This window comes from Pteronotus mesoamericanus, unplaced genomic scaffold, assembly GCF_021234165.1.
Source record: "Pteronotus mesoamericanus isolate MK-2021 breed Mesoamerican mustached bat unplaced genomic scaffold, CSHL_Meso_final scaffold_1135, whole genome shotgun sequence".
Classification (NCBI taxonomy): domain Eukaryota; kingdom Metazoa; phylum Chordata; class Mammalia; order Chiroptera; family Mormoopidae; genus Pteronotus; species Pteronotus mesoamericanus.
In genome coordinates, this window is record NW_026555300.1 from 1,161,317 (window position 1) to 1,305,495 (window position 144,179).

Here is a 144,179-nt window from a genome sequence, read left to right on the forward strand (position 1 = left end):
TCATCGTTGTCGTCATCATATACATACCTTAATTTTAAAATACCTTATTGAGCCCTGGCTGGTGTGGCTCAGAGGATTGAGTGCCGATCTGAGAACTGAAAGGCTCCCTGGTCGATTCCCTGTCAGGGCTCAGGCCTGGGCTGCGGGCTGGGTCCCCATTTGTGGGTGTGCAGAGGCAAGGGACTGGTGTTCCTCTCGCACATCAATGTCTGTCTTCCTCTCTTTCTCTCTCCCTTCCTCTCTCTCAGAAAATAAATAAATTCTTTAAAATACTTTATAGATAAAAAATGTGAAGTATCATCTTAGCCTTTGCTGAGTTGCAATCTTCTTGCAGGTGAAGGATCTTGCGTTCATCTTGATGAAAACGTGTTTTCTGTGAAGCTCAGTAGGGGACATACAAATAAAGCGAGGTATGCCTGCATTAAAAAATCTGGGCCCTGGCTCTGGCTGGTGTGGCCCAGTGGACTGAGCAACAGCCTGTGAACCAAAGGGTCACTGGTTTAATTCCCAGTCTAGAGCACATGCCTGGGTTGCAGGCCAGGTCCCAGATACGGGGTGTGTGAGAAGCAACCACACATTGATGTTTCTCTCTCCCTTCCTTTGCCTCTCTAAAAATAAATAAATAAAATCTTTAAAAAAAACATCTGGGCCCTGGCCAGTGAGACTCAGTTGGTTGGAGAGTCTTTCCATAAACCGGACCGGAGTCAGTTTGATTCCTGGTCAGGGCACATGCCTAGGTTAAGGGTTCAACGTTTCTTTCCCTCTCTTTCCCTCTCCCTTCCCCATCCTAGAATAAACATGTTCTAGGATAAGGATAGAAATAAAAGAATATGGGAAATTTTACCAAATGACCTGGTCACACCATCATATATATATATATGATAAATATGACCCAAAAAAAGTAGGAAAAACTTTTGAAATTAAAAAAAAGATGCATATGATAAATATAAATGGAAGTCTACTTATTTATAATTTAAATATCACTTAAGAAAATGAATTTTTGTAAATGCAAGAGAATTAAATTATAGTAAAGATAAATTTTGTCAATTTGAAAATGTGATTGTAATTATAAAAAAAGAGAAATTGTGAGTTACAGACTAATTAAAGATTTATAGGTGAGATGATGACATACATGGCATTGGCAATGTGGTAAGATTAAGAATATATTCATGAATTAAATTTAGAGTAAATGAAGTGCATGTTCATACTGAAAATTGACCTACATGTAGCTCAAAATTTTCACATCACCTGAAATAGTACCATTTAAAAAATTAAAAGCCCTGGCCAGGTAGCTCAGTTGGTTGGGGTATCATCCCAATATGCCAAGGTTGTGGGTTCAAACTCCAGTCAGGGCACATACAAGAAGTAACCAATGAATGCATAAATAAGTGGAACGACAAATTGATTTCTCTTTCTCTTCCCCCTTTCTCTTTAAAAAAAAAAAAGTCAACCAATTAAAAAAATAGAAAGTATGGGTATGTATATGTGCAATAAAAATTAAAAATCAGTAGTAATCCATTAAGAAGCTTCCTCTTGTTTAAAAATTTAAAGCGGCCCTGGCTTGGTTGCTCAGTTGGTTGGAGCGTTGTCCCATACACCAAAAGATTGTGGGTTTAATTCCTGGTCAGGGCGAATAACTAGGGAACTTGTTAGTGCATAACTTGTGCACTTACAGGAAGCAACCAGTTGATATTTCTCTCTCACATTGATGTTTCTCCCTCTCTCTCCCTCCCTTCCTCTCTCTCTAAAACCAATGAACATATATAGGTTACTATTAAAAAAGTAATGTTTCAAAAAAACTTCTAAAGGGCTTCCCCACCCCAACCCTCCCCCCATTTCTAAAATTGCAGCTGGTATCGAGGTGTCCGTCTTAGACCATCTTTTGCCATCCTAACAAACTGAAAGTGTTGCAGGCTTTAGAAGTTCAAAAGTTTATCACAGTTTTGATCCAGGACAACCTCTCAGGCTGGTGTCCCTGTGAGGTTCCTGAGCAGTTTGGAGATATACTCTAACAGCCATTCAGCGAAGGAGATCAACTGACAAAGGTTGAAGACTGGACTGGTTTCGCATACCAACATATAATTGACATGTGTAAGTCCTCCTTTCAGTTTGGTGGTGGAAGTCAGGACACTTATTTCCACAAGGAAGATGAGGACAAAACTGTTTGCAGCTGGCAGACACCGCATGCACACAAAAGACCACCTGCCAGCAGAATGGTGGTGGAAGTCAGGACACTTATTTCCACAAGGAAGATGAGGACAAAACTGTTTCCAGCTGGCAGGCACCGCATGCACACAAAAGACCACCTACCAGCAGAATGGGATGCAATTTGCACGGCAGAACCATCATAGACACAAAGATCGCAGGGATAGCAGTTGTTGAACCCACAGATCCTGCCTAACGGTGGCAAACACAGAGAGAACGAACGCATATGCCTGTGGAAAACATTTCAAAAACAATCTGGAGTGAGGCACAGATGGGACCAAACTTAGCAGAAACCTCAAGACTCTGAAGTTTGTAGTGACTGAGAGCAAAAAGAGAACGAAACTTTCTTCAGTTAATGAAGCTGCTCTACTTGGATGAGTCAGAGCCACAGGACAGTATCCCCACAAGGAACGACAAGCTCCTGCTGAGAATCAAGGGCATCTTATACATCGTCACCACTGCAGACAACCCTGTCATGAGAAAGCTGGCAAACAGCTAGGGGAGTGTGTTTGCCACTCACTGATGCCATTACGGTCACACTGATGAGCTGCGCCAACTCCCTGTGTTCCTGGGACTTTGTAAGACAGAGTTGGGTGCACACTCTTTTTGGTAATAGACCACCGCTAAGATTTGATCTCCTGACATTGAGCTAGATGGTCAAGGAGTTCTTTGGATGAAGGCAATTCTAGCAATGCATCCGCAACATGGCACGGAAGCAACCACAGCTCTCCAAGACCTGGGTGAACCTCTGAAGCAGATGAGATCTTTAGTAAATGATTGTTGAAGCAATAAATCACGATACCTTGACTGTCTTTCCACAATTCTAAATTGTTCTGCTCACTCCTTACCGTACCTTTCTCATTTCACTATTTCTTCCTCGAGTTCTCATGACTGAAAAAGACTCACACTTTGTAGAAACAAAAAGTTCAGGGTAGCCAACTTTTCATCAGAGCAATAGCTCAGTTCTCTCATCTCTTAGAACTCAGTGTTAATTACCACCCATTGAGATTTACCTGTTCTCAGGCTTCACAGAGCCTTTTGTCTTGTAGCTACTTAAGTAATACTTTATAACTCCATTAATCAACATTAATACATTTTGATAGTTTGCTCATTCCATATCGCTTTTGCAGAAATAGTCTGCAGTCCCATGCAGACACTGTCACTGCATTTACAGGTGAGGGGGAATATTATTTCTCAGCAAGGCAGTGAAACCTGGAATCCAAAACCCTTGTCTCATATTCAGATGCCCACTGTTCAAACCTTCACAGATGCCGACATTTCAGACATCCTGGTACCCACTATATATTTGGTATATAATCATTAATAACAGTACATGTCATACGCTTAGAAATTCTGAATAGATCACATCTCAGAAAATTTGGTAAGAAATGTCATGGGAACACCAGGTGAAATCTGTGAATTCAAAACCTTTTTCTCAGGGTCAGATGCCCACTTTCAACACCTTCATGGATGACAACATTGTATGGATCCTGGTAGCAAATGTAAATTTATTATGTAATCACATTCCCAGATATATGTTATTTTCACAGGGGAAAAAAAAAGAACCGTATCTTGATAATACATTACAAAATGTTATAGAGGAAAACAAAGAATATTCCCATAGTGTAGTGGTTATCACGTTTACCTAACATGCAAAGGGTCCCTGGTTCAAAACCAGGTGGAAACAACCTGTTAGTCTTTTCGAAATGTCATGTTATGGAGGAAAACAAACATTTTGGGGGTTGGAGGAAAAATACAGAGGGCCAGATGGGATATAGTCTAAGGCGTTGTGTGTGGCGCGTGGGGAGAGCGCAGCTGCAGAACACCGCTCCTCCCAGGTCTGAGCAACAACTGCAGCAGGGGGACTGAGTGCGTCTCGGGGAGCGCGACACTCCGGAATCTGAGGGTTACGATCTGGGGACAGCTGAGATGGGACTGGGGACTCTGAATCCCACAGAGCCCGACCCGAGGGCGTCATGGATGGGGGAAATAAATACGAGTCGTTGCCAACACCTCTGTTTGCCAGGAGAGGGGACATGGCACATCCCCCTAGTGGGGAAGGCCCAGAGTCCCTCTCTTCAAAGGCTTTTATTGAAAGGGTTATCAGTGGGACCAGGTAACAGGAATGCACAGGTGGTCTCATTACATCAGTATGTTAATGTTTACAGAGAACAGGTGATCCTTTGAAGAAAACAAATGACAGGAACACACCAATTTACATGAGTCCGAGAGGAGACTAGTAAACAAGAGAGCTGACTAAACTTGAGCGTAGTAAACACAAGAGTGTCTAACAGTATAGGGTTCGGGTCTGTGAATAATGTAAATTTCCTTCCCAGCATGAGCTGGCTGTGGCTTCTGAGGGAAGAACAAGGCACACTTTGAAGAATTCACTTTTAGGCCTGATTTCTCTAGGAACTTCCAAATCTGGTTTAGGACTGACTCCGGTTATTGTTTCGAGCCTGAGCCAGGCAGGAGGAGGGAGCCACCAAGAGACAAGGAGACTTCTTTTAGATAGAATGAGGACTCCGGCCATGTCCGAGCCGAGTTGAGGGTTGTGGGCCTTTCTGTCCTTTCTCCGTGTCCCCCAGTTTCTTGTCTGCTTCTCATACTGGTCAGCGTCTTGCTTAGGTCGCCCCTCCATCGAGGAGTCTTACCTGTAATCAACAAGCGACCATCACAGGGCCAAGCAGAGAGGCAGAAGCTACACCCCTGCGGGGTGGGGGGGATAGGTTTTGTCTCCTCAGGGGCCTGTTTCTCCAAGGCCTCCCTCCCTGATTGTTTCCAGCCTTGGGGCCCTCCCCTCTGTTGGTGGGGTTACAGTTCCTGAAACCAGACAGGGCGTTTTCCAACACTAAGGAATGAAAAGGAATGGGGCAACCATATCCACTTGCTTAGGGCTGCTTAATATTTCACCTGCATATTTTCTCTACACCTGTCTGAAATATTCTCCCATCCAAGTACCAACTAGGCCTGACCCTGGCTACCTTCCAAGATCAGATGAGACTGGGCACGTTCAGGGTGGAATGGCCGTAGACTGTCTAAAGTATTCTTCTCATTTCTGAGCAAACTCCCTGGGCCTCCTCATATTTATTCTAATAGATTTGCTCCGCATGAAGTGAAAAGGACAAAGATTGTGTGTTTTATTCAGTTCATGAGTAAAACTTAGTGTCTTGAAAGCAATTGTTGGATGTGCATTTTTGACCTTTTTGGAGCATGAGTTACAAATGGATCTGTAGGAGGATTTTATTAACCTATTTTTGATGAAGGTGAGTGTTAAAACTTCCTGTTGGATTTAGAGAAAGCAAGACACATAAAAAAAACATGCCAATAAAACCCTGTAAAATGCAAATAGCAAGATAATCAGTCACGTAAAGTCTCATAGCTAAAGAGTAAGGATGATGTTACAATTCAATGAGTGGAGTTTGAACTGCCTGCAACTGTTCTGACACCTGGTATGTGCTTAGGGCACCTTAGCTGTGACCATTGTGATTTCTCTCTTTAAAATGACCTAAAAACCACCCTGGCTGGTGTGGCTCAGTGGACTGAGTGTCAGCCTGTGAACCAAGGGGTTCCCAGTTTGAGTCCCAGTCAGGGCACATGCCGGGGTTGTGAGCCAGGTCCCCAGTAGAGGGCACACACAAAGCAACCACACACTGATGCTTCTCTTCCTCTTTCTCCCTCCCTTCCACTTCTCTAAAAAAAAATATTTTAAATAAATAAAATTATCTAATTTTTCTTATATAGATCGTATCCTAAAATGTGTACTTCTATCTCTCTGCCAGCTAAAATTTGGAGTAAAGATCTCAGATGTGGCCCAGTGTGCTGAGCACTGCAGTAAGGGTTTGTGCCTAAAACTTTTTCTTTTTCTTTTTTGGTTTTAACAACAGAAACTTATTTTCTCATAGTTCTGGAAGTTAGAAATCCAAGATGGAGGTCTTGGCAGGTTTAGTTTCTGCTGAAGACTTTCTCCTTGGCTTGGAGATGGGCTGTCTTGCTACTGTATTTTCACGTGGTCTTTCCTCTGTGCAGATGCATCCCTGGGGTCTCTTCCTCTTCTTACAAGGGCACCAGTCATATAGAGTTAGGGCCTCAAACCTATAAACTCATTTGAAGTTAATTACCTCTTAAAGCCTCTATGTCCCAATATGGTCACTTTCTAAGGTACTGGGATTTCAACATATGAATTTTGGAGTGGACAGTCTAGTCTATATGACACCCCACTACAAGGTCACTGTTTTAGAGAGGCTTATGGTGTAATAAAGGGATGCAGCGAAGGAAACAAAAGTATGAGTCACTTGATGAAGGAGAAATCACTTCATTTCTCAATTCTTCAATACTTCAAAAACACCCAGAGATTTCTGGGTGTAGACACAAGACTGGAAAGAAGGACGTGGGTCTAGAATACGGTCAGGGCTGCAGGGCAAACACGATGAACACCATCATCTCATCCAGCCTGTAGGGATATAGATGACAGATCACATTGGCAGTGGGTCCTTTGATGAAAAAGAAGTGAGCACTCGCCCAATGAGACCAAGATCCTATAGGTCTTCAGCATCATTTTTAAATATGAGGTCCCAGAATTCACATCCAGTTGCTCCCTCTCCAGTCAGGTGCCACATAAGAACAACACTCAGGAGTCAAACTGAGGCATCACATTCACCAAAATAAATGGAATCATAGCCTGACACCCAGAAGGTGGGTGAAGGTGCAGAGACCCAGGCCTAATTACTGAGGTCTTTTGAGGGTCAAACTCTGTGCTGGAGTCAAAGGAAAGGAAGACAAATTGTAGCTCACTTTCAAAGGAGGTTCCCCAGGGGAAGCCACTGAAGTGGACAGATGGCGGCATTCCAGTGAATGCTGGGGGCAGGGGGTATGTGCTTTGAGATGTTAGGGGGAAAGGAGAGAAATCATGAAAACTGCACCATTGCAAAGCAGCTTCAGCTGAGCCCCCGTGGCCATCACAGCGTACCTGCCCCAGTGAGGGCTTCAGAAACATGGTACAGATTGTCCCTGGCTCTGGAGTCAGAATCCCAGGTTGGAATCCAGCTTGAGAACCTGCCAATTGTCTGCCATGTAAACTTGGAGAACCTACTTAATTTCTCTAATCCTGGATGTTCCCAGCAATTTGATAGTAGTTTGCACTCTCCAGATTGTTGTATTAAAAGAGGAAATGCTCTAAAAGCAAACCATGCAATCCTGGCAACCACAAGAATTCAGTGTGTTACTTCTATTAATCCTCACAGGGCAAGGTAAGCGCTGTCATCAGCAGAATGCATGTCACAATCAGCCAACTGAGATGATAGGAGCTCTAGTGAATCAGCTAGACATTCCCTGGTGGGGACCCCACACTGAGACCTCAGTGCCTACAGCGTCTACCTTCCTGCTGGTAGGTCACTGAGTTCTTAAAAGCCCAATTACTTAATCAAATACACATCCCCAAATAAGGTCCTTGTGGACATTGGGGGAAGAGGTGCCTGGCCTGAGAAAGATTCTGCAGGCAGAAGCGGGAGTTGCCACAGCGCAGGAAGGCTGGAGACAGAGCTGCTGCACCTCAAATGGGCACCTTAGCTCTTGACCTCCTCCAACAGCTCAGGGACTGAGACATGTGTACCTTATGTGCATTTTACAGAGGAAAAAAACTAAAGGCCAGAATAGAGTGAAGGGTCTTTAGCCTGTGACTCCCAGTAAAATTCACAAATCTGCTATTTAAATCCAGGGTGCCTCGGCATCGGGAGTCTGTCAAATGCTCTTACTTTACTCTGCACTGAGCACGGGACTCCAAATACCTTTTCATCCCAGTGCCATCTGGTCCCTGAGGGGCCTGTTCCAACCGGAGAACCCCCATGATAGCAGACCCGGAAAGTGGGAGAACACTACAAAGCAAGGACTTACTGTATTATTAAATGTCTGGACTTCTGAAAGCGATGGATGTTAATAGCATGAGCTAAAATTAAGTGTCCATTACATTGTGTGAAGCTTTAGAAATTTAAAAAATATTGGAACATATTATTCCAAAATAATAAACATTAATTGCATAAAGCAAAAAAGCCACAAAATAAATGAAATTCCATGTACCTTTGTTGTTTCACTGACTTTTTCTTCAAGAAAATTGTCAAAATTGCTAGGTTTAGGCAGCAGAACATGTGATCATTTTACCAAAAATAGTGATAGCACACACACATCTCAATTAAGTGCTCATCATAAAGGTTAGAGATGAATAGCCAGATGAAGAGTATGAGGTCCGCAAGGGTCCCCAGCATAGGAGCTCCTGTCCCCATGAAGTTAGGGTGTCACTCTCCCCAGACATGGTTGTGTTCACCCACCGAAGCTCTCTTTCTATTGGTATGCTTACGGAGGCCTCCTTGAGTAGGCATGGTTGATCATCACCTCTATTTCCAGCCCCTCGCCCATCTCTAGACATGTGGGGTGGAGATAGGCATTCCAACCAGTTGCCTCGACAGAACAAAAGCTGCTCCTAATGCTGTTATCACTCAGGAATTTACAAGGGCTTCAGGAGCTCTGTGCCAGGAACTGGGGGCAGAGACCAGTGTATATGTATTTTCTATACTTCACAAGGTCAAATAGCTAATCTCAACAGGGAACATGCTAAATGACTCCATTTTTCTCTTATTCTATAAATGAGAAACTTACACATACCAAAAGAACTGTGATGACAAGGGTTAGGGTCAGGGAAAATATATGACTACGAAGGGATAGCATGAGGGTTTGTGATAACAAAAAATTCTGAATTTCTAATATGGTGTTGGTTACAAGAACCTACATATGTAGTAAGTTTCTTAAAACTACACATAAAAACCAAACAAAAATTAGTGTGTCCTGACTGGTGTGGCTCAGTTGGTTGGGCACTGTCCCATAAAATGAAGTACCACTGGTCAGGATACCTGTCTAGGATGTGGATTCGGTTCCTGGTCAAGGCGCATATGAGAGGCAACCAATCAATATTTCTCACTGACGTCAATATTTCTTTCCCTTTCTCCCTCCCTTACCTTCTATCTAAAACAAATTAAAAATAAAAAGAATACATATTAAAAATGGAGACACAAATAAATCCTGCAGTTAACAGCACTGCAACAATTTCACCTTCCTCTCTTTGATATGAACTGTGACTATGTAAAGTTTTTCCTTTGGGAGTACTTACCTGAAGGGTATCTAAAAAATCTCTAAAAACTTTGTTTTTGTAATTCTAAACTTATTTCCAAATTAAAAGTTATAAAAACATATTTAATAAACTACTTGTTACTTATAAATTTGATTAAACACATCCATATACGTTGTTATACTTAGGAAGTGAATATATTGTTTCATTTTCAAGTACTACTATTGTGAAACATATAAACTTGGAGGTAAAAAGATGTAGAATGACATAATGAAATAGGCATAGACCACTCCTGTGTTGCAGATATTAAAATTTAATTCATGACAAGAATTAACTACCACTGTTTAAAACTTATAAAATTAATGAATGGCAAAGCAGGTAGAAATATGGCTGAAGGTATCCTCTCCCAATCGCTCCTGAGGCGCCTTATCTGTTTGGACTTAAGACAGAATGCTTTCATTCAAGGCTTCCTTTTGTTCATTAATTTATCTGAGGTTTGGCTAAAGACCACCAAATTGAATGTGCTTGTTTCTGCATAGACTTCCTAGCAAATCATGAGGCAACATAAATTATTAAAAACCATGCCATATTCACTGCCAGAGAAAATAATTTCTCTAGTGTGAACTGACATCTACTGAGGTCTTACTTTTGATCAGATGCTTTCCCCACAATTAAAAATATTCATTCATTCATTCATTCATTCATCCATTCATCTCTGATCTACATGAGGGTCTACATGACTACAGTTTCCCAGTTAGTCACATTTATAGGATTTATCTCAGTATACACTGTTTAGACATATAATGTCCTAAAATATTTTCATCAGGCTGATTATATCTGAGTTGTTTAGCAAATTTTTTGGGTAAGAAATATAAGGCACCATATTTTGCCACCTATAATGCACACTTTTTTTGCCCAAATTTTTTAGGGAAAAACAAGGATATGCATTATACATGAGTATAATGATTACAACCATGGGTATTATAATGGGTATCATAATCCCATACATAATGCACACAAAACTGTGGGTGCACTTTACATGTGGCAAAATACAGTAATTGATCAATAAAGACAGTACCACATTCTTTACATAAACCTTCCTTCTCTCTTTTTGCATGGTTGTTCCTCATTGCATACTATTATCTTGAGGGCCTATTACAACTGGCAATAGGCTTTCCCCAAAGCAAGTACCTACGAATTTTCATGTTTAACAAGAACTGACAAGCAGGCCAAAGCTTTCCCACTATCACTGCACCCAGAAGGCCTCTCAAGTATATTTTTGTTTGATGAATTTTGCTTCTTATCTTTGTAGTGAAGGCTTTCCCATGTGTTACCTTCACATGGTTTCTCTGATGTGAAATAAAATCATTTTTGATTAAAGAGAATTTTCCACATTGAGAACATGCAAAGAAAGTGTTTCCTGACAGAAATCTCTGATCTTGTACGAGGCACGTTTTCTCCCTAAAGCCTTCACATTCATTACATTTGTACAACTTCTCTGCAGTACAAGTTTACTGATGTATATCTGAAGTTCTCTTCATGGTGAAGCCCTTTCCACATTCATTGCATAATATACAATTTCTCCCCATATAAATTCAGAGATGGTCAATAACCATGCTTTTCTCAATTCAGCCTTTGCCATATTCCTTGCATATAAAAGGTTTCTATTCCATATAAGTGTGCCAATGCATTTTAAGATAACTCTTCATGGGGAAACCTTTCCCACATTCACTGCACATACATGGTTTCTCTTATGTATGAGTTCGCTGATGTAAAGTGAGATCAGTCTTCACTGTGAAGCCTTTTCCACACACCCCACATACATAGGGCTTCTCTCCTGTATGTTTTAGCTGATGTCTGATGAGATTACACTTAGCTGTGAAACTTTTCCAGCATTCACTGCATATATAAGGTTTCTCTCCTGTATGAGTCCGTTCATGTACAATGAGCTGCATTTTCACTGGGAAGCCTTTTCCACATTCACTGCACACATATGGTTTCTCACCTGTGTGCATTCGCTGATGTACAACTAGACGACTCTTCACAGTGAAGCCTTTCCCACATTCATTGCACACATATGGTTTCTCTGAAGTATGACTTCGGTGATGTACAGTAAGATCACGTTTCATTGTGAAGCCTTTTCCACAAACACTACATACATAAGGCTTCTCTCCAGTGTGAGTTCGCTGATGTCCGATGAGGCAATGCTTCATTGAGAAGCCTTTCCCACATTCACTGCACAAAAACGGTTTCTCTCCTGTGTGAGTTCTTTGATGTGCAGTGAGATTAAACTTTTTAGAGAATGTCTTCCCACATAGACTGCACCCATGGGGTTTCTCTCCTGTATGAGTTCGCTGATGTGCAATAAGACGACTCTTCTCAATGAAGCCCTTTCCACATTCACTGCATACATACGGTTTCTCTCCTGTGTGAGTTTTCTGATGGGTAGTGAGACTAAACTTTGTAGAAAAGGTCTTCCCACATAGACTGCACCCATGGGGTTTCTCTCCTGTATGAGTTCGCTGATGATAAATGAGTCGAGACTTTTTTACGAATGCTTTTCCACATTCACTACAGGTATAAGGTTTCTCTTTCATGTGAGTTTTCCAATGTACATTGAACTGTGATGCCTTGAGGAAGGTTTTGCCACATTCTGTGCATTCATACTGTTTCAGTCCTGTATGAATTCTCTGATGTTCGGTGAGCCTTGACTTTCTGGAGAAAACTTTCCCACACAGATTGCATCCATGACCTTTCTCTCTCCTATGGACTCTCTGATGGTCAGTGAGCTCAGACATCTTGATGAAGCCTCTGCCACATTGAATGCACATATAGGCTTTCTCTACGTTGTGAGTTCTCTGTTGCTGAATGACCTGGGACTTACTATTGATGGGTTTGCAACTGATGTATAATGTCATTTCAGTGTAAAATTGCTCATGGTTAGCATGCAGAATGGATGACCCATCTCCCTTCAACTCAACGGAGTTCCTTAAGTTAGAGTTTTTGTTCAGGTTTTCAAAACTTAAATTCGATTTTAAAGGTTTTTCACATATCTCAAACATATCATGATTTTGCTTTAACAGGGGATGACCTTCGTTCTGATTAACAGTATTTGCAAACATATTATGTTCACAGCATCGTTCCACACTCTTCTGAATGCTTCGACTTTGCAAGCGACACTGTAGAGGATCATCAGCTTTCCTGAGTTCTAGGGAAGAACAGGACAGTGGATCATTCTGTAATATCCCATCATCCTAGTTTGAAATAAAACTGTTTTTCAAAAAGCCTTCACGTGATGTAACCATAAGAAATATATTTGGTCTTACTCCATAGTTCTTGACACTGAGTTTGTAAAACCCTTGTAACTTCCTAAGTGATACTTCTATCACTTAGGAAAACCCTAACAATAACAGCTCTGGCTAGTGTGGCCCAATGGATTGAGAACTGGCCTGCGAAACAAAAGGTCACCTGCTCAATTCCCTGTGAGGACACATGGCTGGGTTGCAGGCCAGGTCCCCAGTTCGGCGGGGGAGCAAGGGGCAATCAATCAATGTTTCGCTTGCACATTCATGTTTCTCTCCCTTTCTCCCTTCATTCTCCTCTATTTGAAAGTAAACTGCCCTGGCTGTTGTGGCTCAGTGTATTGAGTGCCAGCCTGTGAACCAAAGGGTCACAGGTTCCATTCCTAGTGTAGGGCACATGCCTGGGTTGCAGGCCAGGTCCCCAGTAGGCGGGGAACAAGATGCAACCACACATTGATGTTTCTCTCCCTGTTTTTCCCTCTCTTCCTTTCTCTAAAATAAATAAATATATCTCTAAAACAAAAATTTTAAAAAAGAAAGTAAATAAAATCTTTAAAAACCCCCCAAATCTTACAATAACTGTCAAGTTTATGGTAAGGAGGTGACTTAGCACAGGGTTCCTACATAGTTTCAGGAAGGAGCTAGTCACTGGAAAAACCAATTATTAGAAGGCTGGACTTTCAGTCACACTTACCAACCTCTGAAAAATGAGGAAGAGACTAGAGATTAAAGGCCTATAAAAACTCTTAACCAGATCTGATCAGCTTCTGGGCTAGTGAACACATGATGTGCCCATTGGTGGCTCACCACAGTTCCATAGGGACAGTAGCTCCTGTATTCAGGAACCTTGCAGATCTTGCCTTATATACCTATTCATCTATATCCTTTATAATGAACTAGTAGACATAATGAAGCATTTCTCCGAGTTATGTGGGATACCCTAGCAAACTAACTGAATCCAAGGAGGATGTCATGAGAACCTGTAATTTATAGCCAGTTGGTCAGAAGCACAGGTGACAATCTGTACTTGCAATTGACATCTGACGTGGGGGCAATCTCATAGGACTGAACTAACATGTAGGGTCTGACACTATTTCTAAGTAGACAGTGTCAGAAATGAGTAAATTTGTGGGACCCTCAGGTTTAATAATCTTAGGTATACACACCTGAAGCAAAGTAATAAAGGTAATTACAGTCTGTGACATGGCTAAAGGAGCAATGGAGTATAAGAGGTGGAGGAAATCAGGATGTACGGGACAGGGAAATGTAGATTTACAGTTGTTCATATGGAAAATGATACAATAATAAGTAATAATAAGTAATAAGTGATAAAATAATAACTAATAATAAAATAATAAACTATGTTTTGTGTACTCCCAACCATATACCTACTTTTGCCCCACTGTATATTTAAAGACAAGACAAAGTTCACTAATGGGCTTGGCTCAATAGCAGAAGCAGGAAGAGGTTAATGAAAGTGGGGACGCAGGATTACCCCAGGAACGTTGTGGCTTGAGCCACTGGGTACGCGGAATGCCCATTAAGGAAATGAGGACTATTACTGAAGTCCAGAATAAGCAGAAAATCCAGAGTGCATTGTGAAACAAAGTTTAAGGTGACAATTGATATATCCAAGTACAAACATAGAGAAACTGGTTGAATATAGATATCTTACAAAAGGTCTTATCTGAAAATAGCAATGTGAATCCCATAACTATACACAACCTCGTCAAAGAAAGAGTAAAAAGTACTAAATGACATTGTCGTTCAAAAAATGTTGAATAAAAGGTGCAGGCATGTGTAGAGTTTTGGAAGTCAGTAAGTCCTTGGAAGAAAAACAAACACTGAGTATTGGGATCAGGTGTACACCTGGAGACCCAGCTGCACAGTATAAATCTATGGTGAGTAAGGACATGGATCCTCAGCATCTGATTTCTAGATAGGAATTACAGACTATTGAGGGTTATCATATTCCAAAAACTTGCCATTCTTCATCATTCTGCAGCAACTTAACTCTCCTAAAGCACTAATTTCAAATGTAGGCAAAAGCGTCTATAATCAAGACCCCAACTAATGCTCAGGCTGGAACATACTGTCCTGTGTTCCTGCACAGAGGAGAATGGACGACACGCAGTAAAGTGCTAACTGAGTCAACTGTGCAGAGGGCACATTCAAAGACAAGACAGGCCCTGACTCATTACTGGAAAATAACCTCTGATTCCTGGGAATATCCTGCCTGACAGAAGAGTCTCTTTATGTCTGAGGTCTTAGGCCATACCAGACAGTTTATGTGAACAATGCAATTTGTGGCTGATGCCTGTTTTTGTGTTCCTGAGGCTCAGGACAGCACTGCAACCTTTTGACTTTAGGGAGCTACAGACACTAGCTGCGTCAGCTTCCCTGGTTGCAAATTCTTCACACATTTTGGCAAACATCATTGCTGGAAAGATTCAGCAATTTTCTTAAGAATTTATTTTTATTTATTTTTAGAGAGAGGAGAAGGGACAGAGAAAGAGAGGGAGAGAAACATCTGTTGGCTGCCTCTTGTGCGTCCCCAACTCAGGACCTAGCCTGCAACCCAAGCATGGGCGTTGATTGGGAACTGAACCACCGACCTCTCAGTTTGCAGGCTGGTGTTCATTCCACTGAGCCACACCAGCCAGTGCAACAGCAATTTTTTTAAGGACAATAAACATTTATTATCCATTTCCATGGGTTAGGAGGCCAAACAGAGCCCAAACTGAGTCCATTTCTCAGGGATTCAAGACTGCATGAAGTCAGCCAGGACTGTGGTCTCATCGGGAGCCGGGGACGTCCTCCAAGCTCACTGGTTGTGGGCAGAACTTAGTTCCTGTGCTTGTGGAACTGAGGCTCTCTGCTCCCAGAGTCATCACGCTGTTTCCTAATAGGTGACCCTCTCAAAACATGGCATTTTGCTTAAGGCTGACAGGAGAGCACCGCTGCTATTTCTGCTCCTTGTCTCTTAACTTTAGACTCTTTCAAAGACTCGCCAGATTAGGACAAGTTATTTAGCATTTTTCATGTCACTCCTGATTTTTTTCCAACCCATCTTTTATCTTTGATGATTTTAATCTGTATTGTTATACTGTCACAAATTGTAACCTTGAGTATAATAGCATATGCCCCTCCCTGATAATGTGTACTTTCTACACTGTAAGCAACATGGTCCACATTTTTTTTTTTTTTTTTAATTTTTAGAGAGGGGAAGGCAGGAAGAGAGGCCCCCTACTGGGGACCTGGCCCACAACCTGGGCATGTGCCTTGACTGGGAATCAAACTGGTGACCTTTTCATTTGAGGCCAGTGCTCAAACCACTGAGCAACACCAGCCAGGGCAACTGTATACTATAGATAGGCAAAATGAATAGTATGTGAATTAATCCAAATAAAACCAATAAAAATATGATGAACAAATTATTTAGGAAAATAAATGCAGTGATAATATCTAAGAAAAAAGAAAAATCTGAATTAAGAAAACTAGGAAGAAGGTCATTTGAGCCAGACATAAGTTATTACCTAGTTTAGGCTAGAACACACATAGCAGTTAAGATCTTCTCTTGTTCATCAAGTGAGAGAGTAGAGAACTTTAGGAAGAGAGCTCAGCATGTAGGGAACACCCCAGCTGAATGCCAGGATAGACAGAACTTTACATGTCTAGGGCAGAGAGAGAAGCTAAACTTAAGGAAGGATGGAACGAAGGTGGTTCCTGCTCCCTGCTCTCTGCTCTCACACACAAAATGGGAAAACAGAAGCCAGCTGCTATGACAATAAGTAAAATACATAGGAAGAAAGTGTGCATTAGACAATAATGAGGGAAAAGTCCATTTAGGAGTTTATTTCAAAGAAAACGGTTAACTCATTGGAATAGAGGAAAAGTTTAAGAGTGCTAAGAACTGAGTATGAAGAACCTTGTGAGGAAGGAGATAAAGAACAACATAAATGCGCCATAAAAACCAGCTTATCATGGGGACAGCATTGAAGAGGAGGCTGGATGCCATGGAGGGAAATCGCTATTTCCAAACAGGGCATGAAGGCCCTATAGTAAAAAAAAGTGATAAATGAAAAGTTCTGTCTTTCCAGAGAGGCCTGGAAAGTGGAGTTTCACAGCAAGAGAGGTGGTAACACAGGCAGAGACACTGTGACTGGACAAAGAAGAGGAAGATCTGAGAATCCTAGAAGAAAAAAACTATGCAAACACAAACAAGATGTAAATAAAATAAACAGGGGTCAGAGCTCAGAAGAGAAAAACGCGGTATGTTTTCCTTTAAACTTCTACAAAGAAAAAGAGTTCTCACACATGGAGGGTGGTTTGAATTTCCTCATTCATTGCCAGCTCTGTACGCGTGTCTGACTAGAATGTGACTTCCCAGCCGCCCACCTTGCTCATTCTCACCCCCTCACCTGGGCAGACTGGACGGTGCAGTTCATCCTGTACTGTCCTCGGTTCTTTCCCTCGTTCCAACCTGGAGATCACGTCTGGTTTGCTGGCTTCATACCCTGCTTGTGAAAAATGACAGACTTAGACATATTGAACTGGGCTGTGGTCTGTCAAGAAGGAAAAACATTACATTTCAGAGAATGAACATGTGTCACATCTGTAACCCAAAGACTTTCCTCTCCAAGGAGAGGACATTGTACCCTGTTGTCTAGGGCAAAGGAAAGATCTCAGAGTTTACCATATCAGAGAACTGTATTTATTCTGAAGAGTTAAGTAGCTGAGGGGAAAAAAGGCCACTAACAGGGCACCATCTGAGTGACACCAGGGAGCAGTCCTCACCCACTGACACCAGGTTGCTGTAGGTCTCCAACATCACGTCCCTGTACAGGTTCTTCTGACTGGGGTCCAGGAGCTGCCACTCCTCCCAGGTGAAGTCCACGGCCACATCGTGAAATGTCAGGGATTCCTGTAACAGCACCATGTTGTTTAATGTTCTGATGTGCTTTAGATGGCATGGGAGAAATATTAGTTTTTTGTCCTGGCTGGTGTGGCTCAGTGGATTGCGCACCAGCCTGTGAACCAAAAGGTCACTGGTTGGATTCCCAGTCAGGGCACCGGCCTGGGTTGCAGGCCAAGTTCCAGGCAGGGGGCGCTTGAGAGGCAACCACACATTGATGTTTTCTTCTCCCTCCCTTCCCCTCTCTAAAAATAAATTTAAAAATAATTTAAAAAAGAGAAAGATTACTTTTTCTGCTCATTTTCACATTACAGGCAGCAGCTATATAGCGAGTGGGGCTTTGTTTTGATACAGAGTTGAATAATCACATGTGTAGTGAAATACAGGGTGGGGGAAAACAAGGTTTACAACGGTTTGCATAAAAAAATATGGTTGGGGGAGGCAGAGACAAATGTATTTGAAAAAATAAATTAAAAATAAATTTAAAAAAATAAGACAATAATTAATAATAATACAAAAATAAAAACTCTGTTTAGCACACTCACAACAGTAAAACTAATTTTGTCCCACCCTGTATTTTGTAATTGTTCGTTCAGTCACCCATGCATTCACATTACAAGTTTCTATAATGGAAATTTAAATTTTCTCATTAACCTAGAAACGCCACATTTACATATTTGAGGAAAAAATATATATGTATACTTTTCAGATTAATGGAGGTGGTTTTTCATAGGCCTCTACAAATCCATTAGTAAGAAAGGAAAGGATAAAACAAACCAAGGCCACCTGAGCCAGGAGCATTTTCTTCCGTTCTCTGAAAAGAGCTGGCAACAGGGAGGCTCTGTCTTGGTGTGTCCTGGGTCTGCTCTAAATTTCTGTTCAGAAATTCTGTCTTCAGTCAGGTGTGTCCCCGGATATGCTGACACCCAACCCCACAACTTCTCCTGTTTCACATGATTCTATTGCTCCTGGGGAGTCAGGACCTGTGGACTGAGGAGAAAATTCAGTGGGTGGTACATTCCCTCCGGGACCTGATGCTACACTGCTCCTGAGCCCTGACTCTCACACAATGGGCACAGTATCGCTAGTGTCCCTTCATATGGTGTCCCCGAAGTATTTATTCTCAGGGCCAATAAACTCTTGGGTTCTGTTTAGAGGTCCTCCTATATCCTGCAGAGTTTACGTGGGGTGACCGTCAGAGGAGACCTGAAAAAGGACATCCATCTCTGCACCAAGAGCAGCTGAGTCTCAGTAAAATCACTTGTACAAAGCAGACCTTATGGAAGTAGAGGATCTGTAATCCTTTAAACCACGTGTTCTCAGGGGCTTCTTTAAAGGTTTCTCTATACCCTGTCACTGTGCACATTTGAGGGGGAAAACCAACGCACTGGGCAAGTCATCAGCACCTTCTCATAAGCAATAATGATAATATCTTAGGAGGTTCTAAGTACATACAAAAGTACACAATATTGTAAATAAATTGGAAGGTAGTAAATTAAGTGGAAGTGCTTTAAGATCCTTGTATTATAGGAAAAGAGTGTAAAGCTCTAACACAGAATTTAACAAAGTTCCAGGATGTACGTAGTCTCTCGTGTCGGGATGAAAGTGAACAGTTGTCTTAAAGTACATAATTTCCATGGTATGTACTTAACCTTGGGTGGGGAAAATATAATTTAAAAAAATCATCAGAAATAATGCAAAAAAAAAAAATACAAAAATGAGAATAATGGGGGCAAGTACAATGTACTTAGATGACTGTATTTACAGAAAACACACTGCCCTGGTCATGTACCTCAGCTGGTTAGAGTGTTGTCCTAACACACCAGCTTGCAGGTTTGATCCCAGGTCAGGGCACATACAAGAAGCAGCCAATGAATGTCTATATAAGTGGAACAAGAAATCGATGTTTCTCTGTCTCTCTACCTCTAAAATAAATAAATTTGAAAATCTTTTCAATATGTTTAAATAAATAAAACAAAACATAAGCATAAAAAGAACAATTACAGTTAATTACATTAAATACAAATGCCTCAAAACTGTCACACTCAATTACAACTTAAAACTGAATAACATGCTATTATAGGTAACAAGTCTGAAACATGATGATATGCAAATCTTCAAGTAAAAGGCCAGAAAAAGATATATAATGAAGAGTCACCACAAATGACCTGGTGTAATTATATTCTCAGACAAATGAACCAGGAAACCCAAATATTACTACAAAAAGAAACAATGCACACTGATAAAAGGTTCAATTTACCATCTTATAAAAGTTTCCAATTCCTATGCACCTAACAATACAGCCTTGAAATACATACAGTAGAACTGAACCCCCCCCCAAAAATACACAAATCCATTCTAATACTAGATTTCAACATACATCCCCCAGCAACTGACAGACAAACAGGCCCTCAAAGAACAAAATAAAATTCAGAAACTATCATTTTAAAGAATATCAAAAATATTTCATGAAATAGCAAGAAATATAGAGAAATTTGAACAGACTTAAATAAATGAAAAGATGGACTGTGAAGACAACTCAGAAAACCAAGCATTTTAACCATGTCATGTTTCCCAAATGTATATATAGATCCAAAATCTTTGATAGCTATATGGTGCTTAAAAAAAAGTTGAAAGACTTGCTGTATCAGTTATGAGGGCTTAAAGTTACCTCAGCTCTGACAATTCTATATGTATTAACATAATCTAATCAGCCAAAGGAACAAAATAAAATGCCTACGAACAGACTGAGGCATAGAAAAAATGTGATGACACAGGCAGTTCTGCAGAGAAGACGGTAAGGGTGCCTTTTCAAAAAATGGTTCTGGGACAATCAGATATCCATGCTGGAAGTGGGGGATGGGCAGAAGACTGAATTGTATTTCAGAACACACACAACAATCATTTTGGGTGGCAACTCTCAATCTCAATGGGAGAGGCACATCAATAACACTTTAAGCCCTGGCTGGTGTGGCTCAGTGGATTGAGCACCGGCCTGTGAAGAGTAGGGTCAACGGTTCAACTCCCAGTCAGGGCACATGCTTGGGTTGTGGGCCAGGTCCCGAGTTGCTGGTATGTGAGAGGCGGCCCATCTATGTTTCTCTCCCTGTCTGTGTTTCCCATGCACATCGATGTTTCTCTCCCTCCCTTCGTTCCCCTTTTTCTAAAAATAAGTAAATAAAAAAATAAAAACTTATAAAAAACCCCAACACTTTAAGATAGAAAAATAAATTCTCAAGGTGTTAAGAAAAGATTTTTTAAACAGGCCTTGTAAAACACACTAAAAAGCTTATTACAGTACATTTGGCTGGAGGAAATATAAAGGGTACAAACACTTTGGAAAACATTTTGTTATCTATATAAATTAAATTATACACATCTTAACACAGTATTTTCACTTGGAGGTATATATCAAAGATATTTATTCCCCCCCAAAATATAAATAAGGACACCTTTGACCTAGAGGAAATGTACAAGAGTTTTCACGTCAGCAGTATCCCCCAAAAATCCAGACCGCAAACAATACAAGGTCAACTAACAGTAGGGAAAACTGCCATACACTCGAACTACAGCATGCTATGGGGAAAATACAGCCTTGGCCCAGTTTGCAAGCTAAGAATGCTTTTAACTTTTTTATTGTTTATATTTTTTCAAGTTATAAGAGAAAGTTTATTTAGAAAGTTACAGAGATAGTAAAAGTGAGCCAGCTGGGCTGCGTGAGCTCAGGAAAGAAGTCACAAAACCAAAAGGAGGGCTCTTGGAGCTTAGGGGAGAGACAGGCAAGGGAAACACCTCTGGGAAGAAGAAGGTGAGGGAAGGGGAAGGAAAAGCCACAGGCATGCCCCATGCCCTTAGGAGGGAGGGCTCCTAACCTCTTTAAAGAATGGTTAAAAACAAACAAACAAACAAACAAACAAACAAACATATAAACCCACCTTTTTATGACTCATATGTGACATTCTGTGGTTTGCAACTCCTGAAATAATTACTGCGTAAACATTATAGAATTACCTGATCCTTGTTACAGAGCAAAAAATACATACACCTATGTATTGAGCTAAGGAAGACTCACATAACTGCATGATGCATGATTGTTTGATAGTTAAAATTAGGCACAACTAAAGAAACTACAGAGATTAGGAATGATTAATTATATGACAAAACTATAAATAAAAGCATTAGAGTGCTTGGGATGGAGAGTGGATGGTAATTACCTTGGGTGTGAGGTTATAATATAATCGGAATGGGGCTCACCGAGCTCCCCTGGGGAGCTTGCAGTGTTCTGTTTCTTCACCTGGGCAATGGCTGTGTGCATGTGCGCACACACACACAGTAGCGATTATATTTTACAACTAAAATATGTATTTATACATGTGATATACATATATATTTGTATATATTACATATGTGAACAGTACATATATTTGTAAATACTTTTATACTGATTTCAGTTGAAGACCTTTTAAATTAACAAATCAATGGAGGAGCTCAACAATGCCAAAAGCTTCTCACTTAAAAATACCAATAAAATATATGTAGTTGTAGTGAGACATACTAAAGAAAAATGGTGCAAAGTATATAAGGAATTAATGGGAGACATAAATCATATTAAATAGAATTTTTTCAGCCTTGGCTGGTGTGGCTAAGTCAATTGAGCACTGGCCTGCGAACCAAAGGATCATTGGTTGGATTCCCAGTCAGGGCACATGCTTGGGTTGCAGGCCAGGCCCCCCAGCGCGGGGTGCATGAGAGGCAACCACACATTGACGTTTCCCTCCTCCCTCTCCCTCCCTCTCTGTCTCTCTAAAAATAAATAAATAAAATTTTAAAAAAGTTTAAAAAATAGAGTTTTTCAACTTAACACCATAAACAATTTTATGTCTTTAAATTTGAAAACTTGAATGAATCTTAATTTTATGGCCCTTCCTTCCTAGAAACTGTTAACTCTGGACACTTGCAAATGAATTTTCTGGGTAGGGAACAGGGCACAGTTGTCTGCTACAACCACACTTAACCTATTTTGAACTGGAGAGTCAAGCAGATGCTTTGAGATAAGAATCAACTATAAACATTAGAAAGTAAGACAAAAAATTAAGATTATATTCCAACAATGTTACATCAGCATGGATAAAGAGATTCAAGGAATTACTTATTTAAAAAAAAAATTTAGTTGTTTATTTTTAGAGAGAAGGGAAGGGAGGGAGGAGAGGGAAAAAACATCAATGTGTGGTTGCCTCTAGAGCACCCCCTACTGTGGACCTGGCCCACAACCCAGGCATGTGCCCTGTCTGGGAATCCAACCAATGATCCTTTGGTTCGCAGGCTGGCACTTGGTCCACGGAGCCGCACGAGCCAGGGCTCAAGGAATTACTTATTTAAAAGAGAAAATGTTCCCTAGAAACCACTAAGGAGATTTCCACTTCTGTATCGGGATAAAACTGCACGCACCACGTACCTAAGCTCATTTCAAATTAATCCAATCACTAGCGATGGGAACTGGAGCCACCACTGTTGACTAAGACGGACCAGGACTTACGAACACACTGACATATGGCTCACCTTGCCAGAGGGATGGATATTAAATGAAATGGAGATCCTATCAACAAAGAAGAAAGTGTGAATGTATGTCAGGCAAATAAGCGACAGTGTCCGCTGCTACATTTAAAGAGGTGAGAGCAAGTGCTGGCAAACATTTTCTGCACAGGCACATACATGTTTTCGGTATGTGCCACTTCTGCCTTTGCTGAGACAAAGCTGCTAGGTGTTGAGTGACCGAAGGGCGTGGCTGGATTAGTCTCCCCACTGTAGTGAGCTAACCATGGGATAAAAAGGCTAAAAAACAATAGGGTCTCTACTTAACCTGGGCTCTACTACCTTCTCTGAGATTTATATTTAAGCTCTATCTCCCCGCCTCTTCCAAAATAAGGGCACATGTGAACCAGAACACATGAACAAGAATGTTCATAGCAGCATTGTTCATAACAAGCCAAAATGCAAACAGTCCAAGTGTAATTAACAGTGGGAAAAACGGCCGTATCCTCAAGCTATGGGATTCTACGGATTCCGTTCCGTCCCAACCGCTGAGATTGGAACCTCCACCCAACCACCAGTCCGGGTTCCTGGGCATCCCCAGGATCAGGAGCCTCTCCGGCCGCACAGACACCGATCTCACACACACCCCCTTATTATTCCGAAACATACACCAGACACCCTCACGCGATGACCATCCACACTGGCCACAACATCACTGAGCCCCCCGTGAAATTCCGAACCCGAACTCGACACCACGATCATCCTACATACCACCCCCATCCCTTACAAACAGAGTGACCCGAAAAGACCACGGCAAGTCGGGACATGGTCGTTGATCTCTACAGACTCTTAACTGCCTGATGACCCCAAAAGTACCCCAGTCACAGTCAGGCGTGTCACACCTGGCTGCTCCCAAATACCTGAGCGCTCCTCCCACCCGACCCCGCTGATAATTTCATGGGTCCAACTACACCACTGCACCCCTATGACCTCACGTACTCTGAGATAGATAAACCTCTCAGGAAACAAAATTTTTCTAAAAACTTCAAAAGACAAGGGTAGACTGACCTGATTTATCCAGCCACCAAGAGAGTTTAAGCTCAACACTTCCGCAAACTGCCTCGGTCTCTGGGACCATCACCCATTATCTCGTCTGCCTACGGCGGCCGACGAGGATCTGAGGCATTTCAAGAAGCGCGGGCAATTTCCGAATTCCCTTCCAAGGCAACATGTCGGCGCCCATTACACGTTGCCGTCACGGGGGCCGCCATGTTGGACGTACGACCACCGTACAGAAGGTAAGGCTCGACTTTGGCACCAATAGCCGGGGTTAGCGAGAAGGTGAGAAGCTCCTGAAATTGGCTTCTATCCTGACACTTGTACTCCTGTGGAAAATGAGTATTTTCAGAGATTCAGGCTTCTTGAGGTGGACTGTGCAAGAAAGTCATATGGGAGCAGCCTTTATTTTTCAGTTTGTATAAAAAAATTTTTTTTTAAAGTTTCGAAACAGTCAGGAGCTCAGGGGTCGATGTAGCAGCAGAGAATGAAATCCTGCAAAATGAAAAGGTCATACATCGGGTAAACGGGACCGACGGGAAGATTCTGACGGAAAATTTATTGCAGGAAGTGATTTTTAGGAACAGAAAAAGATTTAGAAAATGATACAATATGGGGCTGGCCATCATTAACCAGGATAAAACAGCGGCTGGGACAAGCTGAAATTGTCACTGGGATGGGGGCTTTGTAAAAGGCCACTGAAAATGAGGTCAGTAAATATCTGGAGCTAAAGAGAAAGGCACAACCAGAATTGAGGATCCAACAATGTTAAGGTCTATTGCTTTTTGAACAAGATGCCAAGATAAGCCGATGTGATCCTTCTTTTCAACAAAAGATGCTGGGGTAATTGCACATCTATTTGCAGTAAAATAAATTCAGATCCTTAACTCCAAATGTAGAGAAAAATTAACTTAAAATAGATCACAAACTGAAGTGTAGGAGGTTTAAGCATAAAACTAAAAGAAGCAAACACAAGATAATGTTCCTGAACCGGAGTTAGCCATAGAGTTCTGACAGAATACAGTAAAGGGTGAGCCATAAATAATAATAATAAAAAACTGGACTTAATTAAAATTTTAATCATTTGTATTTCTAAGCATAACATATAAGAAAGTGAAGAGTGGAGCCAGAGATTGGAAGAAAATATTTCCACATTATACATCTGATAAAGGACTTGTATTCAAAATATTGTATATAAAGAACTTGCAAAACTCAACAAAGAAATCATCCAATTAATTTATATATGAGGTCATAAAATTTTCTGAAAACTTAATTTCTGGTGATGATGGCACAACTCTAAACGTACTAAATGTCAACAAGTTGTAAAGTTACAATGTAAGGTTATATATAAATTATGCTCCAAAAGCTGTTAAAATGAATTGCCATTATGTAGTACAAAATTTAGAGGGTATGAGTTTTTAAAAAAAGACATCAGGTACAATTACAAGACTGTAAACAGTGTAGGGTTAAAATTAAATGGAGGTGCCTGGGACATACAAGAAAAAAAGGTACCAACATATCATGGAATATGAAAATAAGAATTTGGGTAATGAAAGGATCATACTATAAACTGAACATATTGAATTCTATGTTTTTCAAATATATCCCACTTTAGTGCATACCTTCTATGTGACTCTAGTTACCATCTACTAGTTCACCCATGACATTATGCCCACTTCATATTAATTACATATAGATATAAATATTTTATAGTATGAAGTACGTGTATGAGAAATTACAATAAAATTAGATTATACCTTTTTTGCCAGTTTTGTTGAGATATAATCGACATATAATAGATCTACTTTTAATAAAGTTTTATTGTGGGGAATTTTTATACTTACACAAATGTCACAAGGTACTACTACAAAGAGTTCACTTACACCTTCATTCAACTTCCCATTCTGTGAACGTTTTATATAACTATGATACAGATTTGTGAAATGGACAAGTTAACATTGGTATAATATTGAACCAAATTACAGATTCTCCTCAGATTTCACAAGTTTTTCCAACTGCCATATTTTTTTGTCCCTTGATTCAACCCAAAATACAATATTGCATTTAGACACCATGTTTCCTTGATCTTCTGTTCTGTGACCATTTCTCAGTCTCTTACTCATTTCGATTATTTTGAGGAGTATTAATCAGGTATTTAATATATTAATCCATCTTTTGGTTTGGTCTAAGATTTCCTCATTAAACAAGTGCATTTTGGAAAAGACACCTTGGGTCCTCACTGGTGTGGCTCAGTGGATTGAATGCCGGCCTGCGAACCAGAGGGTCACTGGTTTGATTCCCTGTCTAGGGCACATTCCTGGGTTGCAGGCCGGGTCCCCAGCACAGGGCATATGAGAGGCAACCACACACTGATGTTTCTCTCCCTCTCTTTCTCCTTCCCTCACCCTCTCTAAAAATAAAGAAGTAAAATCTTTTTTTTTTAAAGACTTCTTGTAACTGAAGTCTCTCATCACACCATAAGTAGGGGTAGGAAATAATAAAGCGACAACATTTATCTCCTGGTAAAGATATTATTTGTCAGGTTTATACACAGAAAATAGCAAACTATTCTGACCAAAAAGAACCATTAAACAGACTTACATCGACAGATTTCAAACTTATGTGTATTATTGGTATTGATAGTACTTCTGAAAAGATAAACATACAGTTAAGTGGGACAGAATAGATATCCCATAAAAAGACCAACGCAAATCAAATACACTCACTGTTTGACAAAGGTACAAAGGTATTCAATGGTGAAAGATTAAACTTTCCAACAAATGATGCTGCAATACTTAGAGGTCCACAGACATGCGTAAGTAAATAAAATCTCAATAAATAAATAATTAAAATCTCAACAGATTCATCAAACAACTTTTTATCTCATTAAGGACTAGTCCCAGAACACAGAAAGAATTCTCACAAGTCAGCAATTTCTAAAATGAGCAAAGACCTTGAACACTCTTTTACAGATAAGCAGATAGGAAATAGGCATATGAAAAGATGGTCAACATCATTTGTTATTAGGAATATACAATTTAACACTGCAATATGATATAACACCCAACTATTAGAGTGGCTGAAATCAAAACGCAGAAAAGATGAAATGCTAGTGATAAAGTGGAGTAACAGGAACTCTTAATTTGTCAGAAACAATGCAGAAAAAACTAGAGCCATGTTGGAAGATATTTTGAATGTATGTTTATACATATGATTTTAATCTTTAGAACAGTAGTCTAAAATTTTTTTAATGAAATTGTCTCGCTAATGAGAAGAATTCAGGAAAATAACTGCTTATCCTTGTATCTAACAAACCTGAAAGGAAATATCCAAGAATAAACTTTGCCCTAGATGAACAAAAAATCCCATCTTTACTTGTAGACACACCACTGATCACAGTAAACTACTCTGACTTGTGGGATGTTGGGAACCGTCAGGCGTGGTTTCAGGGACTGTAACCTCGCCCACAGGCGAGAGGGCCCCAAGGCTAGAAATAGTCAAGGAGGCCTTCACTAAGGAGATGAAACCTGTCTCCCTTGCAGGGGCTTTGCCCCTGCCTCCCTCACATCACCCTGCTTGGCCCTGTGATGGTCAGATGTTGATGACAGGTAAGTTCTCTTGTGAGGAGAGAAGACCTAAGACAGACATCAGCCAGTATAGTCAGCAGGACAAGGACTTGGCGGGGCACGGAGAAAGGGCAAAAAGGCCCCCCCAACCCCCCAATCCCCCACCGCCACACCCGCCCCACTCAGCTTAGACATGGCCAGGGTCCTTATTCTATCTGAAAGAAGTCTTATCTCTTGGTTCAGCTTGAAACAGTACTAAAGGCAGGTACAGCCCTAAAGTGGATCAAGTGGTTCCTGGGGACAATCAGGCCTAGAAATAAATTCCTCTAGGCATGCTTTGTTCTTCTCACAGGGCGGTTCCCAGCGATAATCAGGCCTAGAAGTAAGTTCCTCTAGGCATGCTTTGCTCTTCACTCAAAAGTGAAGATAGTGGGCTAGTACTGGAAAGGAGATTTACATTATTCATAGACCCTGAACTGAGGCAGACCTCCTGTGTTCCTCCAATTGTTATCTATGATCTCTATTTGTTTCCTGTAAACATAGCCTTTTCACATTGATTGATGAGCTTTGTTGTATACCCCTGTGCCTACGGTTATCAATAAAAGCCTTTGGACACTGGGGCTTGGCGCTTCTCAACTAGAGAGAAGAGCCCTTTCCCCTCTCCTGGCAAACAGAAATTTTCTGCGACAACTCATTTTGTTTGCCCCCATCTGTGACAACCCCGGGATGGGCTCTGAGGGATCAGAGCCCTCGCTCCCTCCTCAGCTGGCCCCGGACAGTGACCCTCAGATCCAGGAGCCCTGTGCTCCGTGCAACAGTGGGACATTGGGAAGGAGGGAGGTAGAAAAGAAATGTTTTAATGAGTTTACTGCAGCCACACTGAAGACTATGTCAAAGAGCATATCTCAAACTCTAGGACACAAATTTTTAATGGGAACCTTGAGCAGGGCCTTGGACTTGAAAGACTGAAAAGAAATGTTTTCAACATCCAAAAGCTGAGCTTCAAAACACCCAGTACCCTGGGGATATGGGTCTCAAAACTTACAGAGTCTTGTGTTCTCAAAACCAAACAAATCCTGCATTTTTCAAGCAGCAACCTCTAGTTCAATCTGCAATTTCCCACAGAATGTCTCGTCCATTGACATCTTTCTCTGATTTAAATAAAACTTGATTTAGATTAATCACTAATGTGGAAAACAAGCAGGGTTCACTGGTACAAACTCCCACAGTTTTCCATCACAAAGCCTAGGAGGGTTGACATAGAGACCTTAAGCCATGACCATCAGATCTTCAGTCGTTCATCTCTTCAGACTAAGCCTTAACCAAAGACCCCGAACTATTACCCAGATCCTTCAGGAACTGAACCTAAACAAAACTCCCAAACATGGACATCCACAAGGATTCCTGCTTCACCAACTCTATAGGCCCCTCGCTTGGGATCCACAAAGATTCAGGCTCACCAGACCCTGAGCCTCTGAACACTCCACTGGCAGCTGCCAAAGGCTGAACCTGGGTACCAAACTACTTCCAATATGGTGCTCTCTGCCCAAGTACTTCCTTTACGGTTCCTAGGGACACCAAAGGGCCAAGAGAAGTGTGTGGCCAGGGCTCTGGGTCATTTCTAGAAGTTCCAGTTCTGGCTTTGCCCAGGATCTATAACCTCCTAGAGCATTTCCTAAAGTTTCTGATGAGAGTGCTCATAATGGCTGCCCTGACTCTGCCCGGTGGAAAGAAGTAGAAATCTCTTAAAGACTCCCCAGTGCCTTCCTCCCTTTGTAAGAGATGGTCACAAACACAGAGTTACTACTTCAGTTTTTGGAAACCGAAACCCATCCATGGCCAACTTAGCATTGGATGCATGGCATCCATCAGTTTAGACAGAACAGAAAGCTGACGGTGCCCTTGAGTTGTTAGATCTAGGTTGCATGCAGTTTCCATGATGCCCAATGTCCATATGGCAGAGAAGACCCTAGAGAGTGTCAGGCTGGATCTTACTTTGAATTCACTTGAGGTCTGTTTTGGCAAAACCAGTCTTCCACCGGGGTTTTTCCTTTATACTCACAACACTCTTGGTCCCAAAAAATGTGTATAAGGTGGGGGGAGTTCCCCATACCATGAACTCTCCACATCATCTAAGTGTCCTACAATCTGGCTCCATTCTGACACAATACTGTCAGATCTCACAGTTTAAGGGTGCAGTGCTACAATCTGCTTCCACCCCACTTCAGATGCCAATCAAATGTAGTAAGCCTCCAGGTTACCCACAACTTATTTAACTCCAAGTGGAGTTTCCCAACAATGCCTCCTTCGGTTCAATTAGAGTGGGTCACGTCACAGAACTCTGGAAAAACACGTGTTTAGCACTTTACTAAAGCATTTCATAAAAGTTAGATATGAGCAGCCAGATGAAGGTTACAGATGGCAGCCAGATGAAGAGATGAAGAGCATGTCTAAGGGGGTTCAAGCACTGGAGCTTCTGTCCCCATGAAGTTAGGGTGCATCACTCGACCAATACTTGGATGTGTTCTCTAAACTCCCTCATACTGAGATTTCTACAAAGGCTTCCTTAAGTAGCCATGATTGATCATTAACCGTATTTCCAGCCCATTGCCTCTTTCTAGATGTGTGGGGTGGAGCTGAACATTCCAACCAGAGTAGCTTTGACAGAACAAAAGGAGCTCCTAGTACTGTTATCACTAAGGAATTTAGCCCTGGCTCGTGTGGCTCAGTGGATTGAGTGTCAGCCTGTGAACCAAAGGGTCACCGATTTGATTTCTAGTCAGGCCATGTGCCTGGGGTGCAGGCCAGGTTCCTAGTAGGGGGCGTGTGACAGGAAACCACACATTGATACTTCTCTCGCTCCCTTTTTCCTGTCCTTTCCCTCTTTCTCTAAAAATAAAGACTTAAAATCTTTAAAAAAAAATTTACAAAAGTTTCAGCAGCTCTTGTGCCAGGAACTGGGGGCAGAGACCAGTATGTATGCATTTTCTATATCTCACAAGGTCAAACAGGCAATCTCAAAAAGACACATGCTAAGTGATTCCATTTTTCTAATACTCTATTAATGAGAAAATCAGATACCAAGACAGCTGTGATGCCAAGGGTTCGAGTCAGGGAAAGAACATGACTATGAAGTGGTAACATGAGGGAGTTACTGATAACAAAAAATTTTGCATTTCTACTGTAGTGTTGGTAACAAGAACCTACATATGTGATAGTTTCTTAAAACTATATATAAAAAGCAAACAAAAATGAATGCATGTTAAAACTGGAGATACAAATAAATCCTGCAGTTAACAGCACTGTAACAATTTCACTTTTCTCTCTTTGATAATGAACTGTGACTATGGCAGGGGCGTCCAAACTGCGGCCTGCGGGCTGCATGTGGCTCAGGATGGCTATGAATGTGGCTCAACACAAACTCGTAAACTTAGTCAAAACATTATGAGATTTTTTTGTGATTACATGTTGCAATGTATTTAGTGTGTGGCCCAAGACAACTCTTCTTCTTCCAGTGTGGCTCATAGATAACAAAAGGTTGGTCACCCCTGAAAAAGATTACCTTTAGGAGTAAGCTATCTGAAGAGCATTTATGAAATCTCTAGAAAGTTTCAGTTTTTGTGATTCTAAACTTATTTCAAAATTAAGTGTTATAAATAACACCGTATTTATAGTAATTTTATAAACCACTTAATGCTACATATAAATGTAAAACACATCTAAATATGCTGTTATACTTATGAAATGATTATATGCAGTATCATTTTCAAGTACTTGAAGTATTCTGAAATAAGTGATTTGGAACTAAAAAACGCAAAACTTAACTACATAATGAAACAGGCACAGAACACTCTAGTGTTGCAGATATTAAAATTTAATCCATGATGAGAGTTAACTGCCACTATTTAAAACTTATATAAATCAAGGGCAAGGCAACTCAAAATACACCAGTCGGTATCTTGTCCCGAATTGCTTGTGAGGTGTATTATCTTAGACCTGTGACAGATGCTTTTCAATTTAAAGCCTCTTTCCTTCAGTAAGTTATCTGAGGTTTTGATAAACACAACCAAACTGAAAGTGTTTATGAGTTATTTCTCGATGGATTTCCTGGCAAATGATGAGGCAACATTCTTTAATTCATCAGATAATATTATGAATAATAATAGGAACTACAACTGGTAACAGGCTTTCCCCAAAGTAACTGCCTGTGAATTCTCTTATGTTTTACAAGAACTGACAAGTGGGCAAAAGCTTTTACACAATCGCTGCCCCCATAGGGCCTCGCTCTTGTGTGTTTTGTTTTATGAACTTTGACACCTGTCTTTGTAATGAAGGCTTTCCCACATTTATTACACTTATCAGGTTTCTCACCTGTGTGAATTCTCTGCTGGGTAATGAGATCATTTTTGCTCAATGAGAATTTTCCACATTCAGTACATGCAAAGGAAGTCTTTCCTGGGTAAAATATCTAATGTAGTATGAGGCATGTCTTCTTCATAAAGCCTTCACCAAATTCCTAGCATTTGTACGGCATTTCTGCAGTATAACATTGCTCATGAATATCTAGAGTACTCTTCATGGTGAGCTCTTTCCATACTAATTTATGAGTAAGTGTGGAAAGTTTCTCTTTGTATGAATTCACAGTTGTGCAATGAGCATACTTCTCCCAAATAAGCCTTATGCACATTCCTTGCATATATAAGGTTTCTCTCCTGTATGAGTGCACTGATGAACATTTAAACAACTCTTCATACAATCAAGAAAGAAATTGAAGACAAATGGAATAAATGGAAGCACATACCATGTTCATGGATAGGAAGAATTAACATCATTAAAATATCCACACTACTCAAAGCAATCTATAGATTGAGTGCAATTCCTATCAAGATTCCAATGACACAGTTCACAGAACTAGAACAAATATTTCAAAAATTTATATGAAACCACAAAAGGTCCCACATAGCAACAGCAATCATGAGAAAAAAAGAACAAAGTTGGAGGAATCACACTACCTAATATCAAACTATACTATAAGGCCATAGTAATCAAAACAGCATGATCTATGTATCTGGCATAAAAACAGACACATAAATCAATGGAACATAATAGGAAACCCAGAAATAAGCCCACAACTTTATAGTCAATTAATATTTGATAGAGTAAGCAAGCACATAAAATGAGCTAAAAAGAGTTTATTCAATAAGTGGTGTTGGGAAAATTGGACAGACAGGTGTGGAATAATGACACTAGACCACCTTCTCACATGACACACAAGAATATATTCAAAATGGACTAAAGACTTAAATGTTATATCCAAAACCATAAAAACAGAAGAAAACATATGCAGCAAAATCTTGTACTTATGAATATTTTATCAGATATATCTCCCTAGGCTATGGAAAAAAAAGAAAAAATAAACAAATGGGACTACATCAAAAAAAGATAACAGATAGGAAGAATACATTTGCTAATACATCTGATAAGGGATTAATATCTAAAATTTGAAAAGAACTTACAAAACTCAACACCAAAAACAAACAACAAACAAACCCCAAACAAACAACCCAATTAAAAAATAGGAAAAGGACCTGAACAGACACTTCTCCAAAGAGGATATATAGATGGCCAATACACAGACATATGAAAAGATGTTCAACATTGCTATTCATCAGAGAAATGCAAATTAAACCTCAATATCATCTCAAACCTGTCAGAATGGCTATCATCAATAAATTAACAAACATGCCCTGGCTGGTGTGGCTCAGTGGATTGAGCGCCAGACTGTGAACCAAAAGGTCACTGGTTTGATTCCCAGTCAGGGCACATGACTAGGCTGCAGGCCAGGTCTCCAGTGGGGGAGGGGGGAAGGTGGTTTGAGGGGCGGTTTAACCACACATTGATGATCTCTCCTTCTCCCTCCCTTCCCCTTTAAAAAAAAAATAAAATAAAATCTTTAAAAAAAAGGGGTGGGCAGAAAATAAGACATTGAGCATAATATACTAGAAAGCTGAATCAAATATTAAGCTTAAGCCCTGCTGGTATGGCTCAGTTGGTTGGAGTGTCATCCTGTACACTGAGAGGTCGCAGTTTTGATTCCCGTTCAGGGCACATGCCTAGGCTGTGGGTTCTCTTCTGGTTGGGGATCCTACAAGAAGCAACCAATCTATGTTTCTCTCTCGCATTATGTTTCTCTTTCCCCCTTCCTCTCTTCCTAAAAGCAATTTTAAAATGTCCTCAGGTAAGGACTAAAAAAACAAATGTTAAGCTTGTGAAACTGGGACACTAAATCAGATTTTAGGACCGCATACCATTAAGTTTGCTAGGAAGCTATCCATAAACAGACTCATTCACACGCTCCAGGGGATGACCTCAGAGACAACCCTCAGAGAACACAGGAAATCTCCAGCGCTTCCTGGATTATCCCGGGCGGAGGAAACAGAAAAATCCTCTGACGGGCACGAGTGCAGCAGAACCCAGAAAGCAAACTGGAACTTTTTGACTTGTGCAATATAAGTCAATATGGCACAGGGAGTGGTTACTTTTGGTCATGCACAGAAAGAGTCAAAATGTCGACATAAAGGAGCAGAGCCTAGCCTGGGAAAGACTAGAAAGGTAATCAACTGAATACTGGGCGTAAAACCCGGTAGGTCCAAGAACAGGAGGGGTTAGGAGGAGGGCCCAACTCAAGCCTCGGAAGAACCAAGAAGATGGATTGGATAGTTTGAATGGTACCTTATCGAGAACCCAGAAAATATATGGAGGATTAACAGGAGCCTCCTGACCGTTGATGTTGAACCCTTCCCAAAGGTGTGCTATTTTCCTTAACCCTAATAAAATTTTGCCACCAAAATTAAACTTTTCCACGAATGTGCCATTTGAAATTCCTTTCTCTGAACCTCGGGAAAACAACAGCAACAGCAACAACAACAAAAACCCCACGTTTTCACCGGCAACTATTGGGTGCCAAATCTAGTGGTGAAAAAAACGGCCTTGGACCTCAGGGGCAGTAGGTAACGGTGAACGTACATTAAATCTGTTGCAGCAGCCAAAGTTTGAGCTCCGCACACACAGCCCTAGGTATCAGGGCCTCCAAATTATAAGCCCACAATGCCTCAGAACCCCAGATGCTTACTCCCACCGCCCCGGTACACTGGCTCGGAAACAGTTCATCCATCATTTGGACCCCAAAGAAACCCAAGCCACATACAGCATTCACTGACTAACGTCATTATCCAATTCTTTATCACTGAGCCCCACAGAGTGAAAACCCCAAAATGTGCCATGGGGCCTAAGTCATTTACCTCTACGATTTTAACCACAAGAGCACAGACGGGCACCCCCAATAGCACGCACATCCCTCGTTAAGGATCCCTTAGGGCTCCCCTGTAATGCTACTTGCATCACCAAAGGTGAACACCGACAGATCATCCCTCCACTCTCCAAGCAGAGACCCGGACGCTGACCTGACTCTTCCAGAATCACCACGACCTGCCAGCAGCAAGCAGAATGTAGTTCGCTGAACTTTGCACATTTCTCTCATAACCGCCAAAGAGGGGCTCACGTGCTTCAGGTGATTCTGCAGTGAAAATAACCGGTTTCCGGTTTTTCCACAGAGGCAACGTGTCTGCGCCTTCTCGGTGGGCCCATGGGGGCGGTCACCTTGGAAGAACGGAGGCACTGAGTGCAAGAGGGCCGATTTTGAGCCAGTGAGCAGGGATAGCAGGGAAAGATGAAATGTCACCGAACGTGTCCCTTTTCCTGGCACCTCAACCCTTGATTCAAAAAAGAACATATGTGCCCTGCCTGGTGTGGCTCAGTGGGTGAGCATTATCTCACAATCTGAAAGGTCCCCAGCTGGATTGCCGGTCAGGGCACATGCCTAGGTTGTGGGGCAGGTTCCTGGTTCCGGCGGTGTGAGAGCAAACCCATCTATGTTTCTACCGCATGTGGGTACGTGTCTCCTGGTCTTTATCCCTCTCTTCCCCTCTCTCTAAAAATAAATTTAAAAAATCTTTAAAAAAAACAAACAACTTATGTGCACTGGCTGCCAGTAGCTAACAAATTGAAACAGCAAGCGACGTTTACTCCGCACAAAACAGGAAACAGTGCGGGGGCGGGGCAAACATCTTACAGGGAGTGTAGGGGCCCCTACAACACGGGTTCACTCTTGAGAATCTCAGTAGAGTTTCTAGTAGAATTTGGCTGGACAGAGAAGAGTGGAAATTGAACAGAGAAGGGGGGCTGGAGAAACTCTGACGGCAGACGGGTGGTGGCCATAAAGTGAATCATGGGGAAAAGGCCAATAGAAACTAGGCAAAGCCAGGAAAGATCAGGACCCAATAGAAGGACGGGGCCTTGACAGAGCTTTCCCTTTGGACGCTGGGGTAAACCAATGACCTAAAATTAGGGAAATATGACAGTTTACGGGAGAATAAGTCCTGTTATACTACATATGTCAATTACTAATAGTGTCACCTAACTCAAAATGTCGAGTTTGAAGTAAGGCTTATTAACTGAGGAGGCAAAAACGGAAAAGAAGGAAGATCTAATAGTGCCTCAAATGCGTAGCTGGCCTAGTTAAAGGGTTTTGAAGCTGGAGGAGGAGTTAGGGTAAATTCCTGTGGTATTCAGCCAATTGCTATCTCAAGGAGCAGCCTCTAGACACCATCTAGGGTCACCTGCGTCAGGGGTGGTCTTCAGTCTCTATTATTTAATGCAAAGCAAGCTTGTAAATTATTGCCCTGTGGCCATGTCTGTTCTATAATGAAGCAGAAACATTATGTTAATGTTTCTAGTCCTTCAGAAACTGTTGGATGATGAGTAGGTCACACATTAATGACTCAGAAACTGGTCACAATATTGCTGAGCTCCACAGTTTAAGCATTAGGGTAGGTTAATACAGCTGAAGTTTAACCAGTCCTAAGTAGGGGAAAAGCAGAGGATCTAACTTGCGGGAATGAACTGAGAGCCTAACTTGTCAGGGATCGTTACAATAGCATCAACTAAGTCATAGTATTGTAGGCCATAAATATGGACCAACTGAACTTGGCATATATATTGGGAGACTGGAGGGAAAGGAAATGAAATGCCTGTGTGTATAATAAAGAGGTATAGAGAAAGAGTAATTGCCAAATTACTTTCCATATTCAACATATCATGTTCAATTCCCACCATCAGTATCAGAGATTTCCCTTCTCTGCAATTACTCACTAGCAATTATTATTGCAATTTTAAAAGGAATAAGAAAAGATGAACCTAGATTTTTAATAGCTAAATGACAGTTCACTTATTTTTAAAAATCGTAAATAATCAAAACAATTTTTAAATGCCAGTCTTACTAACATTTAAGTAAATACAAAGTAAACATGAAACAAACTTTAACCCTTAAAATTCATAAAGATTGAATGATGAATATTATTCAGAATGGCAGGTCATGGGATAATGGCATTCTATTATGCTAAGCTTGTTAAGTCTCATTTTTCCCCCCCACTATAGCACTATAGTGTTGTTCACCACATACAGTTTTAAATGGAGATGTCATTACCATGCTTGTTTTTTGAATTCAAAAAGTGCATACTACATTTAATAAATATTAGCAATTACATTTGGTGTGTTTTTACAGGTGCAGGATTGAGCCTAGAGTATATAAAGTAGGAAAATGTTTGGGGGAGACAATCTGAAATTACTGAATTTAAACTTCATTTCCTTTGAGCCACCAATCCATTTAAATAATTGATTCAGTAGAAATTGTCTTTTTGAGAACAAACAGGTAGTAAGGTATTCACAGCATCAATTTTAATAATTGTAAAGAAATAAATAACCTTGTGATTGCTACGTGAACTATTCTAGCATCTCTGTATTCACAATTTTGGGTAACATCCCCCATAGTGACTGACCGATGTGTCCAATGGTATAATAGCAAATGGGACACAGAGAATGAACATTGACTTGCTGACTGAGACATGTTCTATTTGTCTCTTGGAACTCTTGTAACACGTTGCAATAGAAACCGGTCTAGCCTCTTGCAGAATGGGAGCCAATCATTACAGTGGAGGCTCAGATATGTGGAAAAATCCCATCTTGACCATGCAGCCCCAACTGAGACAGTCCACAACAGGAAATCCAACTCTCAGACCACTAAATAAGTAAGTAAATAAATAAATATTTGTTGTTTTTATGTATTAAGTTTTAGGGAGGTATAGTTTTATGATGCAAAGGTAACTAATATAGATATGAATGTGTATCAGCTAATTTGTTAAATAAATCATGGGGTGTATCTTCATGAACAATATACAGACAAAAAAAATGAGACTGTAAATTCATGTAGCAACTATGGAAGACAGTATAAAGATTCCTCAAAAAATTTAAAACAGGCCTACCATACAACCCAGCAATTCTGGGTAAAGGTGGTCAAAACGTACAAACTTCTACTTGTGAGCTAAATAAGTTCAAAAATAATAACTTAACAAAAAGAAATAAATTGTTGACCATCATTAGCCATTAGGAAAATGCAAGTTAAGCTCAAGATCAGATACTACTACATACCTATTAAAATGGTTAATGTAAAATATAATGACAATACTAAGTGCTACAGGGGATGAAGAGCAATTAAAACTCACATGTGTTGCTAGTAGAATGGCTAAAATAAAATACAATGAAAATATCAAGTGCTGGAGAGGATGTGGAACAAGTAGACTTCACACTGCTGGTAATAATGTAAAATAGTACAGCCATTCTGGAAGAGAGTTTGGTAATTTATTATAAAGCTTAACATAACTGACCATATATCCCACCAATCATCACCTGTATATATAGTAGAAGAATGAAAATTTATATTCATACAAAACGCTGTGTGCAAATTTCATAGTATCATTATTATTTATAACAGCTGAAACCAAGAAAACAATACAAATCTCTTTCAAGAGTGAATGGCCTTATATGAAATGTTAAAGGGACTTATTTAAGAAAAAGATCAAAACTATGAACAATAAAATAGCAATAAACACATATTTATCAATAATTGAATCTAAAAAACAAACTAAGCAAACAAGAACAGAGACAAAATCATGGATACGGAGAAGGTTTTGATGTTTGCCTAATGGGAGGGGGCTGTGGGGAAATGGGTGAAGAAGTGAGGGTATTAAGAAGTACATATAGGTAGTTACAGAACAGCCATTGGGTGTAAGTACAGTATAGAAAATGGAGTAGCCAAAGAACTTATATGCATGACCCATGGACATGAACAATGGTACAGGGATTGCCTGAGGGAGTGGGTGGTGCTGGGTGGAGTAGGGCAAAGGGGGAAAAATTGGGACGGCTGCAATAGCATAATCAATAAAATATAACTTAAGAAAAGAATGAATGGCTAAACTAGTTCATCTAGTATATATACTATACACAAATAAAATAAAACTATTTCAACTCAATTCTTAAGAGCAATTTGCCAAGTGACCAAAACATGCAAAACTTACATGGTTCCTATTAAAAAAAATATTATAAATTTGTATAAATAAATACAACTTATTAATATAAAATCCAATTATAAAAATGACTTTTACACCATTCACAAAATGACAAAATTAAACTGATAGAAAACAGGCCAAGTGGTTGCTGAGGTAGGTTTGGATAGATGGTTGAAATTTAAAAAGTAGCATGAGGGAATCTGTTGATTAAGCAATTTTCTGTTGTGGTTGTGGTTGCGGTTATATGAATGTATGTAAGGTAATAAATCTTAGAACTAAAAACTTAAAAAAAATACATGTAAAATCTAAAGAAATCTAAATAAGATTAGGAGTTTCATTAACAGTATACTACCAAAGTCATTTTCCTGGGTTCAATAAAATATGGTTTTATAAGATGTTTTTACAGGGAAAAGTTGGATAAAAGATACTAGGGGAAGTCCCTGGACTATTCTGCAATTTCTTGTAAGCTAAATCATCTCAAAGTAAACATTTCACAAAAATAACTTTAAAGGTGGTTTTGTGAAATATTTGGTTATACTTATAAACTTAGTTAGGCAAGTACAAATATGTTATAAATTTAAAATACTCAGTTTCCTTTTAAACTATTTCTGTATGATAAATTTACAATTAAGTTTAGAGGCAAAGAAAAGTAAGAGCTAATCATATAATACGGAGTGGTCATAGAATACTTCACAGAACACTCCTGTATTGCATATAACAATAAAAATTAATCAGGAAAAAGGAAAACAGACTACTTTTTAACTGTGGAATTACTGAAAAGGCAACTAACAAAGGAGGCTCCAATTATCACCTGAAAAGGCAAACTCAGGTGAATTATCTGATGGAAAAAGTTAGACTTATTTAAAAAGCACTCAAACTGTATCCTTTCTCATAGAACTTCTTTCCTTCATGAGTTCTCCAATATTTGAATAAAGGCGCTCCAAATTTAGCATTTTCATAAAGTTTTAACTTCTGTATGATTTCCTGACAAACAATAATACAGATTTTATCCATGAAATCCTGTAAAATATATATTGTCCTTAATGTTTTTCTCCAATGTGAACCCTGACTCTCATCAAGGTCTTCTGGCTGGGTAAAGGCTTTCCTATGGTTACCCTATTTCTTTGGTTTTTTCTTTGTTTCTTTGTTTGTGTTCTCATATTTCTATGAACAGTGAACTCACCGATGATCTATGACAATCCCTGTTAATAAAGTCTATCTTCTCACTGAAGGTTTTTTTGTCTCTGCATTCACAGAATTTGTCTCAGTATACACTTTTCAGAAATACATTGGAGCTACACAGTTTTGTTGAGAATTATAATGAAGCTGGAAAGGCATTTTCACATTGCATGTATCAGAGTGTTTCCAACATTATTTTCACCAACAGAAGATGTGAAGTAAGGATCACTAAAGGCACTACCATAGTCAGTCTATTCACAAGGTTTATCTCCTGGACAAATTCCTTAATCTCCTCAGGGCATACATCAGACAACAGGCAGTACCATGTTTGTATTCTGATCTGCTAGAAATACTGATGCTAATGAGATCTTGGTTGCCACAGAAGGCATTTCCACAAAAATTGCATAAATAGGGGTTTTATTCTGCATGAGTTCACTTGTAAGTAATAAGCTGTGACTCTCCATTAGAGGAATTTCCAACTTGACTGAATCTACTCATTTCTCTTGTGTGCATTTTCTTATGTTTTAGAAGGTTTGACACTTGGGAGAAGGCTTTCTCACAAATGCTGCATCCATAGGGTTTCTCTCCTGTATGAGTTCTTAGATGGACATTAAGCCCTGACCTTCTGGTAAAAGCCTTCCCACATTCCTTGCACTCATAGGGTTTTTCTCCTGTGTGACTTCGTTGATGAATAATAAGAGTGTGCTTTGTGGTGAAACCATTTCCACATTCATCACATATGTACGATTTCTCTTCTGTATGAATTCGCTGGTGTATAGTGAGCTTGCGCTTCACGGTGAAGCCTTTTCCACACTCACTACATATATAAGATTTTTCCCCTGTATGAGATCGCTGATGAACAATGAGATTACCCTTCACAGCAAAGCATTTTCCACATTCATCACATAAATAGGGTTTCTCTCCAGTGTGAGTTCGCTCATGAACAACAAGATAACGTTTCATGGTGAAACCCTTCCCACACTCACTGCATATATAGGGTTTCTCCCCTGTATGAGTTCGCTGATGCACAATGAGATTACTCTTCACAGTGAAGCCTTTCCCACATTCACTGCACACATAAGGTTTCTCTCCACTATGAGTTCGCTGATGTGCAATCAGATAGCGCTTCATAGTGAAGCTCTTCCCACAGTCACTACAAACACAGTATTTCTCTCCTGAATGGGTTTGCTGATGTCTGGTGAGACTACTCTTCACAGGAGGGTCCTTTTTGTATTCATTGGTTATACAGAGTTTGTCTTGTGATTGAGTTTTCTGATGTTTAGTGACCATGAAATTTCTGGATTTCCCGCATGGATCACACCCATGGGTTTTCTCTCCTGTATGAATGCCCTCATGGTAAATGAGCCAAGGTGTCCTGATGCAGGCTTTCTCACCTTCAATGCTTTCTTGGGACCTCTCTATTTTATGAGTATTTTGTTGCTTAAAGACTCGGAATTCAGTGGTGATGTGTTTTTCACTTTCAGGGATTTCAATTTCAGGGTACCATTGTTCATGATTACCATGGAAAAAGGATTTCTCATGTCCATTAAACTCAGCTGGGTTCTTTACCTCATATCTTCTCTTCTGGTTAATTAAACTTAACCTTGATTTAAAAGCTTTCTTACATAATTCCAACATATGATTTTGCATTATGGTCATATTTGTTTTGTTCAGATGAATAGTATTTCTAGGTGCATTCCTTTCACTGCATTGTTGCATGTTCTTCTGAACCTTTTGGTTGTGAGAATGATCTTGCAGGCAACTGTCAACTTTCCTGATTTCTAGAAAAAAGAGAATAACAAATTCTTTCATGAGAATGTCTTAGAATAAAAGTGCTTAAAAGATGATGTGGTGGGAGCTGGCTCTTTGTCAACCATACCATTCCATAAAGATGTAAGGTGAAAGACTATCAGATCCAAGAAGAGATTAAGAGTATATTTATAACAGAACACCCACAGGAAAGAGTTCTCATCTGGGGAGATACATATGTGGAAAAGCTGTTTAGCTAGCCTCAGCCATCTTCACAGCTGTAACTCATTCTCTTAATGACTGGAATATAATTTTCATGGCCACTCCCATGCTGGTTCTCACTCGCTCACCTGCACAGCTTATATTATAGATTTCATCCTCTGTTATCTGTGGTTCTTCTCCATGTTCCAACTTGGACAGTGCAGCTGGTTTGGTAGTATGGTATCCTGTTCATGAGAAATGATAGAAGACCTAGATATAGTAACTTGGGGTATAGTATGTCAAGATGGGAAAATATTACATTTCAGAGACAAAACAATTTCTCATATGCAAAGTAGAAGTTGTCTTTTAAGATAGAGGAGCTTATATCCCTTAGCATGAAACCAGAAATGGGACTGAAAATATGACTCTTCAGATGACCACAGTGACTGTAAAACTTTCATCAAGTGACAGAGTAAATAAAGTCCACTGACTGGGGACCTCAAAGTGACACAGAGAGGTGTCCTTACCCAGTGAAACCAGATTGTGATAGTTCTCCAACATCACGTCCCGATACAGGTCTTTCTGAGCAGGGTCCAGGAGCTGCCACTCCTCCCAATTGAACTCCACGGCCACATCCTCCATTGTCAGCAACTCCTGTAATAACACAGTGCTATTTAATATGATATCAACTCTTTTTATTAATATGAAATATGTGTGAGGAAAGTCATTCTAATTTTTACCACATAGCCTGCATCTATATACCTTTCTCAAATATATTTTGGTAGAAGCAAAATTCTTTGTATCTATATAGTTTAGTACCTATTTCCAAATATTAAAAATAGTCATATAGAAATAACATCAGAATAATTACCACGAAACTCTACATCCAGAATTTACAAGACAAATGTTATTAATAAGTGTAAAAAATAACAGATATTATACATGATATGTCTAAAGCAAAAAAAAGTTGATTAGGAAGATTTGAGGGGGAAAAAACCCTTTTCATGAGCAAACATACACACATACACATATATTAATGGACAGATGAACAGTATATTAAATATACTATAGTGAACTAAAATATATATTGTATCACTATGTTCACTATGGAAGAAATAAATACAGCAGAGAGAAAACATAAGGAAGAAGTTAATAAATATGAACATAGCACAAAAAGACTTAATGTATGCCTGCTTATAGTTTCTGAAATAGAAAATAGCAATGGAGAAGCAATATTCAAAGATCTAAAAGCTGAAAAATGTCAGGACTGATTAAATACTCCTAACTTCAGATTTAGAAATCCCAACAAATTTCAAGCAGGATGTCTATACCTAGACACATCAGACTGAAACTATAATATATCATAGGAAAAGGGAAACTCTAGAAGTACCCAGCCTTGGCTGGTGTGGCTCAGTGGGCTGAGTGCCAACCTGTGAACCAAAGGTTCACTGGTTCGATTCCCAGTCAGGGCACATGCCTGGGTTGTGAGCCAGGTCACTGGCTGGGGGTGTACAAGAGACAACCGGTCAATGTATCTCTCAAATATCAATGTTTCTCTGCCTCCCTTTCTCCCTCCCTTCCCATCCCTCTAAAAATGAATAAATAAAATCTTTAAAAAAAGTATCCAGATGTAAAAGACAGATTACCTAAACAGAAACAATAGAACACAGAAAACAATGGAATGTTATCTTCAAAGTTCTGAAACTTTGTGCCGGAAAGGCCAGACATGAAGGCCATTTGGTATTGATACCTGTGACTCTCTTCATAAACTGCCAGACAGCCTTTATTTCCTCCCAGATACCACGTGGGACAGTCCTTGAATATTGGAGATACTCAAGAAAACTCACCCACACTTTGGCATCCAGAGTTGTTACTAAGGCTTCATTATACATGCATGATTTATTGAATCATTGACCATGTGGCTGGACTCAATCTCCAGGTCCTTCCTTTTCCTGGAGGTCAGACTAATGTCAAATGGCTCAAAGTTTCCACCTTCTAATCACATGGCTGGCTACTGGGATGGACACCCTTCATTTTGAGTCACCTCTTCAGCACAGAGTATAAAGTATGGTGCCAGTGGCCCCTAAATGAATAACTCCTACTACACAGGTAATTCCAAGGATTTAGAGGTAACTTCCCAAAAATAAGGGACAAAAGTCAGGCAAATTCCCTGTTATGCTCTAAGGTATTCATACCCCTGTGTGGTACCTTAGCCTTGAGCATGGGCTGGCCTAGTAAATTGTTTCTAAAACAAAGAATATAACTACAGTGATAGGATGCCAGTTTTACAACTAGGCTATAAATACATCCATCTTGCCATGGGAATCCGTTCTTTACTGACTTGATGAAATGAGGTGGCATGTTGGTTTACATAAGCAGACAGGGAGAAACAGAGGATCTCATTTGACCAGTCCTTCTGAAAGTGAATTCTGCCAACAACTACATAATCTTCAAAGTGTATCCTTCCCCACTTGAGTCTTCAGATCAGACTCCACTTTGGCTTACTGCTACCTAAGAGACTACAACAAAGTACACAGCAGTAATAGGACTTAAAAAAATAAAGTTGATCTTTGTCCCTGGTTCCTGGAAGACACAGTTCTAAATGTTTAGAATCCCAAGAGTGATAAGTAGTTTTTGTATGCTAATGAGGTGACTCCTGGGGACAGGGGCTGGTTAGCTTCTGGGAGAGGGTTGGTTACCAGAGGAACAAAAGATTGATTAAAGGGTTGGAACATTTAGCCCCACCCACAAAACTCACTAAAAGGACAGAGGAGCTGAATATTAAATTCAAACCTAACGGCCAATGATTTTATCAACTATACCCAATGAATGAGACCTCCACAAAACTAAGTTCAGTAAGCTTCCAAGTTGGTAAACTCCTTGAGGTGCTGAAAGAGGGGTGCACCCTGATACCTGGCCCTCTGCATCTCTTTCATTTTACTGTTTCTGAGCTATAACCTTTAGAATAAGCCTACTGTAAATGTAAGTAAAGTGCTTCCCTGTATTCTGTGAGTTGTTCTAGCAGATTACCAAACCTGAGGGAAGGCTTATGGAAACCCCGAATTTATAAGAGGTCAGTCGGAAGTACAGGAAACCCAAGAATTGTAATTGGCATTCATTTGTAAATGAAATTGGGAACATTCTTGCAAGTCTGAACCCCTAAACTTGTGTAATCTGATGAGCTACTTAGTGTCAGCGAGCTGGAAAGTGGTATTAGAAAAGACACCACATATTTTGATTCAGGAAGAATCAAAACTTTCTCATTTGGTGTCAGAAGTATTTGGGCAAAAAGAATACAAACCAGGTAAGTCATGCTAGTATTAAGTAACCCGGAGAAAGAGTGAGGTAAAAAACATGTTTGAAGTGGCTAAGTTTTGGAGTAATTTGTTAGGCACCTCTCTGGCAAAAACACACTTCTGTTTTCCTTTGCACACTGACACAGAACACTTCTGTGTCCAGATGTGTGAGTTTTCCACACCAAGAAATTCTGGCATGAACTGTTTGGAGTTATTGCAGACGCCACAGGTTAAGGGCTCAGTCCCATGAGACAGCCCACACTTCAGACACCAATTGTTAAGTAGTGGGTCTCCAGGTAACCCACTGTCTGAGTTGACTACAAACTGAAGTTTCCCATAACCTTCTCCTAAGGTTCAATCATTGGCTAGCACAGCTCACAGAACGCAGATACTAGACGCAAAGTGACAGCTAATGTGACCCATAGAATCAACCACACCACACATTATGTTTCAATATGTATGACTCACAGGAACAATATTTTCTTGATCTCATTTTGCCCTTATTTTGAATTTAGAGTATAAGTTAATATCTTTGAGAACCCAAATATGCCAATTTATACCTTTCCAGTTGAACTCACTTTTTTTTCAGGACACCAAAAACCTGTACAAAAACAAGGAAAAGGTAAAACAAAGCAAAAATCACCTGGGCTTCCATCATGTTCTTCTGTGCTCAGGAAATACTCAGTAACATGGATTCTATGCCTTTTGTCTCTTCTGCATCTGCCATGAAGTTCTTAGCAGCAGAAATCTAGGTGTCCAGTTAAAGTTGTCCCCAGAAATGATGATATCCAAGTCAAAGAACCTCCTCTTTCTTCCCTCATTCCTTCACTTGATGTTTCTTGCTCCTGGGGAGGCAGGACCTGTGGGCTGAGGAGAAAATTGACTTTGAGTGGCCATTCCTTCTGGGCCCAGATGTTGTCACTATTACAATACACTTACCTTAAGTAAAGGACCCCAATATTTGCAACAGTTTTTTAAAAACAATTTGGTGCCCCAGAGGTTTTCATCCTCTAGGGCAATGTCCATAGTCAGACACGTCAGTTTGGCAGTTCCTTACAAAGTTAAGCATGCTCTTATATGATCCAACAACCACATCCCTTGGTATTTACCAAAATGAGTTGAAAACTCATGTTCACACATAAATCTGATCATAGACTTTTTTTGTTATTTTGATTATAGATTCTTATAGCAGCTTCAAACAAAGAAATATTATTCAGCACTCAAAAGAAATGAGCTATTAAGCAATGAAAATACAAGGAAAAACCTTAAATGCAAATTATTAAGTGAAAGAAGTCAATATCAAAAGGTTACAGATCATGATTCCAACTATATGACATTCTAGAAAAGGCAAAACTAAGGAGATAGTAAAAAATTATCAGTGGTTGCCAAGAGTTGTAGGGAGGGGAAAGATGAATGGGCAGAACCCAGAAGACTTTTGGAGCAGTATAACTATTCTGTGTGATATTAAAGAGTGGATACATGTCATTGCACACTTCTCAAAACCCATGGATTGTACAACACCAAGAGCTAATAACCCTAATGCAAATAATGCATTTTGGGTGATAATGTGCCAATATGTTAACTGATTGTAACAAATGCACCATTCTGGTGTAGGATGTTGACAGTGGGGATAGTTGCGCATGTAGAGAAAAAGGGAACTCTTATGCATTTTACACTCAATGTTGCGGTGAATTTAAATCGTTCTAAAATCTTGTCATAGCTATTAGCTACACACACACACACACACACACACACACACACACAATATTGCAGAAAACAAACATAGGAGACATTTCTCATGACTTTGGTTTAGGGGGAGGATTCTTAGACATGCCACCAGACCAGTAAAGAATAAAAGAAGAAAACTGATAAATTGGACTTATATAAATTTTATGTCAAAAGACAGTAGAAAGCAAAAAAAAAAAAAAGGTGAGCTACAGATGATAATATTTGCAAATCATAATCTGATAAAGGACTTCTATACAAAATACATAAATAACTCCAAAAATAATTAAAGAAAACAAACAACCCACTTGGAAACTGAGAAAAGACTTGAATAGATCCATGGATGCTTGGTGATGAATTAAAATACGGCAGGGATGCTAAGCTGGCAAAGGGAAAAGACACTTAATTCCAGGAAGGGCAGAGAGAGTCCCAATCAAGATGAATCGAAAGAGGCCCACACCAAGACACCTAATTAAAATGGCAAAGATTAAAGACAAAAGGGTAATCTTAAAAGCAGCAAGAAAGAAAGGATTAGTTACCTATAAGGGAGTTCCCATAAGACTGTCAGCTGATTTCTTAACAGAAACACTTCGGGCCAGAAGGAATGGGAATGGCATGAAATATTCAAAGTGATGGAAAGCAAGGACCTACAACCAAGACTACTCTATCCAGCAGGCCTATCATTGAAAATTGAAGGTGAAATAAAGAGCTTCTCAGACAAAAAAAAAAAAAAAAAAAAAAAAAAAAAAAAAAGCTGAAGGAGTTCATTGCCACCAAAAGCAGTATTCCAAGAAATGTTAAAGTGCCTTCTTTCAGAAGAAGAAAGTAAAAAAGAAATATATACATAGAGTGAGGAACATAAGCATAAAAAATAAAATGGCAATAAGTAAATACCAATCAATAATAACTGTAAATGTACATGGATTAAACGCTCCAATCAAAACACATATGGTAGCTGAATGGATAAGAATATATGACCCACATAAATGCTGTCTATAAGAGACCCACCTCAAAACAAAAGACAGACACAGACTACAAGTGAAGAGATGAAAGAAAAAAAAATTCCATGAAAATGGAAACAAAAAATAAAAAAATGGGATAGCAATATTTATATCAGACAAAACAGACTTCAAAATAAAGTCCATAACAAGAGACAAAGAAGAACACTACATAATAAAAAGGGATTGACACAACAAGAAGATAGAACACTTGTAAACATAAATGCACCAAACATAGGTGCACCTAAATACTTAACGAAAATCTAGGTGGGCATTAGGGGAGAGAATGACAGCACTACAGTCACAGCAGGGGATTTTAACTTCCCACTGACGTCAATGGACAGATCTTCGAGACAAAAAATCAACAAAGCAACATGACCTTAAATGACACAGAGGATCGGATGCATTTTTTTCTTTTGGGCTGGACGGATTTAATTGATACTTACAAAACATTTCATTCCAAAACAGCAGAATATACATTCTTTTCAAATGCACACAGAAGATTCTCTAAGATAGACCACATGTTAGAACACAAAATAAATCTTAATAAATTCAAGGGGACTGAAATCATATCAAGCATCTTCTCTGACCACCATGGTATTAAACTAGAAATCAATTACAATAAAAAAACAAACTGAAAAACACTCAAACACATGGAGGTCAAATAACATGTCATTAAACAATAAATGGGTTAACAATGAGATAAAGGGGAAAAAAATTACCTGAAGATAAATGAAAAGGAACATACAACAACCCAAAATCTATGGGATACAGAAAAAGCAGTCCTGAGAGGGAAATTCACAACTTTACAGGCCTACCTAAAGAAGAAAAATCTCAAATAACCACTCTAACCCTACACCTAAAAGAACTAGAAAAAGAACAACCAACAAACCCCAGAATAACTAGAAGGTAGGAAATAATCAAAGTAGGAGTGGAACTAAATGGCATAGAGACTAAAAAAAAAATAAAAAAATAAAAAACAAAGCAAAACAACAACAAAAAAACCAAAAGATCATGAAACCAAGAGCTGGTTCTTTGAAAATATGAGCAAGATCAACACACCTTTAACCAGACACATCAAAAAAAAAGAGAGGACCCAAATAAAACCAGAAATGAGAGAGGACAAATAACAAGGGACACCACAGAAGTACAAAGGATTGTAAGAAAATATTATGAACAGCTATATGCCAACAAATTGGACAACCTGGAAGAAATGGATAAATTCTTAGAAACATACAATCTTCTGAAACTGAATCAGGAACAATCAGAAAATCTGAATAGACAAATTACAACTAATGAAATCAAAGTAATAATAAAACACTCTCAGGAATCAAAAGTCCTGGACCAGGTGGCTTCACAGGTGAATTTTACCAAACATTCAAAGAATGTTATTATCCTCTCCTTCTGAAACTATTCCAAAAAATTCAAGAGGAGAGAAGACTTCCAAGCTCATTTTATGAGGCCAGCATTATCCTAATTCCAAAATCAGATAGAAACACTACAAAGAAAGAAAATTATAGGCCAATGTCCCTGATGAATATAGATGCTACGATCCTCAACAAAATATTGGCAAAACAGATCCAGCAATACATTAAAAAGACCACTAACCATAAGCAAGTGGGATTTATTCTGGGGATACAGGGTTGGTACAATATTCCCAAATCAGTAAGTGATGACATAAACAAAATGAATAAAAATCACATGAGCACATCAACAGATGCAGAAAAGGCATTTGATGAAAATCTAGTACCCATTTATGACTAAAACTCTCAGCAAAGTGGGAATAAAGGGATCATACCTCAACATAATAAAGCCCTTATATAACAAACCCACTGTCAACATTATACTCAATGAGCAAAAACTAAAAAGTTCCCCTTAAGATCGGGACCAAGACAGAAATGTCCACTTTCACCACTCTTATTCAACATGGTATTGCGAGTTCTAGCCACAGCAATAAGACAAGAAGTAGAAATAAAAGACATTCAAATTGGAAAGGAGGTAAAACTGGCATTATTTGCAGGTGATAAGATACTGTATATAAGAAACCCTAAAGACTCCACCAAAAAACTATTAGAACTGATATATAAATTTGGTAAAGTAACAGGATACAAAATTAATGTTCAGAAATCTGTGGCATTTTTATACACCAGTAATGAACTACCAGAAAGAGAAATGAAGAAAATAATTCCATTTACTATTGCAACAAAAAAATAAGGTACCTAGGAATAAATTTAATAAAGGAGGTAGAAGACTGATATTCAGAAAATTATAGTATATTGAAGAAATTGAGGAAGATACAAATAAGTGGAAGCATATACCATATTCATGGGTAGGAAGAATTAACGTCATTAAAATATCCATACTACCCAAAGCAATCTGTAGATTCAATGCAATTCCTATTAAAATACCAATGACATATCTCGCAGATCTAGAAAAATATTCCAAAAATTTATATGGAATCACAAAAGACCTGAATAGCCTTAGCAATCTTTAGAAATAAGAACAAAGTTAGAGGTATCACACTACCTGACAAAGCCATTGTAATAAAAAAAGCATGGTATAGGCATAAGCACAGGCATGTAGATCAATGAAACAAAACAAAGATTTCAGAAATAAACCCATGCTTATGCGGTCAACTAATATTTGACAAAAGAGGCAAGAACATTCAATGGGGTAAAGGCAGTCTATTCAATAAATGGTGCTGGGAAAATTGAACAGACGCATACAAAGAAAACCCCAAAAACTAGACTACAAACTTACACCTACACAACAGTAAACTCAAAATGGGTCAAAGACTTAAATGTAAGTCGCAAAACCATAAAAATCCTAGAAGAAAAGATAGGCAGTAAAATCTCAGACATTTTTTGTAGCAGTATTTTTGCCAATATAGCCTCTCAGGCAAGGGAAACAAAGGAAAAAAAAAATAAACAAATGGGACTACGTCAAACTAAAAACCTCTTTGCACAGCAAAAGAAACCATCAACAAAATGAAAAAGCAACCCATTGAATGGGAGAACATAAGACTATTTACCACTGATGCATCTGATGAGGAGTTAATTTCCAAAATGTATAAACACCTAAACATCAAGAAAACAAACAATCCAATTAAAAAATTGGCAAAGGTCTTGAATAAACACTTCTCCAAAGAGGACATACAGATGGCCATTAGACATATGAAAAAATGCTCACCATCTCTAATCATCAGAGAGATGCAAATTAAAACTAAAATGAGGTATCACCTCACACCTGCCGGAATGACTACTATCAATAAGTCAACAAACAAGTGCTAGTGAGGATATGGAGAAAAGGGGACACTAGTGCACTGTTAGTGGGAATACAGACTAGTATGGCTATTTTTCAAAACAGTGTGGAGTTTCCTCAAAAATTAAAAATGCAACTGCCTTTTGACCCAGTGATCTCACTGCTAGGTATATATCCTAAGAATCCCGAAACATCAATCAGAAAGAATATATGCTCCCCTATGCTCATAACAGCATTACTTACAATAGCTAAAATCTGGAAACAGCCCAAGTTCCCATCAGTAGATGAGTGGATAAAAAAGCTGTGATACGTTTACACAGTAGAATACTACGTGGCTGTAAAAAAGAAGGAACTCTTACACTTTGTGACAGCATGGATGGACCTGGAGATTATTATGCTGAGCAAAATAAGCCAATCAGAGAAAGATAAATACCATATAATCTCACTAATATATGGACTATAATGAACAAAATAAACTAATGAACAAAACAAAGCTGAAGCATTATGGATACATGGAACACACTGACAAATGTCAGAGGGGAGGAAATAGGGGGGACTGGATAAAAGAAGATGAAGAGGTTAGCTAAAGAACATACATGCGTAGCTCATGGACACAGACAATGTGGTAGAGGCCAGAGGAGGGGTGGGTCGGGGCTGGGTGGAGGTGGCAAAGTGAGGAAAAATGGTGGACACCTGTTAAAGTGTCAACAATAAAAAATAAAAAAATAAAGAAGACTAGTCCATTTGAATGTATTTCTTCTGCCTGTCACAGAACACCGAACAGACCTTTTGTACTGCCTGTCCTTTACTGAAAATCTCAGCAATAATACCATGGAGTTGGGGCATGGTTTTGAGAATTTGTTCAACCTTTTGGAAAGCAATTTAGTAATAATTAACAAGAGTCATAAAAAAATTCATATCCTTTGACCCAGATTTCCAGAAATAAAAACAAGATTTCCAGAAAATTATCTCTTTAAGTAAAATTGATTCAAAAGAAAAGCAAAATTTATACACATCAAGTTCTTTGCCATTCTCTCTAGAACAACTGAGAACAGACAAATGGCTTAAATGTTCAGTAGTATGGAAATGGTTAGCTAAATTATGAAACAAAAACTTGCTGGAGTATTATATGGTTCCTAAAATGGCAATTAATATCACTATATGACAGCATGGAAATTTTAAAAACTAAAATGCTAAGTGATTAAAAAAATGGGTAAAGGATGTGAATAGACACTTCTCCAAAGAGACATACCTATGGCCGATATGAAAAGATGCTCAATGTCATTAATCATCAGAGAGATGCAAATTAAAACCACAATGAGATATTGCCTCATGCCTGTCAGAATGGCTATCATCAATAAATCAACAATTGCTGGCAAGGATGTGAAGAAAAGGGGATCCCAATGCCCTGTGGGTGGGAATGCAGACTAGTGCAGCCACTGTGGGAAACAGTCTTGAATTTCCTCAAAAAATTAAAAATGGCCCTGGCTAGGTAGCTCAGTTGATTGGAACATCTTCCCATACATCAAAAGGTTGCAGCTTCAATCTCTTGTCAGGGCACATACATGGTTTGTGGTTTTAATCCCCAATGTTTCTCTCTCACACCAATGTCTCTCTCTCTCTCCTCTCTCTCTCTCTCGTTTCCTTCTTCCCTCTCTAAAATCAATAAACTTATCCTTGGGTGAGGATTTTTTTTTTAATTAAAAATGGAACTGCCTTTTGACTCAGCAATTCCACTTCTGAGACTATATCTAGAGAAACCTGAAACACTAATTTGAAAGAATATATGCACCTTTATGTTCACTGCAGCATTATTTACAATAGCCAAGATGTGGAAACAGCTCAAGTGCTCATCAGTAGATGAGTGGATAAAAAAGTTGCTGTGGTACACTTACACAATAGAATACTACTTGGCCACAAAAAAGAAGGAACTCTTCCTTTTTTGTGACAATGTGGATGGACCTGGAGTATATTATGTTAAGTAAAATAAGCCAGTCAGAGGAAGAAAAATACCATATGATTTCACTTACATGTGAAATCTAATGAACAAAATAATCTAACAAACAAAATAGAACAGAAACATAGATAAACAGAACAGACCAACAGCTGTCAGAGGGAAGGGGTGGTTGGGGGTTGGGTGGAAAAGATGAAGGGATTAAGTAAAACAAAAAATACATATATATTTATATAACATAGACACAGATAGTAGTTTGATGATAGGGGAGGAGGGTAGAGGAAGGTGGAAGAGGGCAAAAGGAGAACAAATGGGGACAAAAAGAGACTTTACTTTGGGCAGTAAGGGTACCATAGAGTATGCAGATGATATTTTATTGAGTTGTACACTCAAAACCTATATGGTTTTACTAACAAATGTTGCCCCAATGAATTCAATTAAAAATTAAAAAATAAAATAAAATATGAGAGAGGTGGATTAAAAGGGGGCATTAAGAAACTTTTAGATGTGATGGGCATGTGACTACCATCATTGTAGTGACGAATATATATGTAAAACTTAGCAATATGAACAATTTAAGTATGTGTAGTTTGTTGTCAATTTTGCTTATATAAATCACTTTAAAAAAGGGAAGCTTAGTGATAATCATAGTATAAATAAACCTAAAAAATACGCTAAATGAAAAAAAGCAACCACAGCCCTGGCCTATGTAGCTCAGTTGGTTGGAGTATTGTCCCGTAACCAAAAGGTTGTGGGTTCCATTCCTGGTTAGGGCACATACCTAGGTTGCAGGTTCAGTCCCTGATCCGGGTGCAAACCATCCCTGGTCCATGTGTGTACAGGAGGCGACCAATTGAGCCTTCTCTGTTGCATCGATGTTTCTCTCTCTCCCTTCCTCTCTTTCTAAAAAGCTATGGAAAAAAATAATAAAAATTAAAAAATTTAGTAAGCAACCACAAATGACTACATATTTTGTGATTCTGTTTATATGAAATGCCTAGAAACTGCAAATTAAAAGTGGCAGGAAGGTGATCAGAGGTTTTGCATGGCTGGGGGTCGGAGTGGAAACTGGGTGCATAGAAGACCAAGATAACTATTCAGTGATGAAATGTTTTAAAATTAGATTGTGCTGATGGTTGCACAACTCTAAAAATTCCTTTAAAATCATTAAAATCATTGACATATACTTGTATGTAGTAAATTTTATGGCATGTAAATCAAACCTCAGTAAAACTAACAACAACAAAAAGACATCCTTTTTCACAGTACAAGAAAAAGAAGAAGTGAGAAAGCACCAATTGCAACTGCAAAAAAGTGTCAAGAGAAAAACATTTTTTTTTTACCATGGAATAATTATAGTCAGAAACTGCAGGTAGGAAAAAAAAGGCACAGTAAATTTCTAAGTGGAGTGGGAGAATTTATGTGATCCGAAAGTCAAAATGGGTTACTGAAATTATAATTAAATACTTTTGAATATTTAATGTCACTACTACTTCCATGAATGAATGTATTCGATTCCAGATACCATGCCACTGGTTCACCAACCTGTGCTGATACTACTGTGATGATTTAAAAATGTATAAATATAATCTCGTATGCAAGTATGTTGGTGAGAAATTAAGTGATATAATCAACTGTCCCAATGTTTATACAGATTATGCCAAATGTAAATAAAAGGTAACATTAAAATTAAAAAAAAGGTTCTCACCATGGGAACAAAATACAGGGCACAGAGATACTCTTACTTGAGTCATAATGATCCTAAAAGAAAATATCCAAAAAAAAAATACAGTAAACTTGGAGGCAAGAACAAAAACTACATCTTTAACAGTAAATGTCACTAGATCATTCAGAACCACAAAGAATTTTGAGCTAATACTGAGAAGAGAGGTGATGTAGTAATTCAGGGAAGGAGCAATAAATAGATCAAAGCCAAGCCTGTTAGACTCAGAGCCTGCTACTGCAAACCTCAAGAAACTTACAACAAAGAAAAATTCTTGTAAAGATTACTATCAATAGCTTGCTCATACCACAAGCGTTTAACTCATACCGTAAACGGAAAACAGACCACAAAACATACTTTGTAAAAGTTAAAGTTAAATTTAAACTCAACTTCCCCCCGCCCCCTCTCTATTTTCCCATACCATTAATTTTCCATAGAACCTAGGAACAGATGTAAACTCAACCTCTACGGATCGTTGGGGGTCTTTTTCCTCCTGTGAGGAGAGACCTTGCTTGTCCTCTCTGCTCAAAACCCCTCTGCTTTTTCAAGGACACTCTCCTCCCTTGGTTTATTCTCTTGGCCCCTCTTCTTCCCCCACGGTGTGCATCTCCTAAACTCTGAGGGTCCCCAAAGACTCGCAACCAAGGGAGCAATGGGCACCAGCAGCTCCTCCCTGGCTAACTCCCTTAACCTGCCCCGAAGGCCCCCTTTTCTCTGACTTCTCAGTGAGCTAAAACCGCCCCGCCGATGTACGCTCTCTTGTGTTGCTTCTTCTGTTCTAAGCCCTTTCTAGTTTCACAGTCTCCAGCTTTAATAAGCGTACTCTCAAAACAAACAAACAAACAAACAAACAAACAAACAAAACCCCAAGCCAACCAAAAGCCCCTGCTCTTCCACTTCCCTCCTAGGTTCGTTCTTCAATTATTTCTTGCGAACAGCCAAGAACCCCCTTGGCTCCATTCCCCACTACGGACTCGTCCCTCGGGCATCAGTGGGACACACAAAAGTTTTAGTAAGGTCCTCAGGAGGACAGTCTTGAACTTGAAGGAGTGAACAAAAATGCAATCTTCATGCCTTTTTCCGGCACTCAAGGTTTGAGCCAGAACCTAGTGATTGTTCGGGGGTCCTGATCTCTCAACAGTGACAACCCCACCGGGTGTCTCAATGATTGAATCCTACACTAAATGCCATATTAAATTCCAAACATACTCTAGAAACTAAAAGGGACATTCCCTCAACCGGGCTTTTCATTCACTGAGCATCGTGTTCACTGACAGACTTTCCACCCCACCTCTCAACCGCTGAGTTCCACAAGCCAAGCGACGCACGTGGACCTCAAAATCTGACAGAGTCGGACTCTTGGTGGATGATTTCTCCAGACTCTTAGTCCCTCCCTGTCAGAGGCCTCATCACCAACGCCCAGATTCCTCAGTGACAGAACCCGAAAAAAAATCCCAAACACGGTCCTCCACACAGCCTCAGGTTTCACACTCCCCGCAAGCCGAAAATCCGAAACCAGAGCCCAGCTCACCCGATGCCGAGCGCCTCCGGACACCACCGGCAGTGACAAAATGCGAGTCCACGTCCGAAGCCACTTTCTATTCGGTTACGCTACTTCGCTGGCCCTAGGGACGCAGACCGGCCAGCACCTGGGAGCTCCGCGAGGACCTCCAAGCGTTGCATGACTTCCGAGCTCGGACTGTGTGGGACGGGCTCTATGACGTAACGTAGCCACGCCCACCCTGGCGGTTGGTACTGGGGCGGCCAAATGGGTGTAGGAAGAAATCGCTATTATTTTCGGCTTTATCGATGCTTTTACCACCTCGTCGCGAGGTACCATTAACAATGCCGTGTTATCTGCGTAAGATTTGAGAGGCTGGTGTCTATCCAAGGCCGACTCGGCACGCTCAGCTGCCCAGAAAACAAGGAAAGATGGCGGCGCCCGTTATGTACTGTAGAGCTGAGGCCTTGGGCGCGGCCATCTTAGACGAAAGCAGGTTTCTGTACGGCACGTAGAGCTGCAATCCAGGACGCTGGTAGAAGCCGAGCTGTCACCGAACAGGTTGCGGTCTCAGAGTTGACAAAGCAGTGATCATTTGAAAGCTTAGGTCTGCGAACAGGGTGGTAGTTTAAAAGGAAGTAAGACAGCCGTTGAAAGGTCGAAATCGAAAGGGCGGAGCTCCACAAAAATGATACTTCCTTCGTGGGAGTGGATACAGCTCCCTTGAGTGGGGAAGGAGATGAAGTGAAGGTGCAAATATATGTGTTTCCTGACAAAAATAAATGAAGACGACGGTGGGGCGTTTGAGAATATGAAATTATGAGATAACACAATTATTATACTTTGCATAGTTCCCAACTAAAAAAGGAGCACACTTTAAAATGTTATTTTTATGCAGAGCACAAGAGGTGTGATTGTAGAGGATTTAAGTAGATATTGGTAGTTCCTTTATAGAAGGCAACCTGGATCCATTTAAAACAATTTTTTTAAAGATTTTATTTATTTTTAGACAGAGGGGAAGGGAGGGAGAAAGAGAGGGAGAGAAACATCAATATGTGGTTGCCTGTCGCACACCCCCTACTGGGAACCTGGCCTGCAACCCAGGTGTGTGCCCTGACTGGGGATGGAACCCGCAACCCTTTGGTTTGCAGGCCAGTGCTCAATCCACTGAGCTACACCAGCCAGAACTAAGGTTTTTCATTTTCTTTGACCTAGCAATTTTCATTACAACAGTATGTTTTATAAAAAGTTTTCTTAATATTAATCAGAGTGGCTTTTGTAATTTTTAGAAAAGGAAAAATCTGAAAGTATAATGGTACATGAATATTTTGGTAAGTTACGGAACATCCACTGAGCATAACAGTATATAACAATTAAAATAATATATCATTGTCAGTAATAATTTAAAAAATAACTGCTATTCAGAGGACAAAAAATGAGACCTGCAGGTCAGTATGTATATATTATGACCCTGTTATGGGAACAAGTTATGTTTGCCTTTTTGAAAACTGTGATTGATTAAATAAAATATTTACTTTGGATTACTTTAGAATTTGTACTCATGGGTAGAAAATATCAGAAGTTTCACATTCCCAGTTTTTGTGATTTTCCATTGTAAATATATCTTTATAATTACATGCTACTTTAGAATTATAAAAAGATGATTTTATAAAAATTTTAGAATACTTAATAATGGTATTCATAATATAGTGAAATTAAAATAGTCTCATCTTTCGTTAAAAATATACTTTCATGCATTTGAAAATTTTGGAAGAATATATAATTAACAATGCTTGGTTCAGGTACAATTATGGGTGATTTAAAATTTCTTAATTTGCTTATATGTTTTCCAATTTATGTAAATTAATTTGTTTTCATATTTTCCTAATAGTAAGAGTAATATATTTCCTTCAGGGATTAAATTCAGCCCTATTCACCTGGGATATCAAGCTCTGAAATGTGAGCTCAGTATCTGGTCCAGAAAGCTCAGGGCAGCAGGAGAAGCCCATTCTGGGCCCCTGACTGATCGGTGTCAGAAATGAGCTGATGTGACGTTGCCATAGCACCATGTGTAGGGACAAGAAGTGGAAAGGATCTTAGGGCCTGGGTGGTGGAGTAGTCATGTCTGATTCTTTGCTGTACGCTATCTGCCCAGAATCCATCCTGATATATATATTGTGAGGGTGGTGATGGAAACACGAGGCCAGGAATTAAGGCAGAACTGTTCAAATTTAAATATAGATGGAAAAGCTCATTTTACCACGCCAGAGTCCTGGATTCCAGTCCCAGACGTTCCAGTTTGGGAGGTCTGGGGTGTGACTCAAGAATTTGCATCTTTTACATTCTTCTTGGAGAATCCTGAGGCAGAATTCCAGAGAAAACACGAGCAGTCCTGGAGTATTTCTGGCTTACAAATACGTGGGCTGGCTCCCCTCAGTACACTTAGGTGTAGTTCAAATAGTATCAGCCCAGAAAAGCCTTCCTTGGAACTCTTACTAAAACAGCTCCTCCATTACAAGCTATATGCCAGGCTTCATATTTCTTCATAGCACTTAGAACTGGCTTCTATTATGTATTTATCTTACTCAGTCTCCTTCACTATACTCTATGCTCCATAAGGTCATGAACTTGCCTGTTTTGTTCACTACTATGTCTCCAATGTCTACAATGGTTGGAAGAGTGTAGATGCTCAAAAAAAATTATTTTTAAAGGAGTGAATTATTCAATATGGAGTTGGAAATTGAATTCTGCCATAACACTGTGTAGCAAATGCCCATTTCTTTTGCGGTAAACAGGACTTGCCATTTGTGAACTGGACTGAATATCCTTATTATTTGAAGGGAAATACTCTGGATAGAGACGAGAGAACAAGAACCCTGCTGCTAGGAAAACTAAGACTGTCAGCAGACCTGCTCAAAATGAATTGATAACATAAGTTCTGACAAAATGAAGGAACAGAAGAAAACATGTAACATAAGGAATGAAGAAAAAGGAATGGAAAGAGTAAATATATCATCAAATATAACACGATGTTCTCTTTTTGAGTTTTTAAAATTACATGCAATGTTTGAAAACAAAAATTATAACTTTACCTGATATGGTTCTCAGTGTATGTAGGACACCATTTGCTGTTAGGGAAATGGAAGTTAAGACCATCATTATAAACTACCACATGCCTGATGGGATGGCCAGAATGAAACATGACAATGCCAAGTGCCTGGAAGGACACGGAACAACTCAGACATTCATACACTGCTGCTGGGAATGTAGTAAATTAGTACAACCACTACGGAAAAGTTTGGCAGTTTTTTATGAAGTTCAACATTAACTTAACATATGACTCCTCGGTACTTATCTCAGAAAAACAAAATTGGGTCCACAAACATTCATAATATCTTTATTCATGACAATGAAACAACGAAACCAATCTAAGCATCCATCAACAGTGAACAGATAAACCATGGTACATCCATACAGAAAAATACTATTCAGTAATAAAAAAGGAAAACTATTTATACATCCAACAAATGGGATGTATCTTAAGGGCAATTTGCTGAGTAAGGAAAAAAAAAACCAGTCTACCTCAAAGGGTACATACGTTCCGTTTTAAGAGCATTCTTGAAGTGACAAAATTAGTTATGCAGTACTGATCAGTGGTGGCCATGGGTCAGGGTTGGAGATACAGTGTGACTATAAATGGGTAGCAGGTAGATGTTTCATTGGGTTGGTACAATTCTGCATCCTGATTGTGGTGGGAAAAATCTATATATGTGATAAAATTTCTTAGAAATCTACACCAAAAAACAAAAACAAAAAACCTCACACAAATGAAAGTAAACTAGTAAAATCCAAATAAGGTCTATAATGTATTAACAGCATTGTATTAATGTAATTTTATTAGTTTTGATGATGTATGATGGTTCTGTAAGATACTACTGAAGAGTCTCAGTAAAAGTACTCAGAAACTTTGCATAATTTGTAAATTCTTGTGAATAATTTCTGTATAATTCTTTTTCTGTCTTTTTTTGTATTATTTGACAAATAATATCTGTATAATAGGGGTAGACTTGTGAGTCTAAAACTATTGCAAAACAAATTTTAGAAAAATCACATTTAAGGTGTTTTTAAACTTATAAACTTAGATAAATGCATCAAATATGTGGAATTACATTTATGAGTATATTCCTTTTACTTTTGAAGTACATAGTAGTTTGAAAGAGATGAATTCAGAGCCTAAGAAATACAAGAGCTACCCATGTAACAATAGGAGGTGGGCACTTGTGGAGGACGGCAAAGGCTGATGTCAAAATCAGGCTGAGTGCTTGGCAAAACCACACTTGACTGGCTTGCATCTGCAAAGTTTAGGAACAAACTTTGCAAAGCAGAGCAAGCCAGCAGCTGATGACAGCCAGAACCCAGAGGGGTTGAGAAGGAAATAGTTAACTGCAAGCTGACGACAGCAACCTTTGCAGAAGAAAGCTTTATCATGTAGATAGCCTGGGAATGGAACAATCCAAGCCTGCAGTATTCCCTTAAGTCTACAAAACTCCCTTGAGCTTTATCTAACCAACCCCTATAAAATAAATTTGGAGACTGTGTCCGGGTCATTATCTCTCCATCAGAGGACAATGCCCCACCTGGCCCCCACTTTTCCTTAAACTGTACTGTGTTGTGTCTTTGTGTTGTATGGTCTCTTTCTCAATCTCCCAATACCCTACTCAGGGACCTCCACTCCGCCCTGGTCACAGCAGGCACTCCTGCTTGTATATAACATTAAAATGTAATTAGTGTTGAAAATTGCCTACTTTAGAATCAAGATGGTGGAGCAGTGAGTGCAAGTCATACTGACTTCCTCCCAGGACCAATCTAGAATTACAACTAAATTGTGGAGAAATCACTTGGAACAAAAAATTGAGCAATAGTGAGGATCCTTATAACCTCAGACAGAAAGAAGAATTAGCTTTAGCATAACCTAATTAGTAAAGAGTGCAGTAGAGACTTGAGAAGGCAGGTGGGGCACCCATAGGTGGCAGCACCAGAAGACTATTGCAAAGGCCAGTTGCATTCCCCCTGAGATGAGTGGGGTCTAAAGCATAAGCAAGGATCTCCAGCCTACAGCACCAGAGCCCAAAAAGTACACAGATATGAGCCAGCTGCAAAAAGCAACAGGGTTGCTCTCTGCCAGAGACAGGCGGCTGGAGATGCAAAGAGCCTTTTAAAGGGCCAACGCATAAATTTTTATTTGCAGCCACTTACCCTGGGCTCCAGGAAAGGCGGGGGCGGAGTGGGCTAGAGATGTCTGAGGAGAGAAACGGGAAGGAGGCTTTGGGGAGAAAACTGAGAGAGTAGCCGGCAGGATCACGGTGCTGACTCATCCCCCATATGGTAGCAGCCATCTTGCTCAGGCAGACCACTCCCTTGAGCAGCAACAGTGTGAGAGGACCCAATAACCCCGCCCCTAGGAGGAACTCTGCCCCACCTGTGGTGTCTAAGCCAGCCTGCTGAGTGCAGAGTGACTAGATTAACAGCTGAAGGAGACAGCCACAGACAGTAGATTCCTGGAAGTCTCTAACAGAGTGCCTGAGGTCAGACAGGTCAACATCTGACATCATCAGAGGCAGATCCAGAAAGAAAAAAAACAGCAGTCTCCTACCATAGAAGTTCACATCACAAAGTCAGAAAATCAAGCCCGACCAATTTAAGAAGCAGAAGCAAAAAAGAAGAGTCTTACAAATAATGGGAAGACAAAGAAACACCCCTCAGTCAAAGGGAAAAGAGGAATCCCCAGAAATAGAACTAAATGAAATACAGGCAAGTAAACTATCAGATACTGAGTTCAAAACAATGGTTCTAAGGAAGCTCAATGAGCTCAGTGAGCTCCAAGAGAATTACAAAAAACTACAGGGAAACTATCATCATGAAAAAGGACATAGAAACTATCAATAAGAGACAAGAGGAAATGAAGAATACGATTTCTGAATTGAAGAACACAGTAGAAGAAATCAAAAGCAGGCTAGGTGAAGCAGAGGATTGAATCAGTGAGTTGGAGGATAAGGTAGAAAAAAGCTCCCAGAAAGAGCAAGAAAATGAAGAAAAAAAAAGACACAAAAAGAATGAAGAGGCGTTTAGGGAAAGGCAGGACAACCTGAAATATAATAATATCTGTATAATAGGGGTAGCATAAGAAGAAGAGGAGGAGCAAAGGATAGAGAACTTGTTTGAAAAAGGAATGATGGAAAACTTCCTTAATTTGAGGAAAGAAAATATCACTCAAGTCCAGGAAGCACAGAGGGTCCCATTCAAGAGGAACCCCATGAGGCCCACTCCAAGACACATCATAATTAGAATGGCAAATATCAAAGACAAACAGAGAATCCTAAAGGCAGCAAGGGAGAAAGAGGTAGTAAAATATAAGGGATCCCCGGTACAGCTAGCAGCTGATTTCTTAACAGAAATACTACAAGCCAGAAGGGAATGGCAAGAAATATTCCAAGTCATGAAAAGCAAAGGCCTGCAACCAAGACTGCTCTACCCAGCAAGGCTCTCAATTAAAATGGAAGATGAAATAAGGAAATAAGGAAATAAGGAATTAAAATGGAAGATGAAATAAGGAATTTACCCAGACAAAAGAAGGCTAAAAGAATATACCTCGACCAAACCAGCATTGCAAGATATGCTAAAGGGACTGCTTTACAAAGATGAAGAAAAAGTCTATGAATAACCCAGGTCCTTTCACAGTCACCAATACTTGATATTACCAATATTTTTAATTCTATATTAATCTGATTCAATCGTGTTATTTTGTTACTTTATTATTTGTTGAAACTAAACCTGTTTTTGTATATTTCTTGGTATTTCTATTATTTTTAAAAAGCTTTAAATGACTTTTTGGCATTCTTTACCCATTTTTTGATTAAATGTTTGTAGAATTTTTTCCCTAAAAAAACCCCCTATTAACCCTTTTGTAGATGTGTTGCAAAATACTTTCCTATTCTATTATTTGTCCTTTAACTTTTTTATATGTATATTACTATATAGTACTAAATGTTTAATATAGTCATATTCTCAATATTTGACTTTATAGCTTCTGAATATGTTTTGTATTTTCTCCTAAAACTCCTTAGATTTTACATGTTGATTTTTAACTTGCCTGAATATTTTTTGTATAATGTGCGAAATAGGGCTCTATATTTGTTTTATTTCAAGTAATAGTAGTCCATGCACCTTATTTTCCCCATTGATTTGAAATATCTATTTAATCATATGTTACATTGTTGGACAGATATATATGTTTGTTTCTAGAATGCTCATTTTATTTCATTGATCTACTTGATTATTTCTGTGCTGGTGTCATGTTTTAATTGCTGAGACTTTATGATGGATTTAATATTTTTAATATTTTATAATGGATTTTGACATTTAAAAATAAGTAAATAAAATCAACCTGCATTTAAAATTAAAGAAAGAACTCCTACCTTTTGTGGCAACATGGATGGAACTGGAGAATATTATGCTAAGTGAAATAAGCTGGTTGGTGAAAGACAAACACCATATGATCTCACCTATAAGTGGAATCTATTCAACAAAATAAACTAATGAACAAAATAAACCACAGGCATGGAAACATGGAGCAGACTGAAAGTGACCAGAGGAGACAGGGAAGGAGAACAATGGTGGAAAGAAGGAACTAAATAAAGAACATGTATGAATGACCCATGGACATGGGCAACAGAGTGGGAATTGACTGTGGGAAAGGGTGACAGGGTGGGATGGGTGGAGGAGGGATAAGGGGGAAATATTGAGACAACTGTAATAGAATAAGCATGATTTAAAAATTAAAAATAAAAATAAAAAAGAGTGAGGATGATCTTCCCAGAAGCCTCACAGATTAGCTGGGAGGAGACCCTGCTACCCCTGGAGCATTTGGTCATTAGGAAGAAGGGGAACGAAATTAAGACTCTATTAGAGAGAATGAAGGGCGGCAGTGTTGTTTACATTTTTGTTTAATTCCTTCTCCTTCCACTTGCTCTTAATAAATATAATACAGGAAAAATCATGGGATGTCAATTCCATAATTAAGTTATAAGAGATTTTAACTTTCGTCTGCCTGGCATTTTCTATCTGGCTCTTCTTTTGTGTTTACTTTGATGAAGCAAAGTGGAAAGGCCCATGTGTTCAGGAACTGAGGGCAGCCTTTCATCAACTTCTAGGATGGAACTAGTGCCTCAGTCCAAACAAGTGTTCATGAAACTAATATTCAACGTGCTGGATATTGTTCTTTTGCCCTTACAAATCCATTCTCCACCCTGTTCAGTGCTCCCAGGGGATTATCAGGATGGTCTTCATCATGGGCTTCCTTGCCCTTTGGGTTCCATCAAGAGGTGCACTGGCTGGATATGAGAAGTAGAACAGAGAGTGAGCTCTGGGTATTTATTCTTCCAGCAATCTCTCTGTGAATGTGCCCTTATTTGGAAATAGGGTATTTTAGGTGTAATCAAGTTAACATGCGGTCATACTAGATTAGGGGGAACCCCTATCCAATGACTAGCATCCTTATAAGAGGAGGTAAATTTGGACACAGACATTCCAGGAGAAAGCCTTGTGATAATGGAATAATGGAATAATAGGTCTACAAGCCAAGGATTTCCAGCAATTACCACATGGAAAGAAGCATGGAACAGATCCTCCTCAGAGCCTCAATAAGGAATCAACGCTGTCAATACCTTGATTTTGGACTTCTAGTCTCAAAAACTGTGAAAGAATAAATTTGTTTTAAACTAAAAAAAAAATGGCCTACTTTAAAATTATGGAATCATTGAGAATATGGTTCAAGGTATCCTGTCCCAGAATGGACATTGGGTATATTGTAAGTTTAGCATTGGCTTAGAAAACTCAATTATACATCATTTTCATGAAGCTTCTTTCTTTCATGAATTCTTTGATATTTTGATGAAGTCACTCTACATTAAGTGTATTCCTAACAGTTTTATTTGTGTGTGAATTCATAAGAAATGAATTCTGCCATATTCTTTGCCATCCAAAAATTACTCCCCAGCATGAATATCAGGCAACTATTGAGGTTTATTTCTAGTTTTTCCCATGATCATCTTATTGCCACTATGTATGAGCTCACTGATGATCCACTATGACCACTAATGAGATAGTCTTTATTACCTTATAAGGCTTTCCTAGTCTCTTCATTCTTAACATTTATATTAGCATATACTTTTCAGAAATATAATTACCTAGAAATGTTTCCTCAAGGCTTTTCTGCATTGAATGTATTAGAGTTATTTTCCTACATGTTAATTTTGACTTAGAGTCTGAGGTAATTGATTGCTGAAGGCACTAGCACATTCTCTGCATTCATTAAATTTCACTCCTATGCAAATCCCATAATTTCCTATGGGTGAAAATCTAGCAACAGGCTAATCTACACTGACTATATTCAAGTATACTAGGAGCATACTACACTGAACTATCACAGTTTGCCCCTTACATGAGTTCACTTGCATGTAGTAAATTCAGGCTCTGCAAAGGATTATGTACCTTGACCTACACATTTGCTACATGTGTTAACCAGGGTTGACCAGTAAGAGAAAGGTTACCCCAATCATTGAATCCATAGGGTCTCTTTCTTTTATTTTTATAAGTTCTTTGATGTACAGTGGGTACCAAATTCATGTTAAAGGCTTTCTCACACTAACTGCATACATACGATTTGTCTCCTGTGTAACTTCCCTGGTGGGTCATGAGATCAATATTGTATGAATAGGGTTTTCCACAGTCAGTACATATAAAGTAAGTCTATCCTGTGTGAAGTCTCTGATGTTGTACATAGCATATTTTCTTCTTGAAGGTGTGACCATATTCTTTGCATTGTTAGGGTTTGTTCCCAGTATGAGTTCTATGATGTACAAGGAGATTTCTCTTAGAAGAGAAGCCTTTCCCACATTCACTGCACACAAAAGGTTTCTCTCCTGTGTGAGTTCGTTGATGGACGATTAGACGACTTTTCACAGCAAATCCTTTCCCACATTCATTGCATGCGTAAGGTTTCTCTCCAGTATGGATTTGCTGATGTAAAATGAGCTCAGTTTCCATGATAAAGCCTTTCCCACATTCACTGCATATATAGGATTTCTCTCCTCTATGAATTTGCTGATGTACAATGAGATAGCGTTTCATGGTGAAGCCTTTTCCACATTCACTGCATGAAAAGGGTTTCTCTCCAGTATGAGTCCGCTGATGTACCACAAGATTGCTCTTAAAGGCAAAACCTTTTCCACATTTATTGCATATATAGGGTTTCTCTCCAGTATGAGTTCGCTGGTGTAACATCAGCCCACTGTTCACGATGAAGCCTTTCCCACATTCACTGCATCTGTACGGTTTCTCTCCAGTATGTGTTCGCTGATGTACAACTAGCCGACTCTTCAAGGGGAAGCCTTTCCCACACTCACTGCAGATGTAGGGTTTCTCTCCAGTATGCGTTCGCTGATGTATGATAAGCATGCTCTTCACAGTGAAGCCTTTCCCACATTCACCACATACATAGGATTTCTGTACTGTATGATTTCTCTGATGCACAATGAGGTTACTCTTCCTGGGAAAGCCTTTTCCACATTCACTGCACACATAGGGTTTCTCTCCAGTGTGCATTCGCTGATGTTCAATCAGACGGCTCTTCATGGTAAAGCCTTTTCCACACTCATTGCATACATATGGTTTCTCTCCTGTATGATTTCGTTGATGTATGAGGACATAGTGCTTCGTGGTGAAGGCTTTCCCACACTCACTGCAAGTGTAGGGTTTCTCCCCTGTATGAGTTCGCTGATGTATGATGAGCATGCTCCTCCCAGTGAAGCCTTTCCCACATTCACTACAGACAAAGCATTTCTCTCCAGTATGATTTCGTTGATGTACAATGAGATTACGCTTCCCTGGGAAGCCTTTTCCACATTCACTGCACACGTAGGGTTTTTCTCCAGTGTGAATTCGCTGGTGTTCAGTCAGACGGCTCTTCATAGTGAAGACTTTGCCACAGTCACTGCATATAAAGGATTTCTCTATTTCGTGAATTCTCTGATGTTCATTGAGCCTGGACTTTCTGGAGAATACTTTTGCACACAGACTGCATCCATAAGGTTTCTCTCCTGTGTGAACTCTCTCATGATCAGTGAGCTGAGACTTCTTAATGAAGGCTTTCCCACATTCACTGCACATGTGGGCTTTCTCCACTTCATGAGATCTCTGATGCTTAATGACCTGGGACTTACTGCTGGTGCGTTTTGCACTGACAGGGAATTTAACTCTAAGATGAAAATCTTCATGATTGCCATGCTGAAATAATTTTCCATCTCCATTCAATTTAGCAGAGTTCTTAGTTTCATAGATTTTACTCGGTTTGATCAAACTTAAATTTGATTTCAGAGTTTTCATGTACAACTCTAACATACCATGATTTTGCCTGAAAGGAAAATGACTTTTGCTTTGAAGAACAGTATTTCCAAATGTATTGTGTCTGTAGTTTTGTTCTATACCTTTCATCATTCTTTGATTTTCCCACTGACCTTGGAGATAATTTTCAACTTTGCTAGTGTCTAGGAAAGAAGAAAACAATAAATTCTTTCATAATCTTATTTGGAACAAAACCATTTCATTTTAAACTGTTTTGTTTTCTTTTCCTTGTCTTTTTTTTTAAATGGCACTTCACTGACAACCCTGTGATAACATGCTAAAAGAAACACCATGTATAAGTATTCCTAATTTCTTACACATTGGTAAAAACACAATGGTATACATGAACCAAAAGGAAAAAGCAGCTAGTATAATGTTAAGGTTACATAGTGGTCAATTTATGTAGATTTGGTTGCTTTTGGACCTTGCAAAACATGTAGAGACAGTAAAATACAAGCAAATCATTGTTTGTAGTAAACTACAGGGTTTGGAGGAACACCATTCCACAGAATTTGGAAAGACCTAGATCTCAGAGGTGGAAGAGAAAATCCAAATGATGAGGATTGAATTTTTTCAACCCCAAATTACTTATTGAATGGATCCTATGTATTGGCACTGTGCTGGTATTTGGAATATATAATATATGCCTTACTTTTACTGATCTTAAATCTAGTTAGGGGAAAAAAATTAAAAAGAAAAGGAAAAAAAAAAGAATGAAGTTGGAGATTGTTAAGCATGAATTAAAGGAGCAATGCGGATGGTGGAAATCAGGGTATACTGAATAAAGAAAAGACAAAGTTGAATGATAGTTTCCATGGGAAGAGTGGTTAATGAAAGTGAGGAATCCAGGGTTACTCTGCTAACTATATGACTTGAGCCACTGGGTAGGTAGAAGCATTTCAAATCAAATGAGGGCAATTACTAAAATCTGGAAAGTGTAGAAAAAAAGTATGCATTGTGGAACATAAACCATGAGATTATTATTAGATATGTCCTACAGATGTCAAGATCGGTTGGAGATAACAATGTGGAAATAATCAATATATACCTATATTCAAGAAAAGGATACTGAGTGATATGTTGAAAGGACCTGTAGTATGAAAAGTGATAAAGGTACAAACCAAGGTTTTAGATATTCCAGCACTTAGGGTTTGGGAATTCTTTAAGGTACACTTAGAGGCACAAAATTCTGACTGTAGGGTCAGAGAAAATGCATACTGGGGGGCACAGAATAAACATATTTGTTACCTAGCAACTAAGAATGGAAGGTCTTCAGAATTTGAATTAGGATGAGCTGAGGCAGACTCTTGTATCATAATCCTGCTCCTAAATTTGCCCTTCTGTAGACCACCAATCAAGCTAACTTTCCAGAAACATCAATCATATTGAGTAACAACTCATATAATTAATACTCCAGCCTTTAGTCTAGCTATGTCATGTTTTTTGTTTGTTTATTTTATTTTTTATCCTTAACTGAGGACATTTTTTTTTCATTGCTCTTTTAGAGAGGAGAAGAGAGAGAGAAACATCAATGTGAGGGAAAAGCACTGACAGGTTGCTTCCTGTATGTGCCCAGAGCAGGGATCATATGCACCCTGACTAGGGGTGAAACCCGTAACCTAGATATGTGCCCTGATCAGGAATCAAACATGCAACCTTTCAGTTATGGAATGATGTTCCAACTGAGCCACACTTGCCATGGCTAGCTATGTCATGTTATCATATATTCCACTCATAACAAAATAGGGCAACGGTTATTAACAGGAAACCTTGCAGCTGGCCAGTGTGCCACATAATCATCTTCAGAAGCTAATATACTGCATGGGATATGGAAACTGTCACCTTTTCCAATCATATTCTGCTTTCAATACAAAAATCATATCCCAAATTTTCCCATTTCAATGTCCCTGATGTACTTATTTCCTCACTGGCTACCTGCAGCATCTAAGGTAATTTTTACCTTTATATCTCCTTGGCAACAGCTAGGTTGTACTAAAGGACCAACTTCCTCCTTGAAGATCTAGGTTCTGTCAGCTTTATCTTCAGTTTTTATTAGAACATCTGCTTGTTCCTTATTATTATCATATTACTAACAGCCAGGAGAAAGTTAAGGCAACGCAGAGCTACAAAAACATAAAACCAACCAACTCTCCACCATGCTGCCTCAATTACATATGAAATACAATCAATCACCCTGGCAATAACAGCATATATCTCCATGAATACTCCTTTTTTGGCATGTTCCCACTCCACCCTTTCTCTTGCAGAAACCTTCTAAGAGTGGCTTTAATTTGCCCAACTTTAGGCCACTCTTTTGATAGTCAACCTTATGGCCTCATGTTTCCTCATGTGTGCCATGCCTTCATTCCTAATTCATAGCATCATCTTCCTAATTCAAAATGTAGACATACCTTGGACATATTATGCTGTCATTCCTATTTTGACTACCACCATAAGGTCTATTTCCTCTATTTTTCTAAATTAATCCCTTTATTATTCATTTTTACAGTTACCTTCAGTACAGATTTAACCTCAGGCAAAGAGAGGTCTAGCCCTTGCTTACTGGGAGGTAATCTCTAGACTTCTGAAATGTCCTGTCTGTGTGCGTGGTGGCTTTGGCCACCAGAGAGTCTGACAGTGTGATTTTTGATAGGGGCTTTGGGCTAAGCCAGATCAGTTATGACCTTTGGAGAAACTGGAGACTATAAGTATAAGCCCAACTTCTAGAGGGACTAAAGGTCAGCCATGTAGGCAATATGTATCTGAGCCCTAACACAAACCCTGGACAACAAAGGCTCAGGTGAGCTTCCTTCATTGGTAAAGCCTTGTGTTTATTGTCACACATTATGGCCAGGAAAAGGTAATCCTGCCCATGAGTCCAGAAGCCCCACATTTAGACACTTCCTGGATTCCATATGACCCAAGGACTCCATTCTTAGGGATATATCTAGAAAAAAATGAAAGCATAAAAGCCAAAAAGTTGAAACAACCCAAAAATCCATCAATAGGTGAATGGGTAAAAAAGTGTGGCAGATGCATACAGTGGACTTTTATTTGGCCATAAAAAAGAATAAAGTGCTGATACATACTAAAACATAAAAAACTTCAAAAACATGCCAAATGAAAGAAGCCAGACTCAAAAGACTACATCTTTTATGATTCCATTTATATAAAATACCAAGAACAAACAAATCTATAGAGGTAGAAATAGATTAATGGTTGCCTAGCCTTGGGCTTAGGAGAAAGCATTTTTAAAAATTTCCTTATTGATTTTAGAGAAAGGAAGGGGGAGAGAGAGAGAGAAAGAGAAACAGCAATGTGAGAGAGAAACATTGATCAGTTGCCTCCTGTATGCTCCCTGACTAGGGTTCAAGCCTGTTACCTAGGTATGTGCCCTGGCTAGGAATCAAAACCACAATCTCTTGGTGTTTGGGATGACATTTCAACCAGCTGAGCCATCTGGCCAGGGCAAAAGTGGTTTTTATAAAGTGATGAAAACCTTCCAAAATTGACTTTGATGTGGTTATATAACTGTTAATAAACTACAAAACACTGAATTGTATGTTTAATTTGGTAAACTGTAGGGTATATATCAATAAATTATCTCAATAAAGCTGTTTAAAAAAACAAAAAAAGAATATAATGGGAAAAGCAAATGGAAATGAATAAAATGCTGAAACTTGAAATGAACTAAAGAAAAATCAGAAATATCAAAGGTACAAAGTAAGCACACTGAAGCAGGCATAAGCTATGATCTGAGCTAGAACTGTTATAGGATTTAAAATGGTTTTTTCAAGTTAAGCAGTCAACAGAAACAGCAGGGACTTTAAGATGAGAGCACGATAGGTGGAGAACATTCTTGTAATGCCAGCATGGACAGGAAAGGAGATATCCCACGCTAAAAGAGGCATTAATACTGAAATAGGACAGTGGGAAGTTTTTTGTTTTTGTTTTTTGAAAGGAAAATTATTCCTGCTGTTCATGCGAAAACTTGGAAATCTCAGGCCAGTAAAATATTTAAAACTTGGAAGTATATGTTAGACAATTTTAAAGGAGATGTAAATTTGGAGTCTCCTTCAGAGGAAAAAAAAGAGCTTAATTTGTAAAACTGGAGGAAAATGTTAAGGATTAAGAATACAGTAGAAGGGGCTTCCAGTTAAGATGGCAATGTACATAAACATGATACTCAAAGCCACCTACAACCACATCAAAATTACAGCTAAACTACAGGACAACCATCATTCAAACTGCCTGAAATCTAGTTAAACATAAGACCTATAACTAAGGATACAAAGAACAACCACATCAAGACTGGCAGAAGGGGCGGAGACTCGGCATGGGCTGGTTCCATTCCCAGGTATTGTGGTTAAAAATTGGAAGGGATATCTCAGCTGCATAGGTCCCCGTTGAGGAGCCAGGGGTCCCAGACCTACCAGGCCTACTAGGCTCCCCAGCCCAGGGTTCCAGTCCTGGGAAAAGAAGGCCCCATCATTTCTAGGTGTGAAAACCAGGAGAGAATGTCAGTGAGTGAAACAAAGGGCTCCTGGAATCCCAGGCAGTTCCTCTTAGAGGACCCACATGGACCTACTCGGACTAACTCCCTCTGAGTCCCAGCACTTTGGCAGTAGCTCAAAAGGCACCAGGGACATACAGGGTTGAACTAAATTATCTGTCATCAGGGCAAGAGCTGAGGGCTCTTGAAGCACCTCCCTGGTCATGTAACTGGGGAAGCTTCACTCATGGACCCTACAGGACACTTACTACATAAGGCCACTCTACCAATACTGGGAGACATAGTAGATCTACCTAATACATAGAAGGAAACAGAGAGGCAGAGAAAATAAAGAGACAAAGAAATAGGTTTTAAATGGAAGAACAAAGCTCCAGAAAAAGAACTAAACAACATGGAGACAAGCAATCTACCAGATGCAGAGTTCAAAACACTAGTTATAAGGATGTCAGATAAAATAAGCAAGGTTTAGTTCCCAGAAGTGACAAAAAAGGTTTATGTCCCTTTAAAGACCTAAAGAAAAGTCCCCTAAAGGGGAGGGATATGGAGGCACTGTTTCTGTATCCTCAAACGCCCCCCCAGCCTACTCTGACTGGAATATAACTTCTGCAGTGACTCAGTAGGGGAAGCAGATTTTGCCATCCCAAAAGATACCTTATAGGATATTGATTATTTTAAGCTGGCTATTTTCAAGTAACGGAAGACTCAGGAAAAACCTTTGATGTTCCCCCTTACTGCCTTTAAGAATTTAGATAGAGGGCCTGCTCCAGGAAGGGATACATCATCACAGGTAAGTATGGTTTAATATGAGCTAGGAGTGATAAGGAGGAACCTAGCAAGGCCCTTTTGATCCAAGTCCTCTCTGTGGTCCAGCAAACATTTATTCACCAAATATTGGCTTTTCCATCTCCATGTGAATTGACTTCCTCTCCTTGGGAGTCCCAAATCACAATCCTTTCTGCCTCCTTATTCTTACTTCAATTGCCTGATTTGTCCTTGGGCTCCATATTTTTATGAAGCCCCTGTAGGTACATACATAATAAATTTGGTTATTTCCTCCTGTTAACCTGTTTCATATCAATTTGATTGTTAGCCCAGCCAGAATAACTTAAAAGGGTAAAAGGAAAATTATTTTCCTCCCCGACACCTGCCTTGTTGGTTCTCACCCACTCACCTAGACAGACTAGACTGTGGAGTTCATCTTCTATTGTCCATGGTTCTTCCCCTCGTTCCAACTTGGAGAGAATGTCTGGTTTGCCGAGTTGATACCCTGTTCATAGGAAATGACGGAAGACTTGAGTTGGGGTCTGTCAAGATAGGAGAATGTGATGTTTAAGGGACTAGACAGTTTGCACATGTCAGAGACTTTTCTCTTAGGAGAGGGCATTTTGTGACATCAGTTCCAAGCACAGAGCTCCTAAAGCCCTTGTAATTTCCTAAGTGAACAGCATGATAGGAGCATCTTTTTTGAGAGTCTAAGTTCCAGTTCCTGACACAGAACTGCTAACGTTCCTGGACCCTCGGGAGTGATGAGTGTCTGTGCTAAGGAGATGACTGGTGGCTGGGGGGCCCCTACATAGCTTCAGGGTGGGGGCTGATCCAGAAAGGCAAAGGCATCAACTGAGGGCTGGAACCTTCAGTTCCAACCCTTCCCCTCATTGTGGAGAGGGAGGCGACTGGAGATGGAGTTAATCATCAATGGTCAAGGACTTAAGCAATTATGCTTATAGAGTGGACCCTCTCTAAAACTCTGAACAACCCAGTGGGGAGAGCTTCCAGGTTGAGGACCACATTGAAGTACTGGAAGGGTGGCGTGCCCGGAGAGGGCATGGTGGGTCCACACCCCTTCCTCTACACTTTGCCCTAAGCATCTCTTCCATTTGGCTATTTCTGAATTTTTTACTTTATAGTAAACTGATCATGGTAGTAAGTGTCTTCCTGAGTTCTATGAGCCATTCTAGCAAATTATTAAACCTCAGTTGGAGTTGGGGGTTGTGGGAACAATGGATTTATAGCCAAGTTGGACAGATTCAAAGCCAACTTGTACAGAAGTGTGGGAACCCTGGACACCCAATACTTGCAACTAGCATCTGAAGTGAGGGTGGTCCTGTGGTACTGAGCCCTGAAACCTGTGGAGTCCGATACTAACTCTGCATGGTGTCAAAACTGAATCGAATTGAGCTGCAGGACACCCAGTTGGTACTTGGAGAGTTGGAGAATTGGTTGTTGGTGTAGAAAAACCCCACACATTTGGTGTCAGTTGTGTTGGTACAGTTCATAGTATATTAAATTCTTTTATCAGGAGAAACTAAAAATCTGCCATTCAGAACACTGCAGCGACTCCCAAGTGTAAGTACCTGGGAAAGGAGGGACCACTGACTGGAACCACTGACTATGAGTGACACAGGGAGCTGGCCTCACCCACTGACACCAGGTTGCTGTAGGTCTCCAACATCACGTCCCTGTACAGGTCCTTCTGATGGGGGACCAGGAGCTGCCACTCCTCCCAGGTGAAGTCCACGGCCACATCTTCCAGCGTCAGCGATTCCTGTAATAACACGGTCCTGTTTAATGGGAATGCTTTTATTTCAATGGTTCATAAATAATATAAAGGAAGTTGTCCAGCTTATATTAAATACGATTCCTTCCTTCCTTCCTCTCTCTCTCTCTCTTTCTCTCTCTCTCTCTCTCTCAGGCATTTAGAAACTCTTTCAGGAACCGAGGTCAAAGAGAGGAGAGGGGAGGGAGAAAGAAAGGGAGAGAAACAGAGATCGGTTACCTCTCACATGCATCTCAGCCAGGGACCAAACACAAAACCTAGGCAAGTGCCCTGACTGGGAATCTAACCAAAAACCTTTTGCTTTGCAGGACAATGCCCAACCCCCTGAGCTGCACTGGTCAGGGCTTAACTATGATTCTGACACCAGTTCCAATGTGTTGTTTTTTTTTTTAACCCACCACTAAGAAGTACTCCAACACCAGCTGAGTGTCCTACAATTCATCTCGGTTCTGATACTATCTACCTGGAGACAGTGTCAGGTCCCACAGGTTAAGGGCTCAATCCTACAAAACTGGCCCTCTAACCCCTACTTCGATTCAAGTACAGGCTGTCACCTGTGCTTCTGACTGACCAGCTATAATTGAAGGTTCCGATGCCCTCCTTAGGTTTGCTTAATTTGCGAGAGCAACTTGGGGAACTCAGAAAAACAGATTACTTACTGTATATCAGTTTATTATAAAAGGATACAGACGAACATGCAGATGGAAGAGATGTATAGGGCAAGGTGTTCGCCAACCCAGAAGCTGTCCAAACCCCATACCTTTGGGTTTTGTGTGGAGACTCCATTATGTAGGCATGATTGATCATTAACTCTATTCCCAGTCCTTATCCCCTGTCTGGATAATGGGATATAGAGCTGAAAATTCCAAGTTTCAGATCATGGCTTGATCGTTCTGCTGACCAGCTTTCATCTGGGAATCCACCAAAAGTCACCTCATTAGAACAGTAGACACTGCTCTCACCCAGGAAATTTGAAGGCACTTAGAAACCCCTTCAAGAACTGAGGTCAAAGACCAAATATGAAAGCAAAAGATGTTCCTAGTATCTTATCACTTAGCAAATTACAAGGATTTTGGAGCCCTGTGTCAGAAACTAGGGGCAGGACCAATGTATTATACATATTTATTATTACTTCACAAAAGGTTAACATATTAGATACACTGAAGAGATAATTAGTAAACTGGAATATACATTTTAAAAAATAACCAAAGCTCTGGCCAGGTACCTTAGCTGGTTAGAGTTCTGACCATACACCGAGGCTGTGGGTTCGACCCCTGGTCAAGGCACATACAAGAATCTACCAGTGAATTCACAAGTAAGTACAACAACAAATTTCTCTCTCTCAAATCAATAAATCAATAAAAAAATATAGAAATAAAAATAAAAAATAACTCCTAAATGAAGTAGCTCCACAAGGAGGTTGAAAATATAAAGGAGAGTTTAATAAATATGAAGGACAGAGAAAGGTCTAACAAAGGCCTGTATGTAGTTTTTGGAAGAGATAGAGAAACAGAGAAGCATATGAAGACCTCAGGAAGGAAAAATTTTCAGAACTGATTAAACTTCCTATAACTCAGACTTAGTAAGCCAGCAAAGCCAGGCAGGAAATCTGCATGTAGACACTTCTGGCTGAAACTCCATACAACAGACCAGTGGCAAAAATCAGATTATGAAAACAAGCAGAAAGAAAAGATGCATCACCATCAAAAGAAAGACAAAATTTACTGAAACAAAGACAACAGAAGCCAGAAAAAAAATAATAAACATATTTGGTCTTTGCCCCTGGTTCCTGGCCCAGTTTCTAAAACTCTTGGACTCTCTGTAGTGAGGACTGCCTTCTGCATGCTAATGAGATGACTGGCAGGGACCTTGATGACTTCAGGGTGGGGGTCGGTCTGCAGAAAGACTACCAACCTCCAGGTACAAAGGAGGGACTGGAGGTTGAGTTCAATCACCAATGGCCAATGATGTAATCAATCATGCCCACACAATTAAACCCCCTAAACAACAGGTACGGAGCGCTTCTGGGTTGGTGAACACACTGAGGTGCTGCCAGGTTGGTGCTCCAAGAGGACCTTTGCACCTTTCCCTCACGCCTTGTCCTGTGCATATCTTCCATGTGGTTAATCCTGAGTTACAGCCTTTATGATAAACTAGATGTATGTAAATTGCTTTCCTGAGTTCTGTGAGTCATTCCAACAAACTGCCAAACCTGAGAAGGGAGTTGTGGGAATCTCCAAATTTAGAGCTGGTCATCAGAAGTAGAGATGACAGCCTGGGACTTTCGACTGTCCTCTAAAATGGGGGCAGTTTTGTGGGACTGAGCTCCTAACCTGTGGGATCTGAGGCTGCCTCCCAGGTAGTTAGTGTTGGAATTGAGTTGAATTGTAGGACACCCAGCCGGTGTTGCAAGAGTTGCAGAATGGGTAGGTGTGAGAAAAATACCCACATGTTTGGTGTCAGAAGTGCTATGAATAAAAACAGCTCAGAAGTGTGGAATATTTTCAATGTCCTCATCCTGTGGTCCTGCCTTCTAGGCCCAATGCCACCAAAAAGTGAATTGAGATCTGCTTGTCAACTGAATGGCCAGCTAGGAAAAAAACGATGGGATAATCTCTCTTGATGTTATTGCAGACATTACTGCACAGAAAAAAGAACAGAATTGGTAGGGGCTGCAAATTCTTAACACTGCTGATCTGATCACATTCTGAGTTATTTCATGTGAAATGCAGATCCATTTGGAAAAACAAAAACTTAGGTTTAAATACCTTTTTCCTGTTTAAAATCCTAACCATAAAACAAAAGAATCTATGGAAGCAATAGAGAGAGAAGAATATGAATGAAGTACGTTCACGTCACAAGCCAAAAAAAATCACAGGAAACAAGCAACACATTTTGTGAAAGGAAAAATTAAAACATCTGAGTTGAAAAGATATCATGGGCAAAGGTAAAAGAAAACTGACAAGCTAGGGAAATTTTTTTTTTTAAGATTTTTATTTATTTATTTTTAGAGGGGAAGGGAGGGAGAAAGAAAGGGAGTGAAACATCAATGTGTGGTTGCCTCTCACGTGCCCTCTACTGGGGACCTGGCCCACAACCCAGGCCTGTGCACTGACTGGGAATCGAACCAGCAACCCTTTGGTTCACAGGCCAACTCAATCCACTGAGCCACACTGGCCAGGGCGGGAAATATTTTTAATAAGCAAAAGGATCAATATATAGTGGATATAAACAACTTCTATTAATCAGTAAAAAAATTAGTTGTTTAAAATGTAAAAATGATAAGGACAGGCATTTCATAAGAGAAAAAAATACAACTGACCAAAAAATATACAAGGATTTCAACCTCACCCATGCTGAGGAAAGTGTAAAATAAGGCTAAAGAATATTGGGTCATGCCCTGGCTGGTGTGGCTCAGTGGGATGAGCACCGACCCATGAATCAAAAGGTCACCTGTTTGATTCCCAGTCAGGGCACATGCCTGGATTGCAGGCCAGGTTCCCCGTTTGGGGTGTGTGAGAGGCAACCAATCAATGTTTCTCTTCAATACTGATGTTACTCTCCCTCTCCTTTTCCCTTCCTTCCCTTCTCTTTAAAAACAATAAAACCTTTAAAAGGAAAAAAAAGAATATTGGGTCATTCAGATGGCTGAAAGTTATGCAATTTTATAGTGTCCTGTTATTAGTTACTGGTGGAGATTGAAGGCATAGATAGATGATCCCACATATCACTTACTATGTAGCCAACACTCATCTAGATGCTTTACATAGTGTAACTCATTTTTTTTTAGTATCACTGTGGACAACTGGAATTTTATATAGTTAATATTCACCAATCAATTGCAGGCCTTCCTTTAGATGCTTAAATTATACCACCATAGGCAAACAGGTTATATTATTTGAAGTATGGGTCCATTGATACACAAATGTTATAATACATGTGTTTATGTACTCAGATATGTACATAAATCCACATACGTTTGTGAATAGATGCATATATACAGATGCACACGCAGGTTTACTGACAGGAAGGCACACTAGCAAACATTTGTTAAAGCAGTTTGAGGGGACAAGGAAGAACGCTATGAAAAGGGAATTCACTTTTCTTTGCCCAGGGGTACTCATTCCATCATTAATATTTTTTTCTTTAAAATGTATCTGTGAGTAATCTGTATAACTATAGAAAATAAAAACAAAGAAAGAAGAGGAGGTCAGAATTGGATTTGAAAATGGGGGAGGATTCTGCATTTTCTAAGATGGCATGAAGTTATAAAGCAAACACCCTAGGACCCAATACCGCAAGCTCTTACAAGACAAAATTTCTTACAGCTATCCAAGGCCAAACTGGAACTCTAATGCCACTTCAGCTACCTGTTGATGGAGGACCATTTGAAAGCCATACAATCCTCCCATTTTCCTAGGCCTTTTGGGTTTTATTATTGAATAAACCCAAACAGACACAATGCTGAGTGAGTCCTTTGAGTGACTTGCATTGCTCTCCTGATAAAACTGTCTTCACTGAGTCTGACTGGTTTCTTCCCACATGGGTCTCTGAGGAACCCTGGAATAAACAGCAGTATGAAATCTGCTTCTGCCTTTACTAGACGTTCAAAACACTGTCCACTCCGTCACCTCTAGGAAGAACATAACATTTTTCCTGAGACCTGCGTGTCATGAAACATTGACACCCCCTGAGCAACCATCAGCCGTCTCCTCACAGTATATGATACATATCATATAACAACATAATTCTCTTGTTGTGTTGGCTGCCATAGACATTAGATACAAGCTGACAGCTAATGTATCCTAGGGGATCCTTCAGTTACACGCTACTTTCTAACATTAATTATTTAATCAGAATCATGAGTACTATATTCTTTGCCATGGTGCTGGAGTTAGGTTCAAAGTTCATTTTACTCTAAATACTGAACTAATTTTTACAGGCCTCTACAAATCCATTATGAAATAAGGGAGAAAATAAACCTAAAGTCACCTGAGCCTGGATCATTTTCTTCTGTTTTAGGAAACGGCCAGCAACTGGTATACTCTTCTCTTTGTCTTCTTTGATATACCCCAAATTTCTAGTTAGAAATCTCACACTCCAGTTGAAAGTGTTCCCAGAAAGGGCAAAACTAGGTCCTGGAACCTCCTCTTTCTTCATTCCTTTCTCATCTCTTGCCAGACCTGTAAGATGACGAGCAAAATTACTTTCAGGGTTACATTCTCCTTGCTGTCTGCTCACTTCAACACGTGGTACCGAGTATTTCCATCTCTTTATTTGGTTCCCTAGAGATTATATCTTAGGTAATAAAACATAAGACCCTGAAGGTATAAAAGTACCTTGAATGTGAAAGGGAAAGTGGCAAGTAATTTTCAGAACAATTATAGAAATGAAGTCACATGGACAGTGAGGAACTGTAAACCTCTCCTTTAAACTATGTCGCCCTCACACCTTATTAAAAGTCTTTATATACCCTATTTATATACACACTTCACTATGAGCAACAATGAACACAGGGAAAAAAGGAGAGAGAGAAGGAATATGAGCTATAAATACAAATTTTAAAAAGTTAAAAAATAATTAAGTACTGGGGAAATAGCAGGCTTTATATGCTCATACATAGAACCTGAAAGGAAATACACAGTAAACCTGCAGAAGGAAAATGAAAACAGAATCTTAAATAAAAAGCTTATTACTGTATTCTGCCGTACATAATGCACACCCGCGGTTTCAGTGCTGCCCATGAATAATGCGCACCCTCATTTTCCCTCAAAAATTTGGGCAAAAGTGTGCATTATACACGGCAAAGTAGGGTAATTTTAAATATGCTGAATGGTTCATTCAACACCAAAACTTTTATTTCTGAGGGTCGAAAGGGACAGGATGATGTGGGAGAACCAAAGGAACGAACATATGTGGTGGAGGAGGGACTTTGTTCAGCAGCCAGAGCTGAAGACAGAAGCATGAGGGCCCCTGATCCTCCAGGCTTTCTGCGGTTCCACATCTTGGAACAAAAAACAGTGGCCACCACCCCCGCCAGATTAATACCCAAAACCAGACCAGATACACGCCCACACTGACCTCCCTTAATGGTTCCTCGATCACTGGATCCAAGTTACTCAGCTACTGCCCGGACGCCGCGGTCACAGACAAACACCAGCCCATCCACAGGTAGGGTGACCCCCAAAGACCCTGAACTCAGATTTCCAGACTCTCGGGAGTTGAACTGTTCACAGCTTTAATCACGGACCACCAGAGCCCCGCTGTGATTGAACCCAAAGACACCCCGATCGCAGACACCCGGTAGACTCCTTCGTGCTCCCCGCCCCTGCGCTGCCTTCACCGACTCACCTGAGCAGCCACCTAACCAGCGGCGGACAGACGCGCCCACGCACGGACCTGAGTCTCTCCTGAACCTGTAAGCGAGCGACCCCTGCAGGGCCTAACTTGCCTACCTTCTCTCCCCTCTGGCCTCCTCTCCCGGGAACGACAGATGAACGCTCCAGGCGCTTCTGCCGCGTTTCTATGGAGAACGGAATACACGTTTCTGGCTTTTCTTTATGAGGTACAATACCCGCGTCGCCGTCGCCTTGACACCCTGCGGGCCGCCATCTTCGCACGCGTGACGTACACAGGCTTTTGCTTAGGTGGCCGAACAAGGGGAGGGCGAGAGACTGCTGCCGAAACGGTTCCTTTTTGGCACGTCAGCCCTGATAGGAATAGGAATGTGCAGAGGTTTGCAGAGGCTTGAGGTCACAGAAGGCAAACATGATATGGGAGCAACTTCATTTTTTTGTAGGGTAATGTGAACGATGCCTGTTTTTCAAGGGCCGGAGCCCACCAGGACGAAAAGGGCGCGTCGTACATTCTGAGCGGCCGTTACGGCCGTGATGTCTCAGCCCGGTGGAACATTAAAATTTCTGGACACCTCAGTCACTAGTCTAATCAAGAACAGTTTTGGAAGCCGTGTAAACACTTAAGCACGCTTGACCAAAAAAAGCTGGCAGGGCGTCATGAAAATACACGGTTTGCACCGTGGGCAAGAGCGCGGTGGGCGCAGCCATCTTGGGGGAAGTCCCGAGTCCGTACAGAACGGTCTCTGGGGAGCTCGGCCCCGGAGGCGGCAGGTGGCAGTTCATTTGGAAGAACAAGGGTTGGAAGTGGGGTGGTACTGGGGATGCAGTGATCACAAAGTGAGCGCAAAAGATAGACGTTATGAGCTTCTTTACAGACTCAACCAGCTCAAACATAAAACATGCTAGGCAGACACTGAACTGCCTTGTCACTAGATTGGCCTGCATTTTATGAAGAGACTCTTACTGTATGCACGGTTTTTATCTTGCTTCTTTCACACAACAGAATAGTTGTGAAGCATCAATAAGTTCTCTCCTTTTGTTGCTCATTATTCCACTGTAAAGGCATTCCAAAATGTGTTTAATCGTTCATCAGCTGGTGGACCTTTTGGTTGTTTCCAGTTTTCTTTGAATATTGCAAATGGAACTTCTATGAACATTCAAAAAATAAAACGATCTCAAAGAACTGGATTTCCCATAGTCGTGTGCATCTGTATCAGCTCACCAAGAGGTCTTTGCCAGCCATTTGCAGGCCTACTGCGCATCTCCAGCCCTGCTCCTGCTCCCATTCACAGTGGCTCAAACCCTGAGCTAGGACACTCTCTCCCAGGGAGGAACCAGATATCTTGAGAACGGGAACTGTGGCACAGACGTCAGGTTCACTGTGTGCTCACATTATGATCAACACCATAAGCCCTTATAATTCTCAGAATGTACCTGATAAAATCATGTTGCTACAGGTCAAAGCTGGAAATCAGTTTCATCTTCCAACTTCTCCATCAGTACTATGCTAAGTCTCTGAAGTGAGATGCTAGAATTGTCCCTGCTTACACCCTTGGCTTGTACTACCTCACCTTTACAAGGTGATCCTTGTAAAACACAAATCAGTCATGAAATTTTGCTCTTCTCAATCATGTAATGATTGCACTACAGAATCAAGTAAGTATTGAGCCCTGGCTGGAGGTTCAGTTGGAGTGTCACCCTGTACACAGAAGGTTGGGGGTTCAATTCCCAGTCAGGGCACGTACCTAGGTAGAGGGTTCAATCCCTGGTTTGAGCGCTTATGGGAGGCAATGAACCTATGCTTCTTACACCCGTGTCTTTCTCCTCTCCCCTCCCCGACCTCTCCCTAAAAGTAGTAAAAACATATCCACGTTTGAGGATTAAAAAAAATGTAAGTATTGAGATGGCTAAATTTAGCTGATTAAAAAAATATATTGGCCCTGGCTGGTGTGGCTCAGTGGATTGAGTGACTGCCTGAAAACCAAAGTCGCTGGTTGGATCCCAGTCAGGCACATGCCTGGGTTGAATGCCACATCCCCAGTAGGGGGCGCTCCAGAGACAACCACACATTGATATTTCTCTCCCTTTCTCCCTCCCTTTCCCTCTCTCTAAAAATAAATAAAATCTTAAAAATCTTAAAAATATTCAATAATCCAGGGCTTGTGACAAAAATATAAGGCATTGACTGCATAGCAAATTTCCTATTTCTTGTTCTCTAAGCAGGACTCAGTGTTTTTATTTTGTTTTTTCCTTAAGCAGGGTATCTTTATTGGATCAAGGGAATGACTGGGTAGAGGAAATATGACAAGTGCCCCACTCATAACAGTAAGAAGGAATGAAAAAAAAAGATAGGAAAAACACATTCAATGAAGCATGTCACAGAGAAGATGGGATCTTTGAAATGATGGCAACTCTTAACAATGATAAGCCTATAAACAAATACAAATAAGGATTCTTCTCCAATATATCTCAAGGGGATTTTCCCTCTTCCATTTACTATACTTCCACCTTGGACCAAAGTGCTTATGCTTTTTATTTTACTTATCCTGAGAATCCTATTCCTTTTCTGTTCTTCTACATTCAGGCAGACACTGAGTCTCTCAACACACACACAGACACACACACAGACACACACACACACTGTATGAATGGGAAGAAAACACTGAATCTTCATATACCTGTCCCTTAGTTCATATCTATTTTCATGAAGTGGCAACTGCAGATAATGTTTATGGCTGTATCGTTTTTGAAAATATTCTTGTTCTGCTTCTGGGGAATCAGCCTCTCTTGGGTCTTTCAACCTCATCACCTCTGTATAAACTCCCTACCTCACCACTGCTTGCTCTTTCTTTTTTTCTTTTAGGTTGGTATTATAACATTTATTTTTTTTTCTTAAAAACGACACCATGGGTTAAGAGAAACAGCAAAGAACCAAAGAATTAAAATGCAAGCTATATAAAATCTCAACTAAAACCCAGAAGTATTTAATATATTCATACATTAGCTAACTAAAAAGCCCAAGAAAGAAAAAGCACTCAATATAATAAAGTACTGCAAAACAATTGGTAATTTTCAGTTACCAAAATTGTGGGTTTTCCATTTTGTACCTTTTTCTCAATCGAGAAAAAAGTTCTTTTTGAATGTTATATACATTGTAAACTTGTAACAATGTCTGTAAATACATTATCTTACATGTTTCTTATAGGCAATAGGTTGGCTATGTACATGCATAGCATGAAACTACTGTTATAAAGAATAGACAACTATACATGGCAGCTGTACCATTGCTCTTTCCTAACCTACTTTATTAAATATTCATCTTTCTAAACTGTTAGAAGACCCTAAACTTAAAAAAATAAAAGAGGAAGGTGGAAGTAATTTTCTTGCAGGGAAGATGATTTTAGTTCTTTGAACTTTATTAAAGTATGAATTCATTCAGGAGTTTCTATGGAGAAAATAAAATATATGGCACAAGTGTGCAAATCAAAAAATATTAAGGGAGATGTGATTTCAGGAATATCTAGAGAGAATATGAGCTTAACTTATTATATAGAATGGAAGAAAGATTTAAGGATTATGAGAACAGAGTAAGAAATGGAAAACAGAACCTTTAGACGATATTAGAAAGGGGCAAAGATAAGTGTCTTAGTCTGTCTACTATAACCCAAGACAACAGAAATTTATTTCTCCCATTTCTGGAGGCTGGGAAGATCAAGGCACCAGCAGATTCAGTTCTGGCAATGGCCTTCATGACCTAATCACCTCTAAAAGGCCCAATCTTCTAAAATCATCACTTTGGGGGTTAGGATTTCCACATATGAATTTTAAGGGGACACAAACATTTAGTCTATAGCAAGACACTAAGAAACCATATAAACACAGAGATCGGACTAGAGTGTGGGCATAGCATCCAACGTGGGGTTGAATGTTAGGAAGGAAAATCACCATTTCCTAATGAAGCAAGGAGATGCTTTAGTTAAAGACTATGCTGAATTCTAAGATCTCTGGAACAAGGCCTGGAGGGTGGAATTTCAAGCAATATAGGTGGAAGAAATAGAAAGAAGCACTGTGACAATGGACAAAAAAGGAGATGATTTGACAAACTTAAAAAGATGAGAACTTGGTAAATAACAAAAAAATTCAAAGATGTACATAAAATAAACAGGGATCAGCTGGGATCAGATCTCAGACGAGGAAAAGGGTGTATTTCCCTCTACACTTCTACGAAGAGGAGGTCTCAGATGGGAAGAAGGATATGAGGAGCTCCTGTTTAGGTTTCCTCAGACACTCTCACACTGGGCCACCTTCTCTGACCAGAATATGTCTTCCCTGAAGACCTACTTTGCTGGTTCTCACCTGGAGAGGTTCAACTATGGGTTTTATCCTCTATCGTCCAGAGTTCTTCCCCGCATTCGCTTGAAGAAGGATGTTGGTTTGCTGGCCTGATACCCTGTTCATGGTAAATGACAGAAGACTTTGACATATGAAATTGAGCTAGGATGTTAAGATGAGAGAATGCTACATTTTAAAGATTCTACAGTTTTCATATCTGCAAAGCAGAGGCTTTTCTCTCCGGAGAGGGTGCATTATACATTCTTGTCTGGAGTAAAGAGGGATCTGAGAATCTACCACTTGAGAGTACTACGGGGACTCTGAAGCATTAAGGAGCTAAGAGGAAGGACCACTGACTTGGGTAGCTTCTGAGTGATGCCGAGAAGCTGTCCTCACCCACTGACACTGGGTTGCTGTTGTTCTGCAACATCATGTACCTGTATAGTTCCTTCTGGTTGGGGTCCAGGAGCAGCCACTCCTCCCAGCTGAAGTCCATGGCTACCTCCTCCAATGTCAATGATTCCTGTAATAACATGGTCCTCTGTAAGAGGAAGTGTTTCCCTTTTATTGATATACAGAAGGAATGTAAAGGAAGTTATTCTGTTATTTTCACCATGCAGGCTGCATCAGTAGAAGCAGTTAAAAAACAAATAAACACCTTGCAGTAGGAAAGTACTGTTGGAATATTCTGCTATTATAATCTAGTCTTTGGCAAATTAGACATTTCTATAATGCATAGCCATTAAATCCTCTATCCAAGAATCATATATATGTATATGTGTGCCTATTGGCCAAACACTATATACATGGTGATATCAAGAGTAATAAAACATAGTATTACACTTCACCAAGGACCTTCCCAGGCTTGGTGAATGAGAATGGTGGCAGAGACAACAGATGCCACAATTATGAGGATACAACATGTTGCCCTGACCGGTATAGCTCCAGTATGGCTCAGCTGATCAGGCGTCATCCCACAAAGCAAAAGGCTGCAGGTTCGATTCCTGATCTTCTCATAGGCACCCAGAACCAAATTGCAGCCTAGGTGGTTCTGGGTGCCTATGAGAAGCAACCAACTGATGTTGCTGTCTCGTGCTGATGTTTCTCTTCCTCTCCTCCTTCTTCTCTACCCCCCCAATAAATAAATAAATAAGTAAATAAAAGATACGTATTTAATAAGTGTTTAAAATGTTGTAAGAAACTAAAAAAGAAACAATTAGGTACACACACACATGCATGTTAAAAGCATATTAGAGGCACAGAAGGGGATAATCAGTGAACTAGAAATTACCAAATTAGTTAGGGTTCATTACAGTTAGAGGCTAGAGATTAACATCAGCCCAGAGAAGAGGCACAAAGGGCAGAATCCAGGAAAGTTCCACACATGGAGCTTCCAGTTGTCCTCCCCAAGGGAGTAATGGGCAGGATTCTTTTCTCACCATAGCATGTGACAGTTGGTGGGGATTTCTGCCAATCAGGGAAGCCCTGTGGGGCCTGATGTCCAGTCTTTACAGGGGCTCAATCATGTCAGCCTGGTAGGACACCATGAGCCTGACCTCAGTCTCCAGCCCCTCCAGATTTCCAGTTGACACCATGTGATCCATAGCCTCCACCCTAAATCACATTTTGGGTGTGGCTTTGACCTTAACCTTTGATTTCAATCTCTTTTCTTTCTATAACAAATGTAACCTTGAGGTAATCAAGTGTTCTGAGTTATGTCAGTCCTGTTATCAAATTTTAAAACCTGAGGGAACCTGCAACACAAAAGGAAACTTCCTTGTTTGGTAACTATATTAATAATATAGAGATATTAAATATATGCATGTATGTTACCTTTACTTTTAAGAAAATGATCTATTTGATTCATGGATACATTTTAAAGATGCGATTCCAATTATATATATATATTTATTTATTTTTATTTATATTTATTTTATATATATTTTAAATTTGAGATTCCAATTATATGTGTGTGATATATGTATATATCTCATTGATTACTAAATCTCTAGGCCCTCTTTCTTCCTTAGAGTATGGGGATGAGGTTGAAAGTTCTAAGCTTGTAATCATGGTTTGGTCTTTCTGGTAATCAGCCTCTATTAAGAAGCCCACCCATAGTCATCTTATCAGAATAAAAAGAACGCCTATCACCATCATCATTCAGGAAATAAAACTATACATAATATATAGTGCTATATATATAAATATATATGTATATAAAACTGGCCCTTGAAGAACTTAAGACTTACTTGAAAGACTGAAGGGAAAATAATGTTCATCAGTTCTGTCCCAGCAGCATAGGGGTCCTGGGCCTCAAAAGCTTCAGCCTCTCAACACAGATACACATAGGTCTCCCCAAATATAGGTCACATGACCCTATAGTCAAACCTGGAAAAGACACCACCATTTACTGATGACATGTGAGTTCCCTTAGGTCACCCAATGTTCCCAAACTTGAATGGCATTTGTTGACAAATAACCACTGATAAATGTGGGCTGAATTGTGTTTCCCAGAATCTATTTGTTCAAGTCATCGCCTCCAGTACCTCAGAATGTGACTGTATTTGGAGATGGGGTCTTTAAAGAGGTAACTAAACTAAAATGAGATCAGTAGGATGGGAACTGATCCAATCTGACTGGTGTCCTCATAAGAAGGGATTAGGACACAGCCACACATAGAAGGACAACCATGTGAAAACACAGAAAACGGAGGCCACCTACAATCCAATGAGAGAGGCCTCAGAAGAAACCAACCCCAATGACACCTTGATCCTGACCTTCCAGCCTTTAGAATTGTGAGAAATAAGTTTCTGCTGTTTAAGCTGCCCAGTCTGTGGAACTTTGTTATGACAGCCCTAGCCAACTATACAACCACCAGTTCTCCATCACCGAGCTACACAAGGCAGAGTGACCCACTAAGACCCTAAACCTTGATCTCAGTACTCTCAGTTGTCAGCCACATACAACTGTATACAGTACAGAATATGGTTACATGTACTAAGGAGAAAGGAGTGAAGATTACATGTATACAGTAAGTCCTCACTGAATGTCATCAATAGGTTGTGACTTTAAGCCAAACAATATATACTGAAACCAATTTTACCATAGGCTAATTGTAAATAAACAAGTTCCTAAGGCATCTCAACATTGTAACAAAAGGATAGTTAACAAAATGACATTATTTGAACACCTGCTGTACATGTTTCCCTATAATACATGAAGATGGAAATAGAGCATTTGGTGCCAAATAACTAAATATGCAGTTAATGTGTGGCAAACAGCACACTTAATAAGTTATAATTTTTATGAAAATGGGTGAAGCAGTAGATGATGTAAGTTGGTATGCCCTTCTTAAACAGGTCAACCTGAAGTTGTCTATCCAATGACCCCTTTTTTTAAATCCTCGCCTGAGGATATGTTTATTGATTTTAGAGAGGAAAGGTGGGAATGAGGGAGGGAAGGAGGGATAGAGAAACATCGATGTGAGAAACATCAATCTGTGGCCATCCATACATGCCCTGACTGAGGACTGAAACCGCAACCTTTCTGTGTATGGGATGACGCTCCAACCAAATGAGCCACACAGGCAGGCCCATGAATATTTTTTATTTACCTGGAATGCCAGCCTCTGAAAGGTGAGTTCAGCACCTGGTTCTCAGGGCTCAGGGCAGTCCTGGGAAGGCTATTCCAGGACCCCAACTGACAATTTTAGTGAGAAAGATGCTATAACTGTCATGATAGGAAGTGCAGATGTGCAAGACAAGACGTGAAGAGGATCCAAAGTCTGAGCTGAAGAATCTGCTTCTGATTGTTTACTGAAGAGCACCTTCCTGAATGCATCCTGTTAGAGGCCATTTATTCTTATTTTTTGTGTGTATATTTTGTCCACCAGTGTATCCTATGTCTACAACAGTGCCTGGCACAGTGCAGCTTAAAATTTGTTGCTGTGAATTACTCAAAAACCCAGAGTTTGGAATTCAATCATGAGACAGTCACTTCTTGGCAAATTACTACTCCCCCCCCACCCCCACATATAAGTAAGACTCATTATTTTTTAAGCTGGATATCTTTATCGGTTCAAGGGAAAGAACCCTGAGTATAGAAGAGAGGACAAAAACACCATTCACAGGAGATGGGGAGTGATATTGCTAGTCTCCATTCATATCAGAGGAATGGTGGTAGCTCTAAAAGGTGATAAACCTGTCAACAAATTTAAGAGTTCTTAAAGACATCCAAAGGATCTCATCTTCTGTCTTCCATTTTTAGAGTTAAGTTGTTTCGTTCCATTAGTTGGGCTTATTCTCCAGATCCTATTCCTCCTCTGATCTGCCCCTTTTATATTCTGACAGGAATCTTTTAGGATAAAAAAAAAAGTTTCTTAGAATAATGGTCCTTATAAAAAAATTTAAGAAACAAAAATATTTTAAAAGGAAAAAAGGAGAATACTGATCCTTGTAATTTATTTCCAGTAGCTCCATTCCTTCAGTGACAAAAGTAATTGATTAGTCCATTAGCTCATTCATTTGGCTTCATTCATCTTTCAGTTCTACATATTATTCATTTCTCTTTTGTTATGTTCTGGGAAATACACAATGACCTATAACTATATCAAGGACTTTATAACCTGGGTAGAAGACATGAATATTTTTTTAAAATACCCATACCCTACTTTATGTATGTAAAATTAGGTGAATCCTTTCCCTCAATCCAACAATATGCCCCTTGAACTAGAAATTATCAGGATATTTTGTTCCTTATACTGCATGTCCCTTTCAACTAACATGTATACATCCTTTGGTTACATTTGCTGGAGGGTAAAACTGCTGTATGCATAAAATCTACCTTAAAAAAGATTGTTAGTTCAGCCCCAGATGGAGTGGCTCAGTGGATTGAGTGCCGATCTGGGAGTATGAGAGGGAACTGGTCAATATATTTCTCCCACATTGATGTTTCTCCTATTTTTCTCATTCCCTTTCAATCTAAAAATTAAAAAAAAATTTTTTAACCTTAAAAGAAAATTGCTAGCTCAAAGGTCACAAGGACTTTTTGTTTAGTTCATCACTGTCATCACCTATATGTCCTAAAACAGTACCAAGCTAAAGGAAATAGTTGTTAAAGTTTTCCTGAGTGGTGTGTGAACAGGATGGGAACTATCATCTTGGGTGAAAGCTTGGCTGATAGGTTATTTGTGAGTTTTGAGCTCTGTTCCCCAGGTGACATTTATAAAGTTAACACATTCAAATATGCTGTTACACTATAGAATTAAATGTATTCAGTTTTCTTTTGAAGGACTTCAGGCATCCAAAATACAAACTGAATTTAGAACCAAAGAAATCCAAGAGCTAATCATATAATGTTCCTACATGGGAAAAAAAGACTCATGCCCCCTAAGAAGGGGGAGGGTGCACTGTGACTTCAACCAATGAAGTGCAACACAGACGACCTCCTTTAAATGAAGCAGTCTTGACATGTCAACTAGGAGTCTGATTCAAGGTATATTATCCTAAAATGTACACTATGCCTATTATCTGATGGAGAATTATGTTAAAATTGTGACACAAACCCCTAAAAACTTCTTCATCCTCACAGGCCTTATTTCCTTTTTGCATTTTCTGATATTTTGCTGAAGATGTGCCATTTAGTGTGTCCAGTTTTATTTCTAGGATTTCCTCTGCCAATGGATGAGGCAGCATGTACTACTGACAACCCTGCCACAAACAATGCCTTCAAGGGTCCGGCAATTTCTCTCTTCTGTGAACTCTCTGCCACTTACTGAAAAGTCTTATTTCTGGAAAAGGATTTCTCCCGGTCATTATATTTCTGCCAACTATAAGCTCATTCGTGACATGTGATACATGAAGCAGCACTGATAAGATCTATCACTCCATGACTCTCCCAGTCACTGTATGCACATTTGTCTCAGTATACACTTGTCAGCCATATAATGAGCTACAAGGCTTTATTCAAGGGTCTTCCACCTTGATTGCATCACAGTTTACTCCTGTGTGCTTTTTGTGACATAAAACATGACATAATTGGTCACTGAAGGTACTATCACATTCACTGCATTCGTAAGGTTTCCCTGTGCTAGTTTTGTACTCTGTTGAGGGCATGTCTCTGGCATCTGGCTGTCCCACAGTGGTCATGTTCCCATGTGCTACAAACCCACTGATGTGTAAGGACGTCTGAGCTGCCATAGGAGGTATGTGCACAGTCACTGTATCAATAGGGGTCTTCTCCTGTATGATGTCACTTGAATGTAACGAGCTGTGATTCTTTGAAAAAGGGTCTCCCAACTTGACTGAACCTACACATTTCTCTCTTGCATGCAGCATTCCCTTATGATATACAAGGCATGAGAGATGGGAGAAGGCTTTCCCACAATCAGAGCACCCGTAGGGTCTCTCTCCTGTATGAGTTCTTCGATGTCTATTGAGGCATGATTTATCTCTAAAAGCTTTCCCACAATCGCTGCAAGTATAGGGTTTCTCCCCTGTGTGAATTCTCTGATGGTTAATGAGACCTGATTTGTGTGAACAGGATTTTCCACACTCAGAACACACAAAGGGAGTCTTTCCAGTGTGAAATCTCTGATGGGATATGAGGCAAGTTTTCTGGCTAAAGCCTTTTCCACACTCAGTGCACACATATGGTTTCTCTCCAGTGTGAGTCCGTTGATGTATAAGAAGATTGCCCTTCTGGATGAAGCCTTTGCCACATTCGTTGCATATATAAGGTTTTTCCCCAGTGTGAATGCGCCGATGTACAATGAGATTACCCTTCTGAATGAAGCCTTTCCCACAGTCACTGCATATATATGATTTCTCTCCTGTGTGAGTTTTCTGATGGGCATTGAGCTGTGATTTCCAGCGGAAGGTTTTGTCACATTCTGTGCATTCATAAGGTTTTTCTCCTGTGTGAGTTCTCTGATGTTCAATGAGCCTGGACTTTCTGGAAAAGGCTTTGTCACACAGACTGCACCCATGGGGCTTCTCTCCTGTGTGAACTCTCTGATGATTAATGAGCCGAGATTTCTTGACAAAGCCTTTTCCACATTCATCGCATACATAGGGTTTCTCTCCTGTGTGAGTTTTCTGATGAGTAAGTAGCCGTGACTTCTTGGGGAAGGCTTTGTCACATTCAGTGCACTCATACCGTTTCTCTCCTATATGAGTTTTTTGATGTTCAGTGAGCCTGGACTTCCTGGAGAAGGCTTTCCCACATATGCCGCATCCATGAGGTTTCTCTCCTGTATGAACTCGTTGGTGGTCGATGAGGCGAGACTTCTTGATGAAGTCTTTCCCACATTCACTGCATATATGGGGTTTATTTATCTTTTGAGGTCTTTGGTGCTTAATGAATTGTGAGGGGATATTTATAGAATTTCCACATTCAGGAAATTTTATTTCGGTATGACATTGCTCATCCTTTGCACAGAGGAAGGATTTCGCCTCTTCATTAATCTTAACTGGGTTCTTCATTTCACAGTTTCCATTCTGGTTGGCCAAACTTATATTCGATATCAACACTTTCCCATGTAAGTCAAATATATCATGATTTTGCCTTAAAAGAAAATTATTTTTACTCCAATGAATGATGCTTCCAAATGCATTATTATGTTCATGGCACTGTTTTGTTCTCTTAAGACATCTTTGATTTTGGATGTGTCCTTGTAGATGACTGTCATTCTTCTTGATTTCTAGGAAAGAAGAGAAAAATGAGCTTGGTATAGAATAAAACTATTTCACCAACAGCTCAGTGTAGACTGGCATTTTATTGACAACACTGTGATCTTGGATTAAAGAAGGTCCAAGTACATGTGTTTCCTATCACTTAGACCTGGGTAAAACACAATAACATAAACAAAGAAAATAAAAGGTGAAAATAGTCATTGTATAAACAGGATTAGTTCATTCAAAATGAGTACATACAGATTTGGTTGCTTTCAGAATACGACCTCATAAAGCATGCTGAGATAGGAACATAAAATCAAGTTCCTATCAGCACTCAAGCACAGAAGATAGGTATTTGTTTCAACATGATGTGGGACACAGTCATATATCCATAAATCTTTATTAAGTGATGACTATGTACCATGCCTTGTGCTGGTCATGAGCATATAGAAACATTCCTTATTTTCACCGAGCATCCATTGTGGCTAGGAAAATCTGAACAAGAAAGCAATGATAAAGAAGACAAGTACAAATTGCGGAAAGTGGTTTGAGGGAGCAATGGAAAGCAAGGCGGAAGAAATTGGGATATAATCTAGAGAGAAGAAAAAGACAGGGCTCTCTCATGGCTTCAACATGGAGCAATTAAGAAACAGAAGAATCAGGTATTATTCCTAATTATTTGACTTGGGCCACTGAATAGGTAGGTGGTGCCTTTTCATGAGAAAGAGAATATTATGGAAGTTCTCAATGTGGGGAAATCAAGTGTGCATTTGAAAGCATATCAACATTCAAGTAGCTTTTAGATATCCAATACAGACACAAAGGACTCAATTGGATATAGAAATCTTGAGAAAGGTTTTAACTGGAGATAGCAATGTAGAAATCATTAGCCTATAAATATTATATAAGACAGAGGACCAGATGAGATCATGTTTGAAAAAATGTGCAAACTGAAAAATGAAGGCATGGGATCAAGTTTACGGTTAGTGTAACATTAAGAGTTTGGGTTTTAAGAAGTCCACAGAGGAGCACTAAACTCTATATTGTTAAAGGAAATGAGCATTCCCACACTCGGAAAACTATTAGGGTTTCATGTCAGGAACCAAATATATATTTCTTTCATCACGATATCACACTAGGGAACTGCCACCTTTCCAGTCACACTTTGTAATTGTTCAAATGCAATATTTTAACTGTTCCCATTTCTATGTCATGATCCAAATCCACATCTGATGTAATTATCCCCAAACCCACCATCTTGCTGCTAACTGCATCTTCTTTCAAAATTCCACACAGACATCTGGGTTTCCACCATTTAAGGGGTCCTAAAGGATCACACTGCTTACTGAACGAAGACCCTTGGCAGTTTAGCCTTCCATTTTTCTTCCTTTTCTAGAACTACTGGGTGTACTTTCCTATTGTTACACTGTTGTCACTGAGTTCAAAAATGAGATTACATATCTAATGATAACATAAATCAAACTCCCAAACACAGCCATTCTATCTCAGTCACTAACAAAATCCGTAACAGTTAGCCTGGAAATAAAAGTTACATTACCAATGATTATCCCTCTTATCCATGTTACTAGTTCTCTTAAGTATCTCTAGAATTGGCCTTTACACATCAGGCTTTGGGCCAATCTCATGACAGGGCACATTTCCAACTGGACACCTCCATCCTTGGCCCTTCGTCCTTACTTGAGTCCCAGATACGCCTCCTGTATATCGCGCTATCATTCCCCCGTTCAATGTCACTATAAACTGTTTCTCCTAAATTTCTCAATATTCCCTGTCTTTACTGTTCATGTTGACAATTAACTTTACACAGCCCTGAAATGTAGCAGAAGCTGAATGTCTATTACACGCAGATGTCTCCTCTATTTGTTACTAAAATTTTACTCCTAAAATGTGTTGCTTTATTTCTCACTTAATTAAATCTCTTCTAGCACCTGCTAGGGATGTGGTTCACCAGCTAGGCTCAAGAGGGCCTCCTTTCAGCATTATATATACACTAGCTCAGGCTGTAACCTCAAAGCTAACTAAAACACACTCTCAAAAGAAGAGGTCCTGGGACACGTATTAAGAAACTATGCATTTAACAAGTATTCTTTCTAATGGCTACTTGTCCAAGTTCTGCTTACTCTGTACTCACACCATAGGATACTTCCTTCAGTCCATATTTCTACCTCTCGTGTTAAACTCTCCCTGAACTCAGATATATCCAAAGGCAGCGGAGTGCTCCACTTGGATGTGAACAAGTATGTCTAAATTAGTGTCCAACCCACATCTCCTCTCCCACACATCATCTTTATCTTGGGGATGGCAACTCCACCCCTGGGATTCGTGCCCAAAACGTTACCATCATCCTTTATTCGTATTTTTCTCTCACACCCTTTGTCTACTTCATTAGGAAATCATTTCTACCCTCCTTTTATTTATTTTTTAAAAATGTTTATTTATTCATTTTTAGAGAGAGAGGAAGGTAGGGAAACATCAATTTGTTGTTACTCTCATTTATGCAGTTCATTCATTGATTCTTATATGTGCTCTGACCAGGGATTTGAACCCACAGCCTTGGTGTACCAGGACAATGCTCTAACCAACTAAGTTACTGGGTCTGGGCCCTGCCCTTCTTTTAAATACACTGAGAAGCTGACCACACCTCACCCTTTGTACCCAGGCTGAGACAAGCATTCTGTCTTGTACCATAGCAAACAGGCTTCCAACTGGATTCCAGCCTTGACCTCTGCCCACAACCATCTACTTTCTACAAAGTAACCACAGGGATCATTTTAAATATAAATTACATTGTGTAACCCTTCTACTGAAACCTCTCAAATGTTTTTTCATCTTATTATTTTAAAAAATCAACTTTCTGAAATGTCCTTGGAAGGTCCTACATGGCATGTCCACTCTAAAACCTAGCTACCATATCACTCTAAAACCTAGCTACCATATTGCCCTATCTCCATATTCTCTCCATCCACTGTCCCCTTCGTCCACCCCAAGTACTCACACAGGCTTCCTTTAAGTTCTTCTCAGGCCCTTGAAACTGCCATTTTGTCTACTTTGGAATGCAATTCACCTATGAGACCTAATCACACCCCTTATATACCTGCTTAAAGGGATCTTACCAAAGAACCATTTCCCTCCCTAGGTGACCAAAGATTGAAGGGCCTAAGCTAGATTCCTGGCTGCTAACAGCAGCTCCCAGCCCTCTTGCACACAATTTCCTTTTGCTGTTTGACTGATCTTCTCAGCAGTTTTCACCACAAGGCATAATATTTATATAGACTTATTCTGATGAATTTTGTGTCACCACCTTTTAGAATATAATCTCTGAGCATGTGTAATAGGCCACCCACTAACATTTAAGGCCATTAAAAATATTTAAGGCAATGGACCAAGAAAAGATTCTCATGTATGGAAAATAGTGCAATGGTTCTTTTAAATATAGTTGACCTTGAGTTTAGGGTGGTGGGGAAAGTAAGCTGTATAAGCAAGATGAGACCATCTCATGGAAGTTGTTGACAAAAGAGAAATTTCCATCTCATACGACTAGGATGAATTGGGACTTAATGTCATCAGACTATCATAAGGAAAAGGAAAGCTTTAAGAAAATGAATCCAGCGACATCATTTAAGATAAACTAAAAGGATGATCAGAGTTAACAATTATACAAGGAAATTAAAACAACACAGGCATGAGAGTTAATAACATGGTTTGGGTTGGAAGCAGAGAATGAGAAATTTTAAGAAATCAACAAGAATGGCAAAGACTTTGAATAAGGGAGCTGAGGCGGTAGGCCAGCATCTAGGAACTAACACGTTCCTGGCACAGAGCTCTTAAAACCCTCTTAAGACATAAAAGAGCATCTTTTGTTCTAATATTTGGTCTTTGACCTGGTTCCTGACAGAGCTCCTAAACCCTCTGGAATTTCCCCTGTAATCACAGTGTCTTTTGTTCTAATTGGTTGACTCTGGGTGGCTTCCTGGATGGGAGCTGGTCACCAGAAAGACTAAGCCACGATTAAAAGCATGGAACTTTCAGCCCCACCTCCCATTCTCTGGAGGGGGGTTGGAGCTGGAAATGAAGTTCATGGTGGATCATGCCTGCGAGAGGAAACCTCCATAAAATCTCAAAGATATAGGGTTTGGGGAGCTTCTGGGTTGGTGAACAAGGAAGGTGCTGGAAGAGTGGCACCTGGAGAAGCCATGGAAACTCCATGCCCCTTCCCACATGCCCTGCCCTCTGCATCTCTCCCACTTGGCTATTCCTGAGTCATATCCTTTTATAATAAACTGGTGATCTAGTAAGCAAAATGTTTCCCTGAGTTCTGTGAGCCGCTGTAGTAAATTAATGGAACCCAAGGAAGAGGTGACTGGAACCTCTGATCTAAAGCTAATGGTCTGAAACACAGGTGACAGCCTGGACTCGCAATGAGCATTTAAAGTGCAGTGGGGACAATCTTGCAGAACTGAGCCCTTAATTTGTAGGACTGGATGCTATCTACAGGCAGAATAGTGTCAGAATTGAGTTAACTTGTAGGACACCCCCCGGAGTTCCAGAGAATTGCTTGTTGTGGGGAGAAGTGTTGTGAACGTGGCAGTGTGTGAGAGTAAAGGAGAAACACAAGAGGAGGACTGAGCTTTTTCCAACTCCACCAGGATAGATACCAATAACAGCATGTACTACAGACTGAATGTTTACATCATGCCCACAGTTACGTTAAGATCCCAACGCCCAATCAAAGATGGGGTGAAAGTTAAGAAAGGGAAACAACTTTATCTAAAGGGGGAAGAAGGTGCTGTTGTCGGAAGACAGTGTTATCATACATCTCTCCTTGGACAGAGACATGGAAGATGGAATTTCAGAGTAAGAAAAGTACAAGGGCCCTGGCTAGTGTGGCTCAGTGGATTGAGTGCTGGCCTGTGGACTGAAAATTCACCGGTTTGATTCCCAGTCAGGGTACATGCCTGGGTTGTGGGCCAGGTCCCCAGCTGGTGGTGTGCAAGAGGCACCTGATCAGTGTTTCACTCACATGTTGCTGTTTCCCTCTCTTTAAGAATAAATAAATAAAATTAACAACAACAAAAAAAAGAAAAAGTAGAAGGAAGAGGTACTGATATAAAGGTAGGGAAGGATGGTGAGACTGAGAATTTTAAGAAAAACCTAGAGAAAAAAAATCAAAACGTAGATGAAATAAATAGAGATCAAATCCAAGAAGAGATACATTCCTCTAAACATGTCGAAGAAGAAGAGCTCTTTTATGGAAGACTCATGGAGATTCTGTTCACATGTCCTCAGACAACCCTCACAGCTGTGACACCTCGGAATGACTAGAATAGGACTTCCTCAGCCGCCCTCCTTGCTGGTTCTCTCTCACTCACCTGAACAGATTCCACTGCGGGATTCATCTTCTATTGTCCACGGTTCCCCTCGCTCCAATCTGGACAGTGTGTCTGGCTTCCTGGCTGGATACCCTGTTCATGTAAAGTGACAGAAGAGATAGGGCTCTTTGAATTGGGCTTTGGTCTGCCAACAAAGAACAAGCTTATATTTTAGGAACTATGCAGCCTGCAGGTCAGCAAATCTTTTTCTCTGAAGAAGGACACATTATGCCCTCTCACCTGGGACCAGAAAGGGGACTGCGACTTAACTACCACTTCAGAGCATCACAGATACTTCAGATCTTTCAGAGGCTAAGAAAGGCCACTAACACGGCATCTTCTGAGTGACACAGGGGAGCTGTCCTCACCCACTGACACCAGGTTGCTGTAGTTCTCCAACATCACATCCCTGTACAGATCCTTTTGATCGGGGTCCAGGAGCTGCCATTCCTCCCAGGTGAAGTCCACAGCCACATCATGAAACGTTAGTGATTCCTGTAAAAACACGGTCCTATTTAATAGGAGTGTTTCTCTGTTATTGAAATAGAAGAAATGCAAAGGAAGTTGTCCTGCTCATTTCTACCATATATAGGCTATATCTACATATTGTAATTAAGTGTTTTGATTTTGTTTTTTAGATTTTATTTACTTATTTTTAGAGAGAGAGGAAGGAAGAGAGAAAGAGGGAAAGAAACATCAATGTGTGGCTGCCTCTGGCACCCACCACCATGGACCTGGTCCACAACCCAGGTATGTTTCCTGACGGGGAATTGAACTGGTGACCGTCTTTGCAGTCTGGTGCTCAGTCCACTGAACCAGCCAGGGCAAGTGTTTTGATTTTTTAAAACTACAATGTTATAGAAGTAAGATCTATCCATATTCAAAATCAACCTCTAGTAAAATTTTCTCTAATCGTTCAGTCAACCATCATGCTACAAATCAGATATTTATGTAATAATTAGTTATTAAATACTCTAGGAACATTTACAATATACATATTTGAAACATTTGCTATTTATATACAGCAATTATATATAGCATTTGATATATACATAATAACACATATATATTTTGAAAGGTACATATTTGCCAGGCATTACATACATTTATATATATATATTTATATTTGTATTTATATATATAAAATATACATGTGTGTGTATATATAGCCTTTTACATGTATATTTGTGCCATATATATATTTATATTTTAAAGGCACATATTTGCCAGGCATTAAATTTACGCCAGCAATCAGAGTGAATAAAACATATTCCATTCCCACATTCACTGTCCATCTTGATAGCCATTATCAGAATCAACCACAAGAAAATGCAGACTGTATCACTGCAAGACACTACACATTAAATAAGTATATTTTATATGTTAGGAGGAAGAAAGCACCTTTCCAAAACATGTCCAAAAAACAAAATGCTATTAAAGTTCATTAAGCAGACTAAGAAAATAAATAGCAGCCTTCATAAAACACAAATGTTGTCACATGCCACATAACAATGTTCCAGTCAACAACAGACCACGTATATGATGGTGGTAGACCATACAGACCAGGTGTGCAGTAGGCTATGTGACCTTGGTCTAAGCGCCTTTATGATGTTTATATAATTAAGTTGCCTAATGATGCAATTCTCAGAATGTATGCTTGTGATGAAGTGGCACACGACTGATATTAGTATATATATATTATGTGTGTGTGTGTGTGTGTATGTATGTGTGTGTGTGTGTATATATATATATATATATATATATATGTAATTTATATTCACATAACCAGGCAGTTTCACAGCACATCAACTACACTGAAGAGATAATGAACTGGAAGGTGACTATCAGAAAGAAATTACTCAAAATGCAGTAAAAGGGCATGGTAGTGAAATACATAAAAGACAGAAGAATAGACCTAGAGGCAAGAGTGAGGTCCAACATTTACCAATCCAGTTTATGAGAGAGTAAATATATTAATTGGAAGGCACTATCCGAAGATCTAAGGGCTGAGACAGATGCATCTGTCCATATCTATACGGACATAGATGTATACACAGGTACAGTGACAAAAAGTACACATTACTGCCCATATGTTAAACTGCATTAGGGGATGAGGGAAGAAACATAAGAAATCTTACTTTTTCGCTGTATGTACTTTGTAATCCCTAAAGTTTTAAAAATGTATCCACGTACGGTCGTATGATGAAAGTTTTTAAAAGTAATAAAAGGTGAGGCAGTAGGAAGTAGCTTTGAACACAGGAAAGAGCGTACTATCTTAGAGAGGAGGAGGTAGCAAAGGAAACCCTTTGGGACCTCAACAACTCTAGCAGACAACAGCATTCTCCTCTGCCTACTGCTAAACCTGAACTCAAACACCAGTTCAACCACGTGGTCACACAGGACCTTTAAACGTCATATAATCCTTCCATTTTCTTAGATCATCTAGGTTTTATTCTTAGATTAACCCTGACTGCTGCAAGGCTGGGTCCATGGGTCAGCCTGCTATGGTCCCGCAAACTGTGTGAGTTCTCATGGTCTATTTGTGGCCTGTTTTCAAAGGGCTCTCTGAGGAGCCCTGCTTTTGCATTGTGAGAAAAGTGAAGTTAAGGCGACACTGTCTACCATGGTAGCTCTAGGAAGAACCATAAAAAAAAGTCCTAAGACCTAAGTGTCTGAAATATATGGTGACATCCTCTGAGGAACTGGGCTGCTTTCTCCTCCACCTCAGGGCACAGCCTGTCTTCATCATGATTCTCTGGTTGTGAGAACTGTCAGGGGTACCTGACAAAAGGGGACAGTTAATGTAACCTGCAGGATGCTCTAATCACATGACGTTCCAACATTAGTCATTTAGACGGAATCCCAGGAACAATATATTCCTGATCCTACTTACCTTGATGTTGAAGTGAGAGGCTAATTTTTTTTCTACTTTGCCAATTCATACTCTGCCATTTAACTGAATTGTGTTTTAATATCCTCCAGAAAACAATCACAGAATGAAGGAAGGAATAAAACAAACTAAAAGTCACCTGGTCCTTAATCATTTTCTTCTGTTATTCAGAAATGGCCAGTACCGAGGATGCTGTGTCCTTAGTCTCTTCTTTAACTGAGATTTCTAACCAGAAATCTCAGTCTGCGGTCAGTGGTGTCCCCGCAAATGATGATATCTAGGTCCTGAAACTGCCTCCTCAGGTCATGTGATGGATCTTGTTTCTCAAGTCAGGACCTGTGTGCTAAAAAGTAAATTTACTTTGTTTATTGATTTTAGAGAGAGAAAGGAAGGGAGAGGGAAAGAGAGAAACATCGATTTGTTGTTCCACTTATCGACGCACTCACTGGTTGATTCTGCCGTATGTCCTGCCTGGGGATCGAACTTTGGTGTATGGGGGCAATGCTCTAACCAATTGAGCTACCCAGTCAGGTCTGAAAAACGAATTCACTTTGAGTGTACATTTCCTCTGGGCCCAGATGTTGTCACTGCTACTGTCACTTGTCTGATTTCAAGGCCATCTGTCCCTTTATTTGAAGCTCCAGAGTCTATTCCACTCTAGAGCAACAAGACCTAAGATCCTGAAAGTGCAGGCAGTATGCCTTTCTTCTGTGAAGTCAAAGTACAGTGTCTGTGAAAGGGGAGATGGGAGAGGGAACGAGCACTATGTGATGCCCTTGCAGCAGGGACTTCTCACACAGACCAATTTTTGGACAGAGACATATAAAAGGCAAGGATCTGGATATCTGTTTCTTTAAAACTGTATGTGTTCATTAACCTGTAGACAAGTCTCTGTACAACTAATGTATAACCACACCTCAGTGCGAAGACAAATATACTAAGCCAAACGCTACCTAACCATTTCACCAATTGTTATGTGAGCCAAAGGAAAACAAATAGAAAAAAAATTAAAGCAAAACTATTACTTGTGGATATGTACACACTTAGTAACAGTACAAAAACATGCATTGTTTAAAACAAGTTTAAGAAAGTGCACTTTAAGATGAAAAACCCCACTGAATGGCAACAGCAGAGGAGGCGGATCCAAGGGCCCATTCTGCCACAGAAACGTCAAAACATTAAGTGAGAACTGTCAGCTTCAAAAACAAAATGAAAACTGTCAGAACTCTGAATCAACCACAGTGAACACTGGGTGAAGAAAAAGGCAACTTACAAATGGGAGCAAAGCCTGGTGCCATTTTTGTTTGTCCTTGCTGCACCCCCTCCCCAGGCTGGGGGTGCTGAGATGGCAGCCAGCATTCCCCGTGTGGGACCTGGCTCCTGGTCTGGAAGGAAGAGAGCAAACCTGACTGGAAAAGAATGGGCCGGGTGCTGGAACCTCCCTGAGCCCTACCTCGAGGACTGGCTCAGTGTGCTCGTCTCCATTCCACCTAATTTGGAACCCAGCAAGGAAAAGCAGCAGGACTGTGTTAAAAACACTGTACAGAGGATGAGCAACCTGCAGCTGCCTGGAGAAAAGATTACAGTTCAGACACTGTCACCACCGTCATCAAAACCTGAAAGGTTGAAAGGAAGGCTGGGAAGGCAGTTTCTTTTCATTCAAAAGCACCAGTGTACACAGGGGAATTTATAAAGTCATGTACATGCACAGGGCAGGATGCCTGCTCAGGGGAGGCCCGAGAAGACTCGAGGCTTTCCTCTGGCTGACCTCTACCCTCTGTGTAAGCAGGAAATGAGGGCTAAGGCCGAGTTGTAAACAGCCTGGCTAAGCAATGAAGGAGCACGCCAGGACACAATGCACAACCATGAACACATCATACTGAGCGAAAGAAAGCAGGCACAAAAGATTGCATACTATGTGATTCCACTAATATGAAATGTCCAGAATAGGTACATCCATAGGGATGGAAAGCAGACTGGGGTTGGCAGGGTCTGAGGAGAGGGAGAATGTGGAGTGACTGCTTAATGGGTACAGGGTTTCCTTCTGGGGTGACAAAAATGTTCTGGGACTAGACAGAAGTTGTGGTTGTACAACACTGTGAATAAACTAAAGAAGCCACTGTGAACGTACTACAGAAGCCACTAAAGAATGTACTAAAGAAATAGAATGCACTGAAGAATTGTTGACTTTAAAATGGTTAATTTTATGTTTTGTGAATTTCACCTCAATAAAAAAATCAAATACATCCTATATATGTCCAGTGAAACAATATAAATACTTTCTTTAAAGCCAAGAATAAGGCAAGATGGGAAGTATCACCGATATTATCTATTACTATTCTGGAAATGTGACCCCGCTAATTTGATGAAGAACTAAGTAAAAATAATCAACAACAGAAGAGAAAGCAAACTATAAGAAGTTCCCTAATATGACTAAAAGTCAGAGTTTCAGAGATTTGAGTGAACACATGCCAAAAGTAAGTTTTTAGTCAGATGGCTGATTACAAAATTTATATCTAAAAACTGGTAACATTCCAAAACACATACTTCTTATAGCAGTGTTGCGTGACCAAATATTTTGGGGGAATAGTTACACTCTGCTGAATACTTCCAATAGAGATATTACTAGAATATGAAAATCCACTTCTAGAAATTTTTGCAAAGGAAACAATGACAAACACATGCAAAGCTGATGTAAAAGTGTTATTCAAGTCTATTAGTAGAGGATTAACTGAATGAGGAAAAATACGCACATCTAATGATATACTATGCAATTACTAAAAATGCTAACAATGTCCCAGTCAGGGCAGATTGTTAGCATTCTAACAATCTAATGTTAGATTGTGGCTCTAACTAATGTTAGAATGTTAGGTTGGTTGCGTGTGGCTCAGTTGGTTGGGTGTTATCCCGCAATGTGAAATATTGCTGGTTCAATTCCTAGTCAGGGCATATGCCTGGGTTGCAGGTTCAGTCCTCAGACAGGGTATGTGCCAGAGGCAACTGATCAATGATTCTTTCTCACTTTGATGTTTCTCTCCCTTTCTCCCTTCCTTCCCTTTTCTCTAAAATTAAATAAAATCTTTTTTTAATGCTCACGATCTATATTTAGTTAAAAGATATGTACCTTGATGTACAACATAAGCACATGAAAACAAGTTGAACATCATAAATCTGAGAAATGCAGATCAAAACCACAATTGACATACTGCTTCACAACTGCTAGAATGGCTATGATAAAACCCTGAAAATAGCAAACATTGGTGAAGACGTGGAAGAACTAGAACCCTCATGCACTTCTGGTGGGAATATAAAATGGCACAGCTACTTTGGAAAACAACGTTCTTCAAGTGATTAAATACATTCAGTGCTCACCTCACTGAAGTTTTATGAGCTACTCTTTTCGTCAAGATTTTATTATGAAAAGTTTCAAATGTATAGCATAAAGTTTGAAGAATTTTACATTTGAGTACTTTTATGTCTATCACATAGATTTTACAATGATTGTTTCTTTTATTACCTATCTATCTATATGTCATTCCTCTACTCATCATTAATCTATCCCTAGTCTTTAAGATGGGGAGAAGGAGGACTGAGGGAGAGAGATGGGGGAGGGGGGGAGGGGAAAGTTGTGGTGGGAAGGCGGAGACAAATGTATTTGAACAACAACAAAAAAAGATGGGCAGGAAAATATGCCTGTCCTCATTTATAATATGACTCAGACATTTTACTCCAGACTTATACACAAGAGAAGTAAAAACATGTCCACACAAAACCTTGTACACAGAAGTGTATAGCAGCACTATTTATAACAGTCTAAATGTGGAAACAACCCAAATATCTGCCAGCTGAAGGGACATATCCACACAATGGAACAGTATTCAGGTATAAAAACAGATGAAGTACACATACATGCTACCACATGGGTAAACCTCCAAAACATGATGCTAAGTGAAAGGAGCCAGTCACAAAAGAGCACATATTATATGATTGCATTTATATGCAATGTCCAAAATAGGCAAATCTAGAGGGACAGGAAATGGTTGCTTAGAAATGGGAGGAATGGAAGGATAGAGGTGGTAACTAGAGGGCAGAGGGTGTCTTTTTAAAAATTCACTGTGCTGATGGTTGGACATAACCATGACCACAGTAAGAACCATTGAATTGTATACTCTCAATGGATGAATTGTATGGTATGTGACTAATAAAGTTGTTATTTAAAAAAAGTTGAGTAGAACTATAATTATATGCTTACTGAAATATCTAGGGGGAAATATATAAAAGTGTACAACTTTGAAATACATTTTTTTAAATGTAAAAAGATGGGTTAATGACAAGCAAAGTTGTGCTATATGAATAGATATGTAATAAAAGAAACAATAAAATCATGATAAATCCTAGGTGATAGGCATATAGGTATTCAAATGTAAAATTCTTTAAACTTTGCTGTATGTTGGAAACTTTTCATAATAAAAGCATGGGGAACAGGGAAGCTTATAATAATAAGGGTTCAGTGAGGTGAGCAGAAGCAAAATTAAAAAAATGTTAATGTAATTGCTCTTCTATGTAATAGTAAATTGAAAGAACAAAAAGGTCAAAAGCAAAAAGACACCATTCACAACAGCAAAAAATTTAAAAATCAAGGTGGAGATGAGGGACAGGGAACCACACCCTTAAGTAAATGCAGAATCACAACCTGTTCTTAAAAGTGACAACTGAATATTTAAACATTTAAATTCTATCTAAATGAAAGCACACGTTGAGTGATCCTAGTCATAATGGCATGCGTTTGTCTATTATAATGTTGACAGAAAAATTTTAAAAGCAATAATTAAGGGAAAAATGTATGTGTTTGTTACATGACCGTATATGATGTGAAATTAAATGATGAGGCAAATTATACCAATGTTTCAGCGATTTATTGAAATTGTGAAAATCAAACATTAAAAAAGCGAAGACTAAAAGGAAAATAAATGAAAAATTTAACAAACGATAGCATTGGAGAACAAAATTGGGGTAATCGAGGTGTTATTTTACTTGTGTTAGAATGATGCTGAAAGTATCTATCAATGCGTGTATGTGTCACATACAGCAAACTTGTAGGAAGGGGAAAATTCGCATTTTAGTAGAAACCTGACCATTTCAGATGTGCTTAATCCTCCTCCACCAACAAGCTGTCATGTCAAGGTAAAAGGGGAATGTGGGAAGCCAAAGATTTGCGAGGTAGCTACCGTTTGAACCTCACCCCACCCACCAACCAGCTTCAGCTCCACAAACCTCTCAACGACGGACACATGTGGACCTTCCCAAACACTGGTCACTCCCCATCAGCACAATGACGAAACCTGGTCCAGTCCCGGGGTTCGCGGGCCATAGCCCTGGCTCCTGTCATTGAGCCGCATCTTACATCCCGAATCCGAACAGACACTGCTTTCACTGTCCAAAACCAGTCCCCACCGCAGCCCTCGGTCACAGACTGACACCACACCCTGGCCACGGACTTTCAGTCGTTCATCTCGATAGGCCTTTCAGCACTTACCACCAGTATCCCTCAGGTCTGACCCCAGAGACACCCCAACCACAGGCAGCGCATTCACAGACTTCCGCTTGCTGCCTCTCCCGCCACGGACGCCACGGCTCCCCCACCCGGACACCCAAAGACACCTCGATCCTCTCATCCTGTTCCTCGTAGAGCCCCACACACACAGACACAGGTTTCTCGTGACCCCACCGCGACCTGCTACAGGCGGCGCTTCCGCGAATTCTTTTTTCTGTGCACCCTCGCTCAGCCTCGGCGCCGGCCTACGGCGGCCGGCGAGGGTCTGAGAGGTGTCTGCGGAGCACAGCCGCCGGGATTTCAGGTGTCCAGGGAGCAAATATGACCGCACACACTTCGCCACGGATGCGGGGAGCGGCCATCTTTCAACTCTTGACGTACGAAGGGCCTAACAGCCGGTTTGGCTGGCGTAGCCCGGAAAAGTTGGAACGACGAAAAGCCACCAAACGACCTCATATTTCGCCACCTTAAAACCACGAGAACTGCATTAACTTTCAGAATCTCGAACTCGCCCAAGACAAACGTGGGGTGGGCTATGTCCGCCTCAGCGAGCTGGGGTGAAAAAAACTATCGGCTTTGTATAAAGAGTTGGAAATGATACAGTGGGCGCCGCCATCTTAGAAGTTAGGTATCCGTACAAAACATAACGACTTTTCAGCGGAGGAAGAAGAGCAGACGTACAGGCCGAAAGGCAAATACTACGAAAATGCTTGTGGCAGGAAGATGATCTGGGGTACAAAAAAGGTCTTCAGAAGCACTCATTGGGAATAAGTGGTAAAACCTTCAAGGACAGGGTTACCAGCAAGTGGAAAGAGGGATTCCGGTGACTAGGGAGGAAGGGTTTTTTACGACGTGTGATCAGGCATTTCTTTCTGCCAGGGGGGACGCCAGTGTCTAAGGTGGGGCTTTAAGAACGAAAGCCCAGAATTGCTACAAGGCATAGGTAAGATAACTCCAAGTTACCTGGTAGGGGAGATACCATGATCACATAGGTAACTCCAGAAAGTATAAAAAGTTGTGCAAGAAAGGAAAAGTAATCACCATGCAATACATGGCTGACCTATAAGTAATATTTACATAGCGATCGTAATGTAAACACTAAATTTGACTTTTAAAATTGTGGTAACGTAGTAAGTAAACAGTTTTTCCACGTTTTGTGAGCCATTTTAGCTAATTATCAAACGTGAGGAAGTGATTATGAAGTCCCTGATTTATAGCCAGTGCATCAGAAATACAGGGGGCCCCAGCTTGCAATTGGCATCTGAAGAGGAGCGGGGAGGGTGGGGAGAGGGTAGGTAGACAGTATTTTGGGATTGGGCCTTTAACCTGTGGTGGGGTCTGCCCTGACTCCAGGAAGATAGTATCAGAATTTAATTGAATTATAGGACACCCACTTGGTATCCATAAGTAACTAGAGAATCGCTTGGTGTGAAAAACACCCATGTATTTGGTGTCAGAAATATTGTGGAACGGAAAAACAGTTTCCCTTTAGTTGGTACTCCTTTTATGCAGCCACTTTGGAAAACACTCCTGCAGTTTCTTAAACTGCTAAACACATTGGCCATGTGACCAGCAATTTCACTCCTAGGTTTATATCCAAGAGAAATGACAATGTACATCCACACAAAAATTTGTACATGTTGATAGAAGCATTAGCTAAAATAGCCAAAAATGGAAACAACTCAAATATCCATAAACTGATGTATGGAAATATAAAATGTGCCATAGCCATACAATGGAATGTTATTCAGGTATAAAAAGACAATGAAGTACAGAAACATGCTGTAACATGGATAAACTTTTAAATGTTATGTTGAGTGAAAGACGCCGGTCACGAAGACTGCATAGATATGATTGCATTTATAAAATGTCCAGAATAAGCCAATCTATGGAGACAGAAAGTAGATTAGTGGACTTAGAAAAAAGATAACCAGCCTAAAATACAAAAGAGGGAAGTAAATAAGCAATTTATAAAATAAGAAATAAAAATAGGATTTTTACTAACCCTTAGGATGGCAAAGATTAAAAGACTCAGGAGGTGGTGCAGAAACAGGCATTCTGATAGACTTAGCCTTTCTGTCTCTTTTTTTTTTCCCATGTAAAGTGAGGAGGATGTTTATGTCCACCATCAATAGCTTTCAGAGGATTAAATAAGTATGAATGTAATTACTACTCTTGAAATAGTTCCCTGTTTAAAAATATGTGTATATGCTAAACAAAAATTAGCTATTAGCTTTAAGTTGGAGTTTTTGAGGGAGGAAGGATAGCACTCAGTAAAGTGTATTCATTACTGGAACATATTTTGCATAACAATCTAGAATTGCCTACCCAATTAAAAATTTTCATTCTTTTTGGCTTGATAATTCCAATTTTAATCATTTCTTAACTAGAAATTATATGTGAAAATATTTGAGATAAAGACTGAACAGAAATGTCCACCAACAATTTCTTGTCTATCTTTCCCCATGTTCATGGGAACTCAAGAGTTAAAGATATTAGAACAGTTTTTAGAGTACATAACCTACCATCTTTTCAGATCGCCAGCATCTGAATAAAGCGCTCATAAAGATTCAGTCCTTGTCTCTGCTTATTGATTCTGATAGTGACAAGCAGCACCAACGTGAGTTTTCCAGTGTCAACGTTAGAACCCTCCACCTAGGTAAGGGACACAGCCCCTCCCTCCCTATTACTTCTGTCGTCCTACTGGCCCTCTCACCTTTTGCCCCCAACACCAATTCTGGCAGAAGATACTTTCCCTCAATTAAATTTGTTTACTCTGCCCATGGTGGGGCATCCCACCCTTCCTTACCATCTTTACTTCTCAAAACCCTCTGTTCTCCAGGCACATTCCCAAACGCCCTTCTATCTGTTCACAACTCCCTATCTTGTATCCTGGACAGAGAAGTACACCTTTTCCAAGATGGTCACGTCCACTATAATGTGGAGCAGCTTCATAGGCATCACGTGGCAAAGCCTCGTACGCCTTGCTGTCGGGGATGGAACCCGGGTCCCCAAAGACAGTCTAGAGCGTGTTCATCTCTTTGTGATCGCTCGTGGGTGGAGGTAAAGATGATTGCGATGGCTGTAAGGCGGACAAGTTTACCTTGTGCAGAAAGAGCCCTTGTACGGCGCTGTCCCAAGATGGCGGCTCTCCCAAAAATGCCCTAATGGGGGCCGCCATACTCCATCAAAGTGTCTGTCTAAAAAGACCTTAAAGCTGAATGGAATCTTCATCTGTGGAAGGACGCCCCGGGATGGTGGTTGAGAGCTTGCAGTCTCGGGTGCCACAGAGGTTAAACTTGACCAGCCAGGTGAGTCTGAAGCAGAAGCGATGGACCAGGGCTCTTTCCACACAGCTGGTGTGCGAAGGATCTATTAAGGGGTCTCAGCTTGGCGTTCAGGGTTTGTGGAGATTTGGGGTCTGTGGTACGGCAGGCTGTGGGGAGCGTTGTGGGGTGGGGGATGCATTCTGTGACTGAGCGAGCGGGATGGTGAGAAATGGTGAGTGCCTGGGGATGGTGAGGGATTGGCGTGCATGGGGTTAACCTTTATTGGGGGAGGCCAGTGACAGGGGCCGTCTTGGAGTCAAGTCAGTGATTGTCATGACCCAGGGGGCGGGTCACTGATTGGGACACACTTGGGGGACAGGTGTGGAGAATACATTGACTAGGGGGTGAATGTCGGGAGGTCAATCAATGACTGGGATGTCTGTGAAGGAAGTCAGGAATCGGTGTGTCAATGCCTGAAAATGTATGAAGATCAGTTCTTAGGATGGCCTTGGGGAATTGGAGCATCCCTGGAGGAAGGTCGTGGACTGGGGAATCATTGGGACATCAGCTAATGGGAGTGTCAATGGGGGGAGGTCAGTGACTGACACAACCTTGACGAGTAGTGTAGTGTTTTTGACATCCTTGGCATGTCAGTGTTTGGGACTTACTTGGGGAAGGGGGTCAGTGATTGGGGCATGGGCATCTTTGGGCTTGGTCTTCCGGGGAGGTCAGTGCTCGCGGCAGCATTGGTTCTTGTCATGGGGGTTCTGGAGAGTCACGGGGTCTGGGTGTTTGGGTCTGGATAAGCCTGTGAGAATCGGATAGAACTCATGAACTATGAACCGAAATAGCCATATGGCCCCTATTTTGGGTATGATGTTGTAAGGCATTGATACCTGAGAGATCTAGGGGAGTTGGAACTTGAGAGGGATCTGCCTGTTGGAGAGCTCTGGGGTTTTAAAGCCCATTGACTTCCCATAGGTTATACTCATACCTTCTGAAAGCCTGCTTTCCAGCTTCCTCTGTCCTATAAATCACCTCTCCCTCTCAGTCTCCAGAACATGAAAAATGCTGTGAAATGATCAAGGTCTAAGCAAATCTAAGATAAAATGCTATCATGAAAGATGTGGTATCTAACCCTCTTGTTCTCAAATTTACTGCATATCTCAGGGATCTTTTTGGTCATCTGACACATAAGAGGACATTCCCACATCCCAAATCCCAAGTCAGAAATACATTAAAATTTTGGCATATTTTCTTCTCCATCTTTTTCTGTGACTTATTTTATTACAAAGGTGTGGTAACACTGTATGAGCTGTTTATAATTTGCTTCTTAAAGGAACTTAACCTTATATAATAAAATCGTTCTAATATTACCAACTTATGGTACAAAGTCTTGTTGATGCTGCATATTTCTTATAGTGATCTCCTTTCAATGTTGACTGAAGTTACATTAAATCTTTGCAATAATTCGGTTAGACATGATGCATTAAAATACTGATATGTGTCTGAATATTGCTTAAGTTTATTCCAGATCCTATCTATGTTTGGTGCTTTGCAATTAACTTTTTTCCCTTGAACTTCTCTTTTTTCTTTTTGTCCCCTTGAAATTTTTATTATTTTTTAATTTCCTGGTAGGTATAAAAACATTTCCTTACTGAACTCTTATCACTACTGTGTTTTGATTGTCTATTAGGTTTTCCAGATAAGCAGTCAAAAGACGTGCAGGTAAGCTGAACTCAGAGAAAAGAATATGGAGTTTGGATTTGGGCAGACCGAAGTTTTCATCCATATTCCGCCACTTACTATGTGAACTTGGGCAAGTTTCTCAATCACTCTGAGATTCTTTTCCCATTTAAAAAAAACAAACAAACCCATACTAACTACTCATACAGTTAAATTACCTAGCACATGGTAGGTACCCAAGACAGGTTAGGAAGAAGTATTCCAGTATGTATACCTGTTTTCTGGATTTTTTAGGCTTTAAAAAAAGTTTTCATTTGACTTTTAAAAGTTTTCCTTTTTCCTTGTAATGGTCTTTCTCTAAATACAGATTTAGTTTTGAGTAACGTTTTGGTGAAATTATATAATTTAATGGAGATAGCTTTGTTGTTTGTGTTTATTATAAATATGTTTATTGTAAAGTAAACCAAGTAATATATACTACTTTTAATCTTTAGATTATCATATTAACCTACTACCTAAAGAAAACATAGTTAAACTTTAGATATTATATATATGTGTGTGTATATCTAAAATATATATACACATAAAAACAAGAACACAACTCAGAAAAACCTGTTATACTCACATACTTATAGTTACAGTTTATTACAGCAGTGAATTTCTGTAATCCCCAGGTTTTGGTTTTCTGGGATAAAATAATCCCGCCCTGGCTGGTGTGGCTCAGTGGAGTGCCAGCCTGCAAACCAAAGGATTGCCAGTTTGATTCCCATTCAGGGCATGCCTGGGTTACAGGCCAAGTCCCTGGTAGGGGGCGCGGGAGAAGCAAACACACATTGATGTTTCTCTCCCTCTCTTTCTCCTTCCCTCACCCTCTCTCTGAAAATAAATAAATAAAATCTTTAAAAAAAAGAAGGAAATGTTACTTAAAAAAAAAAAGTTCCTATAAGGGGAGAAAGTAAAGGTACCAAGATTAACACTACATCCGGGGACCACAGACCTTGTACTAGAGTATCAGAGAAGAGCCCAGAATCAACAATGGAGTACCTGATAGAGTGTCTGGCTGTGTCTAAGGACTCCAGGAAATATCCAAGTCCCAAGTGAGTTGTTTGTATACTTATTTAGCTTTATAGTGGATCTGAGGAGGTTTGATAATATATATATATTAAAAGAACATGTTTATTTAATATTTATGAGGATTACTCCACACCAGATAGAAAACGAAAAGATAAATGTAAGAATTCGGGAAAAAAAAATACTGAGGTGAAAGATCAGTTTCACAGCCAGGTTTAAAATGAGAATTTGTAAAGCATATGTTTATATACATTGTGTAAAGTTAGAACATAGATTATAGCTCATGAAGTTCTAAATAGTTAATAAAATGAAGATGCAAACTCATCTCTTATTTCACTTGTCTACTTGCTACATAAGAAGCCATCCCTCAAAACATTTATTTTGACGTGGATTCAGTGGGTTAGAGAGTGAGACAGGGTCCCATGGTGATGGTTTGTATGTTCTTGGGTTCCCAAGACCACCCTTAGTTTCAGTGATTTGCTGGAGAAATCAAAGTACTCAGCAATGCCGTTATGCTTACAATTATAGTTTATTATAGCAAAAAATATGCCGATTCAAATCAGCAACAAAGAAAGGTGCATAAGGTCATGTGCGGGAGACACCCAGCAAAAGCTTCTAGCTGTTTCTCAGTGGAGTTATGTGGACAGTGTTTATAATTTTCCCAGCAATGATTTGTTACAACACATTGAGTATTAATAATCAGGGAAGCTCACTTGTGCCTTAGGGTCCAGGGTTTTTATTGGAGTTGGTCCCATAGGCAAGGCTCACACATCAGAGCCAGAATCAATTCATGGTAGGCCCATTTTATTAAATTTACTTGACCCAGAGTTATACTCTAACACGATCCCACAATTACTTTCCAGGTTCCTACTGAACACATACGCAATATATAAAGGGAGAAATACTTCATGACTACATTGGGTTTATCCAAAGAATGCAAAGTAGGTTAAAATGTGTTTCATTTTCTAAGCAATGTAATTTACCACTATATCTGGCTGCCATAACAAATACTAAAAAATGGATAGTTTAAATAACAGAATTATTTTCTCACAGCGCTAGAGGCTAGAAGTCCAAGATCGAGGTCCCAGCAGACTGGGTTTCTGGTGTGGATCCTCCTCGCGCCTGGCGGTCGGCTGCCTTCTTTCTATGCTGTCACGTGGCCTTTCCTTAGTTTGTCTGCACTGAGAAAGAGAGAGTTCTCTGGTGTCTCTTATAAGGAGCAAGTGGGTGAAAATAAGGTGACAGAAGTCGTTTTCTGTACCTTCTCACCGTTCTAAGCCTTCCCTGCAAAGCGGGGGTGGGGGGGGGGGGGTAAGGAGACTACACCAGCGCTACAGTAGTAGGCAGGTCAACTGCTGCTCTGGGTTGACCTCCAATTGGCCGCGTCAAATTCTACGTCATAGAAACGACCCGGAGTCAGAGTCCGAGACTCCGGAACGACGTGCGCTGACCCTCGCCGGTCGCCGTCCTCTCTGCTTCCGAGGGTCCCGTCGGAGCGGAGGTGGGGCTGCGGACGCCGGGGCAAAATGTTTAGAGAAAAGGTTTCGTGATTGGTTTCCAGCGGCCCAGACGGAGGTCGGTGTCGGGTTCCGGGCGTGTATCGGGGCGCGTTTTTTTGTTCGTCGTGGTTCCGGAACGGGCAGCAGTTGGTGTTGGGAAAGCGAGTGGGAGTCCTCGCGGCGGGGACGGCGGAGTTGGTTCCTTGTGGGATCCGTTGGGAGCCCAGTGCCGGGGGTTCGATGTTGGGGCGAACACTTGGCCTGTCTTTGTTAGAGTTGCGTTTGGGGTGTCCTTGCTGGGGACCGGCGTTTGGGGAATTACGTGTTTATTGCTAATCGCACGCTTAACGTTAGAGATGGAGGTTCTGGTCCTCCTGCGTCCCTGTTTACTGTATAGTCCTTAGAAAATTTGTTTCGGGTTCTATTCCGACCCAAGTAATAGCACCCCTATCCTCCTAAACACTTGTCCAGGAAATAACATTAAAATTGACTATATTTAATTTTTAGTGTTGGGATCAGGTGTGTGGGTTCTGATAACAGTACATGTTTAATCTAACATTATAAACATTTCCATATTATGAACTTTTCGGAAGTTTTCTTCTTTCCTTTTTGAAACTAGTGCAATTTTGTTGCATTAAGTGGGTAGAGCTGACGGAGATTTAGATGCAACACTTGTCAGGCACGCGTGATGGATTTCCTTTAACCCAAGTTGTTTCTTTGACGAGCTGTGGTGTGTTTCACTGTGTGTCTTGGACACTTTTATTCCTAAATAGTTTTGACGTTTGTTGTAATTGTAAATGGTGACTTTTTCCCCCCATGTGGCCCCACCTCCTTTTTGTTTCTTCCAATTTTATGTAATTCACAAAAACAAAAAATAAACAGATACATTTTGTCACCTCATTCTGTTCATGGTGTTACTAACAGCTTCTAATTTGATTCCTTTGTGTTTTCTAGTTGAGTATTTTTGTCTTCTGCTAGTATCATTTTGGCCAGGTGGCAAGTGGATGATATGGTCTGCGGTGTAAGAAGAACGTCGGTCTGTTTCTGACTTCGGTAGGTTAATCTCTTGAGTCAGGCTTCTTCATTTTTGGGGGGGAGGGGGAATAGGTGTTGTAAAATATAATAATTTCTACTTCATAAGAGTTCTTATGAAGATTTAATGAGCTAATGGACAAAATACAGTGTCTAGCACAAAGTACAGTTTGAATAAATAATTGCAATTTATCAGGTTTTTATTCCTCTTTCTCAAAAGCTTTCACCATGCCCTCCTCCCCCTGCTTTATTGAGATATAATTGACATACAACATTCTGTAAGTTTCAGGTGTAGTGTTGATTTGGTACACTTACAAACTGCAAAATTATTACTACCGTAGTGTTAGTTAACACCTGCATGATGTCATATAATTACCATTTGTGTGTGTGTGTGTGTGTGATAACAATTAAGATCTACTGTCTTAGCAACTTTCAGGTATATAATACAATATACTAACTGTAATCACCATGCTGTACATTAGATTTCCCTGAAAGGCTTTTTGACTTTAAAATTTTTTTCATTTCAAATTTTTCTTTGAAGATTTCTTTGATTTATGTTGATAGATTCCATATACTTATTTATATATGTATACATATATATTTTTTAATCCTTACCTGAGGATATGTTGGGGTTTTTTTTTTTATTGAATTTAAAGAGAGAGGAAGGGGTGGGGGGAGAGAGACAGAGGGATACTGATGTGAGAGAGGAAAGTTGATCGGTTGTCTCCAGTATGTGCCCTGACCTGGGATCAAACTTGCAACTGAGGTATGTGTCCTGATTGGGAATTGAATTTGCAACCTTTTGGCTATGGGATGACGCTCCGACCAACTGAGCCGCCGAGACATAGTTGGATTCCCAGTATATTTATATATTCGTTCAAAATGACTTACTCTTTTAATGTGAGGCTGGATTCTGTTTGCCAGTAGTTTATTAATATTTTTGCACCTAGAAATGAAAATATGTCTTGGATTTGCTTCCAAATAATCCAGTGGACAAGGGGAGTGAGTGGTGGTGTAGATAAAGTTAGGTTTGAGTTGATAATCATTGAAGTCACTTAATGGATATATAGAATTTGATTATACTGTTCTTTTTTCTTTTTTTTTGGTACATGTTTAATTATGCCATTCTTTTTTTCTTTAAATTTTTCATAATAAAGTATTAAAATTTTTGCTTCTGCATATATAAAACTGGTCTGTATTCTTTAAAAGTGTTTTCAAATATAACATTAAAAATAAAACAATAAAACATTACAGCACCCCAGAAGCCCCCATCTCATCATATTCCCCTCAGAGGTAATTATTATCTAAAAATATCATCTTAAATTTGCCTGATTGCTAACTTTATATAAATGGAATCATACAGTAATGTCCTTTTGTGTTTTGCATCTTTTGCCCAATATTTTGTGGTGAAATTCACCTAAGCTGTCACATACAGCAGTAGTTCATTTCTTTTCATTGCCCGTACTATTCCATTCTTTGATTATACCCCAATTTATTTATCTGTTTTGCTGTCAGTAGATGTTTGGGTTGTCATTGGCTTGTGTCTGTTACGAATAACGCTATATGAACATTTTTGTACATACATTTTGGTGCATGACACTTTTGTTGGGCAGATACTTAGTAGAATTTCTGAAGCTTGGGCATGCTACATACAAGGAGAAACGTCAAATGTCCAGTCGTAATGGGAGATTCTTAACACACCTCTCTCAGTAACAGAACAAGGAGACAAAAGGCTCGAAGGCTATAGATTAACAAGCGTCAGCAAACTTTTTCTTTAAAGGGGCAGAAAGTAAATATTTTAGGCTCTGCCGGCCAGATGGTCTGTCTGTACTTGCTCAACTCTGCCACTGTAATTGGAGAGTAGCCACAGAATATACATAAACAAATGGGTGTGGCTGTGTTCCAATAAAACACTATTTTCAGAAACAGGTCACCCCTGAAAGATTATTGTAACATAATTAACAGACTTGATCAATATAAGACATTCCACCCCATAATTTTCAAATGCATATATGACATTTATAACAGTGGGCTCTAAAGGAAGTCTGAACAAATTTCAAAGGATCAAAATCATACAGACCATTTTGTCTAACCATAGTGAAATTAAGCAGTAAAGCAATATCAAAATAAGTAGAAGATCCCCATTTGTTTGGCAAGTATGCTGTGCACGACTAAATAATCATGAGTCAAAAAAATATTACAATGGAAATGTATCAAACTGCATTTTAATAATAACCCTACAGGTCAAACCTTGTTGAATTCAGCTAAAGTAGTCAGAAGAGGGAAATTGTAGCCTTAAATACGTTAGAAAAGAAGGAAGGATGAAATCAATGAGTAAACATTTATGTCTATAGTTCTCGTTTTTTTCCTAGTGTCTTGATTAGTATTCTGAAACGCTGGCTTCACCTAATTAGTAAAGTAGCTCTCCTTTCCTGTTGACATAATATTGGACTTGTGTGTACTGTAAAGATTAAGTAGAACTCAAAAGGCACTGATAACTTCTCATTTTTAATTTTTTCCCATGGAAATTCAGTAGAGCGAATAGTATAGTAATATGTGCCTGTCAGTTAGCTTCAACAATTATCAACTCATGACCCATCCTGTTCATTTGTGCTTCCCCCTCTTTAGATTTTCTTCTGGAGAATTTCATTGCAAATTCAAAGTTTCATGTCCTTAAACCTGTAAATATTCCAGTATGTATCTCTAAGTGGTAAGGTCATTTTAAAAATTTATAACTAACTTTCAAATGTATCCAAATTAATAGCTCTTCTTTTATTTCATCCATTACCTGGTCCATAGTCATTTTTTTCTGATCATCTCAAATGAATCATTTTAGCATTGAATCATGCTCCAAATAATATGTGCACATTGCATTTATTTGTTATATCTCTTAGGTCTCCTTAGACTATAATAGTCCCTCTCCCATTTTTTTCTTTTGTCCTTATGCCTCATAATACATTGCAGTGAGCAGTATACAGCACCATTAATGAAGGGTTCTTCCCTGAATACTTAAATACGGAATGATTGCCCCAGTGTAATAACAAAAACACTTAGGAATATGTGGGCACTCCTAAGTGGTTTTAAGTCAGTTTCCAGAGCCACCACTTCTATGTATTCTCTTGCCTAAAACTGATCTATGTTAGAACTTGGCAGTGGACCGGACCGTGAGCTGGTTTTTGTTTCCCATCTCTTCTTTCCTTTCTGCTCTATTCTGCCCTTACTTAAAAAAAAAAAAAAAAAAAAAAAAAAAAGGAAAAAAAAGGCATCCTTCTTGCTATCTTCCGTAGGAGCATGGGCCTCATGATGTGGAAGTGTCTAGCATGGTAAAGGTGCTGATGCAATGTCAGGGCCTTGTGTTAGGGTGAGTCCATGCAGCAAGAGAGGGCTGTGGTCCCACATGCATGTCTTCTCATAGCTAAATTTGCTTTTGAATCCACAGGTACAGGTTCTGGTCTGTCAGAGCAGGACGTTTCCAGTGCTAGGAGGAGGAGGTTTCAGGTTTGGGAGATCAGCAGTTCCTGGCCTGCGATACCTGATGATAGCTTCCTGGCAGGCCCAGAGACACAGGACAGAACACACCCCAGAGCTTCCAGTCTTTTCTTTAGGACTTGAGAAAATGACCAAGGCCCAGGTGAGAGATGTTTTACCTACTTTTTATCCTTTGTTTTCCAGTGAATGTATGGAAGCTTCTAATGTCTGATGAAATGATACAGTATATGTTGCCCTGGCTGGTATGGCTCAGTGGATTGAGCGCCAGCCTGTGAACCCTGTGGTTCACAGGTTTGATTCCCAGTCAGGGCATATGCCTGGGTTATGGGCCAGCTCCCTGGTAAAGGGGCATGTGAGAGGCAACTGCACATTGATGTTTCCCTCCTTTTCTTTCTCCTTCCCTTCCCCTCTCTCTAAAAATAAATAAAGTCTTAAAAAGAAAAGAAATGATACAATATATGTTGATAAAAATCAGGATCTGTCCAAATTATGTAGATAATAGGGTCCATATAAAGTTCTTAAGGTTGGAACATAAGTAAGTAACTGTAAGACCCTGTGGGTTGCTAAAGCTTTGGACTTGTGTCTGCTTTTCTTGGCAGCCGTATTAATAAGGAAAACATGAAAAGTTACATGATTTGCAGCACCTGTGAGGAGAAGACAAACTAATTCTTCAGAGGAAGTAAACATTTCATTGCTCTTAGATCTTAAGAAATTTCTTAAGAAATACGGAGAGGCTTTGTAGTAGGTGGTGCCCTCAATATCAGTGATGTAATAAAAGATACAAGATGACTTCTTTTGCTTTTTCTTATTGTTTTCCTCAGAGTAAGCTAAGGTGTTGATGCCAAAGCAGAACTTGATTGTACAAAATCAATGTGCTTTGACAATAGAGCCTTCTGGAAATCTGTATCAAGGAATAAAGCTTGGATTACCTAACAGAATGAATGAACTACTTTGATCTTTCATAAAGAAGTTTCTCAACCAGATTTGTGTTACTGGTTTGGCAGGAGACAGCTGAAAGTTCCTTTCTTTGAGAACAGCTTGGTGTATAGACATTGACAAAAATGCTCCCTTTATACTTTCTTTACCCCAGGTTCAAGTATGAAATCATAGCCAATTGTTTGAGTCTTTGTATTTTTAAAGTTTTGTGTTTTTTTTGAGGGCAGAAGGAAGGGTGGGAGAAAGGAAGAGAAACATTGATGTGCGAAAGAAACATCAATGATTTGCCTTTCCAGCGCCCCCAGTTGAGGACCTGGCCTGCAACCCAGGCATGTGCCCTGATCAGAAGTTGAATCGGTGACCTTTCTGTTCACAGGCTGGCACTCAGTCAGCTGAGCCACAGCAGCCAGGGCACATGTAGAAATCTTCACCCTCAGAGATGATGATATTAGGAAGTGGGGCCTTGGAAAGGGATGTAGGCCTTGAGGGTGAAGGCTTCATGCATGGGATCAGTGTTCTTATAAAAGAGAGTCCACAGAGCCCTCTCACCCTTCCACCACGTGAGGGACACAGTGTGAAGGTGCCCACAGTGAGCCAGGAAGTGGGGTCTCACCAGAATAGAACCATGCAGGCTCCCTACCTTGGACTTTCCAGTTTCTACAACTGTGAGAAATAAGTTTGTTTTTATAAGCTACCCGAGTCTGTGGTATTTTGTTACAGCAGCCTGAGTGGACTAGGACACACGGCACTATGGTATGTAAAATGGTCACAGTGTGCAGAACATCATGGGGAAAGTGATCAGGACATGTTCCCCTCTCTCTTTTCCACATCATCTCTTCCACCTGATTGCCTTGAAATTTGTCATTGCAGGCATTGCTCTCATTTGAGGACGTGGCTGTGGGCTTCACCTGGGAGGAGTGGCAGCTATTGGATCCAGCTGAGAAGGATCTGTACAGGGACGTGATATTGGAGACCTACAGCAACCTGGTGTCAGTGGGTGAGGCCAGCACCACATCAGTTGCCTTTTCCTTCTCATTCAGTGAAATCTGTAGGGTTCCTGAAATATTTTATAGCTTGGACTAAAGCATTATGGGTGATAGACCTTTATTCTCCCGTTTGGTCCTGAAGTCTATGCTCTACCTCTCCAAGCCAAAGGCTATTACGTTACCGAAGTGCAAATGATGTGCTCCTTGAAATATAACTTTCTTCAGTTTTCCATAAAGTCCTCAAGCTTAAATATTTGGTGCTAAAGCATTCATCAATTTCCCGTTCACAGGATATCAAGCTCCCAACCCAGATTCACTCTTCTGGCTAGAGCAAGGAGGACCACCGTGGATAGCAGAAGGAGCAGCCCGTAGTCCAACCTGTCCAGGTGAGTGAGTGAAAACCAAGGGAGGGGGGAGAGATGATGCTAAATTTCTAGTTAGTCAGTAAAAGGTTGACACATTTGAAATGTTGTTTAAAGAACTTCTCTTACCCCAGTGGGTGACCTTTCTACGTCTCTGTTCTTTATTAGGGATGATTGATGTATTCCTTTTTCCAATTTTCTGGATCTGATTCCATTCTCTGTCATCTAGAACCTTGGTTTCTTACCTGGTTCTATTCTTCCCAGCATGCTCACATCTTCCCTGTATTTTTTTCTGCAGAATGCTCACTTCCAGTTCTGCCTGATACTTGCTATGAAATTCCTCTTACTACCCATACAGCTCACTGTGCACTTAGCACTGCTTTCTATCTGCAGAGAGGGCCAGTATCCATCCCTGACAAACCCGCTCACCTTAGTCATCCAACAACCACACACACGTCATCTTTCAGGGCACCCCTATCTATATACTCTCTGCTTCCCCAGCTTCCAGTTGTCATTTTCTAAAAATCTGCTTCGTTCTCATGTTAAAAGTTTAATTCATTCTCAGGGCCTAAGCACTCTGCTCGGTGCTAGTCTCAGATTGACTTCTGCTGCTACTATCTAATCTGCCCTCTAATCCTGTGTGTTGTCGGCCAGGCCACTGAGGCAGCTGCCCTGTGAGGTCCCACTTCTGGATGCGAAAACCGGAATCCTCCTTTCTCCCAGAGAACGTCTGCACCATCATGGAATGTATTTCTATATAATGAAGAATGAAGCTCTCAGTACTCTGATAGATATTCCCGAGTTGTCATCTCTCTAAACTCCAGTCTGCTCTCTAATTCTACATTTTGTCTGCACCTAGGATAATTATCCAGGGAGCTCTTTTTTCCTTCAGTGTGAGAACCTGAGGTCATTTTTCATACTTTTTGTGCATTTTATTTAGGTTCTGCTGGGCTGCTTTACTCCCTGGCATCTGGTCACCTTTGCGTTACCTTGAGTCATCCCTGTTTGCGCTATCATTTCTGAAGGTCTCTGCTGTTCCTATTAACCTCTGTTGTTTCAAAAAGGCCTTTGGAAACTTCCTGTCTCCATTCCCACCTCAAAGTGGGCTACCGTCATTTAGACTTGCAGTGTTTGTTGCTACATACACCTGCTGATTTCAGTATTCTCTTAGTTCCTGCTGATGTTCTAGCTGCTTTCCTCTGTGGGTGGGTGGGGCATTAAAGCAATGCGAGGAATGAATGTTGGTTGAAAATCCAAGAGATCCACATATTCAGGGGTGGGCAAAAGTAGGTTTACAGTTGGAATACAAATAAATAGTACAATAATTAATAAATAATACAAGAATACACTCTGCATTTCACATATTCACACCTGTAAATCTATTTTTGCCTACCCCTGGCTTAGAGCTTGAGAAGTTAAGAGCCCAGCCAAGTAGAATGAGAAGTATGTGGGCCCTGGCTGGTACCTCAGTTGTTTAGAGCATCGTCGTGATACACCAAGGTCGTGGGTTCGGTCCCCTGTCAGGGGACATGTGAGAATAAACCAGTGAGTGTATAAATATGTGGAACAAAGCAATGTCTGTCTCTCTCTCTCTCTAAAATCAATTAAAAAAAAAAAAAAAAGATGTATGCAGGCTCTGGTAGAAGGAGGGTCAGAAGATGATGTCACAGAAACACGTCACAAACTTATTCCAAGAAGGAGGAAGTGAAGTATTTTATTGAGTATAAAATAACCTGAGGAACTGGCATCTCCACACTTCATTATGTTGCGTTTTTATATCCAGACACTGCCTTCTTTCACTTGGAGCTCTTTTTCTCTTTGTGACATTTCCAAGTGCACCTGGAACTTCCCTTCTTCTGACTTCTTGTTTCCCTTGTATCTGCACCACACTAACTCAGTCATCATGATCTTTTATGGTGGTATTTTACCATTGGGTATGAGGCTTTTCTTCCATATGGAAAGAAGGGTCTGCCCTTAGTATAAACATTACTTGCACCCATTCATCACATTTTTCTTGAAAGCAGTTTTTCTCTTTTCATTTTTGCTTTAATTTTGTTTTTTAATAAGGGATGTGTGTAAACTATGTGGGACGTTTTCAAACTGCAGGATTTCTCTCTGGAGATTTGGCATCCGATTTGTTAGATATGGAGAGTGATCTGTGCATATGAAGTTTGAAAGACTTGCCAGGAAATTCTGCCTTGTTTCCTGTGGTTGAAGGAGCACCACATTCCCCTGGCCAGGTAGCTCAGTTGGTTAGAGAATTGTTGTGATACATCAAGGTTGTGGGTTTGACCCCTGGTCAGGGCACATATAAGAAACCACCCATGAATGCAAATCAGTGTTTCTTCTCTCTCAACTCAGTAAACAAAAACAAACAAACAAAACAGAAGCACCACACTCATATGATCCAGGAGATTCAGATGTAATAAGGGACAAAAATACCTTGCAAGTTTTTAAAGTCCCATTTGGAATGGGCTGACATACGTGCGTAAAATTTAAAAATTTTTAGCATTTGATTATGAGGCATAGAGAGGGACTCTTTACAAAATCAGAAAAGTGAGCTTCAATAAAATGTTACAGAAAGGAAAAAGTACTCTTTTATGGAAGCGTGATAAAATAATTTCTGCAGGAAAGGTTTTGGAAATAAATGATGATGGGAGGCCTTATGTGTTAGTAATATAAAAAGATGACTTTGGCCTTGGCTCATGTGGCTCAGTGGATTGAGCACCGGCCTGCGAACCAAAGGGTTTCTGGTTTGATTCCCAGTCAGGGCACATGCATGGGTTGTGGGCCAGGTACCCAGTAGGGGATGTGTGAGAGGCAACCACATGTTGATGTTTCTCTCCCTCTCTTTCTCCTTCCCTTCCCCTCTAAAAATAAATCAATAAATAAAAATTAAAAAAAAAGACGACTTTGGAGATGGAAATTAGGAAAGTGATGTGTGAGATTCTTACATATTGGCCTGTAGGAGACTATGGGAAAGGAAATGGCTGAGTTTACTCCCAGGCCATAAGCTTTTGTTTCTTCAGTTTCTTCTGGGATATCTTTTTCTTCTGTGCAACTTCCTTTTCTGGTTTAGGAACAATCTGTTCTTTTTCAGTAAGGTTCATCTCAAAGTGGCAGGGAGAGCTCATGTATAGGTTGATCCGCCCATGAGCTCTTTAAGTTCTACATTGCATCTTGGGAGCTTTGTTCACCTGGATGTACTCAATGACCAGAGAATCTACATCTAAACCCTTAAGTTCAGCATTATGCTCTGCGTTTTTACGCATGTGCAGCAAAGTCAGCATTCTTTTTGGGCCACTGACCCTGTGTCCAGCCCCACTGTTTGGCCTGGGCACACCTATCACCTCCACCATTGTATTGATGGAATGGGACACATTGCTTCTTTAATGTGACATCTTTCAGATACTTGGTGGCTTTTCAAATATGCATACCTTTGATGGCCTGGGCAGTTTCACGGGTGTTCTTGAAGTGAACACAAAGATTGGAACCTTGTGATTTGCATGATTTTGTGGGGTTTTCTGGGTCACGTGAATAGTGAACCATCTTCAAAGGTGACCTCTGGTAGCTTTTCGGAAGAGCCATTTTTTTTGCTAGTTTTTTAAAGAGTCTTGCTTGATAGCTGGATTGCAGCAATAGAAAAACATACCTAGGAGTTATAGGATAAATGGAAGATAAGGCAGTTGAATGTTTTCTTCCTGGATGGAGAACGGTTCTTCAGAATCTTGATTGAGGTGATCTAAGAACGGAGATTAAGGGAGAATGTAGTACTAGTTGAAAATAGGAAATTTGGAGATGACTGTGTGAAGGAGATTATAATGGTGACTTTAGGAATATGAGGGTCTGTACCTGTGCTGTCTAGTATATTGGCCACTGGCCACCTTTGGCTATTGAAATTTAATTCATGTTGGGTAAAATTACAGATTCAGTGCTGCAGTCACCCTAACTGTATTCAAGTACTCAATAGCAATACATGGCTAGCATATTGGAAAAGACAGATATAGAACATTTCCATCATTGCAGAAGTTTTTATTGGACAGCACTCTACAAATTACACTGTGGTTAAACTCATTGGAGAAGATAATATTTCCACCAGTCAGTACAACTGTGACTCTTCTCTGGGACACAGGCAGATGGCTCAAACACCTGTTTACAATTTCAGATGAGCATATATGTGTCTGGATTTATTGGACCTTGTGAGGTTGTATCATAACGAGTTGAGTATTGATTGCCTACAGTATTACTCTAAATAGGTGGTCAGTGTTTTTACGAAAGTTTAATTTTGGTGTATAGTTGGAATGTAAGGAGAAAGATTTAGTAACAAGGTGATTATTGAATATTTTACTACAGTAAACTTGGAATGAGATGGTGTAGATCCTGCATTCTTTTTTTAAAAAGATTTTATTTATTTATTTTTAGAGAGAAGGGAAAGAAGGGATAGAAACATCCATGTGAGAGAGAAGCATCAATTGGTTGTTTCTTGCAACATGCTCCAACCTGGTCCTCAACTCATGCATGTGCCCTGACTGGGTTATCGAACCAGTGACCTTTTGCTTTGCAGGATGATGCTCAATCCACTGGGCCACACAAATCAGGGTGGGTCCTGCATTCTGATTTCCTAATTCCAACCTTTTGTTCCTAAAATCCATGTTGTTTATTTGTTCGATCAGCATAGATAGGATTCCATTGTCTCTGAGTGGGTTTGTCATATTATCTGTGCATAGCCTTCTCCCACAATTCTAAAACTTGGAGTGCATGAGACTCTTATCCTGGACCTTCCTTTTTCTCTATCCATTCTTCCAAATTGTCTCATCTGTTCCTCCGCGGACCAAATATTTAAATAATGTTTATGTACTCATGACTTAAAATTGTTATCTTAAGTCTAGCTCTTCTCCACGCTCATAGATCTAATTGGGTACTAAGTACTTTCTCTTGAATGTGTCTCAGTCATCTCAGACCTGATGTATGTGTCAAGTGGAATGCTTCGTTTTTCCCCAAATGTCAAACCTATCTCCGTAATCATCCTTGTTTTATTAAGTGGCACCAGCACCTTCATTGATGCTTAGGCCACATACTGAGGAGCGATCCTTGATTCTTCCCTTTCTATCTTCAAAATTTTTCTGACAGTGCATCTTATCTTTCCCTCATCTATGCTGTGTCCTTTGGTTTTTTTTTGTACATCTCTCCATCTTTGTGATCATGCAGAAGATAACTGTTAATGTCTCATCTGAACTCCACTATTGTCTCCTCTATATTCTCTCAACAACTTCATCTCCAACTTATTCTCATACAACAGTCATGTGACCTTTTGGAAATATTAATTCAGAACGTATTGTATTCCTGCTAAAAAATGTTCTGTGGCTTCCTGCCATAAGTCTTCCTACATGATCTGTATGCTCTCAATTGTACCTACCTTTCCAAACTTGTCCATTGCTACCTCACTCGAGCTTGGGATAGTCCAGGTACACCATCCTCTCTTATGTTTCTTGATCCTACCTAAGTTTTTCTACCTCAAGGTTTTTGTAATGACTATTCCTCCTTGGAATGTTCATGTAGCAATTTGCAGAATATTGCTCATTCTTATCCTGTGATGTCAGTTTAACTTTTCTTGTAGATGACTACTTGACGTAAGATTGACCTACCACTATTCTCCCACCTCCTTCAATTCATATTTCCTATTTAATTTCTTTCTTTTTTTTTTTGCTTCCCTGTTGATCCTCTTTCTCTCTTATTACTACAATTACTGCTTAATGGAAACAGAATATATTAGTCACTTTAGAAGTTGCACCAAAGTTACTAATGTATTCTAATATTCTAATGTTCCCAAACACCAGCCCACTTGATGTTTGTTAGATGAATGGATCCATTCTCTGTTTTGTTCTGTTTCAGTCACAGTGTGGTTTTCTTTTCTTCTCTCTCCACATTTCAAGATACTATTTGGAAAGAAGCCCAAGCAATACTTACTCAGTGTAAACTATCTACATTGTTTCTACATTTGTTGGTTGCTGTTTTATAATACTGTCTTTCACAGAGCATAGGATACATTTCCATAATGCACATTTCTCTTAGACTGGGCTCTTACAAGAGCTAGGCCAAACCATGGCATTTCTGTATCAGATTTCCTCCCTGCCACAATTATCATGGATGTTTTTATTGTTCTTTTTCCTAGAAGAAGTATGGGAGAGCGATCATATGCAGTGGCACCGAGAAAACCAAACCAAGATTAAAACTTTGGAAAGATGTCAACAAAGTTATGCACTTGGAAATAATTTCGATTTATGCAAAAGCCTTGTTTCTTTAACAGCAAGACACAATAAGTTTGGCTCACATTATAAAAATTTGAAGTCACATTTAGGTATTGTTAACCAGAATAGAAGGTGTGAAGGAAAGGATTCTGATGAGTTTATTGGCTATGGGAAACCATCTCTCCACATCCAGTGTGATAAAACCCATACTGGAATCAAATACCATGGATGTGTTAGACCCAGTAGCACTAAATCACAGCTCAGTGACCATCAAAAAAGTTGCCCAGGAGACAAACGACATGAATGCAGTGAATGTGGGAAAGTCTTCTCCAGGAAGGCACAGCTCATTAGACATCAGAGAACAGAAAGAGGAGAGAAGCCCCATGGATGCAGTGAATGTGGGAAAACATTCATGAGAAAAATTCAGCTCACTGAACATCAGAGGACTCACACAGGAGAGAGACCCCATGAATGTAATGAGTGTGGAAAAGCCTTTGCTAGAAAGTCACAGCTTATGGTACATCAGAGAACTCATACCGGAGAGAAACCGTATGTCTGCAGTGAATGTGGGAAAGCCTTTAGCCGGAAGTGCCTGCTCAACAGACATCAGCGATCTCATACTGGAGAGAAACTCTATGGATGCAGTGTGTGTGCGAAAGCCTTTTCCCAGAAGGCATACCTCATTGCACATCAGAGACTTCACACAGGAGAGAAGCCTTATAAATGCAGTGAATGTGGAAGAACCTTCTTTTTTAAGTCAGACCTGACCAAGCATCAGAGAATTCATACAGGAGAGAAACCTTATGAATGCAGTCAGTGTGAAAAAGCCTTCAGAAGCAAATCAAAGCTCATTCAGCACCAGCGAACTCACAGCGGAGAGAGACCGTATGCATGCAGTGAATGTGGCAGCGCCTTTGCCCACATGTCAGTCCTCATTAAACATAAGAAAACTCACACAAGAGAGAAAGCTGCAAGTTCAATAACGGTGGAGAAAGCTTCCTCAGGGAGTCATAGCTCTTTATACATGAGTGAACTCTTAAAAGAGCAGAACCCTATGAACACAGTACCTGTGGAAATGTCTCCAGGAACTCAGCCCTTATTAAACATTGGTGAACTGTTAAGGAATAGAAATGTGATTGCAAAACAGCCTTTTCCAAGAAGTCAAGCCTTAGTAGATAATCAGGAATTTGCACAGGGAATATGCCTTGCAAATGCAGTGAGTGTGACCACACCTTCAGTAATAAATTATGTCTTTTATGTTACAGATATTGTGTAGGAAAAAGCCATCTGGTACCAGAAATGTGGAAAAGTCTTTAGCAAGACTCCTGCACATGTGTGTCAGAGCTCACACAGGACAGGAATGCTGTGGGTGCAATGGCTATGGAGAACACTTCTGTTAGAAGTTAGATTTACTCGGTGTCAGTGAAATCATTTTGGGCAGAAATGCAGGAATAGTGGGGACACCTCTCTCTGGAGGTGATAACAGCTGATATCAGTGAATTCTCACAGGTCCAAAACTTTAGGAAAGAACATGATGGTTTTCCATGATAAATGGTACCTCATCACATGTCGGAAAAGCATAGAAAGACAACTCTAGAGGTGTTGGATGTGGAAAATGTTTTTAGTAAGATGTGGAAGAACTCTTAGGGGAAGAAATTCTAAAAGCAATAAATGGTGGAATTCTAACACCAAAGTAACACATGTATCACAATTTTATACCTTGGGACTCTGGGAAAGGCTTCTCTATTAAATCAAACCTTGGACACAGGAATTGCATTATGTAGTGAAAAAAGCTATGAATATAATGAAAGTAGAAATACAATTATATTAGTTTCTTATGGCTGCTGTAACAAATTTCCCCAAATTTTGTGGCTTAAAACAATACAGATTTATTATCATACAGTTGTGGAGGTCTGCAGTATGAAATGCATCTCAGGCTAAAAAGCAAGGTATTTGCAGGACTGCATTTCATTTTGGAGGCTCTAGGGAAGAATCTGTTTCTTTGTTTTTTCCTGCTCCTAAAAGCTGCCCAAATTTCTTGGCTTCGACCACCTTTCATCCTCAAAGCCAGCAATGACTGGTCAACTTTTATGGTTCTAATTCTGATTCTTCTGCCTTTCTCTTCCACATTTAAGTACTCTAGTGATCACATTGGGTCCACCCAGATAATCCAGGATAAAGTCTCCAGTTTAAGATCAGTTAATTTGCAAACTTAACTCCACCTGCTTCGTTGATTTTTCTTTGCCTTAGAACTTAATGTATTCACCAGTTCTGGAAGTCAGGATGCAGACCCTCTGGTCCCTAGTGATTCCTGTCCTTCCCACATGCAAAGTGCAATCACCCTTTCCCAGCATCTCCAAATGTCTTAATCCGTCACAGCACCAGCTCACCAGAATCTCATCTAAATCTTACCAGCTCAAAAGTGCCAAGTCTCATCATGTAAATCAGTATCCACGAGGGCTCTGGGTACAGCCCATACCGAGGCATAATTTCTCTATGAACCTGGGAAACTCAAGAAACAATTACAGGGTCCCAAAATATTTGATTTCATTTCCTACTTTCATTCTCCTTTGTTACTGAATGCAACACATTTGCCCTGACTGGTGTGCTCGGTTGGGTGTCGTCTGGAAGACCAGAATGTCATGGTTTGATTCCTGGTTGGGGCACATGCTAGGGTTGCTAACCAGGTCCCTGGACGGGGATGTGCAAGAGGTAGCCTATCGATATTTGTCTTGTGCATCAAAGTTTCTCTCCATCCCTCCTTTTTCCTTTCTCTAAAATTAATAAATAAAATTTAAAAAAAAATAAAAATAACATTTACAGGTTCTGGGCGTTAGGACATGCATATCTTTGGGAGGCTCTTATTCTGCCTATCACAAAAACATAAGGTTTCAGAGAATTCACATGGTGATAAATTCCTACCTAGCCATTAAATTTGGAAAAGCATGTTCCCAGAGAAGCAATTGTCTATAGTAATTAAGATCTAAATAACATTTCTATAGTAAGAAAATCTTACACTGTGATTGTTAGATATGGGTACCATGGAATGCTCTTGAAATGTGTAAGTCAAATTATGAGTGCTGGAAAAGAACTGAATATTCTCAATATTCCAAAGGAACATGAGATTTATGCTGCTGGTAATGTTGCCAAACATGAGGAGGGACCCCCCCAAAAACCCCAGAGTTTATTAAAAACTATATATTTCACATGTTTAAACTTCAGTCACTTTAAAAGTACTCTCCATTGGATGCAATATACCTATTGAGACATTTTTTTCCACTGCTCAAAACAGTTTTGGAACTAAATTTTGATGCCTTTTAGTGCTTCTGCCATTTTTTTTTCACCTCCACATTGGCAAAGCATTTCCTTTTGAGGACTTTTTTCATCTGAGGAAACAAAGTTGCTCAGGGAGAGATTGGGTGAATGGGGAGGATGGGGCATGGGGGTCATGTTGTTTTTGGTGAAAACCTATTGAACACTCAACACAGTGCAGGCAGGTATATTTGTAAGTCATCCATCATGAAATGGACAAATGTATTGAAAGAGACTTCAGAAAAAAAAAGTCAAACGCAGCCTCTCACAATAATGCCAAGTGGTACACTGATAATAGATGGGTTCCTATACTCACCTAGCGGGGGAAGCCTGTACTACAAGGGGCCTGCTCTCCAGAAGATAATTCCTTTCTTGAGGGGGTTGCAGGGGTCTCCTCTCATATTTCTGCATCTACTCTGAAATACTATAACATTCTATTCTGAACATGGAATGCTTATACCATAATGAATCTACATACTGGCCATTATTTTTTATAGCCAAATCCAACAACTTTAACAGTCAATGTTTAAGGGTGGGTGGGTGGGTGGGTGGGTGGGTGTGTGTGTGTGTGTGTGTGTGTGTGTCCTTTACCTTATATAACTAAAAAAAAAAGTACAATATATTATTAATGGACTATTATCAGATATTAGGTAACAGGGAATCCATGCCATCTTTCTCTTAGAGAAAGGGAACAAATGCAGTGAGCTTTTTCATTGTTCCAGCTTACTGCCTGAAAAGATTTCATTCTGCAGCGTACAGAGGAGAAACCCAAACAGATCCCAGCAATCTCCCTGAATTGAGGTGGAGTTTAGAGTACGGAAAATGCAAGATGGCTCGAATTCATGGGACACATTATAGCAGAGGAGAGAACTGCACCAGAGTGTGAGAGCCCAAGAATTTTGTAAAGTTCCCCAAGTTTTTAAGTTGCAGTCAGCACAAATATGTGAGGAAACTCCCTAGGCTGGAGAAAGAACTACTAAAATGAACAGCCAGAGCCATCCTTGGAGCTTGCACAAAGTTGAGGATAATTTGTGTTTCCACCAGCTGGAATGGAAACACCTCATATTTGGAGAGTCACAGTGGAACATCAGAAGAGAATTGCGTCAGTGGGTGGTTCAAATTAGATCTTTACTATAGGCTGCCTATAAACCCTCCTAACTAAACATAAATGCATGCCACTAAAGGACTTATAATCAAATAATTTAACTGCTTCCAAGAACAAAGCCAATGGCATTTAAAGGAATAGAAAGAATCCATGGTGTAAATGTAAGGTGTACAACATGTTGATTTGACAGATTTGCATATTATGGTATGGTAGGATGATTAATGACATTTTACTTTTCCATAACAAATGATGAAAACTATACAGAGATTTAGTCTTTGTGACTTATGGTGAAAACATATACTACAGGTCTTTTCACATCAGTAATGATCACCACAAATTGAAGAAATGTGTCATTACAGAGATTAATGTCATTTGAGAATTTGTTGGCCTTTAGCTGGGACAAGTAGTGGCTACCAGGACCTGTATCAGGAGGTGGTGCTGAATCAGGTGGTGACCCTGATTAGAGATGACTGACCTGTGTCATTCAGAGTGTGCACAGCCAATAGCCTTTCCTTCTTCAGTTGCCTTAGCTTCCAAAGAGCTTCTAGGTACTGGGCTTGATTTTACAGGCAACAGATATTCTTAGTCCCTCTTCCAATCTCAGCTAGAACTCGATGTCCTCTCACCTTGGATAGGTCGTTAATCTGCCAAGGTGAAGCATGCCAATTTCTGAAACATTTTATGCTCTTCCTAGACACCCCTCCCCCACCCCCGCCAAGTTCAATGACAGTGTCCAAGTCTTTCGTCATGTCCCATGAACAGGCTATCAAGCTACCAAACCAGATAGGATTCTTAATTTAGAGAATGGAGAAGAGCCATGGAGAGAAGATAAAATTCAATATCAGTGCTTTTCAGGTGAGTGAGCAAGTGAGAACAAGCAAGACATGAGACCCTTTAAAGTAAATCAGTGGGCCACAAAGGAGTGACCCCTACCAAATGTGTTTGAACAAGGCTAAAACTTTGAAGGTCATTACAAATACCTAAACCATCAATGAGGCTGTTTCAAGGAAGACGATCCTCTTTTTCTCTCTCTGGATTGACCCAGTGTTCAGTAGACTGTTGTCTGCAGCATCCAGCCTTCTTGTTGTCTCTACACCTCTTGTTTTCACCCCTTTCACCTGATTAACAATTCTTCCCGATAATTAGTCCTGGGATATTTGGCCCACTGTCTTTGTGGACCTCTGTGGGCCATGTGAGGTTGTATTGAAGCAAGTTAGAAGGTTGGACTGTTGACTACAGTGGTGTTCTCTACATATATTTGAGGCTTGAGAAGGATCCGTGTCTGTTGCATTCAAAATTAGAACAGAAAATCAGTAAGAAAGGATAACTTAAGTGAGAAGCTGAGGATCTTTCATTCTAATCAGCTTCCCCAGATATTTGTTCAGGACTTAAGTTAGTGTCTTCCTTGGTAGTCATTGTTTGTACCTAATGGATAGACCTCCATTCTCTGGGCGTCTTCTGAAGTTTCAGTGTTAGCTAGACCTCCATTCTCTGGGCGTCTTCTGAAGTTTCAGTGTTAGCATGAAGCTTCATCATTGGCTATTTTTATCATTTGTTCCCAGTATAATGTCATTCAATTTCATGGCCTTACCAATATTGATTATATACTGATGGTTCCCAAGTCCCTATATACAGGCCCGATCTTCCTTTATCCCCACATGTTCACCTGGCTATTTTTATTTCTGCACATGGAGATTTAATTGCTACCTCAAATTTCACATCACTCTTGGTTCCTTTCTTTACACCACAAATATAATTTACTAGCAAGTCTAGTATTTGCTTTCTTTTTCTTACATCCTGAGGCCCTGCACTTCTTTAACTATTATTTGTGTCTCTCTCACACACTGATGTTTTTCTCTTTCTCCCTCCCTTATCCTCTCTCTAGAAGTAGATAACATCTTTAAAAAAAATGAAAATCAGGTTGTGTCACTCTCTTCCACTATTACCCTGAATGGCATCCCTTTACTATTAACATACTAAACAAATTTCTTTCAAGATCCTCATGTGTGAGCATGTCTGGACTCCTGCCTAAATTTGTATTTACTTCATGTAAAAAATTTTTGAGGTATTCCATACACTCACAAAAAAAATTCACTAATAAAGGGCACAGCTCAATTTTCATAATCAGCACACTGTGTAACTAGCACCTAGATCAAGAGTACCAGAGTACTGTGCAGAATGCCACCGTGTGACTATAAAATGATTTATCCATTCTACATTTAGGCCACTATGAATAATGTAATGCTCTTCCCTTATTTTTAACTTTTCTCCTTTTGAAAATATTTATTTCTAAATCATTTAGTACTTAATCAGAAGTCTCAAAATTATATGCAGATTTCTTACACATTCTTTTTGCAGATTTTTCTGAGTGGAAATATTTTGCCACATATCTTTTATCATATTCTATCATCACACCACACACACACACATACACACACACACGTATTGTTTTTTGGAACTCTTTACCTTTAAATACTTAAATGTGTATTTCCTAGAAACAAGGTCATTTTTTTACCCAACCAAAATACACTTATCAAAATCAGAATATTAACACTGATACAGTTACTCAGATGTTATTATCTCACTAATGGTTCTTATATAGAACAAAGTTTTTTTTTCTGGATCTATTCTTGTTTTCTAGATCATTCTGTTGTGGGTATGCTGGCTTTCATTCGGAAGTCATAGCTCACTGATTATGACTCAGCTCCACTAGGGAAGAAACTATATGGATGCAATGAATATGCAGTGAATGCTTGTAATCCACTTATGACCATGCCTCAGAGAACTCACACAGGAAATCCCACAAATGCTGTGATTGTACGAGAGCCTTTCCCAGCAAGTTGAAGCTAATTACTCATCAGCAAACTCACGGGAGAGACTATATGCATGTGATCAATGTCAAAAAGCCTGCATTACAAAGTCAACACTCATCTATCATCAGAAAACTCATCATAGAGAAGGGAAATCCTATGCATGCAGTAAATGTGGGAAAGCTTTTCCTTGGAAGTCAAAACTCACTTTACATCAAAGAACTCATTCAGGAGTGAGACCTTTCAGATGCAGAGTATGTGACAAAGCCTTCATGGGTCAGACACATCTCACTGTGCATCAGAGAACTAACACAGGAGAGAAGCCTTGAGTGCTCAGACTGTGAGAAAGCCTTCTCAAAAAAGGCTCAGCTCATGGCCCATCAGTGAGTTCACACAGGAGAGAGACAATATGGATGCAGTGAATGCCAACAAGCTTTCATCCAGAAGTCAGATCTCACTCATCATAAGAAGACTCATCATGCAGTAGGGAAGTCCAATGAATGCAGTGAATGTGGGAAGGTTTTGTCCTCTAAGTCAACTCTTATTGTACACCAGAGAACCCATACAGGTGAGAAACCCTTCAAATGCAGTGTGTGTGATAAAGGCTTCACGGCTAAATCCTATCTTACCGTGCACCAGAGGATTCATACAGGAGGAAAACCATATGCATGCTGTAATTGTAAGAGAGGATTTGCTACTTTGTCAACTCTCATTGGTCACAGGAGAACTCACACAGGAGAGAGGCCCTATGGGTGCAGTGAATGTCAAAAAGCTTTCTTTCAGAAGGCAGCTCTTACTAATCATCAGCAGACTCAGGATAGAGGAACATCTTCTATCCAATAACTGTGGGAATGTGAGAAGGCTCAAGAGACTCATGAAGAATAGAAATGCCGTAAATGCTGTGTTTATAATAGACCCTGCTAGAACTCCTGTAGAAAAGAAACTTTATAGATGAAATGAAAGTTGAGGCCTTCCATTTAAAGACATTCCCTCCTTATACCCTAGGGATCTCACCAAAAGAGAAATATTGTAAATGCAGTGATTGTCAAAAGTTTTCATTTGAAAGTCAGAGGCTATGCACTTAGGAGTCAACACATATGGATGGATTGAAAGTTGGGGAATCCTTTTTCCAACCATATTTGTTACACATTAGGGTATTCATACAGTAGAGGGACCCTACACTTGGTGGCAAATGCAGGAAATCTAAGGGAAAAAATCACATTAAGTTGTACACAAATGTAAAAATTTCAGGAATGTTGTGATAATGAGAGCTTTCCCCAGAAAGTCAAAACTCCTTGAACATCTTATATGAGGAAGACCCTATGGATGTGGTGGATGTGGTAAAGTCTTCCCAATTAATGCATATCTTCCTTGTATAAAGCCTTCATCTACATGTCAAAGCTCATTAGTCATCAGTAAACTTACACAAACATCAGTCCTATTGAAACAGGGGATACAGGAAGCTTTTGAAAGGGAGATTTTATATACCAGATATTTAGTTCAGGAGAGAACTGAATGGGTACAGTTAAAGTTCACCTATGACCACAAATCACATTGCACAGCAAAAACAAAATAGCATGAATTGCAGTGGTGGTCTAAAATTCTTTATTTACACATCAGAGTTCTTTAGTTGCCCACTAGCTCACATGGCAGAGAAACTCTGTTTCCAGACAAGAAAGTAATTTCTAGATTCTGTGAAGGTATCAAGTCCTGAAGGAATCCCATTTTAATTGTATCCCATCAAGTACATTACAGATATACTGTGATTAAGTCACTGAAAATGTTTTCTGTGGAGAATTGGCTATCATTAACCATCATAAGCTCTTAAAAACAGAACTTGCTCTACAGAGATTTTAAAAATGCAGTGAATGTGGCAAAACCATTAAGTCACATTTTATTTTTTATTTTGAGGATTCATTTCTGCACATCTAACTACATCTTAAATTGTGACACATGTTACAGTTGATGGAATACTGTTATTTAATTATTGGGGCTTTTCTGTATTTGATGGAATTTTAGATTTGAGTAATTAGGTAAACTTGGAAGCTATACATAGGATGAAATAACTTCATAAGGGTTTAACATAATTGCAGAAATGATTCCAAAATATTCTACTACAAATATTAAACATTTTCACTGTGCAAATACAATACCATTTGAATATATGAGAAAATCAGAACATAATAAGGATCACTTGAATAGGACAAAGGTTTATAGGGCTTATGGTCTCTACTACCTGAGATGAACTTTTACATATTTATTATTTTTGGAATTACATGAAGGAACATAATGTTCAGGGTTTACTTATTCTAGAATATTGAGTAATATATTCCAGTATAAACAGCAGTGTTCTACTTTCTTATAAATCAAAATGTCTTGTAATAAGTAATTTAATTAATAAGAAGTCTAAGTAATTTGTACCATGTAAGTTTGCTCTCTTTATTTTTACTGTCATTTGTAATATTTCTGCCAACTGTGGTGCTCTGTCATGACTTGAAGCCTGTATTTTTCCAGAGCCTTAGTTCTTAAGTAGCAAAGGTAATAAAAGACTTAAATGAAATGCTAAAAACAAGGAACTGACGCGGGGAAAAGTCTTGGGGTTATATGTGGAGAGTTCATGTGTATATTTTTCAAGTGCTGTGTCATGCAGGAATTTGGTATTTATTATGACGACACGTCCATGGGTGCTACAAACATGTCCTCTCTCCTTAGCAGGTCCTAAAATGCCTGGTATTAGGAGTAACATTGCAGAAATGGAAACTCTTGAGCACTGCTGGAATGTAAAATGGTCCAGTTGCTTTGGAAAACAATTTGGCAGTTCTTCTAAAAAGTTAAACAGAGACTACCATGTGACCCAGGAATTCCACTTCTAGGTATATACCCAATAAAATTAAAAACAGGTATTTAAATATTTGAATGTTGATGACATAATTCACAGTAGCCAAAATGTGGAAACAATCTAAATTCTCATTGATGGAGAAATAAACAAAATGTGGTTGGAGAAATAAACAAACAAATGTGGTATTCGTACAGACCTACATACATGTATATACACACATATGAAATAGAATATTAACTATACAAATGAAGTATTGATACATATTATAACATGAATAAGCTTCAAAAACAGTATGCTAAGTAAAAGAAGCCAGGCACAGAAGACCATATGTTGTATTTCTCTATATAGGAAATGTGTAGAATAGGTAAATTTATAGAGACATAAAGCAAATTGGTGGTGACCAGGGCCCGGGGGGAAGGGAGAATGGAGACTGACTCATTCGTGGGCATACGGTTTTCTTTTAGAATGATGAAAATGTTCTGGATCTAGATAGAGATGGTGTTTGCATAACATTTAGAATGTGGTAGATATCACTGAATTGTATATGTTGAAATGGTTATTTTATATTCTGTGAATTTTTACATCAATATTCATATTTTTAAATGAGCAACATTGCAAGAACGCTGACACTCAAAATGCAGATAAACATCAACACATAATTTATTAAAAAAATAACTGCTTAGCAAAACAGGTGTAAATATATTTTCTTTGACTAAATAGATATTAGCAACAGAAATGTTAACAGCAGACATCATATTTAATGATGAAATTTTAAAGACTTTTGACAATGGGATGCACACATCTGCTGCCACAATTGCTGTTAAATATTCTGTTGGGTGTCTTAACCAACACAGCTTAACAGTAATAAAAACTAAAGGATTTCAAAATTGGAAATGAAGAAACAAAATTGTCAGTACTTGGAGATGATGTGATTGCCTGTGTGGAAGGACAGAAGAGTTCACAGGCAACCACACAGAATGAGAGTCCAGCAGGACTGCTGTACACTTGGTCAACATGCAATTTCAGTTGAGTGCTAGGCATCAGTAATAGCACATGTGGGAAAAGTACTCTGTTCACAATAAAAATTACAAAATAATTTGAAAAATTTCTACCACTTTATTGAATAAAGGAAGATATAGGTTGCTTATTCAATGTGAGGGCTCAGTAGTATCACGAAGACAACTCTCACCTCCAATAACTGTCTTTTAAGTACTAAGATGCAGACAAACATTGTTGAACATGAAAGAACTTAGGGAGTATAATTCCTATGAATGTCTTAATTATTGAAACATGAATTTTACCCCTAAGATATGAATAGATGAACAATGGCAAAAGAACTGAAAGTAAACACTGAATCCATTTAACCACAGATAAAAAGCCTGTAGTAGGTTTATTATAACTTCAGCATGGGAATTTTAGTTACAGAGCCTAATGTAAGTGCTAAGAAAAGACAATATTGAAGTTATAAACTAAAAAAATTGGGAGAAATACGGAAAGAAGGTTAAAGGAAATTTAAGAATGTTGATAATATTTTAGTCTAGGGAAGGAGGTAATTATCATCTAAACTGACTTGTCAAAAAAAAAAAAAGTACACATAAAGTATAAAAAGAAACATCTAGAAAAACCCATAGTGAATCCTGGGCAGTGGAATGAAAGAGAAGGCTTTCATGGAACTAAATGGAACTAAATGAAGAGAATTATGGTAGCAGTACCTTCAGAAATGGTAAACGGAGTCCCTCTTGTTGCCCAGGACAGTTCAGAAGACAAATGTGGGCCAGAGAGGTGGGTGGGACCAACAGCAATGCCCAGGGCTCCTACAAGAATGTGCAAAGAGTTCTGTGGCAGAGCTTTCCTAGTATCTTGATGATTCCGTGTCCCAGGCAGAGGTCATGCCCTTAACAATGAAACACCAAAACTTGGGAGTCAGGAATGAACATGACAATCTTATCACTGTGCCCCTGAAAGGGAGCAAGACTTGGAGATGGGGATCCACGTTGCAGACCGCGGTGAGACCATCCAGGCACAGCGCTGAGAATGCCGTCCTTCCCACAGCCCCTGAGACACAGAGTTCACTGCAAGGGGAAGTTTTTTTCAGGAAAGTTTTCCTCTCAGCTGCACCAGCTGTTAATTAGTTCATGTCTTAATAACCCCCAGGAACTGTTGATGCTGATTTGCCGGGGGACTGACATTTACAGCTTCTTTGCAGGTGCACCACTGTCCCTTTGCAGAAGCTGTCAGTGTAATTGCTGCTCCAGTGGGAGATGAACTCAGAGAAAATGAAGATACATAACTGCTTTGGCTCTCCACAGTACGTATGTACTGGGGGCCACAGACGTGTGGCCAGTTCTAGTGACAGAGACCAACCCTGGTGAGTGTTTCATTGCGGCTCAGACTCCAGTAAGTTTTGAGAGAGCATGTCTGAGAGGGCAGGTGAGGAACTGGCCAGGACAGAGGTTTTCTTATCGGTCTCAGGACAGCTGTGCCTCAGTCTGGACCTGTTTCTGGGCTGATAAAGAGTGTTGGGAGAGTGTCATAGTGGAGACCCCACAGCAGGCAGGGGATGGACACTGCTGAGGCTGAGAACAGCCTGAGGTAAAAGGTTTCTCTTAAGAGCGAGGGTAGTAAAGGGTAAAGGCGGCAGTCAAATACGCAAGTCAAATATGGTGATGGAAGATTTGATGTTGGGTGCTGGGCACGCGATGCAATGTACAGATGATGTACTTTAGAATTGTGCACTTGGAACCTACGTAATTTTATTAACCAGTGTCACTCCAGAAAATTTTATTAAAAATAATAAATTAATGTAAAGAAGAAAAACAGTGGGGATGAAGTTTTCCATTGGTCCAAACCACCAAGAACTGGACTCTTAAGCATTTGATCTTCGGTGCCCCAGTTGTCTGCAAATGTGTGTACGCAGACTCACACTGCTCCACGATTGTCCTCATAGACAGACTTCAGAATTTGGAAGGAGCTGGAGAAATGGACCGGCATGGATCCTAGTGGATTTATCATGTTGAATGCTTTTCTTTCCCACTGAAATGCACCATTTAAAAGTAACACTTAGTAACAATCCAGCCTTTGGAGACAGGAATAGCTTTTTTCACTTCTTGACTCTGCCTCCTACAGGCTGGGGGGAGGGGTGGATCTCCTCACTGTGTGTCTCAGCCTCCTAACCTGTGAGCCAGGAACAGGAACACAGTCTCAGTCTGAACACTAAATAGAGTGATTATTAAAGAGGGTGACATTGCCAGCACAGAGCAAGGCTCTAGCATGTGGTACTCATGACAGTCTCTTCTGCGTGATTCCAGAGACAGGACTTTGCAGCAACTGTCATCCGCTTCGCCTCATCTCGGTGTTACTGTTGATTTCCCACCTTCGTCTTGTGTTGTTCTGGAGGTTTTGTGGAATGGACCTGGATTATTCTCTTGTGTGTGTGTGTGTGTGTGTGTGTGTGTGTGTGTGTGAGAGAGAGAGAGAGAGAGGGAGAGGGAGGAGAGAGAGAGGCGCGGGGGGAGAGAAAGGAGAGAGACAGACAGACAGACACAGAGACAGGCTGTATCTAGACTGTATCCACATCTAGACTGCATCCACCTTTACCAGTATAGCAGTAAAGTAATTCTCTCCAAGATATTAATGTCTAAATAATGAGATGGCACATACCCTGGGTGAGATCAGACCTAGCTTGCCATTTACAGGAATTGAGTGACCTTGAGTAAATTAAAAAATGCTCTCTGCCTCTTTTCCTATCCATGTGAAATAAGGTATGATTATTCTTTGACATGACCATACAGTATTAACTTATAGGAAGGTCCTGCTCTCCCCTCCAAGGCGGCATATACAGAAGGTCATCAATCACCAGTTACAATACAGAATGTAACTGGTATTTTTTTCTGAACGGACTCTCATTGGGAGATGGGTTAGAAATATAAAATTGGTAGCTTTGTTCTAATCTCACCCTTTATCTGCATTTCTATTTTCCTAATCACTCTTACCTCTCATATCTCTTATTATGTTTCCCTCCTTATGTGAACAGATTCCAAGTCCATTCTTCTTTATTGTGTTTAAGTGAATCCCCTTGAAGGGATTATTTCCAGTACCCTTCAAGCCAGGGGCTTTCCCAAACATCACTGCTCTGGCTCCCAGCAGCAAGTCTGACTGTGCTTAAGTCACCTGTCCTTGACCTATTCTTCACAGTTACATTGTTGTATTTCACATTTATTTTTGACTGATGCTTCTAAAGCACTTGCAATACTGTTTCCCCGCCCCCTTCTTGTTTCTGCTGTTAATTTTTTTTTTCATTAGAAGAAATTTATGAAGCACCAAGCTTCTGGGGGAAAAGCAAACCCAAAGGACATTGTGGATTCTACTGCAGAATATTTTACCCCGTAGCAGAACAAAGTGGATGACATAGGATCCCTAGAATGTGGATTGGAGGGGTCAACACATGCATCTATTACTAACTAGTAGCATAACTTCGCGCAGGACCCTTGAACTCTGAGTTCCATTGTTATCATCGGCCAAATGGGAATAATCATTACTGCATTTAGTTTGCTGGGTTATTTGGGGGTTCAATGAATCATATATTTAAAACCATGTGACCAGTGCCTGGTGCAGGGCCAAAAGCCAGCAAATTTTCACTGTTTGTATCCTTATTTTCCAGGTCTCACAAAGCACAAGTAATAGTCCACGTCCCCTTGTGGCCATGGGTTTTACTGTGTGTTTCATTATGAGCCTGGCGCAGAGCTGGAATTGAGTGGGGTGTAAGGTGGCAGAACCATGTGCCACCTTCCCAGAAGGAAACACTAACTCACCCAGCCCTGATTTGATCCATAATTAGACTGTATTATTTTCTCTCATGTTCTTGAGTTTCTGACCCTGGTAGAACCCTTGGTGCAGTGGAAAAGGAAGGTGGTCATGTTGAGTACGGTCAGTGTGAGAGGGTTTTGTTGTTGTTGTTGTTTTTTTTTTTTTTTTTTTTGCAGGAAGTCATTAATGCTGTCTTTAGATCTCACAGCTCTTTCTGGAACTGACATTGTTACTCTACAGAAAAGTATCCTTGTGAGAGACATGCAAATGGGTCTCGTTACAATTTGTGCTGAAGGGGAAACATGAGATGACATAAATAGATCACAAAATGCAGAGATATGGGAGGTAATAAACCTGATTTGCAGCGTTTCCCCTTAAGCAAAGTGCTAGTGTATAAATACACATTCATACTCAGGAAGTATCCATAAATTCCTACATCCTTGAGTGGTTTTTAAAAAACATAACGTTGATTTTTCTTAAAGGCTTTTATAGCATCAATGGAGATAGTCATATGCATTTGCTTTTTAGATTTATCAAGTCAATGTTACATTATCAAGATACACACAGTAAATGTTCTTAATGTTCCAGTATGATTTTATCCTGGGCCCATGTTTTATGAGGAATGATGCTTTAAATTTCTAAACATAAGGAGCACGCTTCATCCCGTATTTATTACTCATTGCTAAAATAATTCTGTATTTATTACTGATTACTGACACACAAACAGTTTGTAAGGACAGGAGAGTGCTGTGGATGACAGCACACTCAATATGCATGGGTATCTCAGAGAAGAGAGGAGTAAGACTGACTAGAAATGAGAGGTAGGGGATACTGGTGAACTTTTCCCCTATAGATTGTTGTATTATTTTATTCCTTGTGGTATACATATTAATCCCATAATTTAGAAGAACAATTTAGTTAAGTTATAATAAAAATTTCTGTATATCACCACTGAATCACTGAGTGCTGGAATCCCAAATACATGTTTCCACAATACCATTTATATCCTTCATTCATGGTATGATTCATATTTTATGTTAGATTTTATATATTATCTCCCCCACTAGGCACTGTGCCCTTCGAACAAGGATCCAGGTCAATTAATATTTGTATATCTGAGGACTGACAACCTGTTCTGGCATATAGCGGATGCTTAAGAACAACTTTTGAAATGAAAGATATGGCTGCATCTTGGAGGCTATATCTGTAAGGTGTATGCCAAAGGATTTGGCAAATAGACTAAGTAATGAACCATCTTCCAC

At 39.8% G+C, this 144,179-nt stretch overlaps 5 protein-coding genes, 1 non-coding gene and 1 pseudogene across 7 annotated transcripts; 2 read left to right on the forward strand and 5 right to left on the reverse strand.

The window, feature by feature from the left end:
* Positions 1-3,819: 3,819 nt before the first annotated feature.
* Positions 3,820-3,892, forward strand: TRNAV-AAC (transfer RNA valine (anticodon AAC)). The gene has a single exon. It is a non-coding gene; the product is annotated as a tRNA-Val (tRNA).
* Positions 3,893-9,652: 5,760 nt separating this feature from the next.
* LOC129081556 (zinc finger protein 615-like) lies at positions 9,653-24,216 on the reverse strand. The gene is made up of 5 exons (XM_054587227.1): positions 24,140-24,216; positions 18,317-18,529; positions 17,422-17,548; positions 17,046-17,141; positions 9,653-12,530 (listed from the first exon to the last, which is right to left on the reverse strand). Exons 2-5 carry the CDS (start codon positions 18,338-18,340, stop codon positions 11,074-11,076), a joined length of 1,704 nt encoding a protein of 567 aa, XP_054443202.1. The 5' UTR covers positions 18,341-18,529; positions 24,140-24,216; the 3' UTR covers positions 9,653-11,073.
* Positions 24,217-24,258: 42 nt separating this feature from the next.
* Positions 24,259-54,413, reverse strand: ZNF614 (zinc finger protein 614). The gene is given in 7 exon segments (XM_054587283.1): positions 24,259-24,456; positions 31,877-32,185; positions 40,944-42,115; positions 42,434-42,529; positions 42,812-42,938; positions 46,224-46,447; positions 54,300-54,413. Coding segments are annotated over 6 exon segments (1,917 nt in total). The 5' UTR covers positions 46,239-46,447; positions 54,300-54,413.
* Positions 54,414-66,622: 12,209 nt separating this feature from the next.
* On the reverse strand, positions 66,623-81,800 carry LOC129081544 (zinc finger protein 432-like). Its single transcript, XM_054587214.1, has 6 exons — positions 81,728-81,800; positions 80,265-80,455; positions 75,134-75,260; positions 73,887-73,982; positions 66,939-68,345; positions 66,623-66,854 (listed from the first exon to the last, which is right to left on the reverse strand). Exons 2-6 carry the CDS (start codon positions 80,430-80,432, stop codon positions 66,625-66,627), a joined length of 2,028 nt encoding a protein of 675 aa, XP_054443189.1. The 5' UTR covers positions 80,433-80,455; positions 81,728-81,800; the 3' UTR covers positions 66,623-66,624.
* A 10,072-nt stretch (positions 81,801-91,872) lies between these two features.
* ZNF613 (zinc finger protein 613) lies at positions 91,873-107,521 on the reverse strand. 2 transcript variants are annotated; one of them, XM_054587215.1, is made up of 5 exons: positions 107,450-107,521; positions 102,053-102,256; positions 99,392-99,518; positions 99,024-99,116; positions 91,873-93,659 (listed from the first exon to the last, which is right to left on the reverse strand). In XM_054587215.1, exons 2-5 carry the CDS (start codon positions 102,065-102,067, stop codon positions 91,924-91,926), a joined length of 1,971 nt encoding a protein of 656 aa, XP_054443190.1. In that variant the 5' UTR covers positions 102,068-102,256; positions 107,450-107,521; the 3' UTR covers positions 91,873-91,923. The 2 variants fall into 2 exon arrangements, with proteins under 2 accessions (XP_054443190.1, XP_054443191.1); XM_054587216.1 differs by lacking the exon at positions 107,450-107,521 and having other exon boundaries at positions 99,396-99,518; positions 102,053-102,369.
* Positions 107,522-114,973: 7,452 nt separating this feature from the next.
* On the forward strand, positions 114,974-129,690 carry LOC129081557 (zinc finger protein 577-like). The gene is made up of 6 exons (XM_054587228.1): positions 114,974-115,068; positions 115,947-116,045; positions 119,464-119,655; positions 121,320-121,446; positions 121,726-121,821; positions 127,970-129,690. The coding sequence occupies exons 3-6, from the start codon at positions 119,560-119,562 to the stop codon at positions 129,319-129,321; spliced, it is 1,671 nt and encodes a 556-aa protein (XP_054443203.1). The 5' UTR covers positions 114,974-115,068; positions 115,947-116,045; positions 119,464-119,559; the 3' UTR covers positions 129,322-129,690.
* Positions 124,794-125,382, reverse strand: LOC129081567 (60S ribosomal protein L17-like; annotated as a pseudogene).
* Positions 129,691-144,179: the final 14,489 nt, after the last annotated feature.

Bases quoted from the DNA above. Each gene is read 5' to 3' on its own strand.
- LOC129081556 (XM_054587227.1), bottom strand. From the start codon at position 18,340: ATGCTCCTGGCTCAGGTGGCCTTG. The intron at 17,549-18,316 runs GTTTGTTTTATC...GTGCTGTTACAG, and splicing joins TCCTGGCTCAGGTGGCCTTG to GAATCCCTGACATTTCACGA. The intron at 17,142-17,421 runs GTGAGGACTGCT...TTTCACAAGCAG, and splicing joins CAGCAACCTGGTGTCAGTGG to GGTATGAAGCCAGCAAACCA.
- LOC129081544 (XM_054587214.1), bottom strand. From the start codon at position 80,432: ATGAAGAAAGAGGAGGTTCCAGGACCTAGTTTTGCCCTTTCTGGGAAC. The intron at 73,983-75,133 runs GTGAGGCCAGCT...TCCTATGAACAG, and splicing joins CAGCAACCTGGTGTCAGTGG to GGTATCAACTCGGCAAACCA. The intron at 66,855-66,938 runs GCTTCACCATGA...AATGTGGGAAAG, and splicing joins ATGCAGTGAATGTGGAAAAG to GCTTTATCATGGAAACTGAG.
- ZNF613 (XM_054587215.1), bottom strand. The intron at 99,117-99,391 runs GTGAGGACAGCT...TTACATGAACAG, and splicing joins CAGCAACCTGGTGTCAGTGG to GGTATCCAGCCAGGAAGCCA. The intron at 93,660-99,023 runs GTGAGTGAGAGA...CTTCTTTCCTAG, and splicing joins CCGCAGTGGAATCTGTTCAG to AAATCAAGAAGAATGACAGT.
- LOC129081557 (XM_054587228.1), top strand. From the start codon at position 119,560: ATGATAGCTTCCTGGCAGGCCCAGAGACACAGGACAGAACACACCCCA. The intron at 119,656-121,319 runs GTGAGAGATGTT...TTGTCATTGCAG, and splicing joins AGAAAATGACCAAGGCCCAG to GCATTGCTCTCATTTGAGGA. The intron at 121,822-127,969 runs GTGAGTGAGTGA...TCTTTTTCCTAG, and splicing joins CCGTAGTCCAACCTGTCCAG to AAGAAGTATGGGAGAGCGAT.